The 144,179-nt window shown below is 46.7% G+C and overlaps 1 protein-coding gene across 1 annotated transcript; it reads right to left on the reverse strand.

The window, feature by feature from the left end:
• Window positions 1-60,456: 60,456 nt before the first annotated feature.
• Window positions 60,457-111,084, reverse strand: LOC147121857 (uncharacterized). The gene is made up of 4 exons (XM_085978012.1): window positions 111,007-111,084; window positions 109,879-109,971; window positions 82,019-94,948; window positions 60,457-60,534 (listed from the first exon to the last, which is right to left on the reverse strand). The coding sequence occupies exons 3-4, from the start codon at window positions 82,991-82,993 to the stop codon at window positions 60,457-60,459; spliced, it is 1,053 nt and encodes a 350-aa protein (XP_085834138.1). The 5' UTR covers window positions 82,994-94,948; window positions 109,879-109,971; window positions 111,007-111,084.
• Between the last annotated feature and the right edge of the window lie 33,095 nt (window positions 111,085-144,179).

The following is a 144,179-nucleotide window of genomic DNA, read 5'->3' on the forward strand; positions in this document are numbered from 1 at the left end:
GGCGTCTGGAGACATTTAACACTATCCTACTTGAAGGAGTTTTGTTCGTCAGCAAGACTTTTCAGGTTCCCATTTCTGTAAGCTTTATTACTACAGCTATCACATTTCGAAGATTTAATGGGGGTTGTACTAGCACAGGGCCTCGCCCTCCAGCTTCACCGTCAGAGGCAGCTGAGGCAGAGAGAGAGAGTGGACAATGTGGCCAGAGGGAGTTGGGCCAACAGGGCTCTGCACAGGAGACCTTACCCTCCCAGGGTATTCCAGGAGCAATTCTCATACATTCATCTGTCCGAAGAGCAGTGTTTTAGAAGGCTCCGCATCAGCAAGGAGGTGGTCGCAGAGCTCTGCCACCTCCTGCAACGAGAGCTCCAGTCCCAGCTCAGGACCAGAACGTCTGTCAGTAGCAGTGAAGGTGACAGTGGCTCTCAATTTCTACGCCAACAGTTCCTTCCAGGCTTCAACAGGGGATATTGCGAACATCTCCCAGTTTGCTGTTCATTGCTGCATCTGGGACGTCACAAATGCACTCTACAAAAGGAGAAGGGAGTACATCTCATTCCCCATGACCCGAGACAAACAGCATGAATGCGCATGTGGCTTTGCTATAATAGCGGGCTTCCCCATGGTTCAGGGCGCCATTGACTGCATGCACATGACATTGCGGGCACCTCACGAAAATGTAGTGGTTTTCCGCAACCTCAAAGGCTTCCACTCTCTGAACATCCAGTTGGTGTACGACCACAGACAGTGCATCCTCGCCGTCATTGCCCGCTATCCTGGCAGCAGCCATGATGCATGCATTCTGTGCCAGACTGGTGTCCCAGAACTGTTCCAACCACCGCATCAACCTTGTGGCTGGCTGCTCGGGGACAAGGGTTATCCACTCTGCACCTAGCTGATGACACTGTTCTGTAACCCCAACATTGCTGCTGAGCTAGCATACAATGAGAGCCATAGCGCCACTAGGAACCTCATTCAACAGACGATTGGTGTGCTGAAGCAACGGTTCCGGTGTCTTGACCACTCTAGAGGAGCCCTGCAGTACTCCCCTGATCGAGTATCGGTTTTCATTGTTGTGTGTTGCATGCTTCAGAACTTCGCAATTCTGAGGACCCAGCCATGGCCGCCAGGGATTGGTGGACCACCTCAGGAGGAGGAAGAGGGAAAGGAGGAGGAGGAGGAGGCAGAGCAGGAGGATGAAGAGGAGGATCAGCAGCAACAATGTGGGAGGGAGACGCTCAATGTTGCTTCTGCAAGGGCCGTTCGTGAACGCCTCATAAGACAGCGCTTCTGATGAATGACAGAGAAGATGTATTTTGGGATCAATTGACTCAATTCCAGCAGTAAGCCATTGCATTGCCTTGGCCTGTGCTGCAATAGATGCTGCCACCTCACCCATTACACGCGGCATGGGGTCTGGGTCCCCACGGTCTCTCTGCAAGTCAACCATCCTCTGCAACGAGGCAAGGATGGGATCGAGGGTTTGCGCACAGATGACAGCTGTGCTAGCGGCGGACTCCTCCACGCTCCCAGCCAGTGCATCCATGCTCTCGAGCACCCTTGCCATTGCACCCATGAGCTCAGTGTGCATGCTCAAGGTCTGGGTATTCATAGCCACGATATCGAGGTCCTCATCCGAGTCCTGTGCAGCAGAACTCGTGCGCACATTCACTCTCCGTGGAGATGGCCCCCGAGCTTTCCTTCCCCCATGGAGTTGCTGCAGCCCGCTGGGTCCCGGAACTTCACCCACATCAGAGCAATTTGCTCTGCTCCCCTCCAGTGACCAAGTGGCCCCAGTATCAGATGTCTCGCCCTTGGGAGACACAGGCGGTGAGACTCCGGCTTGGTGTTCCTCCTCCTCTCCCGCGTCGCTGATACTGGGAGGCTGAGGGACACGCTGGTCAGATGGTGGCTCACTATCTGAAAGTAGGAAGGTACAAGGGTGGATTTAACGTGAGGGCAGAGGTGCAGGAAGGGAGCAAGGAATGGAGACAGTATACTTAGATGGAAAGTGGGGAGGGCTCGTGTTGTGAGGGGGAAGTGGTATGAGAGAGGAGAGAGAGATGATGAACATACCGTTGCTGTCCCCAAGGGGGTCAACCTCTCCGACTGCCACAGCGCCCACAACATGGCTCGTGATTATTCTGTGCACTCGCTCCTCCAGCTGTGTGAGAGGGTGCAGCTCCGCCTGACCTCCTCCCGTGCGTTGTTGCTCCCTCCTGTTATGTGAAAGCTTGGCCTGTAAGAAAAAAGACAGCGTGTGAGTGAGTGTGCAGCCATGTGTTTGGCAGATGTGCCTACCATAGTTGAATAGCCATTAATGTCTGCAAGGTGTGAGCTGTGGATGTGACTTTTAGTAGGTGGACATAGTTGTTGGGTGAGTTTTGGGGATTTGGGACTTTACACCGTCTGTGCACAGAGTGAGGTTGAGATGGTGGGATGTAGAGGTATGTCAAGCATCTACTCACCCTGACCACCCGAGTGAGGTCGTTGAACTTCTTGCGGCACTGGGTGTGAGTCCTTTGGACCAGGCTTCTAGACGAGACGTAATGGGCCACCTCCCTCCACACCTTTGTGAACTCCCGGGGCAATGGCCTCCTGCCAGTGTCTGGGAACAGCACTGCCCGTCAGCGTTTCACAGCCACAACCAGGCCTCCAATGCCTGGTCACTAAACCAGCTCCCTCCCTCCCTGGGCCTCTGAGCAGCCATGATAATCGTTGTTGAAGATTTGCGCCTCCTTGCAGGCCCAGGTCAAAAGCAGCAATGATCAGCGTGCGGCTGTGCAGCATGATGGGCCCTCCTGTTTAAGAACTGGAAGGCGCCAGTATGTCTGAGTACAAGGTAATTGACAGCGCCTGAGCTTGAGTAGTGCTCTGAGGTAGCGCCCCGTTCCCCAACGTTAACGCCCTAAGAGAAGTGTATAGCGCTTGATTTAGCATTCCAATCACCTCCAGGGGTGCTGGAGACTAATTTCCCGGTCGCCAGCAATAATTTGGGCCGGGCGCTAAATTTTGCGCCCGGATGATATTAACGCCCCAAAATGGTCAATACCAAATTTCTCCCCCCCCAGGTGTGGTCTCACCAGGGCCCTATATAATTGCAGTAAGTCGCCTTTACTCTTATACTCAAATCCTCTTGAAAAAGAGGCAAATATACCATTTGCTTTCCTAATTGCTTGCTGTACCTGCATGTTAACTTTCAGTGATTCGTGTACAAGGACACCTAGGTCCCTCTGAATACCAACATTTCCCAATCTCTCACCATTTAAAAAATACTCTGCTTTTCTATTTTTCCTCCCAAAGTGGATAACTTTACATTTCTCCACATTATATTCCATTTGCCATGTTCTTGTCCATTCACTTAGCCTGTTTATATTCCCTTGAAGCCTCTTTGCATCCTCCTCACAACTTACGTTCCCACCCAGCTATGAATAATCAGCAAACTTGGATATATTACATTCGGTCCCCTCATCCAAATCATTGATATAGATTGTAAATAGCTGAGGCCTAAGCACTGATCCTTGCGGTACCCCACTAGTTACAGCCTGCCAACCTGAAAATGACCCGTTTATTCCTACTCTCTGTTTTCTGTCAATTAACCAATCCTCAATCCATGCTAATATATTACCCCCAATCCCATGAGCCCTAATTTTGTTTAATAACTCTTGTGTGACACCTTATCGAATGCCTTCTGAAAATCCAAATACATCACATCCACTGGTTCCCCCTTATCTATTCTGCTAGTTACAACCTCAAAAAACTCTTAACAGATTCGTCAAGCACAATTTCCCTTTCATAAATCCATGTTGACTTTGCCCAATCCTATTATTATTTTCTAAGTGCCCTGTTACCACATCCTTAATAATAGATTCTAGCATTTTCCCTACTACTGATGTCAGGCTAACTGGTCTGTCATTCCCCGTTTTCTCTCTCCCTCCTTTCTTCAATGGTGGGGTTACATTTGCTACCTTCCAATCCTTGGGAACCGTTCTAGAATCTATGGAATTTTGGAAAATGACAACCAATGCATCCACTATCTCTATAGCCACCTCTTTCAAAACCCGAGGATGTAGGCCATCCGTTCCAGAGGATTTATTGGCTTTCAGTCCCATTAATATCTCCAATACTTTTTTTTTACTAATACTAATTTCTTTCAGCTCTTCATTCTAGCTAGACCCTCCACTGTTTCAGGGAAGTTTTTTGCATCTTCTTCCATGAAGACAGACACAAAGTATTTGTTTAATTTCTCTGCCAGTTCCTTATTCCCCATATAATTTCTCCTGTCTCAGCCTGTAAGGGACCCACATTTACTTTCGCTAATCTTTCCCTTTTTACAGAGAGCTAGCATGCAGGTACAACAAGCAATAAGGAAGGAAAATGGCATGATAGCAAAATACTGCAGATGTTGGAAATCCAAAATAACAACAGAAAATGCTGGAAAAACTCAGCAGGTCAGGCAACATCCGTGGAGAGAAATTTGAGTTGACGTTTCGGGTCGAACCCTTCTTCAAAACTGGAAAGAAAAGAAACTAGATCGAAGGCAGGGCTGCGGAAAATGGCATGTTGGCCTTTATTGCAAGGAGGTTGGAGTTTAAGAGTAAGGAAGTCATGTTACAATTGTACAGGGCCTTGGTGAGACCACACCTGGAGTTCTGTGCACAGTTTTGGTCTCCTTATCTAAGGAAGGATATACTTGCCTTGGAGGCGGTGCAATGAAGGTTCACTAGATTGATTCCTGGGATGAGAGGGCTGTCCTATGATGAGAGATTGTGTAGAATGGGCCTATACTCTCTGGGGTTTAGTAGAGAGGTGATCTCATTGAAACATACAAGATTCTGAAGGGGATTGACAGGGTAGATGCTTAGAGGTTGTTTCCCCTGGCTGGAGTGTCTAGAACTAGGGGGCATAGTCGCAGGATAAGAGGTAGGCCATTTAAGACTGAGATGAGGAAGAATTTCTTCACTCAGAGGGTTGTGAATCTTTGGAATTCTCTGCCCTAGAGGGTTGTGAATGCTGAGTCTTTGAGTATACTCAAGGCTGAGATAGATAGATTTTTGGACTCATGGGGAATCAAGGGATATGGAGATCACACGGGAAAGTGGAGTTGAGGTCAATGATTAGCCATGATCTTATTAAATAGTGGAGCAGGCTCAAGGGGCCATATGGCCTACTCCTGCTCTTACTTCTTATGTTCTTATGTTCTTACATACCTATAGAAGCTTTTACAGTTGTTTTTATGTCTCTCACTCGTTTACTCTCATATTCTATTACCCCTTTCTTTATCAGTTTCTTTGGTCCTCCTTTGCTGAATTCCAAAATCCTCCCACTCCTCAGGCTTACTACTCTTTTTGGCAACATTATAAGCCCCTTCTTTTGATCTAATATTATCTTTAACTTCTCTTGTTAGCCACGGTTGGACCACGTTTCCTGTGGAGTTTTTGTGCCTTAAAGGAATGTATATTTGTTGTAAATTATGTATTAATTCTTTAAATGCTAGCCAATGCTTCTCTACCGTCATACCTTTTAATGTAGTTTCCCAATCTACCTTAGCCAAATCACCCCTCATACCTACGTAGTTTGCTTTGTTTAGATTTAATACACTAGTTTCGGATTTAACTAAATCACTTTCAATCTCAATGTAAAATTCTATCATATTATGGTCACTCTTTCCTAAAGACCCCTTTACTACAAGGTTATTAATTAACCTTTTCTCATTGTAAAATACTAGATCTAAAATAGCCTGTTCCCTAGTTGATTCCTCAATAATAAAAATAAAAAATACAATAGCAAATACTGCGGATGCTGGAAATCAGAAATAACAACAGAAAATGCTGGAAACACTCAGCAGGTCAGGCAGCATCGTGGAGAGAGAAACAGAGTTAACATTTCAGGTCAATGACCCTTCGTCAGAACTGGAAAAAGTTAGAGAACAGATTTTTATGCAAGTGTAGGGGCAGGGAAAGGGAGGAGGGGAGGAAAGAACAAAGGGAAGGTCTGTGATAGGCTGGAAGGCAGGCAAGATTAAAAGACAAATGGGATGATGGTGCAAGGCAAAAGGAGATGGTAATGGGACAAGTTAAGAAACAAAAGATGACTCTAGAAGACGTGTAAATGGCAATGGCAGAATCATCAACAGCTGCCATGTGAGAGAAAAAAAATTTAAAAAGAAGAAAGAAAAAATAATTAGAGGGGTCAAGGTTATGGTCTGAAATTGTTGAACTCGATGTTGAGTCCAGAAGGCTGTAAAGTGCTTAATCGAAAGATGAGGTGCTGTTGCTCGAGCTTATGTTGAGCTTTGTTGGAACAGTGTAAGAGACTGAGGATGGAGAGATCAGAGTGGGAGTGGAGCGGAGAATTAAAGTGATAGGCGACCGGAAGCTTGGGGTCATGCTTACGGACTGAATGGAGGTGTTCCGTAAAGCGGTCACCCAATCTGCGTTTGGTCTCCCCAATGTAGAGGAGATTGCAAATTTGGTTTGCCCAGTCTATATGTAGATTGAAGACCCCATGCTTACTGTATTACCCTTGTTACATGCACCTCTAATTTCCTGATTTATACTCTGCCCTACATTACAACTACTGTTTGAGAGCCTATAAACAACTCCCACCAATATTTTCTGCCCCTTGCTCCACCCAAACTGATTCTACTTCTTGATTTTCAGAGCTAGGATCCTTTCTCTTTACTATCTTTATCCCATCCTCCTTTTCCATTTTGCCTATCTCTTCTATAAGTTAAGTATCCCGGAATATTTAGTTGCCAACCTTGGCCACATTGCAACTACATCTCCGTAATGGCTATTAGATCAAACCTATTAATTTCTATCTGTGCTATTAATTCATCTATTTTGTTGCGAATGCTTCATGCATTCGGCTATAGCGCCTTTAGCTTTGACCTTTTTCTATTTTTTCCTGTTGTCACCTTAGTCACTGATGCCTTAGTACCTTTGTTACTCTCTCTGTCCCTTCCTGACCCACTCTGCTTATTTTTACCCAAAACTCTACTCTGCTCTAGAGCCTTGACATTTCTCTCACTGCTTTTAAATTTACTCTTTCCTGAATCCTCCCACCCCCCTTCATTAGTTTAAAGCCCTGTCTACTGCCCTAGTTATTCAGTTCGCCAGGACACTGGTCCCAGCCCAGTTTGAGTGGAGCCCATCCCAATGGAACAACTTCCTCTTTCCTCAGTACTGGTGCCAGTGCCCCATGAACTGAAACCCATTCCTCCCACACCACTCTTTGAGCCACACATTTAAACCTCTAATCTGTTTGTCCCTATGCCAATTTGCGTGTGGCTCAGGTAACAATCCAGAGATTTTATTACCTTTGACATTCTGTTTTTTAATTTGGATCCTAGCTCCTCAAACTCCCTCAGCGGAACCTCATTCCTAGTTCTACCTATGTTGTTGGTTCCTACGTGAACCACGACAACTGGATTCTTCTCCTCCCACTCCAAGTTCTCCTCCAACCATGAGATGTATTTAACCCTGACACCGGGCAGGCAACACAACCTTCAGAACTCTCTACTGTCCCCTACCACAACTACATTCCCTTTCACTCCCCCACTTGAATGTCCTCCTGCACCATGGTGCCATGGTCAATTGCTCATCCACCCTGCAGGCTTTTCCCTCTTCCACACAGGCAGCAAGAACCTCATACCTGTTGGACAAGGGCAAAGGCTGAGCCTCCTCCAGCACTGCACCTGGGGTCCCCTTACCTGCCTGAGTTGCAGTCACACCCTCCTGTCCCTGACCACTAACCAGACCTGTACCACTACCTAATCTAAGAGGTGTGACTGCCTCCTGGATCAAAGTGTCCAGGTAACTCTCCCATCCCTGATGCCCCGCAATGTCTGCACCTCAGACTCCAGCTCAAGAACTCTGAGCTGAAGTTCCTCAAGAGGCAGGCACTTACAGTCAGGAAACACTTCTTTAGACAAAGGGTAGTGGAAATCTGGAACTCGCTTCCCCAAAATGCTGGTGAGGCTGGCGGTCAATTGAAAATGTCAAAACTGAGATTGATTTTGTTAGGCAAGGGTATTAAGTCATATGGAACCAAGGCAGGTAAATGGAGTTAAAATAGCGACCAGCCATGATCTAATTGAACGGTGGAATAGGCTTGAGGGGCTGAATGTCCTCCTCCTATTCCTTAGTTCCTTTGTTCTGCTGTCTTTCATTGGTTGTGAAGTGCTTCGGAACATCCTGAGGACATAAAGGGCATTATATAAATGCAAGTCTTTTTTTCTTGGGAAAACTCATTACCTGGATGAATGCGATTTCCCTCTGTAAAGTATTTCTAAAATACAGGAACAAGGGAGCATGTAAATGCAGGAACATAAGAGAAACAGACTTACAACTGTGGAAAGGTAAAAAAAGGGAATTAGAGCTGTTTGAAGCCAACATAACTAATAAAAAGGCAAAGATCACAAAAATTCTTGATGCTATACACTTCCAAAAAGATGGCACAAATATAGAACCAAATTGAAGGAGGATAAAGTCATCTACAGCAGCTAAGAATGAAGAATTTAAACCAGAATCATTTATTCCTGTTTATATCCTACAAGTAGCCCTTTCTGATGGCGACCAAGCTAAGTGGGAGGTAGCTCATTAAACTAGAGCTGATCAGTGATGAGAATGGTACAGAGAAATGTGACGAGCTACTCGCAAATACGAATTAGTTTAAGGAATAACTGAGCATGGAGGCTCTCGTGCAACTAAAGGATGAAATGACAGGAATGAAGGTAGGTATAGACAACAGCTCCTTGCTGCAGAGAGCTGTGCCTGAGGAATAGGTAAAGCATGCAGAGAAGCAAATGATTTCTGATAAAAAAGCACCACAGGCGCATGAGATCACAGCGACGATGCTGAAAGACGTTGGGCCAGAAGTGACTGGGCTTCAAGTGATGATGGCAGAGTGGTAGACGGGATTGGATACAGGCTATAATTATCACCTCCATGAGAAAGGAGGCAGAGAAGAATGCAAGACTCCCTAAGGGATCAAATTCAATTCAACTTTGCACATCTAATGGCTGTCTTTTTTTTGCAAGACTTGCTCGATGTGTTTTCATCATAACGTGTCAACTGTCTTTCTTGTTGTCTATTGGGAAGCAGGAAACTCTCTCATTTTCACCACACTATCAAATATAGCTCATGGATCTCTTGATAAAGGGTGACGTTTGATGCTTTCTCTGTGCCAATCAGCAAGTGAGCAGTTGTATTTTGAGCTGTAGTGAACTATTCCTAATGACAAAATGTTTACATTTTCTTGGGGGGAAAAAGAGGCAAAATGTGAGTTTTTTGAGGTAATTATTTGCAATTCTTTTTCAAGCTTGTTAAGTCCGTGAATGATTGAGACACGGACCAGCAGGAGTGAAAACAAACAAGTCTTTATTGGTGGAAATCAATAGTGAAAACTAACAAACAGAGGCTCTCTAGCGCCTTTTATACAGGGGTGGTCACTGCCGGTACTGCAGTCTGAGACCAGTTATTCTCTTAAAGGTACATACACAACAATTCCTCCCCTTTTAGATAAACAGTACATAACATTCATTTAACAACTAAATGATAACGAATTACAATCACAATTACTGTTGCTAGATACATTGGTTAAGTTTAAGCAATTATAAGTTCAGTCTTTGAGGAGGCTTCCTGATTCTGTCTGGATAACGCCTCTTTGCGGTATCAGGTTCTTCTGGCAATGTTGCGTCGGGATCAATGTCTTTGTTTGGTTCATCTGCTTCCAATATTACCGGTTCTGCGGTAGCTGCAATTGGAACGTCAATTTCATTACCAGGTGTATCAGATCGTGGTGTGGAGTTGACGTTTTCCAGTGACTCTAGAATCTGGTCAGAATGGCATCTTACAATGCTCTCCCCAACGTCCACGGTATACATGAGAGGTCCTTGTCGTGTACAAATCGTTCCTGGCTGCCATTTCTCAGTGCGGTAGTCCCGGGCCAAAACTGGTTGACCTATCTTAAAACTCCTGGTCGGCCTTTCATTCATATTCTGAAACTGCCTGTTCTCCACATCTCTTCAGACGTTTGGCTTAACCAAATCCAAGCGGCATCATAGTCTTTGATTGAAGAACATCATGGCTGGAGTTTGGTTGGTAACCGCATGTGTCGCATTCCGGTAGGCAAAAAAGAAGTTGTCCACCTTGTGTTGTAGGGGTATATCTTCATTACACATTGCCTTGATAGCCTTCTTGAATGTTTGGACAAACCTCTCGGCCAATCCATTAGTGGCTGGATGATATGGGGCAGATGTGTAATGCTTAACGCCATTGTTCTTTAAGAACCTCCGGAACTCTTCAGACACAAACAGTGGTCCATTGTCAGAGCAAATCTGTTCAGGCAGCCCATTCCTGGTGAATATGGTTCGTAAAACTGTGATAGTTTTTTCCGTGGTGGTTGAGGACATTTTTATTACCTCTGGCCACTTTGAATGTGCATCCACCGCAATTAAAAACATCGAGTCCATGAAGGGACCAGCAAAATCAATGTGCACCTGTTGCCATGGAGATGAGGGCCACTCCCATGGATGCAGAGGAGCTTGTGGTGGGGCATTTTGGACCTTCTGGCATCCTACACAGCTCTTGGTCATCTCTTCGATTTCTCTATCGATTCCCGGCCACCACACAAACGCTCTGGCTAAGTTCTTTATTTTTACCCCACCCAGATGACCCTCATGAAGCTCATTGAGTACTCTATCCGTCAACTTAGGTGGAATTACTACTCTGGATCCACACATCAAGGTTCCTCTGCACACTGACAGCTGTTCTCTTCTTGGCGAGAATGCTGGCAGCAGTGGTTCGCCATGTGCTGGCCATCCCTTCACCGTTAAATCATAGACCCGTGATAGTGTCGGGTCATTCCGTGTTTCCTTTTCTATGTTTGCATTCGTCACAGGGAGACATTCGACTATGGTCGAGTGGAATAACTCCATTGGATCCACTGCAAGGTCTTCTTCTTCCACCGTCGGCAACGGTAGGCGTGACAATCCATCAGCATTTCCATGCTGTTTAGTTCCTTTGTACTCGATGTCATATTGGTGTGCCCCTAGGAAAAGGGACCATCTCTGCAGCCGTTGTGCCGTCATTATTGGTACGCCCTTCTGAGGGTTGAAAATGGAGACAAGAGGTTGATGATCGGTTAGTAGAGTAAATTTTTGACCGTGCAGGTAGTGACTGAACTTCTTCACCCCCCACACTAGGCTGAGGGCCTCTCTGTCAATCTGGGCGTAGTTACGCTCGGCAGAAGTTAACGAGTGTGACGCAAAAGCTATCGGCCTCTCTAAACCATCAAGGAATTTATGTGACAGTACAGCCCCAATGCCGTAGGGAGACGCATCACACGCCAGCCTGATTGGCAGTGCTGGGTTGTAGTGAGCCAATACTTCCCTTGAAGTGATTAAGTCCTTACTCTTCTGAAAAGCACGCTTACAATCATCATTCCATTTCCATGCTACCCCCGTTCGTAGCAGGGAGTTCAGTGGGTGCAGAATTGTCGACAAATTCGGCAAAAACCTATGATAGTAATTCACCAACCCGAGGAATGACCTCAGTTGCGACACATTTTCAGGCGCTGGGGCCTTAACAACCGCTTCGATTTTGTCAGGGGACTTATGTAACCCCTCTTCATCAATCACGTGGCCTCAATACGATATCTGTTTCTTAAAAAATTCGCACTTGGGGCGGTTGGCTCGCAGCCCATGTTCCCGTAGTCTAGTGAGCACCTGTTCTAGGTTGTTAAGGTGTTCACTGTCATCTTTAGCTGTTACAAGGATGTCGTCCAAGTAACACTGAGTCCCCGGAATCCCTTGCAGGACTTGTTCCATCGCTCTTTGCCATATCGCCGGAGCCGATGCTACTCCGAATACCAATCGATGATACTGGTAAAGACCTTTGTGAGTGTTTATCGTGAGATACTTCCTAGAGGACTCTTCAACCTCCATCTGCAAATATGCTTGTGCCAGGTCAATTTTTGTAAAACACTTCCCTCCATACAGTGAGGCGAAGATGTCTTCTTCCTTGGAAGAGGATATTGTACTGTGTGAAGGACAGGGTTCACCGTCACCTTGAAATCCCCACAGATGCGAATCTTCCTTGGCTCTCCGGACTTATTGCTTAACGTTTTCTTCATGACAGGAACGATGGGTGTCGCCCACTCGCTCCAGTCAACCTTAGACAACACGCCCGCCTTCTCCAGATTCTCCAGCTCTGCCTCGACGGCTGGGCGAATTGCATATGGTACCGGTCTTGCTTTGAAAAACTTGGGAACTGCATTCTCTTCTATTTTTATCGAGGCGGTTACGCCTTTAAGCGTGCCCAGTTCTTGTTGAAATACCTCTTTGGCGTTAGCTAAGATTGTTGACAATCATCCAGGAGTGACGTCTTCATCTTTTTTACCGTCCACCGTCATTGCATGAATGGAATGCCAATCTAAGTTTATCTTCCTGATCCATTCCCGTCCCAATAACGGTGGTCCACCATTTGGCAGTATGTAGAGATACAATTTCCGTATTTTCTTGCCATTGTATTCGACAGGCACCCTTATTTTTCCTCTGGGGTATACTTTTTGCCCCGTATACATCGTCAAGACGATGGATGTCTCTCTCAAGTGTATGTGTGAAAATAGCCGCTCGTAGTCTCGTCGATTCATGACGGTTAGCGCTGATCCTGTATCCAATTCCATTTTAACTTGGGACCCTGCTATCGTGAGGGTGACCCAAATGGTTCGGTGATCCTCTTTTGCGATTACATTGTGAAGTTTGAGACAGCTTAGTCTCCTGTTTCCGGATTCACTATCGCTCATCTGGTCTTCGGAACTACTGTCCGTCATCTTTTGTACTTTCTTGTACGGTTCCTTAGTAGCCTTTTTGTTGTCGCTGGTCTTCTTCCCAGACCTGCAAACTCGTGCAATGTGTCCAATCTTCCCGCATTGTCTGCATATTTTGTCTTTGGACCAGCAGTCCTTCTGGTCATGGTTAGTTCTGCCGCAGCGATAACATTTTGCAAATCCCCGTGTCATTTCGTGGGTGCCGTATTCCTGTGGTTTTTGTTGAATTTCTGCAGCTCCCCTGGCTGCTGCTTCATACGATACTGCCACGCTGAAAGCCTTATCTAGCATCAGCTCTTTTTCTGAGAGTAACTTCTTCTGTGTTCCTTCACTCAGGAGTCCACAGACAAATTTGTCCCGTAGGGTATCTGCCAGTCCTGCTCCGAACTGGCAGTGCTTTGATAGCTTGCGTAGTTCCATAAGATACTCAGCATTGCTCTCATCTTTGTGCTGAGTTCTCCTGTGGAATTTAAATCTTTCTGCTATCAACAGCGGTGCAGGGTTTAAGTGTTCCTGTAGGACAGCAACAATTTCGTTAAAACTCTTCGCCTTCAGTTTGGCTGGAGTAATCAGGTCCCGCAATAGGCCGTACGTTCTAGCGCCCATTAAGTTTAGCAATATCGATGCCTTTTTCCCCTCCGCTATTTCGTTTGCCTCGAAATATACCTCGACTCTTTCCACATACGTGGTCCAGTCCTCTAATGTATTATCAAAAGCAGTGATACAGCCAGTCTTCGGCATCTTGCAAATCTAAAATGGCGCCTCCCGCGCTTTGCCTTCTTCCCTGATTTATCAAAATGGCGCCTCCCGCACTTTGCCTTCTTCCCCGCTGTTGTTAGCGCTGCTTTTCACAGTTTCTTGCGCGTTAAATATTGATTCTTTTTCTTTTATTATTTTCCCGTCATGGAGCGGACCCTCTGGGACACTTCCCTCCCTCTTCTTAGGTCCGAACGCTGCCCGGCTTTGAAGCACCGGCCGCGCCCTGTGTGCTCCACCCTCTCTCTCTCTCTTTGCTTCCCGACTCGCTGCCCGGCCCCGTTGAAAAGCCACCCGATCGAGCTTCAGCCCGCCGCAGCCCAGGAAGGATCAGAGCACTACCTGCCACCAGCCCGATTAGCTGGGAAACCACAGACCGAGGAACCCAGCCTGGCTCTGGAAAGTCTCTCCTGCAAGTTTTCAAACCGATGATTGACGGTCGCCGCCCATTTCTCGAGTTTCTTTGGACTCTATTTTTTTTTTTTCTTTCTTCTGGCTCCGACCTTCAACAACGTCGTCTGAGGTGCTGCCGAGTTGCAGGTAAGTTCGTTTCTTACTCGTCGCCAGTGTTAAGTCCATGAATGATTGAGACACGGACCAGCAGGAGTGAAAACAAACAAGTCTTTACTGGTGGAAATCAATAGTGAAAACTAACAAACAGAGGCTCTCTAGCGCCTTTTATACAGGGGTGGTCACTGCCGGTACTGCAGTCTGAGACCAGTTATTCTCTTAAAGGTACATACACAACAAAGCTAATACTTAAAAATCGGATTTTGTGTCAGCTGCAAAAAAAACTGAAACATCAACAGTATATTATCGGAAATAAGTGTTAAATAGTACTGTACAGTTGGCAAGCACGTAACAGGCAGTCTGTGCTAATCGTTTAGATGTTCCTTTTTTCTTTGTAGCTAGCGCATAATCTTGAGGCAGAGTAATGAAAAATGAGCTGTTGGTTTCTGAGAATTGTAGTTACAGGTGCACTTATTTAGTGTCTGTCCATAAAGCAACAACAACCTGCATTTATATAAGGGCCTTAAACATAGGAAAACATCCTTCACAGGCGTGTAATCAAACAAAATTATACACTGAGCCACTTAAGGAGATATTAGGACAAGTGACCAAAAGCTTGGTAAAGAGGTTGGTTGTCTTTAAGAAGGTATAAACAGCAAATATATTAAGGGGAACTGATAGGCTAGATAGAGAGGAACTATTTCCGCTGGTTGGGAAGTCTAGGACTGGGGGGCATAGTCTAAAAATTAGAGCCAGGTCTTTCAGGAGTGAAATTAGGAAACTCTTCTACACACAAAGGGTGGTAGAAGTTTGGAACTCTCTTCCGCAAACGGCAATTGGTACTAGATCAATTGTTAATTTTAAATCTGGGATTAATAAATTTTTGTTAACCAAAGGTATTAAGGGATATGGGTCAAAGGCGGGTATATGCAGTTAGGTCGCAGATCAGCCATGGTCTCATTGAATGGCGGAACAGGATTGAGGGGCTAAACGGCCTACTCCTGTTCCTGTGTTCAAACAAGCTGCTTAAATGGAGTTCTTAAAACTGTTTCATTTGCCTCAGAGGACCATGTCCAATCACTTTCTTCAAGGAAGGTTTATTTTCTTCAAGATCAGTTAGGGAGACTTTTTTGGAGGATAAGAAAAATGTTACTTTGGCGTAAAGGCTCTAACTGGTTTTGCATTAGCGTTCTTATGGCGGCACTTGTGGAATGGCCGGGGACTGGAAATAAAATGTGAAGTAGGGCTGGAAGTGGTAATTTACTTACTTTTAAAACGTTACTGTACACACCAAAAAATGCACCAAATCAGGCATATAAAAAGCAGAGTGAGTAGCGACACCACTGTGTCAGCCAACAAGTTCAAGGTGAAGGCGGGATTATTTCTCCAGCAAAACAAGCCCTCAGGCTCTCACAGGGAATAAACCTGATGCTTTCACCACTCACATTCCACTTCAGTCTTTTGTTAAATCCACCACTGCTGCAAACTCTGTTCTTATGTACTGCCCTTTAATATATTATCAGGCCCTTATTCAGGGCTGCTGCTGAGTTGTCGGGTTTTCTTGGGCTGCGGCAGCTTTTTTGAAGCCGTTGGTCAGTTTTGTCAGTTATCCAGGTTGAAATTTGTGAAGAATGTAGACCAAAAATTATTGGATGCAAGCTTGGCCCTGAGTTGGCAATCTCACTCAGAGAGACCACAAAGATTGAGAAATGGAAAATTTGCAAAGGTGCAGTAGACAAGCCTAGATTTCCCCCTGTAACCGTGTTCCCACAGAAAGTGCACTGGGGATGAGCTTCTGCCTACCAGCATGTCCCCACTCTGACCCTATCGTATTTTCCTTCCTCTGGTTAATCAGTGTATTCATGCCAGGCTCCCAGTGCTGTTCGGGCTCTCTATTGGGGACTCACCTCTGAGAGGAGGGAAATCATGTACCGCTGTAGTGTTTAATTGGGTGCAACAGCTTAAAGGGGCATGGTCTCGACAGAAAAGTGGCAAGCAAGCACTTGGAAGAATGGCCCATACCTGAGGGTGCTGTGGCAGGGCCTGGAGACCTCAAGTTCTCACACTCCTCCTTGGAGGTTTTATGGGCTCCAAGTCTGGAAGAAAGGCTTGAGCAAAGAAAGACAACAAAAAGAATTGTACAGGCCCAGTGGAAGAAGGCATCCTTGGCATTCAATGCTACCTCATCAAACCCCACCACATGGCACTTCAATGTTGGAAGAAGTTCAATGGCCTCATCAGCCAAAAGGAGGCAGTCACACTTTGTGCCAATGCATGTTAATAAGAATGTTTTATATTTCCACCCATTTTGCCCTCCCTGTGTTGCCAGAAATAAACACAAGGTATCCGAAGACCTTTTGCACCCCTTCCTTCCCCTGCAAGTGTTCCTTCACTTACAGCCTATCACGTAGGGGAGCAGTGAAAGCCTCATATGATTTGTAGCCTCACATGATCAGTTATAACCCCATTAAGGAATGCTTATTGACACCTAGGCTGAATTTCATATCCTAGCAAGCAAAGGGCCTTCAGACCATCTACTTCCTTCTTAAAGGAGAAAGTTGCCCATTTTGGAATCCCTAGTCTCTGAACTTTCACCCCGAATGAGGAGGGAACTCTTGGACAGGCAGCTATGAGAAGCAGTGGGAAATTGCAGATTAGAATGGGCAGATGCCAGCTTCAGATGGGGCATCCAAAGATGTGCGGGTTAGGTTGATTGGCTATGATAAAAAATTGACCCTTAGTGTTAGGGAGATTAAATGCGTGGGGTTACAGGGATAGGGTGGGATATGTGTTGGTGTAGGGGTTACGGGGATCGGGTGGGATATGTGTCGGTGCAGGCTCGATGGGCCGAAATGACCTCTATCTGCACTGTGGGGTTTCTGTGATTCTGTGATTAATTTCATCTTCTCAGTTCCTGCAACACACTTATTACCTGCCAGAGGAACATAGGAATTGCAAGACGAAAAAAGATCAAGGCCCATCTAATTCACCTTCTACTATCCTGTGAGAAGGGCAGCCTTCTTATCCGTTGCTTATCGCTCGGGTTGAGATACAAGTGCCTTGCTCTGTAAATATGGGTGCATGGATATCTGTGGGTGGGTGGCAGGTGCCTCTTATGGTACCTGATTAGCCTGTCCTTCCTGCATTAGTCCTCTTCATCCTCCTTCTCTTCTTCTAAATCCCTAAAGGAAGTAACATTGTTTCTTGCGGCGAATGCCTCAAGGAGTAAAAAAAGAACTCTAAGAGCACAAAGAGCAATCCTAAACCTATCACCAACGTTCAGATGGAGAAAAAAAATTACTTCCAGTGATTGCACTGGAGCTTTTTTCAGTCAACCAGGTTTCTGGTAATTGTGAAAACCCATCACCAATCTTAATATTCTCTGATCCAAACTCCTGAGAAAACCATATAATCAGGGTTTGTATTTGCATGATCGGGAATGCACATTCCATCTTTATAGGAATGCATACCACTTGGGGACCCAAAATGTACAAACGTTTGGAGTTTAACAAGCTAAACTAGCACAGAGCATTGGTAAGTTCCCCACTGCCTGTCCAGCTAGCACCACTCTGGCTGTAAGGTTATCTGAAGTTTTTATTTATTCATTCATGGGATGTGGGCGTCGCTGGCAAAGCCAGCATTTATTGCCCATCCCTAGTTACCCTTGAGAAGGTTGTGGTGAGCCACCTTGAACCGCTGCAGTCCGTGTGGTGAAGGTACTCCCACAGTGCTGTTAGGGAGGGAGTTCCAGGATTTTGACCCAGCGATGATGAAGGATCAGCAATATATTTCCAAGTCAGGATGGTGTGTGACTTGGAGGGGAACTTGGAGGTGGTGGTGTTCCCATGCGCCTGCTGTCCTTGTCCTTCTAGGTGGAAGAGGTCACGGGTTTGGGAGGTGCTGCCGAAAAAGCTTGATGAGTTGCTGCAGTGCATCTTGTAGATGGTACACACTGCAGCCACGGTGCGCCGGTGGTGGAGGGAGTGAAAGTTTAAGGTGGTGGATGGGGTGCCAATCAAGCGGGCTGCTTTGTCCTGGATGGTGTCGAGCTTCTTGAGTGCTGTTGGAGCTGCACTCATCCAGGCAAGTGGAGAGTATTCCATCACACTCCTTACTTGTGCCTTGTAGATGGTTATCTGAAGTTGAGTAAGAATACCAGCCCTCAATGACACGTTCACCCCTCCTGGTCCCATCAATGAGAAAGGCTAACCGGTCAATCATCAACAGTGCACGTTAGTGTACAATGGATGTGCCTGGTTCAGGTATCGGATTAGCAAATCTGACACAGACAATCAACTCAGTTCCAATCCTCCATCACCAAACTATTGTCATCTTGGCATGAACTTGATCCCAAAGTGACCTCACTTATCTCCACCTCAAGAAAAATAGTCAAGAAGGTCAGGGTAAGCTGGTTAGAGCAGGATGAAAACAGCTGTAGCTGAGCCATGCCGAACACGGAGGGATCGGTTCAACCTCCGCTCTGTATTGTTAGCTGACATTAGCTGGAGTGGTGGTAGGGGTGCTAGAACTAGCCTCAGCACTCTTGGGTTATGAAGGAGAAAATGCTCCAGGGTTTCCCCTTCTGACTGCTTTCCAGTGACCTTCTGATGGAAAATGGACATGTGGACATTGGGTGAGGACAAGATTGGCTTGGGCTATGGTGATGTCCAGAGTCAATTATCGTGTCAACACCCTCTTATGGGCTCACACATGAAGACTGGCCACTTTGGTCAAGTACCTGGTGAAGGATTCCTGACACTTGCGAAACCATACCCAGAGAGGATGCCACCTTCGACAAAGGAAGGAGGTAAGGAAATTGGCAGAGAAAACAATATCTCAGTAGAGTTTATTGAAGGGTAAAGTTTTACAGATTATGCTAGTTGCTAGTCACAGGTAAGTAGCGGCCTTGGTTGAACCTGTTTTCTAACACAGAGCATGTTTGATTCAGAAAGCATAAACAAAGTAGATTATTGTCAGTGCAAGTGGGCCCCATAGCCAGAAATTCCACTTCTACGCTCACCCACCTGAGATTTATCGACCATTAAAATCAATCGTGGCCTCGTGAGCGCAGAAGCAGGAAAGCTCAGCCTCTATCTGTGGATCCTGCTCTCACTCTGTGTACGTCTCTTGCTTTCTGCATTTCCAGTTGACTGCAGTTCCCTCCTTTCACCTCCTTGACAAACAACTTCGACAACACCCCTCTCTCGGCCGCAGTCTTGGACATTCCAGGAACAAACTGTCCGTCTTACAAATTGATCAGCGTCAGAAGAATATCTATTAACTCAGTTACTCTCACAATTGCATCAATTGCAGTTGTTCCCGACACTATTACAGTACTATTTTACACAACATTAAAACTTTGTTCCACTAATTTTTACATAGGATATATGACACAGAAACAGGCCATTCAGCCCAACCAGTCCATGCCGGCGTTTATGCTCCACTAAGCCTCCTCCCGTTTTTCCTCATCTAACTCTATCAGCAAACCACTCTATTCCCTTCTCCCTCATATGCTTGTCTAGCCGCCCTTTAAATGCATCTATACTATTCACTTCAACCACTCCCTGTGGTAGCGAGTTCCACATTCTCACCACTCTTTGGGTGAAGATGATTCTTCTGAATTCCTTTGATTTCTTGGTGCCTATCTTATATTGATGGCCTCCAGTTTTGCTCTTCCCCACAAGCAGAAACACTCTCTCTTTATCTACTCTATCAAAACCTTTCATAATTTTAAAGACCTCTATTAGGTCACCCCTCAGCCTTCTTTTTTCAAGAGAAAAGAGACCCAGCCTGTTCATCCACTCCTGATAGGTATACCCTCGCATTTCTGGTATCATCCTTGTAAATCTTTTCTGCACCCTCTCCAGTGCCTCTATATTCTTTTTATAATATGACGACCAGAATTGTACGCAGTAATCCAAGTGTGGTCTAACCAAGTTTCGATACAAGTTTAGCATAACTTCACTACTTTTCAATTCTATCCCTCTAGAAATAAACCCTAGAGCTTGGTTTGCTTTTTTTATGGCCTTGTTAACCTGTGTCGCTACTTTTTAGTGATTTGTGTATTTGTACTCTGAGGTCCCTTTCCTGAAGGCTCTAATTTCTGCTGGGATATAGTTCCACATATTTTTCCCCTCCTACTCCAAGGGTTGCTGAGACCAATTCTAATGGTGCCAACTGAGATCAGCTAATTCAACACAAAATAGCAATTGAATCTGGGATCTTCTGGTCTGGATGGCTTAGTACCAAACCACAGGGTGCCTTTACCCACTGCGGGAGCTCTAGAATTAACATAGATCTAAGATAATTATAAAAGAACCAGGGGGAAGATGAGGAGAATTAATAAAGGTGTTCAAAATTATGATGGGTTTTGATGGAGTTAATTAGGAGAAACCATTTCCACTAGCAGAAGGGTCGGTAACCAGAGGACACAGATTTAAGATAATTGGCAAAAGAACCAGGGGGAGATGAAGAGAATGTTTTTTATGCAGCAAGTTCTGGAATACACTGCCTGAAAGGGCAGTGGAAGCAGATTCAATAGTAACTTTCAAAAGGGAATTGGATGTATACTTGAAAAGAAAAACACTTACTGGGCTACGGGGAAAGAGCGGGGGAGTGGGCTAATTGGATACTCTTTCAAAGAGCCAGCACAGACACGATGGGCCAAATGGCCTCTTTCTGTGCTGTAAGACTCTATGGCCTAGAAATTGGGTATAGCCCCGCTTGAGGCATTAGAACTGGCGATGCGCAAAGTTTATAGCCAGACGAAACTTATCGCCGCCTGGCGCGATATTGGGTTGCATCGCCACCAAAGGGGATTGAGGTGCTAAATCAGCCGTTGCACGGTGCTCTTAAGGCGCAAAAAGTCAGGCGCTACTCAATTTTGACGCGGACGGGCGCAGCGCAGGTGAACTCAATTACGGGAAAGCATGAGACCTCCAGGCGCCGGCCGGCTCTTAAAGGGGTGGGTCAGTCAGCCTGAGCTTCAGCACCCAACGCCCTGTAGGCCTCAGATTCGGCGCTCGCCCTTGTCTGGCAGTACAAACTTGTTCATCATGGAGAAGGTTAGGCAGAGAGCAGAGCGCTTCAGCACTGAGGCTCTGGACCACTTGGTGGCTGCAGTTGAACACCGTCGAGAGGTCCTGTGATGTGCCTCAATAATTCCGAGACTCGATGTTAACGAAACAAAACAAGGCTTTTATTAACTTAGAAAGTAACACGTAAGAGAGAGAGGTATCTTCCTTCTGGAGACTGAGGCCAGACTGAGCTAGCTTACAAAAGGGGCCAGGTATGGGCGGAGCCCTACACACACAGCACATTCCAGCACATTCCAATAAACAATACAATGAGGACTGGGGGAAGGGAAATGACACTGAAACCGACCACAGTCACAGGCAGTGATGAATGGAATATTTCATCACATTCACCCCTTCTATAGATTTAGTCTGTTCGGGGGTTTGATAGTCCTCTGCGACCGACGTGGCTGTTGTGGTGCCGCGGGTGTCGGCTGGGTGTCCCCGGTAGTCTCCTGGGTCTCTGCCGGGGGTGCCGCCAGGGTTGTTGAAGGGGTAGTTGGTGGGGGTGCCGTTGGTCGATGTTCTTCCGGGGGTGATGAAAGAGTAGTGGGTGGGTAAGAGTTGCTGTGATCGTTGTTGCTGCTATTGCCGTGGTTGTTGTCGATGCCGGCTGGGGCGACGTCTTTTATGGACACGGTGTCCTCCCTTCCGTCGGCGTGCTGGACATATGCGTATTGGGGGTTGGCGTGGAGTAGGTGTACTGGCTCCACGAGAGGGTCCGTCTTGTGGCCCCTCACATGCCTTCGCATGAGTACCGGACCTGGGGTGGAGAGCCATGATGGCATGGATACGCCTGAGCTGGATTTCCGGGGAATGACAAACATTCGTTCGTGAGGCGTGGCATTAGTGGCCGTACACAATAGCGACCGTATCGAATGGAGCACATCCGAGAGGACTTCCTGCCAGCGGGAGATAGGGAGGCCCTTGGTCCTCAGAGCTAGAGTGACTGCTTTCCATACTGTCCCGTTCTCTCGCTCCACTTGGCCGTTACCCCGGGGGTTGTAGCTGGTGGTACAGCTCGTGGCGATCCCCTTGGACAGCATGTACTGGCGTAGCTCTTCACTCATGAAGGACGCCCCCCTATCCGTATGGGTGTAGCTCGGCATACCGAACAGGCAGAACAGGCTGTTGAGGCATTTAATGACCGTGGCGCTGGTCATGTCTGGGCAGGGGAAGGCGAATGGGAACCGAGAGTGTTCGTCCACAATGTTCAGGAAGTAAACATTGCGGTCAACGGACGGGAGGGGGCCCTTGAAATCTAAGCTGAGCCGCTCAAAGGGCCGTGTAGCTTTGATTAAGTGGGCTCTATCTGGGCGGTAGAACCGAGGCTTGCACTCAGCGCAAGTGCGGCAGTTCCTGGTCAGAGACCGAACTTCCTCAATCGAGTAGGGTAAGTTACGGGACTTTATGAAGTGGAACAGCCGCGTGACCCCTGGGTGGCAGAGGTCGTTGTGGAGGGTCTGTAGCCGATCCCCGGTGGCGCTGGCACACATCCCTCGTGAGAGGGCATCAGGGGATTCGTTAAGGGCCCCTGGCCGGTAAATGATGTCGTACTCGAAGGTGGAGAGCTCGATCCGCCACCTAAGAATCTTATCATTTTTAATCTTCCCCCTCTGTTTATTATTGAACATAAACGCTACCGACCGCTGGTCAGTAAGTAGGGTGAAGCGTTTGCCGGCTAGGTAGTGGCGCCAGTGGCGCACTGCCTCCACGATGGCTTGGGCCTCCTTTTCCACGGAGGAGTGTCTGATCTCGGGCCCTTGGAGGGTCCTCGAGAAGAAAGCTACGGGCCGCCCCACCTGGTTGAGGGTGGCCGCCAAGGCGAAGTCAGACGCATCACTTTCCACTTGAAATGGAGTATTCTCGTCCACTGCCTGTAGCGTGGCCCGCTCAATATCCTGCTTAATGCTTTTGAAGGCGGCGTGGGCCTCAGCAGAGAGCGGAAAAGAGGATGCTTTCAAGAGGGGGCGGGCTTTGTCGGAGTAGTTGGGGACCCATTGGGAATAATAAGAAAATAACCCCAGGCACCTTTTCAGGGCTTTGGGAGTGTTGGGCAGGGGCAGCTCCCGTAGGGGGCGCAATCGGTCGGGGTCTGGTCCGATTTCCCCATTCTCCACCACGCTGCCTAGTATGCAGAGGCGCGTGGTGTTGAAAACGCATTTGTCCTCGTTGTAAGTGAGGTTGAGTTTTTGTGCGGTTTCCAGGAACCTCTCGAGGTTCGAGTCGTGATCCTGCTGATTGTGGCCGCAGATGGTGACGTTGTCGAGGTAGGGGAAGGTTGCCTGCAAGTGGTGGTCATCGACCATGCGGTCCATCTCCCTCTGAAAAACCGAGACCCCATTCGTCACCCCAAAGGGGACTCTGAGGAATTGGTAGAGGCATCCGTTCGCCTCGAAGGCGGTGTACGGGCGATCCTCTGGTCTGATAGGGAGCTGGTGGTACGCTGACTTGAGGTCGATGGTGGAGAACACCCGGTATTGGGCGATTTGGTTCACCATTTCTGATATGCGGGGTAGCGGGTAGGCGTCTAGTTGATCGTTTGACTATAGTCGATCACCATCCGTTTCTTCTCGCTACCCCTTACCACTACCACTTGGGCGCGCCATGGGCTGTTGCTGCGTTCAATAATGCGCTCTTTCAGGAGCCTGTCTACCTCGGTCGCGATAAACCGCCTGTCCTCCCAGCTGTGCCTCCTGCTTTTGGTTGCTATTGGCCGGCAGTTAGGGGTAAGGTTCGCGAATAGCGAAGGCGGCTTTACCTTCAGGGTAGCCAGACCGCACACTGTGAGGGGCGGCTGGGACCCACCGTACTTGAGCGTGATGCTTTGGTGGTTGCACTGGAAATCCAGGCCCAAGATCACGCTCGCACATAGGTTCTTCATGATTAATACTTTAAAATTATCGTATACAGTTCCGTTAACGCCCAATTGTACCGTGCAGTAACCCAGAATGGTCGATGTCTGGGTTTTATCAGCCATAGAGATGGTACCCTGAGCAGGGACCACCTTTAGGGAGAGTTGCTGTGCCAGTTCAGGGTGGATAAAACTCTCCGTGCTTCCACTGTCAATTAAACATTTAACCCGGCACCCGTTTACCTCGATGTCCACCATTGATTTGGATAGCGGGTGCGGCCTGGTCTGGTCCACTGTGACCGATGCCACTGTAGGGCCCTGATCGATACAAGATGGTGTCCACGCTGTCTGCTCATAAGATGACGGACCCCACGAGGTCGGGCAAGATGGCGTCCAAGATGGCCGCTCCCACGGCGCACACGCGGCGGTGGCGGGTTTTCCGGCGGTTGGTTTTCCGGCGGGGTTCCCTCTGCACACCTTCCCGAAGCGCCCCTTCTTACCGCACTTAAAGCAGGTGGTGCCTTTCGCCGGGCACAGGTTTCTGGTGTGTTTTGGCTGCCCGCAGAAGTAGCAGTTGGGTCCCTGACGCGTCACGGCTGTCGTAGGGCTTCTGGGGGGAGAGCGGGGCCCCGCCGGTGTCGGGCTGCCGGGCGGGGAAGATGCCTTCCAAGATGGCGGCGCCCTCGGTGCACACGTGGCGGCGTGGACGGCGCGGGCTGAAGAGTAGGCGTCCGAGTTTCTCTGGGCCACATCCAGGGATCGCGCGGTGTCCGCAGCCTGTTTCAGGTCCAACCCCGTTTTTTCCAGCAGTCTTTGCCGGATGTAAGTGGAGCTGAGGCCTGTGATAAAGGCATCGTGAACAAGCTCGTCAGTGTACACTGCGGCTTTTACATCTCAGCACTTGCAGTCTTTGCCAAGCATTTTCAGGGTGCTTAGGAACTCCTCCACCGATTCCCCAGGTCGCTGTGCGCGAGTAGCGAGCAGATGCCTAACATACACCTCATTCGTAGGCTGCTGGTAATGCGCCTTTAAGATGTCGCAGGCGGCCAGGTACGTATCGGCATCTTGGATGAGGGGGTAAACCCGGTGGCTTACCCAATTCCGCAGAATTCCGAGTCTCATCCTCGCAGCGTCCGTAGCGCCTTTGACGGCTGCGGAATTGTCCAGGAAGAATTCCATACACTCAAACCAGTGTCCGAAGCGTGCTGATGCGTCCGGAGCATGTTGATCCAAATCCAAACGTTCGGGTTTCAGGAGTTGATCCATAGTGTTGAAAAATAAGTTAATAAAATTGATGTGCCTCAATAATTCCGAGACTCGATGTTAGCGAAACAAAACAAGGCTTTTATTAACTTAGAAAGTAACACGTAAGAGAGAGAGGTATCTTCCTTCTGGAGACTGAGGCCAGACTGAGCTAGCTTACAAAAGGGGCCAGGTATGGGCAGAGCCCTACACACACAGCACATTCCAGCACATTCCAATAAACAATACAATGAGGACTGGGGGAAGGGAAATGACACTGAAACCGACCACAGTCACAGGCAGTGATGAATGGAATATTTCATCACATCCTGTATCCGGTTAATGGCAAGAGGCCGAATCAGAAGGCTTATCGACGATCTTGGAGGGAGGTTGCTGTGAGGGTGAACTCCAGCAGCATGGCGACCAGGACCCCTGTTCAGTGCAGGAAGAAATTCAACGACCTCACATGGATCGTTAGGGTAAGTGAAGGTTTACCAAACTTGTGCTTCCCTCCATCTGCAGCTGACTTCGGGCTCCCTGCTGCAATGATGCGCCAATGGCCATCTGTCAGTATGCACCCATGGCCCTTTCTGGGCACACACGTGGACAGATGTCTCAAGGCCTCATGTAAGGGCTCTTTCACCATGGGGGGCATGCGATGAGGTCTCAAGGCATCGTGTAACAGAACCTCCCCTTCTTTCCCCTGCAGTCCAAGCTGGCGATGATTCGAAAGGAGCAGCGTCGAACCGGTGGCGGACCTGCACAAGTGGTCACTCTCACGGATCTGGAGGAGAGAGTGCACCAGATACTTGGAGGACGTCTGTCTGGTCCTGTGACTACTGCATCTGCCGACCCCATTACCGACAGTGAGGGTAAGACTCTCAGCTTCTTCACCTGTTGCCTTCCACTTGGTCCCCCTGCCAGCATGCATCCTCAGTGTGCAGCCATGTCAGAGCCTTGCCGCAATCTGGCATGCCTTTCAGCAAAGCTGTCCTTTTGCTAAAGCCACTCTTCCACCTCCCACTTTCAGGTGAAGCAGCACCAACTCGGGCTCAATGCGCTGAAGCTGCCAGTGCCAGTGCCACCGGAGGCGGGGACTAGGAGGAATCCGGACCAGCCGCTGCAGAATCCGGGGAGCTGAGACATCTGCAGACTGGGGATAGTAGTCCCCTGGAGGGGAGGGGGGGTGGCTCTGAGGATGAACCAGTTGCCGGACCAAGCGGCATGCAGCAACGCATGGGGGATAGGCAAGTTCGGCCACCGTCTCCCCGCAGGGCAAGGCAGGTCGTCATGACTGCTGCACAGAGTGCAGATGAGGTCCGTCGTCTGGCTGAGATGAGCAAACAGGCCCGGGTCAGACACACGGAGCTGATGGCTGCAGTGGAGAAGATGCCTGAGTCAATAGATGCATTGGCTAGGAGTATGTTGCACTTCGGGGCAACAATGGAGAGGACTCTGCAGAGATTTGGGGCAACAATGGAGAGGACTCTCCAGGTGTTCGGGGAAACTATGGACAGGTCTATCCAGGGCTTCGGGGCCACAATGGACAGGACTATCCAGGGCTTCAGCCCAACAATGGAGAGGACTGTCCACGGCTTTGAGTCGGCAATGGAAAGGACTGTTCAGGGCTTCGGACAATCCCTGGAAAGGTCTGTGCAGGGCTTGTCCGAGGCAGTGGAGCGGTCGGCACCTGCCTTGTCCGAAGCCATGGGAAGAACTGTCCAGGCCTTCTCCGAAGCACTGGCACCTGGCACATAGGTCCTCACTGTTGCCACGCAGTCACTTGCTGGGCTCCTCCACAGCCAGATTGACGCAACGCGATCTCTCACTGCAGCCACCCTCTCTGCATCAGATAGGATCACCCCGGGCCCTTCCACTCCCGTACAAGGCCAGGAATCAGTGGAGCATGCGATTGTGGCGGAGGAGCCGAGCCGCTCCCCTCAGATAGCCAGTGTGTCGTCCGACCATGGTGCAGGTGTCCTCTCTCGGCAGGAGAGCATTGCACATGCCAGCGCTGGGACGCCTGCATTGCAGCTGCCACCACCTGCAGGCCACACTGCTTCCAGCCATGGTCACAGCAAGCATCCTGCATCCGCACCCTCCAAGCCCAGAGGTCGGCCAGGCCGTCCCTCAGGGGCTTCTGTGCTTCCAGACAGTCAGGAGGCGTCCCCCAGCCTTGAGCCCGCCACTGGGGTCCAATTACGTAGGAGCAGCAGGGAGGGAAGGGGCCAGGCGCAGAACAGAAGTCGTTCTCCCTCAAGGGGCCAGTTGTAGAGGGAGGTGCTGAGACGTTTGTTTGTCCAAATTCAAGGACACCCTCACCTGCTGTTATATTTGCTGAGGTTTGTTGAGTTTTGCGGCTTGGCCGAACAGTTAACAATTATTTTGAAAGTTATGGTTTGTGCTCACATTACGTTGTTTAGCTGTAATGAAAGACTTTTGTGTCAATAAACAGAAGTTTCAATGTTGCATGGTGCATGTGACTACTTTCAGTGATGCTGGCATTCAGAGGCCCTGAAACATCCAAAGTGCGCATGAGTTAAGACTCTCATCATTCCGCCACAGGGGTGTCGACACGAGTCCAGTGGAGCCTCTGACGTATGGACCTTCCACTTTCAGCAGCCCTTCCATCTTCCTCCTCCTCCTCCTCCTCCTCCGCCTGCTCTTCCTCCTCCTCCTCCTCCTCCTCCTCATACTCCTCCTCCTCCGCCTGCTTGTGCAGGGTCCGAGGGAAGGTAATGAATTGACGCGTTCGCCTATAAAGGGCATCTGTCACTTGCCGGATGCAACAGCGGACTGCAGCCTGAGCGACAGTCGCATTGTCCCCAATGGCTGACTGAAAGGATCCGTTGCCATAAAAATGGAGGCCATCAGTCAGTTTAGCCGTAACGGACAGAGAGGTTCTGCAGCGTTCACGCGGCTGCAGATGCTGACCAAGCAGGTGGCACAGATCAGTAACAATATCCCTCCAGATTCGGAGCCTTCGCAAACACTGCTCCTCCGACATGTCAAGGCTTGTCACCTGCTGCCTAAAGACCCTCGCAGCATCCCGTTGGATTGGCCGACCTCCATTGCCCCTCCTCATTCTGGCCAATCCCGGCCCTCTCTCCCGCCGTCTCTCTGCCCCTTCACAGTGTTGGGCGATGAGGCCGTCGCCCTCCAAACAAGCTCCCATTCTGATGCCAGTTGGTCAAAAGGCTTTTAGGTGTAGTGCTGCAAGTGCTTCGGACAGGTTTGAAGGTCCCAAGTACTGTAAAGCTAAATTCCCAGAACTCCGCTCCACATTAGCTCGCCAACTCTCTCTAGCAGCGATCGCAATGAGAAGGCCAAGTGGCAGAAGATTCTGCACTTGAGCTGTCCCCTTTAAATAGCGCCGCCCTACTCCGAGAAGGGCCTGTTAGCCCTCCCTCGAACTGTCACTAATAGCGCTGGGCACTAAGGCTCCGGGCGCCACCCAATATGCGCTCAGGTGCTCCTAAAAGGCGTTGCACACTGAAATGACGTCATGAGCTGCTTGCGCTCGCGGGCGCGCGCAAACACTTAGCGCAGGCGCTAAATGTATAGTCAATATCTGAGTTGGCGCTATCTTCATAGCGCTCGCCCCAACATAGGGCTTCGCCCCAATTCTAGGTCTCTTTAGGTGCTCAGCGCCGGCGCTAACAACCCAATTTCTAGGCCTATGATTCTTTTAATTTTGTTAGAAATGACTGAGAATCCCCAAAGTAAAAAAAAGACTTTGGGGGAAAAATTTGTGTTCGTCAGCAAAGTTGCCGGTGTTACCAGTAACTGCAGTTAACGGCCGCTGGAAATGGCTGCAACGCTAAGTGAGTGAAATTGGTCTGGAGGCATGGAGATAGGTGATGCAGCGCTCATCTTCCATGCAATGGCGTCCTGATGGCATTGCTGGAGGGATCTGGGGTGAAGTTCCTGTCCAGGTCCGATGTTGCAGCTTCCCTCAGACTCTGTGAGCGAAGCTGTGGAGCTCGCAGGGAATTGTGGGCAATGAAGAAGTATGAAAATTAAAGGGGCCATGCACACTGAAGCAATACAAAATAAAATGCAGTGAATCAATACATTTTTCAGTCCTTTTTGCCTTTTAAGAAATATTCATTATTTAAAAGAAGTTCCAAATGTGAATATTCAGCTGTTAAAGCTGAGTTATCTTCCTAACTTCAACAAATGGGAAAACTGCCTCAGCACTAACAGAAATGGCTCAGCAAGCCAGGGAAGGGGCACTGATGGTCTCACATGCAGCACTCCAGCTTTGTGCGGGGGGTCAACACTGCAAGAGCAGCCCTCTACCCACAGGGGCCAGGAGGCCCTCCATAAAGAATGATGTGGGAGTGCATCACTAAGGTTGTCACTGCCAGCAGTGTCGCCCCCCACCACCTGGCTCCAGTGCCCAAAGAAGCTTCATGACCTCAGACCACTGTCAAGGTCAGTGAATGCATCTTCAAAAGTCGCCCCCTACCAACTGCACCACTAACCTCATTGCTCAATGTACAACCCCCAATCATTCACCTACCAACAACCTGCACCAATGACGAGGCGCTTCTCCCATTCTTAGCCTCACCTCACCCCCTTGGAAGAGAAGGTGCAGGCCATTCTTGGCAGGGGCATGGTTGAGCCCTTGGCAAGCTGTGGGGCTGAAAGGTGTGGGTATCCTCATACGTTATCCTCCTTCTGGCATGCACGTCTTGCTTTCCCGCCCTCCCGTCAGCACAGCTCCACCCTTGTGCCTTCCTCATTTCACACACCCAAGAAATGCAGCCTGCCCAGCCAGTGAGTCAACAAGAAGAGGCAGTCTGCCCAACCAGTGGGACCGGAGGCAGATGATTCCATCCCAGATATCATGGCCACAAAGGGGCTGTCTGGGATGCATCTTTCTGTCTGATTCCTCCTCTTTGGCTTCGTCCTCTTCTGCGTCTTCCTCTTCTGCGTCTTCCTCTTCCCTCTGTAAGCGGATGCTGTAAATGTGAAATGACAGCATAAAATGCTGGAAATACTCAGTTGGTCGTGCAGCATGTCGATCTGAGACATAAACTCCACAAATATAGCGTGACCTGCTGAGTATTCGTAGCATGTTTTGTCTTCGCAAAGGCCTTCATTTACCATCTGAGACCTTGCAAGCATCCAGCAGCACTCCCTACACACTTAAAAGCCTTTTCACATCTATTGCAACAAGCCACTACTTAAATAAAATTTTAAAAACTCCATCCAAACCCTTAAATTCAAACTTACCTGAATGATGTGTGTGTCCCTTTATGAGCTGCAGACATCGCTACTGTCAGCCTGCTTGCATGCCGGGTTAACCTGGCTTACTTAGGACCCAGCTAGGGTTGAAGTTCGTGTTGGTGATGTTAAGTCGGCATTGCACGCCGATTGACGTCACCATGCCGCCATTTTTTTCCCAGGGCGCTGCCAGTTACCGGCAGCACAAAGGAGGAAAGGAATATGGCAGCCATCGCGGGACCTGCCACCAGCTGGCAAAAGAGCAGAAGCTTTATTGCCATGGCAAAATGGCAGCCATTTTATTGCCATTTCATGCCGCTATGGAGTGTCGGTAAGTAGATGAATTTCTAGCCCTTTAATTTTCCATCACTAGGCCTGAGGTAAGTACCCAAACCAATGAACATGTAAATTGTTCAATGCAATTTCTCAGTGAATCATCAAAGAACAGATGTGCCAGCTTGCTTTGAAATGATTTCAGGCTCACTCAGAGCCGGAACTGTGACATAATGAGGTAAAAGGCTACAGATTGCATAAAAGACCGCACCTTCGTTCACTTCTTCAGACACTGCTAACTTCACCAGAGGCTGGATGTACCTTGCCTTTGTGAGGTGACATATGCCAAAATACTAATAGCGCCCAAAGAACATGTCCTGCTTGAATTAAGTAATTGCTTTTTCTGGTATTTGTAGTGATGCAAAAGCAACTTGCATTTATGTAGCACCTTTAACATAGTAAACCGTCCCAAGGTGCTTCACAGGAATGTTAGCAGATGAAATTTGGCACGGAGACACATAAGGAGATATTAGGATAAGTGGCCAAAAGCTTGATCAAAGAGGTAGGTTTTAAGGAGCGTCTTAAAGGAGGAGAGAGATGTAGAGGGGCGGAAAGGTTTAGGGAGGGAATTCCAGAGCTTAGGGTCAAGACAGCTGCCAACATTCTCCAGTGCTTGTCCTGGTGGGGGGAGGGGGGCAAGTCCTTTCCCCTCACTACCTTGACTACTTTGTGTTCAATTTGAAACCATTGCATAACTATCTTGTAGCAGTGGCTAAATCTTCATGTGTACATTAATGTATACTTGTAACTACTGCAGTACATGACCTTTTGCTGTTGAAATAACTCTGTGAGATATTAGCACACGATTGCATAACAATTCTTTGTCAACTATTTGAATGGTTAAATTGTTTAAAATAAATGGGTTAAAGCGTCTACTAAAATAGCAGTCAGCCATGGCTCATTGGTTGGCACCCTCACCTCTGAGTCAGAAGGTCGTGAGTTCAAGTCCCACTCCAGGGACTTGAGCACAAAAAACTAGGCTGACACTCCAGTGCAGTACTGAGGGAGTGCTGCACTGTCGGAGGTGCCGTCTTTCAGATGAGACATTAAACCGAGACCCCGTCTGCTCTTTCTGGTGAATGCAAAAGATCCCATGGCACTATTTCAAAGAAAGAGCAGGGGAGTTATCCCCAGTGTCCTGGCCAATATTTATCCCTCAATCAATATCACTGAAACAGATGTTCTGGCCATTATCACATTGCTGTTTTTGGGAGCTTGCTGTGCGCAAATTGGCTGCTGTGTTTCCTACATTACAACAGTGATTACACTTAAAATGTACTTCATTGGCTGTAAGCATCTATATGCTAATATCGCACTGCATAAACTCAAAGCTATTGAGGTTTTTTAAAAAGTTTTTGTTAGATCTCTATCATAGAATCATAGAAATTTACGGCACAGAAGGATGCCATTTTACCCATCTTATCTGTTGTGTATGTAACCTGTTCCACCTTAAGAGAGCTTAAGCCTGTTCCACCTTAAGAGATGTACTACTTTCTCAGGCTGCTGTAGACGTAATACCGGGGGTGAACACACCGGTATATAAGCACTGTGCAGTAATCTTGTATTCAGTATAGTCCCTACCTCCAACCAGTAAAGACCTGTTTTTATTGTTACTCATTAGTCTGTGTCTTAATTAACTAAATAATTCACAGACTTAACACTGGCGACGAGTCAGGTTCTTACCCTGCGGCAGTTATTCCACGGCGGTTGAAGAGAGGTTTCAAACCTCACCACCCCACTGGAAGCGACAGGCATTAGGACCCTGAAGCTTCCATCAGCTTGTGAACCGGAGTAGAAGACAGGGCTGGGGAAGACAGAGGTACAGGGCGATAGCGATCGGCAGATAAGGGCCGGGCCGCTTTCAAATCGATCGCATCTGCGATAAGGGCGCGAGAGCCGCTTCGAGCGGGAGGCGTTTCAAGCCAGCGATCGCACTCCAGATAAGGGCTGAGAGCCGCTTCGGTCGGGAGCCGCTTCGCGATCAGCGATCGCATAAAAGATAAGGGCCGCACTCGGGCTTACAGACAGCGTCGGGGGACGGGTGAAGACCGCCAAACGCGGGAAAACCGCCATCTTGGGAGCGGAGGACGACGACAAAGAGCGGGAAGCCGCCATCTTGTGTAACATAAAATTCCAACAAAATTGTAACAATGCCTAAACACGGGAATATTGGCACCTTTGATAGTGACATCGAGGATTGGGCCATATATGTAGAACGAGTAAAAAATTATTGTAAGGCCAATAAAATTCGTGAGCAAGATAAAGCACTAACATTATTAAATTTAATGGGTGCGAAGACATACGGGCAATTGAAACACCTGTTATCACCAGATGAACCGGCGGATAAGACGTTCGATGAGATTGTTACTGTCCTGAAAGATCATCTAAACCCCACGCCGCTGATGCTAGCGGAACGATTTAAATTTTACGACAGAAGGCAACTACAGAATGAAATCAATGCTGAATATTTGCTGGAATTGCGTAAATTAGCAAAATATTGTCAGTTTGGAACGGGACTGACAGATGCACTACGAGACAAATTTGTGTGTGGTTTATTTAAACAAGATACACAAAAGCGACTGCTCGAGGAGAATGAGCTGACGCTTGAGAAGGCGGTCACTATGGCAGCAGCACATGAAGCCGCAGCGAGAGGCACGGCAGTAATGCAGCTACGGTCACCGGAGCTCAGTGCACACAAATTGGGTGTGAGTTCTGTTAAATGTTATCGTTGTGGAAAGACAACGCATGATCAGAACCAGTGTTGGTTTAAAAACCAAGAATGCAGAACATGTGGTAGGCTTGGACATATAGCTAGAGTATGCAGGTCAGGGAAGAAGACCAGCAACAAGAAGTCACCGCAAGGGAAATACGCAAAGGTACACAAGGTGGCCGAACAGGAGTCCGATTCAGACGCTAGCAGTAATGAACTGGCTGGCTTAAGCAGTATTGAACTGGCTAGCTTAAGGGTACTCAACGTTGGTAAGGGTGCAGACCTCCAGACAATTTGGGTTACTCTTCAGATAGAAGGAGTCCAAGTAAAAATGGAATTGGACACTGGATCAGCATTGTCGGTCATGAATAAGAAAGATTACAGAAGGTTATTCCAACATATTCCCCTACAGGATACGGAGATTATATTGACAACCTACACGGGGCAGAGAGTGTACCCCATCGGGACAATAAAGGTTGCAGTGGCCAACAAGGGCGAAGGAAGTCAAATAATGGACTTATATGTGCTACCGGAGGGAGGTCCACCACTACTAGGCCGGGAGTGGTTTAGAAACATAAATATGGACTGGCATTCGCTAAAAGCCATAAAGAGTGAGAACTCGGTGCAGATAATCAGCCCAGACTCTAGAACTGATGATGGTAAGACCAACCCATGTGCAAAAGACAAAGTTTCAGCACAGAATTCCACTGAGCAACAACAACATAGTTTAACAGAGAATTCTGAGTCTGTCAAGTCTACTGATATGCACATTTTTGAGGGACACTGGGCTCGAACTCAACTCCATTTCAAACTACAACAGCAATTAGAACAAATGATTCGCCGTTTTGAGCAAGAGATGAATGAAATAAAAAAGTTCTTTGTTACAGAGTGGGAGAATCTGGAAAGGCAACAGAAGCAACTGATGGAGAAAATGGAGCAGGAGCACACCAACCATCTGCGCGAGGAGGCCGAACGAATCAAAGCTGATTCAGATTCTGAAGGTGCGTGCCATAATCTGGTGTCAGAAGAGTTAACGGTCAGCCAACTCCTTCATATGCTGAGGGACAAGACTCTGAAATGGGAAAAACTTGAACACGAGCTGCGATCTTCAAAGGAAAAGGGTTCAGAGCTCTCAAAAGTCATTGAGATGGCTGATGTGACGACACAGACTGAAACGACTGCAACAGAGCAGCCATTGGATGCCAAAAGTACGCTGACTCACGTCAATGTAGAACAACAGACCGCTGAAACAGCTGCTCCGGTAGAGGGATTGCATAGTCCGATCAATCAATCTCCAAAGGAAGTTGAAGTATTAAAATCACAAATGAGGTCACTAGTAAACGACTTGCTGAAAGCCCAGAAAAAGCTGGATGCAGAGGTACACATGAAGAAGTCTCTTCAGGAAAGATGTCTGGATTTGGAACAAGAGCTGGCTAACGTCCAGCTGGGTATGGAGGAAATAGACGACCCTCTCACTGGTCTAGCTCAGGACGACACCGAATATTACCATGACCTGGTGGACGACACCGAATATTATGATGTCCTGTCCTGCCCAGCTTGTAACTTCGACTCCCAAAGTGCAGAAATCATGGAGGTGCACCAAAAGTCTACGGAACATCGGGAGAAGCTGGCTCTACGACGGAAACAGGAGGAAGGGAAGGAGGAACTGCGCATGCAGCTGGCAGCTGTGGCAGCTGACAATGGAGCCCAGAGAGTCTCCAAGAAGCAAAAAAGGAAAAGTAAAAACAGAAGATGACCCATCTGAACCATTATCACCTCTACCAGATCACACACGTGGTCCCTCCGAACGGAGCCAAATCAGTTCGGAAGTTCAAGCTGTTAAATCCATGAAAGGACTATTGAATGAGTAACGTGAACCGACTACACCACAGAGATTGAATCTGTGAACTGTTTTCCGCAGAGACTGAATCTGTGATATGTTACGTTAAACATGAAGTTATATATGTATATATGTTATTACGTTGTGTTAAATGGGGGGATGACTATAAAGCTAAGAAGGGAGGAGTGTTGTGTATGTAACCTGTTCCACCTTAAGAGAGCTTAAGCCTGTTCCACCTTAAGAGATGTACTACTTTCTCAGGCTGCTGTAGACGTAATACCAGGGGTGAACACACCGGTATATAAGCACTGTGCAGTAATCTTGTATTCAGTATAGTCCCTACCTCCAACCAGTAAAGACCTGTTTTTATTGTTACTCATTAGTCTGTGTCTTAATTAACTAAATAATTCACAGACTTAACAGTATCTGTGCCTGCCGAAAAAAAGCTATCCAGCCTAATCCCAATTTCCATCTCTTGGTCTGTAGCCCTGTAGGTTACGGTACTTCAGGTATATATCCAAGTACTTTTTAAATATGATGAGGGTCTCTGCCTCTATCATCCTTTCAGGCAGTGAGTCCCAGACCCCCACCACCGTCTGGGTGAAAAAAGTTCTCCTCAACTCCCCTTGAATCCTTCTACCAATTACTTTAAATCTATGCCCCATAGTTATTGACCTCTCTGCTAGGGGAAATAGGTCCTTCCAATCCACTCTATCTAGGCCCCTCATAATGTTATACACCTCAATCGAGTCTCCCCTCAGCCTCCTCTGTTCCAATGCTCTTAGAACAATGCTCATGTGACATAAACCCAGCCTATCCAATCTTTCCTTATAGCTAAAATTCTCCAGTCCTGGCAACATCCTCGTAAATCTCCTCTGTACCCTCTCTAGTGCAATCACATCCTTCCTGTAATGTGGTGACCAGAACTGTACGCAGTACTCTAGCTGTGGCCTAACTAGTGTTTTATACAGTTGTAGCCTAACCTCTCTGCTCTTATATTCTATGCCTCGGCTAATAAAGGAAAGTATCTGTATGCCTTCTTAACCACCTTATCTACCTATCCTGCTAACATTGACCTTTATGGTCAAACTCCCTCCAGCTTTAGTAAGATGGTAGAACTCGTGCACCCTAGTCCAAAGCTGGACAGCGGTCACTACAGGACAAACAGGACTGGGTGGGACTTTGATGCTTGCTTTATTGATGATAACAATTCATAGAAAAGCTAAATAACGAAAGCCTCCACATCACAAGACACTGAAGCAGAAAAGCTGCCTTCTGCTTTAAAAAAAAAGTCTTTTGACGTCTGGTTTACATTTTAGAATTTTCCAGACAGTATGCTCAAAAAACAGACTGTCCAGCCCGGAACTGGACAGGTCGCAGCCTTAGGTCGAACTGCCTTTGGCTGCAGAATCTGTTCCAGTCCTTGTCAGTACCCACTAATGAACAGCTGAATCTCTGTGCATATCGGGAATGGTGCCATCGGTATTTCCTTCCCCCCCCATTTGATGGAGTGCTCTGTTGCAGTAAACTGTTCCACCTAGATGCCGAACAGAGATAGCCTTGTCAAAAGCTAGATCTGAATTCGTGCCCTCCGAATGGACTGTAACGCTTAGAACAATGCTCATGTGATATAATCCTAGTCATTTAAAAATGAAACGGCAAACGCAACCAAGTTAATGAAAATACCTAAGATTTTATTACATTGAAAATATTATGACCTGTGTTTATATAATGTAAAACAAACACCATCCCAAGGTGCTTCACAGATAACTGCAGGAAAGGAGAGATTAGGACCTGGAGTTTCCTCATCATCAGGGTTCCCACCAGAGGTTAGGTGGGGCGGGACTTCTAGCCGCTGGTCTGGCCCTGCTAGTTATGTATTCGGGGCAGGTTGCCAGCACTATGTGTGTCTTTCATTGCCTACTTGACCATGAATTGGAGGGAAATCCTGTGCAGCTGCAGCGTTTCAGTCACTGCAGCAGCTTAAAGGGGCAGGCCACCACTTTTAGAAGATACAGCAGCAATTCAGCAGGGAGACACCAAGATGTCTGAGGCACCAGCAGCAGTGCCGAGAGCCTCCCCGTTCCCCACCCAGCCCACCCTCCTCCACACCCCACCCAGATTCAGAGATTCTCCCACAGACGTGCTACTTGTTGAAATAACGGCAAGGAGGGACCAGTTAGTTGGGAGCAAACAAAGGAGGCCAAACAAAAAGCCGGTGCAAGCATAATCTAAGGAGGTTGCCATGCAACCAGTGCCACTTTCGCCACCTGTCACATGGTGAACCAGTGCAGGAAGAGGTTTAATGATCTCGCCAGGATAGTTAGTATAATAGCAGACAATCATACTTGGAAACAATGACGTGTGAGGAGCATGTTTCAGAGTTGTAACCACCTTGCCTTCACTGTGTGCCATGTGCAACTTACCAGAAGTATGCACTGATCCATGAGACCCCTATTCTTCCCCTGCATGAGACCCACTCCCTGCTCCCTCGACCCTATTCCCACCAAACTGCTGACCACCCAACTTTCTTTTCTGGGTCCCATGTTAGCTGACATTGTTAACGGTTCTCTCTCCTCAGGCACTGTCCCCCTCTCCCTCAAATCTGCCATCATCACTTCTCTCCTCAAAAAAACTTGACCCCTCCGTCCTTGCAAACTACCGCCCCGTCTCCAACCCCTCTTTCCTCTCCAAAGTCCTTGAACGGGTTGTCACCGCCCAAATCTGTGCCCATCTTTCCCACAACTCCATGTTTGAATCCCTCCAATCAGGTTTCCGCCCCTGCCACAGTACCGAAACGGCTCTCATCAAAGTCACAAATTACATCCTTTGTGATTGTGACAAAGGTAATCTATCCCTCCTCGTCTTTCTTGACTTGTCTGCAGCTTTTGACATGTTTGACCACTCCATCCTTCTCCAATGCTTCTCCACCATTGTCCAGCTGGGTGGGACTGCACTCGCCTGGTTCCATTCTTATTTATCTAATCTTAGCCAGAGAATCACCTGCAATGGCTTCTCTTCCCGCTCCTGCATCATTACCCCTGGTATCCCCCAAGGATCTATCCTTGGCCCCCTCCTATTTCTCACCTACATGCTGCCCCTTGGCGACATCATCTGAAAACACAGCGTCAGTTTCCACATGTACGCTGATGACACCCAGCTCTACCTCACTACCTCTTCTCTCGACCCCTCCACGGTCCCTAAATTGTCAGACTGCTTGTCCGACATCCAGTTCTGGATGAGCAGAAATTTAGTTGGAGGAAATTTCTGCTCATCCAGTACTGGATCTGACAATTTAGAGACCGTGGAGGGGTCAAGAGAAGTGGTGGTGAGGTAGAGCTGGGTGTCATCAGCGCACATGTGGAACCTGACATTGTGTTTTCGGATGATGTAGCCGAGGGGCAACATGTAGATGAGAAATAGGAGGGGTCAAGGATAGATCCTTGGGGGACACCAGAGGTAACGATGCGGGAGTGGGAAGAGAAACCGTTGCAGGTGATTCTCTGGCTACGATTAGAGAGATAAGAATGGCAATAGGCGAGTGCAGTCCCACCTGTTAGATCCGTGATTCTGGGAGTATGATGTTTTCAAATAACTACACGGATGCTGTAACTTAACAATCAACAGGTGTTTACTGGAGTAGGGTAGTCTCAAGACTGGGGGTACAGAGGCATGCTCAAGGCTTATATACAGGTGTGGTCACAGCCGGTACCACAGTATACAGGAGCTGTAAAAGTAGTTCTCTCTTAAAGGTACATACACTACAATTCCTCCCCTTTTAGATTAGCAGTACCCATAATATTCAAATAACAATTAACACTTAAACATGCACATTAAACAAAAATAGTCCATTTATAGATTCAGTCTTTGGGGCGGCTTCCTGATCCTTTCTGGATAGCGCCTTTCCTGAGGTTCTTGTTCTTGGTGCGGAGGCGATTCTGGCCCCTTTTCGTCGGTTAGTTCATCAGTTTCCACTGCTACTGGTTCTGAGGAATGTCGGGTTCATCCCCAGGTACTTGAGACATGGGGTTGACTCGTTCCTGTGACGCTAAGATCTGATCAACGTGGCGTCTCACAATGTTCTCCCCGACATCCACTGTGTACATTAATGGCCCCTGCCTTGTGCATATCGTTCCGGGTTGCCATTTCTCTGTTCGGTAGTCACGGGCCAAGACTGTCCTACATTGAAGCTCCTTGTCGGCTTCTCATTGATGTGCTGGAATTGTTTATCCTCAACATTTCTTCGCACATTGGGTCTGAGCAAATCCAGACGAGATCTCAACCTTCGGTTAAAAAACATCATGGCCGGGGTCTGGTTGGTAACTGCATGTGTCGCATTTCTGCAGGCTAATAGGAAATTGTCCACCTTATGCTGTAGTGGAATTTCATCGTCGCACATGGCCTTTATCGCCTTTTTAAAGGTTTGTACGAACCTCTCAGTCAATCCATTTGTGGCTGGATGATACGGGGCGGATGTGTAATGCCTTACCCCATTCCTTCTCATAAATTTCCGAAACTCTTCGGACACAAACTGTGGTCCATTATCAGAGCCAATCTGCTCTGGCAAGCCGTTCCTGGCAAATATGGTCCGTAGGACTGCAATCGTTTTCTCTGTAGTGGTTGAGGACATTTTTATCACCTCAGGCCATTTCGAGTGAGCATCCACTGCTATTAAGAACATTGAGTCCATGAATGGACCAGCAAAATCAATATGCACCCATTGCCATGGAGAGGAGGGCCACTCCCATGGGTGTAGAGGGGCATGTGGTGGTGCATTTTGGACCTTCTGGCATCCTGAGCAGCTCTTGGTTAGGTCCTCGATTTGTTGATCGATCCCCGGCCACCACACATAAGCCCTAACAAGGCTTTTCATTTTCACCCCTCCCAGATGACCTTCATGAAGCTCATTTAGCACTCTCTCCCTTAACTTGGGTGGAATCACCACTCGGGATCCACACATCACTGTCCCCTGGCATACTGACAGCTGTTCTCTTCTGGATGAGAATGCTGGCAACATTGAGTCGCCATGTGTTGGCCATCCCCTCACCGTCAAATCATATACCCAAGACAGTGTCGGATCATTGCGGGTCTCCTTCTCTATATCCGCGTTAGTTATTGGCAATCGTTCAATTATTGATGAATAAAATATCTCGATAGGGTCCACTGCTGGTGCTTCCTCCACAGTAGGCAGTGGCAGGCGTGATAGCCCATCAGCGTTTCCATGCTGTTTCGTGCCTTTATATTCTATTTCATATTGGTTTGCCCCTAGAAAAAGGGACCATCTTTGTAACCATTGTGCAGTCATCACCGGAACGCCCTTCTTTGGATTAAAGATGGAGACAAGTAGTTGGTGGTCAGTCAGCAAGGTGAACTTCTGCCCATGCAGATAGTGGTTGAATTTTTTTACTCCCCATACTAGGCTGAGGGCCTCCCTGTCAATCTGGGCCTGGTTGCGCTCGGCTGAGGTTAGTGACCGAGACGCAAAGGCTACTGGCCTCTCCAACCCGTCTGGGAATTTGTGCGACAGCACCGCTCCAATACCATAGGGTGATGCATCACATGCCAAACAAATTGGTAGTGCTGGGTTGAAATGGGCCAACACCTCTTTTGATGTGATCAATTCTTTGCACTTCTGGAAAGCTCGTTTACGTTCGTCATTCCACTTCCATGGTACCCCTGTTTGCAGTAGGGTGTTCAGTGGGTGTAATACCGTAGACAAATTTGGTAAGAACTTATGGTAATAGTTTACCAGCCCGAGGAACGACCTCAGTTGTGACACACTTTCCGGTGCTGGAGCCTTGACTACTGCCTCAATCTTTTCAGGGGACTTATGTAACCCCTCTTCATCGATAACATGGTCACAATACGAGATCTGCTTCTGGAAAAACTCGCACTTATGCATGCTGCTGAGCCAATGGTAATAAAGGGGGCGGGTACATCTGCTGCTGTATAAAAACCAGCCATTTTGAATATGATGTTAGTTGCTGAAGGAAGTCAAACAGTGTAAATCAAGTGATGCAATAAATCGACTGTTTAAAACTTACCACCGGACTCGCAAACTTTTATTTTAGTGTTGACCTCAGATCAGTGTGGTCCACTGAAATTAATTACCCGATCAAACAATTTGGTGCCGCGAGCAGGGTTGCTGAAGGAAGAGATTGGATCTGGGACACTGGATCTATTTTTGGAGGTAAGGACTCCTCATTATAAAAGTCCTCGGTCAGTTGTCTAGTCATCTCCCCTCCATGCGACTCCGCAAACCTCCCGGGTAGCGAACCCTCCGGATGGTAAGATGGCTCGAGGTCCCATATAGAGCTCTAACTTCGGCGGTGTTATTTAATTAAGCCTACGACTCGAGACCCCCAAGTAAAGTAATTGATATTATGGCATCACTCGGTAAACCTACAACTATTAAGGGTGGGCGTGCCCCACCTGAGATTTCAGAAGACGAAATTCTCCAGCAGTTGTATGACTATATAGAATTACAGTTTGACTTACCTAAAACCTGGTTCGAAATCGAACAAAAGTACAGTACCTCCTCCGGACAATGGTCTTTGGATGACATAAAAAGGGTCTGGGGAAAAACGACCCGTATGAAAGATAAAAGATGGATCAGATGGTCCATGGCAGTTATGAGTCAGATCCAACAGCGAAATGAGATTAAGACAAACTCCCAACATGATCATGACTTGACAATGCAAAACAGCAAAAAGATGCGATTTATGAACAATTGAAAAAGAAAACAAATGAGCTTGGAAAGTCAAAAGTGGAAGTTAAAAAACTTAAAGATGAGCTTGAAAAGTCAGAAGTGGAAGTTAAAAAACAAAGATGAAGTTAAGGACTGTAAAAAACAATTGGATAAACAACCGATAGTCCCGGTAGTTGAAGAAAAGGGAAAATGTGTCAGGACCTGGAAGGGTTACCCAGATCTAAATGAAATAAAGGAGGAAGGTCGTGGGAGACAAAGACAAGAAGCAGGTCAAGAGACCAAATCGGGATCCTCTAGTAATGTCAGTGAAAGTGAAGAAGAGAAAACAGGACCCCATTTGGCCCTGTTGAGACAGAAAAGGAAAAGAGTAGAAAAGGAATATGAGAAGAAAGAAGATGGGGAAGAAAGGGCGAAGTATCAACTCCACCCGTGTGACGGAGTCCAAATTCTGATTGTAATGATACCCAGGAGAGAGGGAAATAAGTTACACAGCAAAGTAAAGACTGGCCTGGGAAATGATGAGCAAGATATAGATGCCAGATGGGATGTGTAATGTCCGTGTGTAATTGAGACACGGACTGCAGAAGTTGGTTATAACAGGTGTTTACTGAAAGGAGACAAAACTGGAACTATTATACAAAGTTACTACACAGGCTTATATACAGGGGTGGTCACTACTGGTACTGCAGTATACAGGGGCTGCAGAATATAGTTCCTTCTTCAAGGTACATACACTAAAATTCCTCCCCTTTTAGCTAAACAGTACATAACATTCGATTAATAATTAAATAACATATTTACAATTACAGTTGCTATATACATTAGCTGAAGTTAATCAATTAGAAATTCAGTCTTTGAGGAGGCTTCCTGATTCTGTCCGGATAATGCCTCTTTGGGGTATCAGGTTCTTCTGGCAAAGTTGATTCGGGTTCAACGTCGTTGTTTGGTTCGTCTGCTTCCAATATCACCGATTCTGAGGTAGATGCAATTGGTACTTCGGTTTCATCACCAGGTGTATAGGATCGTGGTGTAGATTTGACGTTTTCCAGTGACTCTAGAGTCTGGTCAGCATGGCGTCTTACTGTTATGTTCATTAATAAATAGACATTCTTATTACGAACACAGCTAGCTTTTGCTAGTTACTTTATTGAGCCCATGTGGACTAGGTACAGTATCTGTAAGAGGCTTCCATCTTGACTGCTGCCTTGTGGGTAGCCTAGCCTCATGGGTAATGTAGTCTTAACATATATATACAGCTGGGTAGTGTAGTCTTAATACATACAGCTATATACAGCTCTACTGCTCCACCTAGTGTCCACCACAGAATGACATGTTATTGATCACTACATCCTCCTTTCTTTGAGGTTTAACAAAATCAATATCAATCAACTTTCAAGAAAACAATAAAGATAATATCAGTAACACTTTTGTTAGTGCTCTGTAAACATAAACATTTTCAAAACAGTCAACACATTTTCAAAGCTTTACATTGTACTCAAAGATTAAGTCTATCAGGCTCTTTTACTTCACGTGTGGATCTTCTCAACACGGGTAAGTCTGATGTGTCTTCATGAGATTGTTCTGGCGGTGAATGACAAGATGCAGTTGCGGCATTGTCATCAATCTGCTCTTGTATAGATCGAGGTCTCCTTGCGATCTTTGCTTGGAGAGGGTTTCAGTGTTTCCTTCACTCTTCATGCCATAACTCTCAATGTAGTCAATGCACTCTCGAAAAACTGCTGGCAGCTGGATCCCATCATACAGCATAGTCCTCTCAGCAGCCTCGGCTAATGGAACACCAAAGATTGGCCTGAGGGAAGAAGGAGTATCCACCGGAACTGCTTCCTGCTCTGGTGCAGGCTTCTTCTTTTTCTTTTTCTCTTTCCACTGCTTAACAACATCTGCTGCGGTTATATCTTTGGACTTTTTCTCCTTGTGTTTTTCCTCTTTGTGCTTCTCTTTGACCTTAAAGTCTTTTTCATTCTTCTTGAAGAAACTAGGCTTTTTGAAGACATGGATACCCTTTGGCCTTTTCATCCTTGATGGGCTCTCTGCTTCATCACCTGGGTCATCTGGTCTGCTTATGGCACAGTTTATACGGTAGACTCTTTTGACCAGTTCTAAGTCTTCACAAGCTTTGTCACCTAGTATCGAATCAAGTCTTTCAGCCACAACAGAAAACATGAGATGATGCACTTTGTCTTTGACTGTCACTTTAAGTCTGCATACACCTAAGCTATCTATTTTCTGTCCATTATAGTCCTTCAGTAGTACTGACTTTTTCTGTATTTTGGGCTTTTCTTTCATATTGTTAATGCCACTCATACTGATTAAATTTGCTTTTGCCCCAGTGTCCAGTTTCAATGTAACTAATGCTCCATTTATCTGCAGTGGGATCATCCACTTGTCCCCTTTTACTGCATTAACTTTATGTTCAGCATTGTCTATTTCTGAGGGCTGCACATTTTCTGTATCTTTTTTGATATTGTCACATGACACCATTCCTACAAAAAATGTCTCACTTAAATCAGTGTCCTCAATCACATTAACTCGTTGCCCTTTCGTTGTTCTTACTTTTGAAAAGCATTGTTTGGCAAAGTGATTCTTTCCATTACACTTTGCGCACATTTTTCCAAATGCTGGGCATTGCCTCAACTGATGTTTGTAACCACAGCGTTTACAATTAAAAATTTCATCCTCCAATTGCTTTTCATTTCTGTTCTGCCCACATTTCTTCCCCTTGTAGGACACAGCACCGACAGCAGCATTATCACTCATTACATTCGCATCATTATTGATTTCACTGAAAGTCTTCGCATGATTTCAAGCTAGCTCGCTGGCTTGGCATATTTTCACCGCATTTTCCAAATTTAGTTCGGTTTCTCTCAACAGACGTTTCCTGACTTTTTTATCATGAATACCAAGCACAATCTGGTCACAAATCATGGATGCTTTGAGCTCAGAGAAATTACATGTCTGTGCTTTCAGTTTCAGATCAGTTATAAAGCTATCAAAAGTTTCATTTTGCTGCTGTGTCCGAGAACAGAAGATGTATCTTTCATAGGTCTCATTCTTTTTGGGAGAGCAATGTGCATCAAATTTTTTTAGCACATCTTCTAATTTTTCTCTGTTCTCCACTGGATTAAATACAAATGCATTAAATACCTCTATCGCCTGTGGGCCTGCAACCGTAAGCAGCAACGCTATCTTCCTTGCATCTGGCTTTGTACCGAATCCGATGGCTGCAATGTAGAATTCGAATTGCTATTTAAAAGTCTGCCAACTGTAGTCAATTTTTTCAGTGAGATTCAAACGCTCTGGTGGCTTCAAATTCTCCATGTCGCTTTTCACAATTTTCAGCAGATCTTCACCACCCTGGTACCATGTTATGTTCATTAATAAATAGACATTCTTATTATGAACACAGCTAGCTTTTGCTAGCTACTTTATTGAGCCCATGTGGACTAGGTACAGTATCTGTAGAGGCTTCCATCTTGAATGCTGCCTTGTGGGTAGCCTAGCCTCATGGGTAATGTAGTCTTAATATATATACAGCTGGGTAGTGCAGTCTTAATACATACAGCTATATACAGCTCTACTGCTCCACCTAGTGTCCACCACAGTATGACAGTACTACACTCACAATGCTCTCTCCAACGTCCACGGTATACATTAGAGGTCCTTGCCATGTGCAGATCATTCCTGGCTGCCATTTCTCTGTGCGGTAGTCCCGGGCCAAAACTGGTTGACCTATCTTGAAACTCCTGGTTGGCCTTTCATTCATATTCTGGAACTGCCTGTTCTCCACATCTCTTCTGATGTTTGGCTTAACCAAATCCAAGCGGCATCTTAGTCTTCGATTGAAGAACATCATGGCTGGAGTTTGGTTGGTAATCGCATGTGTCGCATTCCAGTAGGCAAACAAGAAGTTATCCACCTTGTGTTGTAGGGGTATGTCTTCATTACACATTGCCTTGATAGCCTTCTTGAATGTTTGAATGAACCTCTCAGCCAATCCATTGGTGGCTGGATGATATGGGGCGGATGAGTAATGCTTAACACCATTGTTCAAGAACCTCTGGAACTCTTCAGACACAAACTGTGGTCCATTGTCGGAGCAAATCTGTTCAGGCAGCCCATTTCTAGCGAATATGGTTCATAAGACTGTGATAGTTTTTTCTGTGGTGGATGAGGACATTTTTATTACCTCTGGCCACTTTGAGTGTGCATCCACCGCAATTAAAAACATCGAGTCCATAAATGGACCAGCAAAATCAATGTGTACCCTTTGCCATGGAGATGAGGGCCACTTCCATGGATGTAGAGGGGCTTGTGGTGGGGCGTTTTGGACCTTCTGGCATCCTGTACAGCTCTTGGTCATCTCTTCGATTTCTCTATCGATTCCCAGCCAACAAACAAACGCTCTGGCTAAGTTCTTCATTTTTGCCCCTCCCAGATGACCCTCATGAAGCTCATTGAGCACTCTATCCTTCAATTTGGGTGGAATTACTACTCTGGATCCACACATCAAGGTTCCTCGGCACACTGACAGCTGTTCTCTTCTCGGCGAGAATGCTGGCAACAGTGGTTCGCCATGTGCTGGACATCCCTTCACCATTAAATCATAGACCCTGGAGAGTGTCGGGTCATTTCGTGTTTCCTTTTCTATGTTTGCATTCGTCACAGGTAGACATTCGACTATGGTCGAGTGGAATATCTCCACAGGATCCACTGCAGGTGCTTCTTCCACCATCGGCAACGGTAGGCGCAACAATCCATCAGCATTCCCATGCTGTTTAGTTCCTTTGTACTCGATGTCATATTGGTGTGCCCTTAGGAAAAGGGACCACCTCTGTAGCCGTTGTGCTGTCATTATCAGGACGCCCTTCTTAGGGTTGAAAATGGAGACAAGAGGTTGATGATCAGTAAGTAGAGTAAATTTCTGTCCGTGCAGGTAGTGATTGAACTTCTTCACCCCCCACACCAGGCTGAGGGCCTCTCTGTCAATCTGGGCGTAGTTACGCTCAGCTGCAGTTAACGAGCGTGACGCAAAAGCTATCGGCCTCTCTGAACCATCAAGGGATTTATGTGACAGTACCGCTCCAACGCCGTAGGGAGACGCATCACACGCCAGTCTTATCGGTAGTGATGGGTTGTAGTGAGCCAATACTTCTCTTGAAGTGATCAGGCCTTTACACTTCTGAAAGGCCCGCTTACATTCATCGCTCCATTTCCATGCTACTCCAGTTTGTAGCAGGGCGTTCAGTGGGTGCAGAATTGTGGACAAATTCGGCAAAAACTTATGGTAGTAATTCACCAATCCGAGGAATGACCTCAGTTGCGACACATTTTCAGGCGCTGGAGCCTTAACTACCGCTTCAATTTTGGCAGGGGACTTATGTAACCCCTCTTCATCAATCACGTGGCCACAATACGATATTTGTTTCTTTAAAAACTCGCACTTGGGGCGATTGGCTCGTAGCCCATGTTCTCTTAGTCTAGTGAGCACCTGCTCTAGGTTGGCAAGGTGTTCACTGTCATTTTCACCTGTCACTAGGATGTCGTCCAAGTAACACTGAGTCCCCGGAATCCCTTGCAGGACTTGTTCCATCGCTCTTTGACATATAGCCGGAGCTGATGCAACTCCGAATACCAGTCGATTATACTGGTAAAGACCTTTGTGAGTGTTTATCGTGAGATATTTCCTAGAGGATTCTTCAACCTCCATCTGCAAATATGCTTGCGCTAGGTCAATTTTGGTAAAATGTTTCCCTCCAGACAGTGAGGTGAAAATATCTTCTAAGAGGATACTGTACTGTGTGAAGGACTGGGTTCACAGTCACCTTGAAGTCCCCACAGATGCGAACCTTCCTTGGCTCCTCAGACTTGTTGTTTAACGTTTTCTTCATGACAGGAATGATGGGTGTCACCCACTCGCTCCAGTCTACCTTAGTTAACACGCCTGCATTCTCCAGATTCTGCAGCTCTGCCTCGACAGCTGGGCGAATTGCATACGGTACCGGTCTTGCTTTGAAAAACTTAGGAATTGCATTCTCTTCTATTTTTATCGAGGCGGTTACGCCTTTAAGAGTTCCCAGTTCTTGTTGAAATACCTCTTTAGCATTAGCCAAGATTTTTGACAATCGTCCAGGTGTGACGTCGTCATCCTTTTTACCAGCCACAGTCAGTGCCTGAATGGAGTGCCAGTCTAAACTTATCTTTCTGATCCACTCACGTCCCAATAACGGTGGTCCACCATCTTGCAGTATGTAGAGATACAATTTCTGTATTTCCTTGACGTTGTATTCGACAGGCACCCTTATTTTCCCTCTGGGGTATACTTTCTGCCCCGTATATGTCTTCAAGACAATGGATGTGTCTTTCAAGGGTATGTGTGAGAATAGCCGCTCGTAGTCTCGTCGATTCATGACGGTCAGAGCTGATCCTGTATCCAATTCCATTTTGACTTGGGACCCTGCTATCATGAGGGTGACCCAAATGGTTCGGTGATCCTCTTTTGTGATTACGTTGTGTAGTTTGAGACAGCTTAGTCTCTTGTTCCCGGATTCACTATCACTCTTCTGGTCTTCGGAACTACTGTCCGTCATCTTTTGTACTTTCCTGTACTTTTCCTTAGTAGTCTTTTTGTTGTCGTTAGTCTTCTTCCCGGACCTGCAAACTCGTGCAATGTGTCCCGTCTTTCCGCATTGCCTGCATGTTTTGTCCTTAGACCAGCAGTCCTTCTGGTCATGGGTTGTTCTGCCGCAGCGATAAAATTTTTCAAATCCCCGTGTCATTTCATGGGTGCCGTATTCCTGTGGCTTTTGCTGTATTTCCGCAGCTCCCCTTGCTGCTGCTTCATACGATACTGCCACGCTGAAAGCCTTATCTAGTGTCAGCTCTTTCTCTGAGAGTAACCTCTTCTGGGTTCCTTCACTCAGGAGTCCACAGACAAATTTGTCCCGTAGGGTATCTGCCAGTCCTGCTCTGAACTGGCAGTGCTTTGATAGCTTGCATAGTTCCGTAAGGTAATCAGCATTGCTCTCATCTTTATGCTGATTTCTCTTGTGGAATTTAAATCTTTCTGCTATCAGCAGCGGTGTAGGATTTAGGTGTTCCTGTAGGATATGAACTATTTTGTTAAAACTCTTCTCCATCGGTTTGACTGGAGTGATCAGGTTCCGCAATAGGCCGTACGTTCTTGCGCCCATTAAGTTTAGTAGTACCGATGCCTTTTTCTCATCGGCTACTTCATTTGCCTTGCAATATACTTCGACTCTTTCCACATATGTGGTCCAGTCTTCTATTGCATTATCGAAGGCAGTGATATTGCCAGTCTTTGGCATCTTGGAGATCTAAGATGGCGCCTCCCACGCTTTGCCTTCTTCCCCGATTGAACAAAATGGCGCCTCCCGCGCTTTGTCTTCTTCCCCGCTGGATTAAGATGGCGCCTCCCGCGCTTTCTGTCTTTTCCGCTGCTGCCAGCGCTGTTGCTGGCATTTTTATGCCTTGATGGCGACGCCCTATGGTCTTCGCGCGCTTCCCCCCGCGCTGCTGCCAACGCCGCTCTCCGTGGTCCCCGTGGCAAACTGCAGCTCCTCGCGGCTTTCTGCGCTTCTAATTTCTTTTTCTTTTATTTTAATTGCTGTTCCCGTCATCAGAGCAGACCCTATGGGACACTTTCCTCCATCTTCTCTGGTCTGTACGCTGCCCGGCTTCGTTGCACCGGCCGCGCCCTGTGTGCTCCACCCTCTCTCTCTCTCTCCTCTTCCCGACAACGCTGCTCGGCCCCGTTGAAAAGCCACCCGATCGAGCTCTAGCCTGCCGCAGCCCAGGAAGGATCAGTGTACTACCTGCCATCAGCCCGATTAGCTGGAACACCATAGACTGGATAACCAAGCCCAGATCTCGACAGCCTCTCCTGCAAATCTTCGAATTCGATGAATCAGAGGGCGGTTGCCCACGGTCGACGCCCGTTTCTTCTGTTTGATTGTTTTTTCTTTTTGGTTTTCTTCCTTCTGTCTTCGACCTCTAATAAATTCGCTTCAGGGATGGATCCCCGTGAGGTGGTGCAGAACTGTAGGTAAGCTCGGATCTGTTTGTCGCCAATGTAATGTCCGTGTGTAATTGAGACACGGACTGCAGAAGTTGGTTATAACAGGTGTTTACTGAATGGAGACCAAACTGGAACTACTATACAAAGTTACTACACAGGCTTATATACAGGGGTGGTCACTACTGGTACTGCAGTATACAGGGGCTGCAGAATATAGTTCCTTCTTCAAGGTACATACACTACAGGATGTGATCCAACAGTGGTTACAAGTGTTTAGCCCTGCAAAAACGGATTGGGGAAAGATCATAGCCTGTCAACAGAAAGGGACGGCGGAAGTGTTAGAGTACGACGGGCAATTTAAAACTAACTGGTGGGAACACTCGGGGCTGAACACAGGAGAGATAAAGAAGGAAAAATATCTAATTTGCAGGCTAACCAATCTGAAAACTCAGCAAAGGAAGAAAAAAAACAGGGATTTGGAAAGCCAAGAAATGCTGAGACGCCGATGGAAAAAGAGGGAAAAAAAAGAGAAACTTAAAGTTTTACTGACATGGAAGTTATTAACATCTGTGCTGAGACAAATAAAACACAAGATTTACTGAGTGAAAGGATCCTTGAAAAATGACTATGAATGTTTGAGAAGTTACAGTATTTCTTTTGTCTGATTAGATGTTCTTTAAAAGAAAGATTCTGTTATGTGTGTTTTAGCTCCACCCACTTCTCTGTGTTAAAAGCATTTAAATCTTTTGTCTTGTCTTGGATTTTGGAAGTTTTAAGAATGTGCGAATAAGATTGTGCCCCAAGAATTGAAAAAAAACCTTTGAAATAATTTAAATTAAGCTGGTGTGTAAAATCTGAGAAGAGCAACAAAAAGTTTGTTTAACAAAAGATAGATTTTTGTACTTGCAGTGCAAACTGTACAATGTTACATTAAGTTTCAGTCTAAGATTTAACCCTGGAGTCACGGTTGCTATGGTGAAATCTTCTAAAGCAGTTTGATTTGATTTGTTTAAATGTGAAAAACTAACTTTTCTCCAGTTATGTTTTTACAGTATTTTGGAAAGACATCTGAAGAAAGGACAATAAGAAATATGATGTAATTTACTGTTTTCTGCAAGAATGTGCTATTTTGTTTTGTTTTATCTGTTCTCTTCATGTTTAGTTAAAGTGTGAAAACACAACTGTCTTTTTCGATCAGGGAAGTTTTTTTAATTTACGTGAAGTGACGCAATTACGCCTGATAATGTTTTGCTCCACCTTCTTAAAAACCTGCAAAGGAGTTAACCCTTTTCACTGACAGCTGTTTAAGTTCACCAAGCAACAACTTTAGTATGAAATTTAAAGATATGGGACATTATTAAATTTAAGTTTCTTAATTTTAAGTTAATATTTCCCCACAGTGATAGAAGGAAAATTATGATTTGATAAATGGAAGTTATCTTGTAAACTAATTGTATGATAATGTGCAACATGAACTTGTACTGGTAGTGCTAGATTTAACCGATACGGCTTTACCTACGTGGTGTTCTAAGAAAACTCAATAATTATACCAACACCTCCTAACTCAAGTGTTAAAACAAGGTGCGACATGTATTACAAAAGACAAATGAAACAGGAGAATTACACTACTGAATGGACTCCTAGGGTTGGTATTGGTAATACCGTAATGGCACCCCAAACCCAAGGCACTACTGAATGGGCTCCTAGGGTTGGTATTGGTAATACCGTAATGGCACCCCAAGCCCAAGGCACTACTGAATGGGCTCCTAGGGTTGGTATTGGTAATACCGTAATGGCACCCCAAGCCCAAGGCACTACTGAATGGGCTCCTCGGGTTGGTATTGGTAGTACCGTAATGGTACCCCAAGCCCAAGGACGAGAGGTGTACCGAATACAGAATATTGGGGTAGTGAAGGATGGAATGCACATATCCCACATGTAATTAAAGGAAAGTGATTGAGAGTGTAAGATTGAAACAGGAGAATTACACTACTGAATGAGAACTTGCAAAATGCTTCAGGCAGTTTAAAAGAGCAGAAACAAAACTGAAAAAAAAAATCAGTCTGAACTCGATGATCTGAAACAAGAAGAAAATAATTTGAACGACCGCTTACTAAATCTCCAGGTAGATTGCCAGACCAAGGAAGAACTGGTTTCAGACTTGGAGAATAAATTAATGAAGTCAAAGCAGAATGAAAATTCTCTTGCCTCCCTTCTAGCTGAGAAGGAAGATGCTTTACTTGAAAAAGTTGACAGGTTAAAGCAGTTTTCGGAAAACATTGAGAAAAGTCAGGCAACAATAGAGACCGTGGAAAAAGAAAAGTTGAATCTTGAGAATAACTTTAAGCAACAGATTATGCTTTTAGAGAGCCTAATAGCTGAGAAAACCGCATTAGTGAAAGCACAACTACAGGAAAGAGCACTTCAGGAGAAAGAAATGGAAAAGATTAATGTAGAGCTAGTTACTGCTAAAAATCAGCTTGAAATCAAGCAGGCTGAAGTGGCCAGATTACAGGCAGAGGGCCAAGAGCTCAGGTCAAAGCTTAAATAGCAGCAAGTAAGACCTTGAAGAAGTATTCAGCCATTAGACGACTACAATCTTTCGATAAGATACCTGAAAGCCCGAGAAAGGCTTGTATCGGATGGCATGGGTGGCATGATATTGAGATACTGGTATGAGTGTGCAAATGTGATTTGTTACGTATGAAGTAATTACCATCCAGGAATGTATGGTGAATTTACACTGAAGAACGGGTCTCAGACATGCTCAGTTACTTGACAACAGCAAGACATGAAAGGGTTAATGTGGCTCAGGAGAGCGAGACAACTTTTAAAGCATTGACACATACTCCATCGAGAAACTATCTAATTGATGAAACAATCAGAATAGAGTTAAACACACTGGTACCTGTTAGAGGGATTAAAATTGAAGTTGAAGTGGAGAGTTACATGGAATCTAGATTGGGACAATTGAGGGCTAAGGAGAAATCATGTTTAGTAAGAATTATCCACAAGATGGATACGAGTAAAAGAGATCTGGAGAATCTTTTAAATCCATGATACAGGTAGACTACCCTTTATCCGGACTTCCAAAAACCGAAACCCTCTAAAAACCGAAGTTTTTTTCGTTCAGCGTAAGTCGTGCGTACGACTTACGCTGAATGAAAAAAACTTCGGTTTTTAGAGGGTTCCGGTTTCGGAAGTTCGGATAAAGGGTAAGTCGTGCGCACGACCCCCCGCCGACCCCCCCGCGGACCTCGCCGGCCCCGACAACCGCCGACCCCACCAGCCCCGACAACCGCCAACCCCCCCGCGGACCCCAACAACCGCCGACCCCCCCGCAGACCCCGACAACCGCCGACCCCGCCAGCCCCGACAACCGCCAACCCCCCCGCGGACCCCGCCGGCCCCGACAACCGCCGACCCCGCCAGCCCCGACAACCGCCAACCCCCCCGCGGACCCCGACAACCGCCGACCCCGCCAGCGCCGACAACCGCCAACCCCCCCGCGGACCCCACCGGCCCCGACAACCGCCGACCCCGCCAGCCCCGACAACCGCCAACCCCCCCCCGCGGACCCCGACAACCGCCGACCCCGCCAGCCCCGACAACCGGCAACCTCCCCGCGGACCCCGACAACCGCCGACCCCGCCAGCCCCGACAACCGCCAACCCCCCCGCGGACCCCGCCAGCCCCGACAACCACTGACCCCCCCGCGTACCCCACCGGCCCCGACCCCCGCCGACCCCGACTGACTTACGCTGAGCGTCAGCATAAGTCGTGCGCACGACCCCCCACCGACCCCCCCGCGGACCCCCGCCGACCCACCTTCCGAAATCCGAAATTCTCCTTTATCCGAAACTCGGCTGGTCCCGAGGTTTTCGGATAAAGGATAGTCTACCTGTATGTTGATTAGATGTTAAACTGTAATGTCGCGTGAAATGATTGTAAGACTGAATTTAACTGTGACTGTAATAATTGTGTTTTGTAGGTAACAGAGCGTGGGAAAAACCGGTACGAATCCAGTATGAGGTGATTTGGTGGTGCCTCCTGTGTCACTACTACTGCAATTACCATGCTTTACGGGTCTAACAGGACCTGTCCCATCAACCAACATGTTTTTAAGTATGAGCTACACAATTATGTGGCACAATTCGGATATTCGGATACGACATTCCCCTGTTGTTTGTGGGTTTCAGTGAGCTCATGATGCGACTGAACTCCTCCCTAAAGCATTTTTGTGTTTTGGAGCAAGACAACTCGAGAATAGATATTGAAATTGACAGCATAGGGGACAACTCACATTGGTGGGATATTGGGCTTAATACATCAGCACACCCTTAGGTTCGTATTATTTCACATGCTCTGGTAGCTATCCAACTTGTAATGATAGTGTATTTGATATATGTAACGTGTGTAGTAAGACTTTGATACATAAGCCAATTGGGTACTCATGCCCATGACTGACAAGCACTAACAAATTAATTGAGCACACCGAAAGAGAAGATCCAAAGTAATGTAGAGGAGACCCCAGGCGGGGTAACATCAGGAAAGATAGAAGAAACAGAGGATCTCCCAGGCGGGGCAGAATTGGAACACCGGAACAGTGAATTGAATTTGAGTAAGGGGTCAGAGGTTGCTCCTCCCCCTCAAAGGAATGGACTGTAAGGAAGGGAGAATCTTCAAGACTCCCTACTAATGCCCAAGTTGAGAGAGCAATAAGAGCTAGCTAGATTAGTCAAGAGCTGATTGTGAGAAGTCAATAAGGATATTTCCTTCTCAAAGAAGGGAATTGTAAGAAATAGCTGTTAGATTCAAAGATGGGTTTTAATTCTTAGACCAGGGACTGACAACAGGCAAGCGGAAAAAGATAGCATAAATGCCAGCAAGGTCGAATATCAAGCATCAGAAGACAAATAGAAATGATAAGGGAATGGTAAAATGCAAGGAAACAGGGAGGATAGCACCTGCTAGATAACAAGGAGTCACGAAGCCATAAAATGCCCTTGAAGAAACTTGACAAAACATTCCTCAGAAAGATTGGATGTGGATCAAATTGTGTGCTTCTGTTGATTAAATGTGCTTGCCACCAGGCAGCTGCTGCCCCGTGGGCAAGATGCCTTGCAGGTCACCACAGACCGTTTGTACATCTTAAAGGGGCATGTTATATTTAGCTGCTAGATCGGTTTGTACCTTTTCTACTTTTTATGATCTTTCTACCTTTTTTACCTGAATGTATTTTTCAAAGCCATAAGCTGAGGGGAGCTCCTCCCACTTTTTAAGACGCACTAATTAATTTAAGATCATGAAATCAATTAACTTATTAAAACCAGGCTTTTACTGTGGCCACGTAAAATCCTGGTTGATGTAAATTTGTGCAGAGCCACTGATCCGGACAGTGGCAAAACACAGCAATGATTGATTATATTTTTAATCTGACTCTTTATTTTTATGATTCAATTTTTGAAAGAATCAAAGGGGGGAGTGTTAGGGAATATATATATATATATTTTAATAACATAGATTTTAATATGATTAAAATCTAATGACTTAAAGAAATCTGATTATGCTTAAGCTGACCACGAGTCAAAGGATGGTGTGATGTATCAGATCCAATCACAGCTGGTAACGTCACATCGGCTGACTTAAAAACTAAGAACAATGAAAGTGCTGATTTAGCTTAACTAGAGAACAAAGGAATGAGTGATGTATCAGAGATCCAATCAGTGCGATGTAGCTGAACCAACCATAGCCCTGTATGCATGCTGCTGAGCCAATGGTAATAAAGGCAGTGGGTACATCTGCTGCTGTATAAAAACCAGCCATTTTGAATATGATGTTAGTTGCTGAAGGAAGTCAAACAGTGTAAATCAAGTGATGCAATAAATCGACTATTTAAAATTTACCACCGGACTCACAAACTTTTATTTTAGTGTGTTGACCTCAGATCAGTGTGGTCCACTGAAATTAATTACCCGATCTAACAAGCCGATTGTATTGGCAGAGTCCTTTATGAGTGTTGATCGTGAGGTATTGTTTCGAGGCTTCTTCTACCTCCATTTGCAAGTACGCCTGGGCTAGATCAATTTTGGTGAAGCATTTACCTCCAGATAGCGAGGCGAAAATATCCTCAATTCGTGGAAGCGGATATTGTACCGTGTGAAGGACTGGGTTCACTGTCACCTTAAAATCCCCACAGATGCGGACCTTCATTGGTTCCCCAGGCGTATTACTCAACGACCTCTTCATTACAGGAATGATGGGTGTAGCCCACTCGCTCCAGTCTACATTGGACAGTACTCCTGAACGTTCCAACCCTTCCAGCTCTGCTTCGACGGCTGGTCTGATCGCATAAGGCACTGGTCTGGCCTTAAGAAACTTTGGGCTTGCATTTTCCTCTATTTTAATCGTTGCTGTTATGCCTTTTAGTGTTCCGAGCCCCTCCTGGAACACTTATTTTGCGTCAGTTAGCATTTTTGACAGTCGTCCAGGTGTGACGTCATCATCCTTTTTGGCCTCAACCTTCAGTGCCTGTATGGAATGCCAATCTAATTGTATCTTCCGGATCCATTCACGTCCTAGTAGTGGTGGTCCTCCATCTGGCAATACATATAGGTCCATTTTAGGTATTTCCTGGCCTTTGTATATCACTTTCACCCTTATTTTTCCTTTGGGGTAGACTTTTTGCCCCGTGTACATCTTCAAGACAATCTCTGTAGCTTTCAAGGGTATGTGTGAAAATAGCCGCTTGTAGTCCCTTTGGTTTATGACTGTTAGGGCTGATCCTGTGTCCAATTCCATTTTCACTTGGACTCCGTCTATCTTGAGTGTGACCCAGATAGTCTGGTGATCCTCCATTTTGGTTACCTTGTGTAGTTTCAGACAACCCAGCTCCTTGCTTCCGGAGTCTGTATCACTTTTCTGTTCGTCTGAACTACTGTCCATCACCTTATGTACCTTTTTGTACTTCTCCTGTGGAGATTTCTTGCTGTTGGTTTTCTTCCCTGACCTGCAGACTCTTGCTATGTGTCCTGCTTTTCCACACTGTCTGCACACTTGGTCCTTGAACCAACAATCCTTCTGGTCATGTGTTGTTCTGCCGCAGCGATAACACTTCCCTGTTCCATATGACATTTCATTGGTGCCATATTCTTGTGGTCTCCGTTGTATCTCTGCAGCGCCCCTTGCGGCTGCTTCGTGTGATACTGCCATGCTGAAAGCCTTGTCCAGCGTAAGATCCTTTTCTGATAGAAGCCGTTTCTGGGTTCCTTCACTTTGAAGCCCACACACAAACTTGTCCCTTAACGTATCTGCTAGTCCCACTCCAAACTGGTTGTGTTTCGATAGCTTGCGCGGTTCCGTTAAGTACTCAGCATTACTTTCGTCTTTATGCTGGTTCCTTTTGTGGAACTTAAATCTTTCTGCTATCAGCAGCAGTGTGGGGTTTAAGTGGTCCTGTAGGATTTCTACTATGCTTTCGAAATTCTTATTCACGGGCTTCTCTCGGGTTATTAGGTTTCGCAGTAAGCCATAAGTTTTGCACCCATGGAATTTAACAAAACCAGTGCTTTCCTAGCATCTGGCACTTCATTTGCCCTGCAGTACACCTCAATACGTTCCACATATGTCGCCCAATCTTCGACTTCATTGTCGAACGTAGAGATACTGCCACTCTTCGGCATCCCTGGGTGTGATTTAACTGTCAAAAATGCCATCTCCCGTGCTCTCCCTTCTTCTCCGCTGGCACAAAATGACTTCTCCCGTGCTTTCCTTTCTTCCCGCGCTCGCCCTTCTTCTCCGCTGCGGCTTCTAAAAATGGCGTCTCCCACGCTCTTCCTTCTTCTCCGCGGCTCAATGGCGTCTCCCGCGCTCTCCGTTCTTCTCCCGCGGACACTGTTCAGCCCTTGAGCCCTGGCTGTGCTCTGCGCGTTTTTTTCCTGTGCGCCTTTCCCGTTTCCGCCGCTCGGTCCTGAACCCGGCTGCTGCTTTACCCTCTCTCTCTCTCTTCTGTTTTTCCTTGATGCCGCTCAGTTTTCAACCCCCGGTTGCGCCCTGTGCGCTTCACCCTCTCTCTTACCCCATCGACGCTGCTCGGCTTTTTCTCTGCCAGCGGTCGGCTCCAGCCGCCGCTGTCTGGTAAGGGTCTGCGCTGTACCTGTTGTCAGTCTGTTGCTGGATCGTCATGGCTGGGGAACCAAGCCCGGCTCTCAACAACCTCCCCTGCGATGTTCACTCTCTGCCGGACGACTGGGCGGTTGCTCGTGGTCGACGCCCGTGCTTCTGGCCTCGACTTTCTTCCACCGCCCTCCCGGAGCGAATCCTTGAAGGGAAATGCAGAGTTGCAGTTAGATTCGAATCGACACTCGTCGCCACTGTTAGATCCGTGATTCTGGGAGTATGATGTTTTCAAATAACTACACGGATGCTGTAACTTAACAATCAACAGGTGTTTACTGGAGTAGGGTAGTCTCAAGACTGGGGGTACAGAGGCATGCTCAAGGCTTATATACAGGTGTGGTCACAGCTGGTACTACAGTATACAGGAGCTGTAAAAGTAGTTCTTTCTTAAAGGTACGTACACTACACCACCCAGCTGGACGATGGTCAAACACATCATGGCAGCCTCCAGGACAATAGGAATCAACATATAGGATGTGATTGGCATTAAAAACCAGCTGCAGGTTAAGAGAGGGAAACGCTTCTCTGTTGATGTAGTTTAGTGGGTGCTCATAACGAGTCCATAGTATGACATCAGTCTTGTCAAGGCATCCTAAACCCGAAGGAACCCAGCCCTCAGTAAGAGTTGACGCACACTCTCCCTACTTTGCAATGTCCGTCAGAAAGGAGAATACAGGTTGAGCGTCCTGAATCCGGCAACCTCGGGGCTGAGGCCGAGCCGGTTTTCGTGTTTTTCCAGACTTTGGAATGTGTTTCTGATGTCCGAAGTCCAGAAATATCGCAACCTGGGCTCGGGTGTTTCCGGACTTCGGACATCAGAAACACATTCCGAGTCTGGAAATGCCTGGACCCAGGTTGCGATATTTCCGATTTCTAGATGTCACCCGGCTGGCGGCGGAAACGGTTTGACAGGATGTCCGGATTCCGGAACATTCCGGATTCCAGAACTCTGGATTTTGGACGCTCAACCTGTAACTGAGCAACGGTGATCATCTTTATGCAGGGTGGACTGCCAATTAGCTAATTTGGCTAATGTCACCTTAGCAGCCTAGAAAGATCCAGTGACATAGAAGCACAAAGCCATTGGGACTATCACTGCCACTGGTAGAAATAGGCTAGCGGTCAGGGTCCAGCAGCTGGCACATTTCAAGAGATTGTCTCTGGGGGCAAGTGTAGTCATCTGATGACAGGTCCAAATAAGGCATAGGTAGCCACATGGTGCTGAATCAGCCTGACCTCCCAACAGTTGTCCTTTTGATCTTTATCATCATCTTTATAGCAGTGGAACATGTGGATGCCGAGGGGAAACTCTGCTGAATAATGAATTCCTCACCAGAGTTAATTACCGGAATTTAACTTGCAGTAACAATTTCCAAGGATGAACAGACAGTCTCTCCTGCAGGAACCTTAAAAAATAATTAAGCAAATATTTTCAGGGCCACAAATTAAAAACCTATTGCCTTTAAATCAGCTCCTGGCTTGGGGCCATCATACAGCAGGTCACAATGGCTCGTTTATTGTGGCATTATTTCTTGGTGGCAGGGGAGGGGCAGGAAAGAAGGGATACTGAAGCAAGTCCTTCCCACTCCTGTGGCTCAGTAGTAGCACTCTTGCCTCTCAGTCAGAACGTTGTGGCTTGAAGTCCCAAAGGCTTGAGCACACAATCCAGACTGACACTCCCAGTGCAGTGCTGCACTGTCGGAGGTGCCGTCTTTCAGATGAGGCGTTAAACCGAAGCCCCGTCTGCTCTCTCAGGTGCATATCAAAGTTGCCATGGCATTATTTGAAGAAGAGCAGGGGAGTTCTCCTCCGGTGTCTTGGGGCCAACCCTTTATCCCTCAACTAACATCAATAAAGCAGATTATTCTGGTCATTATCACATTGCTGGTTGTGGGAGCTTGCTGTGCGTAAACTGGCTGCCACGTTTCCTACATTACAACAGTGACTACACTTCAGAAAGTATTCCATTGGCTGTAAAGCACTTTGGGACTTCCTGAGGTTGTGAAAGGCGCTATAGAAATGCAAATCTCTCTTGGTCAAAGAAAAAATGAGCTTGAGATTATCCTTGCTGTCCAGGATGTCCAGGTGGTTTGGCTCAGCATGGTAACGTATGATAGCGCTCAGTGTGGTCAAGCCAGATAATCGGATTGGATGGCTTGGCCAGTGGTGGCCCAGGTACAGTAGGCATGAAGGATTGAAGATGGAGGCTGTAACAGGGGAAGAGCAGAGGTGATTATTTTACTGGGAACGCTGGCATCAAAGATAGACCTCGATTACAATGTAATTTTATTCCCATAATTCTGGTTTTAGAAAGTCTGGTTTACATATCTGCATTCTGACTCTGCAATATGCAGCATTAAAAACATATTTTGCAAATGCTACATACTGTAGTTAAAAATGTTACTTCATGGCGTGTCGTAGGATGTGTGTTCATGTCATTTTCCCGTACTGTGAACTTCCAACCTCTGCTGAAGAAAGAGACACAGCAAAGGCCAGGTGTTTCCTCACACAGGGAAGGATCATTGGAGAGTGAGTCACCCCAGCTACTCTCCCCTGCAGCTGGTAATATAGTGTCACATCCACCTGCCCTCTCAGCTGAAGAGGGGAAGAAAAATACATGTAAAAACAGTTTTTTTGGAAAGATGTTGTTTCGAAAGGGCTTGTTGTTTTAACTGATGCAACATAATGACACGATATTATTAGCAGGGATTTAAAAAAAAAGAAGTATAGATTATCAATCAAAAAAGCTGGTCGGAAGTGCCGTCTTTCGGATGAGACGTTAAACCGAGGCCCCATCTGCTTTCTCAGGTGGATGTAAAAGATCCCACGGCACTATTTCGAAGAAGAGCAGGGGAGTTATCCCCGGTGTCCTGGCCAATATTTATCCCTCAATCAACATAACAAAAACAGATTATCTGGTCATTATCACAGTGCTGTTTGTGGGAGCTTGCTGTGTGCAAATTGGCTGCTGCGTTTCCCACATTACAACAGTGACTACACTCCAAAAGTGCTTCATTGGCTGTAAAGCACTTTGAGATGTCCGGTGGTCATGAAAGGCGCTATATAAATCCAAGTCTTTCTTTCTTTCTTTTAGCTGTTCACTCAGGCTTCATTACTACAGAAATCGCCCCGGATCATTTGCCTTTGCTGATTGCTACTCTTAAACATTGAATTGAATGCATGCCTCTGTAAATTAGTATTCACGTGCTATTCAATGCAGAGTCGAATGTCATCCCCTTAATATACAGACTTCCCATTTGAAGAACAGATCATTACAGAGTTCTCTCTTCTTCTTAGGCAGTCCCTCGGAACCAAGGATGACTTGCTTCCACATTAAAAATGAGCTCGCAGGTGACTGATGAGTCCAATGCGGGACCTACAGTCTCTGTCACAGGTGGGGCAGATGGTGGTTGAAGGGACGGGTGGGTGGGGTGCTTGGGTTGACGTGCGCTCCTTGCGCTGCTTGCGCTTGGCTTCCGCTTGCTCCCAGCGAAGAGACTCGAGGTGTTCGGCGCCTTCCCGGATGCTTCTCCTCCACTTTGTGCGGTCTTGGGCCAGGGATTCCCAGGTGTCGGTGGGGATGTTACACTTTTTCAAGGAGGCTTTGAGGGTGTCCTTGAAGCGTTTCTTCTGCCCACCTGGGGCTCTCTTGCCGTGCCAGAGCTCCGAGTAGAGCTCTTGTTTTGGGAGTCTCGTATCGGGCATGCGGACAATGTGACCCGTCCATCGGAGCTGATTGAGCGTGGTCAGAGCTTCGATGCTGGGGATGTTGGCCTGAGCAAGAACACTGACGTTGGTGTGCCTATCCTGCCAATGGATTTGCAGGGTCCTGCGGAGGCAGCATTGGTGGTACCTCTCCAGTGCTTTGAGGTGCCTGCTGTACATGGTCCATGTCTCTGAGGCATACAGCAGGGCAGGTATCACTACTGCCCTATAGACCATGAGTTACCATTATTAGAATGCTTGTTTACACTGGGACATCCCAGCTCCTTAACCAAGAGAAGGATGCTATCTGTAGACTATCCGACCCTCCCAACAAGGGAGGATGCAAACGCAGAGGACAATCTGTGGAGAAGTTGGGGAATTACAAAAATAATATTTGCAAGGTATATTTTTAATCATCCTGAATGGCAGTGGGTTCGACAACAACTTATATTTGTACAGCACCTTTCATGTAATGGAACATGGCATCACTGGACATGAACAAGCAGTGGGAGAGAGGTTAGGCGAGGTGAGCTCAAGCGCAATCGAAGAGGTAGGTTTGAAGTTGGAGAGGGATTTAGCAAGGCAAAGAGGTTTAGGGACACAATTCCAGAGTGCAGGCAGGCTGGCTGAAGGCTGTGTTACTGATGGTGGAGTGGAGGGAGGAGAGACTCGCAATGGGCCAGTCTGAATTGACTAGGATTTTTCTATTAAGGTGTTGATTATTTTCTCTCATACCCTTTACCCACCCCCACCACCACTCCCCTTGGTTTCCCTCCATCATACCAGCCTGCTCTCAGGCCTCTGCCCATGTTGTTGTATAATCAGCCATCAGGAGAGGCAGAGGAATGGGGCAACAGGCCAGAGTGGGGCGCTCTACACTTTTGCCACTTTCCCTGTCCAGTCTCTGCTTCGTGCCACTCTCCAGTTGGATCGAGTAGCCATAGAGTGAGGAACCAAGGGTATGGGCCCACGTTCTACCACTCTGTGCCACACCGGACTGCAGCTTTGTTGATTTATCACCGCACTAAGCTAGGATGTGGGAAATAATTCAGATCAAATCCATGTAAAAAAAAAATCAACCTCAAGTTAACTTCAGAGCAAGTATCCCATAGATTTAACACGTTCTAAAATTAAACTTACCTTTATGGTGATATACAGTAGTACCTGAATTCTCTTGGTTCATGAACTGAATAGTGTTTTTATGTGGTCTCAGTTTAGAAACTGAAACAGAGCTAGTTCTTTAGGGTCGAACACTTTGCAGCCTTCCGGACTCAATATCGAGTTCAACAATTTCAGATCATAACCTCGGCCCCTATTACTTTTTTACTTATATTTTTTTCCACCCCTTTGTTTTGGGTCCTCCTTCCCCCCCCCACCTTTCCTTTTTTTTCTCTCTCCCACCTGGCAGCTGTCTCTTATCCTGCCAGTACACTTCACACCTAATCTCAGCTGTCTTTTGTCTCCACTGGCCTATTACCATCATGTCTGGTTTTGAATACCTTTTAATGTCTCTTTTACTTCTTTTGTTCGATCGCAGCCCTGCCTTCGATCTATTTTATTTCCTTTCCAGTTTTGAAAAAGGGTTTCGACCCGAAACGTCAACTCAAATTTCTCTCCACGGATGTTGCCTGACCTGTTGAGTTTTTCCAGCATTTTCTGTTGTTATTTCGGATTTCCAGCATCTGCAGTATTTTGCTATCGAACAAGTTTCTCCCCTTCCTCAGTGTAGAAATGTTGTCATGTTCATTCTAAATTGTGCAGCAACAGCACCCTCTGCAGTTCAATGTGAATACAGCATATATAATTCTTAAAGGAAAGGCATTACATTTTTCTCAAATAACAACAGAAAATGCTGGAAACACTCAGCAGGCCAGGCAACATCCTACCCCGATATCTCTCTTATATTTAGAGGCAGTCACAGTTTCTTCTTATTTATTCAAAGATCATTACATTTTGTGAAGTTGATGTCCAGTTTTACTGCACCAGTACTTCAGCAAGATACAATGACACTGAGGTATCTCAAAGTTAAGTGTAAGTTGGGGACCATATGCTTTGGGGGTCAGGGTGATTTCCAGACTTCACTCAGTACAGCTGAGTCAAGAAGGGTTCCAGGGTCCTGTCTGCACAGAGCTGCATCATTGACCTATGCGAGGCTTTCATGGCCCAGCTGAACAGGAGGGAATCCTTGATAGGTTGTGACCATGTTAGCAGTTAACCCATTCTTACCATCCTTTGAGACCGAGAGATTTTTGTTAGGCAAGGGTACTAAGGGTTATGGAACCAAGGCAGGTAGATGGAGTTAAGATGCAGATCAGCCATGATCTTCTTGAATGCCAGAACAGACTCGAGGGGCTGAATGGCCTCCTCCTGTTCCAATGTTCCTTTGATTGATTGAGTTCTTTGATGAGGTATCAGAGCAGGTTAATGAGGGTAATGCAGTTGACATAGTGTATATGGACTTCCAAAAGGCATTCGACAAAGTGTCACATAATAGGCTTGCCAGCAAAGTTGAAGCCCACGGAATAACAGGGACAGTGGCAGCATGGATACAGAATTGGCTAAGTGATCGGAAACAGAGAGTAGTGGTGAACGGTTGTTTTTCGGACTGGAGGAAGGTAGGTATACAGTAGTGTTCCCCAGGGGTCCATTCTAGGACCATTGCTTTTCTTGATATATATTAATGACATGGACATGGGTGTACAGGGCACAATTTCAAAATTTGCAGATGACACAAAACTTGGAAGTATAGTGAACAGTGAGGAGGATAGTGATAGGCTTCAAGAGGACATAGACAGGCTGGTGAAATGGGCGGACACGTTGTAGATGAAATTTAACGCAAAAAAGTGTGGAGTGATACATTTTGGTAAAAGAATGAGAGGACTTATAAACTAAATGGTACAATCCTGAAGGGGGTGCACAAACAAAGAGACCTGGGGGTATATGTGCACCAATCGTTGAAGGTGGCAGGGCAGGTTGAGAAAGCAGTTAAAAAGGCTCACGGGATCCTGGGCTTCATGAACAGAGGTATAGAGTACAAAGTGTGGAAATTATGATGAACCTGTATAAAACACTGGTTCAGCCCCAACTGGAGTACCGTGTCTAATTCTGGGCACCACACTTTAGGAAGGATGTGAAGGCCTTAGAGAGGGTGCAGAAAAGATTTACGAGAATGATTTCAGGAATGAGGGACTTCAGTTATGTTGACAGAGTGGAGAAGCTGGGGTTGTTCTCCTTGGAGCAGAGAAGATTGAAAGGAGATTTGATAGATGTGTTCAAAATCATGAGGATCTGGACAGAGTAGATAGAGAGAAACTGTTCCCATTGGCGGAAGGGTCGAGAACCAAAGGACACAGATTTAAGGTGATTGGCAAAAGAACCAAAGGCGGCGTAAGAATAAACTTTTTTACGCAGCGAATGGTTATGATCTGGAATGCACTACCTGAAAGGGTGGTGGAGGCAGACTCAATCACAGCTTTCAAAAAGGAGTTGGATAAGTATCTGAAGGAAAAAATTTTGCAGAGCTACAGGGAAAGGGCATGGGAGTGGGACTAGCTGAAGTGCTCTTGCAGAGAGCCAGCATGGGCTGGACGGGCTGAATGGCCTTCTTCCATGCTGTAACCATTCTATGATTCTATGAGGCCTCTAGCCGTGTGGGTGGGAATGTCTGGGTTGAGTAGGGGTTTCCAGGAAAGGGTTCCAGGTAGTCCGTACGTAACCCATTCCAACTGCTATATGTCCCACAAGTATTTCACTTATCTGTGTTATGGTGAGAGTTGCAGTTCACCACTGGGGTGGGGGCAAGGAAGGCATCTTCATGTGGCTAGGTGTGACAGCTTATGAGGGGCTCTTTCATCATTGGGTAGGTTTGATAGGCACAGGTCATTGTCTGCAGAAATTTTCAGAGTCCAGTCATAATCTCTGTGGCCTCCTGAACTGTGGAGAATGACCAGAATATGTGTAGCTATGTGCAGCTATCCCTATAAGCATATGCAAAACTGTGGATGGGCTGTGCAGCCCCTTAAAGGGGCTGCTGTAGGGGGTGGTGTGTGGGTCAGCCTCACTACTGGCTTATGAGCGGTTTGAATTGCTCCCACTCCCTTGATTCTAGACCTTGGGATTATTTGGTGGGGGGGGGTGACAAAAGTGCAGCAGACAACTGGTTTTGGTGCAAGAAACTTTGATCTTTATTCAAGAAAGAAAATACAACATAACAATCTTATACTCTAATAAAAATGGGGAACATTTTAATACATACGAGGGAAATACAGTAGAAAATACCTCACCCCTCCCAATCCCACTTCCTAGCTAAGTTGAACTCTAGAGGACCAGGGATAATGCTCACCAAACGAATTCTTGACATTTGAGCTGGTTCGTTGTTTCGGGGTTCGCTGGATGTGTTGGTCAGTGTTTGCCGCACCCCAGACGTGGTAGAGGACTTCGACTGCTGATCAGTCTTCGCGAGTTCACTGATGCGGTAGGGTGCGTTTTGGATTTATGGGGTGAGTACCCACTTTTCTTCTGTAGAGTTTAGAGTTCCTTTTAAGTAGAAATCTTACCTGGGGGTGAGTCAGGAATAGATTGTAGAGTGGAAAACTTTCGAATCTTCGGTTTTCTCCTGAGTAGTTTTTCTTTGGTCGCGGTGGCTCGATATTACCAGGTTGGTTGGTGGTAATATTTTGTTGGTAGTTTCGTAAGGCTCTTGTTGCCGCGATGTGTCTGATGATGTCCTGGGTCACTGAAGCTGTTGAACTTGGGTGTACGGTAAAATGCTGCCCCATCTCGATGCTCTGGTTTCTTCTTGTGTGTTGCTTCTCAAGAGAACTGTCTTCTTGAGAAAACAGGCCTTCAATTATACTTTGAGGGGCCTTCTAATCTGCACGCCAAATCAGTCCCGGTTTATTGTTTGATTTGGGCGGGCTCGTTAATGGTAACTTGATTAGAAATGTGTAAAATGGTTTCGGGATACTGTACTGATTATTCAATGAGCTGTTGAGCTCCTAGTTAATTGTCATAGCTATACTCAGGTTTCGAGTCTCCTGTCTGAGCCCAAGATTTCTATGTAGGTTGGCGAGGTGATTTGTATTATGCATGTTTTGGATGGGTCCTGTGTTTTGGGTGGGAACTGCTCCTCCGTGAGTCGATTGTTAGGATGTTAATGTCTGATAGGGGCTGAGTGAGGTTACACAGTTCCCCAGACAATTTGATTTACTCCAATACCCAAAATGTCTTTACAGAGGTTGATCTCATTCCCTGTTGCAGCCTTTTCTCTCTTTACAGGCCCAACATGCCTTTTAAAATGCCAAATCTTGGTTTCCGACCTTGAATCTCCCCTTGTTAGGCCCAATGCGTATTTTATCATCCTGAAGCTTGTTAGAAAGAGTCCAAAGTCATTTTCCTTAGGGTTTTCTTCTAGCTTTGCGGGATCTGTGAATGTTGAGAATCTTACACTGCGCACCCAAATAAATTTAGGGGAACATTGTCTGTTTGCCTTTCTGATGGCAGCCCTTCGAGCAGTCCGCCTCCAGCGAGGGGTGGCATTTGTGAGGCAGTGGTAGAGTGCAGTACATTCAATGTATTGGCCCAGAAATTCGGGTCCCAACGCGTGAGTACGGACGGAGTACTCACGCGTGGACCCGATGGAAGTGCTGGTTTCTTGCATGCACTACGCATGCGCGGGAAACCGGCATTTCCAATCCTCTGAACGAAGGGGTTCAGAGGTCAAATGCGTGCGCGCGGGAGTCTGTGCGTGCGCGTTGAACTTCCTTTTTTTTTACAGGTTTGCCCGTGCGTGAAGACCTCTACTTTTTGCACATTTAAAAACCAGGCGTAAGGACTTCATTTTAAAAGGTAAGTGGTCAATTAATTAAAATTAGAACATTTTTACCACAGGTTTATTATTTTTAAATACTTTACAGTAAGGTAAGTGTATTTTTAGCCCCGATTTTTTATAAAATTATTTTTTTCAAAAATTTAAATTATTGTTTAAAATAGTTAATTAATGTTATTTATAGTTGATTTAAATAGTGTGATTTTTTTCAAATTTATTTTAAGGTTAAGTACTGTTTTGGGCGCCCAGAGTTTTCATGAGTTTGACAGTTCTTACTGTCAAACTCATGAATGGACTTTTCCCTCCTCCGATTGGTTGCCCAGTGCTCACGTGATCCCAGCCGACGCATCGCACTAAGTACGCCGCTGGATCACGCAAGCACAGCGCGCCGGGAGCTGGACCGGGCCACAGACAGGAAATCCACGCAGGCCCAGGCCTCAACTGCCGGCACGTTAGGTAAGTGTAGGTCGGGGGCTTGCACCCGCGGGAAGCCCCCGACCCGAATTTCTGGGCCAATGTCTCAAGTTGACTCGCTTGCCTTCTGCTGCAGGTGGTGGTGGTTTGCTTGTATAATTGCCTCCACTCCACCAACCCCCCCCCCCACCCACCGCAATCTCAAGACCAAAGACTTGTTCCCAAGCCTCCTTCAGATTTTCTGTGTTGTCTTTTAGAACTGGAGGCTAACATGGAGCAAGGGGTAGAGAGGTGCTTGCAGGGGTCTGTTAGGTAATGGAGGTACGGCTCCAGGGGGAAGTTCTGCTCACATCGAAGCTTTTGCCACCTGGTGATGTCTTCCTCGTACCACATTCAGAATCCACCTACGGTCCGATCTGGTCGGGCCTCGCCTCGCTCCTCCTTTATACTGCCGCCTCGGTGATCGGACCAGGAGAGCACCGAGGCGGCAGTATAAAGGAGGAGCGAGGCGAGGCCCAACCAGATCGGACCAGGAGAGCACCGAGGCAGCAGTATAAAGGAGGAGCGAGGCGAGGCCCGACCAGATCGGACCAGGAGAGCACCGAGGCGGCAGTATAAAGGAGGAGCGAGGCGAGGCCCGACCAGATCGGACCAGGAGAGCACCGAGGCGGCAGTATAAAGGAGGAGCGAGGCGAGGCCCGACCAGATCGGACCAGGAGAGCACCGAGGCAGCAGATAAAAGGAGGAGAGAGGCGAGGCCCGACCAGATCGGACCAGGAGAGCACCGAGGCGGCAGTATAAAGGAGGAGCGAGGCGAGGCCCGACCAGATCGGACCGGGAGAGCACAGAGGCGGCAGTATAAAGGAGGAGCGAGGCGAGGCCCGACCAGATCGGACCAGGAGAGCACCGAGGCGGCAGTATAAAGGAGGAGCGAGGCGAGGCCCAACCAGATCGGACCAGGAGAGCACCGAGGCCGGGTATAAAGGAGGAGCGAGGCGAGGCCCGACCAGATCGGACCAGGAGAGCACCGAGGCGGCAGTATAAAGGAGGAGCGAGGCGAGGCCCGACCAGATCGGACCAGGAGAGCACCGAGGCCGGGTATAAAGGAGGAGCGAGGCGAGGCCCGACCAGATCGGACCAGGAGAGCACCGAGGCGGCAGTATAAAAGGAGGAGCGAGGCGAGGCCCGACCAGATCGGACCAGGAGAGCACCGAGGCCGGGTATAAAAGGAGGAGCGAGGCGAGGCCCGACGACCAGGAGAGCACCGAGGCGGCAGTATAAAAGGAGGAGAGAGGCGAGGCCCGACCAGATCGGACCAGGAGAGCACCGAGGCGGCAGTATAAAAGGAGGAGAGAGGCGAGGCCCGACCAGATCGGACCAGGAGAGCACCGAGGCCGGGTATAAAAGCAGGAGCGAGGCGAGGCCCGACTAACTCAGCAGCGGGGAGAGAGGTAAAAAGTAATCAGAGTGTGACGTCACCAGGGAGCAGGTAAGTGATTGGTTGGTGAGTATTTTTCTTTTTTAAACTTTAACTCTGTAGTTTATAGTTACTAAGGTCTTTTCTGGTGTAGCAGGGACTGTTGGTAAATCATACAAGTGCCTTAGAGTTATCTTTAATTGGTGATAGTGAATTAATTTAAATTAATTAAAGGGTAATTCATGTCAGGAGAGCCCAGCCCCGTGTTATGCTCCTCTTGCTCTATGTGGGAATTCAGGGACACTGCCGGTGTCCCTGATGACCACGTGTGTCAGAAATGCATCCAGCTGTGGCTACTAGCAGACCGCATTGCGGCGCTGGAGCTGCGGATGGATGGGCTTTGGAGCATTCACGATGCTGAGAGGGTCGTGGATAACACGTTTAGTGAGTTGGTCACACCGCAGGTAAGGGCTGCACAGGCAGAAGGGAAATGGGTGACCGTCAGGCAGAGCAGTAGAGGCAGGCAGGGAGTGCAGGGAACCCATGTGGCCATCCCCCTCTCAAACAGGTATACCGATTTGGATACTGTTGAGGGGGATGACTTACCAGAGGAAGGCAGCAGCAGCCAACTTCCTGGCACCAGGGGTGCTTCTGCTCAGGAAGGGAGGAAAAAGAGTGGGAGAGCAATAGTGGTAGGGGATTCTATCGTAAGGGGTACAGATAGGCATTTCTGTGGCCGTAGACGTGACTCCAGGATGGTTTGTTGCCTCCCTGGTGCCAGGGTCAAGGATGTCACTAAACGGCTGCAGGGCATTCTGAAGGGGGAGGGTGAACAGTCAGAGGTCGTGGTTCACATTGGGACCAATGACATGGGTAGGAAGAGGGATGAGGTCCTGCAGCAAGAATTTAGGGAGCTAGGTAGCAGATTAAAGAGCAGGACCTCAAAGGTTGTAATCTCTGGATTACTCCCGGTGCCACGTGCTAGTGAGTATAGGAATAGGAGGATAGAGCAGATGAATGCGTGGCTAAAGAGTTGGTGCAGGAGGGAGGGCTTTAGTTTCCTGCATCACTGGGCCTGCTTCTGGGAAAGGTGGGACTTGTACAAGTCGGACGGGTTGCACCTGAACCAGAGCGGGCCAAATATCCTTGCAGGGAGGTTTGCTAGCACTGTTTGGGGGGGTTTAAACTAAAATGGCAGGGGGTTGGGAACCTGAGCAGGGAGACAGAGGAAAGGGAAACAGGGATAAAAGCAAAAGATAGGAAGGAGAAAAACAAAAGTGGCAGTCAGAGAAATCAACGGTTTAAATCAAACATGGCCACAGTAAATAATAACTCTAATAGGTCTAAGAGCGTTAAAAAAACAAGCCTGAAGGCTTTGTGTCTTAATGCGAGGAGCATTTGTAATAAGGTGGACGAATTGGCTGCGCAAATAGAGGTAAACGAATATGATTTGGTTGGGATTACGGAAACGTGGCTCAAGGATGGCCGAGACTGGGAACTCAACATCCAGGGGTATTCGATATTCAGGAAAGATAGGCAAAAAGGAAAGGGAGGTGGGGTAGCATTACTGGTTAAAGAAGGGATTAATACAATTGTAATGAAGGATATTAGCTCTGATGATGTGGAATCTGTATGGGTAGAATTGAGAAATACTAAGGGGAAAAAAACATTAGTGGGAGTGGTATATAGACCTCCCAACAGTAAGGTGGAGGTTGGGGATGGCATTAAAAGGGAAATTAAAGAAGCGTGCAATAAGGGCACAGCAGTCATCATGGGTGACTTTAATCTACATATAGATTGGGCCAACCAAATCAGTAACAATACTGTGGAGGAGGAATTCCTGGAATGTTTACGGGATGGTTTCCTGGACCAATATGTCGAGGAACCAACCAGAGATCAGGCCATCTTAGACTGGGTATTATGTAATGACAAAGGATTAATTAGCAATCTTGTTGTACGAGGCCCCTTGGGTCTGAGCGATCATAATATGATCGAATTCTTCATTAAGATGGAGAATGAAGTAGTTGATTCAGAGACTAGGGTCCTCAATTTAAATAAAGGAAACTACGATGGTCTGAGGAGCGAGTTGGGTAGGATTGATTGGGGAATGGCACTCAAAGGGTTGATGGTGGATAGGCAATGGCAAACATTCAAAGACCGAATGGATGAGCTACAGAATTTGTTCATCCCAGTTTGGCATAAAAATAAAACAAAAAAGGTGACTCAACCGTGGCTAACAAGGGAAATTAGGGATAGCATAAGATCCAAGGAGAGGATATATAAATTGGCCAGAAAAAGCAATAATCCTGAGGATTGGGAGCAGTTTAGGATTCAACAAAGGAGGACAAAGGGATTAATTAACAAAGGGAAATTAGAATATGAGAGTAAGCTATCAGGGAACATAAAAACTGACTGTAAAAGCTTTTATAGATATGTGAAGAGAAAAAGATTGGTGAAGTCAATCGTAGGTCCCTTACAGTCAGAATCAGGGGAATTTATAATGGGAAACAAAGAAATGGCAGACCAATTAAATTCATACTTTGGTTCTGTCTTCACAAAGGAGGACACAAATAACCTCCCAGAGATGCCGGGGAACATAGGGCCTGATGAAAGGGTGGAACTGAAAGAAATCAGTATTTGTAGAGAAATGGTGTTAGGAAAATTGATGGGACTAAAGGCCGATAAATCCCCAGGGCCTGATAATCTACATCCCAGGGTATTTAAGGAAGTGGCCCTGGAAATAGTAGATGCATTGCTGGTCATCTTCCAGAACTCGATAGACTCTGGAACAGTACCCATGGATTGGAGGGTAGCTAATGTTACCCCACTATTCAAAAAAGGTGGGCGAGAAAAAGCGGGGAATTATAGACCGGTAAGCCTGACATCGGTAGTGGGGAAAATGCTAGAATCTATTATAAAAGATGTAATAGCAGAGCACTTGGTAAGCAGTGACAGGATCGGACAAAGTCAACATGGATTTACAAAAGGTAAATCATGCTTGACTAATCTACTGGAATTTTTTGAGGATGTAACTGGTAAAATAGATAAGGGAGAACCAGTGGATGTGGTGTATTTGGACTTTCAGAAGGCTTTCGATAAGGTCCCACATAAGAGATTAGCGTGCAAAATTAAGGCGCATGGGATTGGGGGCAAGGTATTGACTTGGATAGAGAACTGGTTGGCGGGCAGAAAGCAAAGAGTTGGAATAAACGGGTCGTTTTCCGAGTGGCAGGTAGTGACTAGTGGGGTACCGCAAGGATCGGTCCTAGGACCCCAGCTGTTCACAATATATATTAATGATCTGGATGAGGGAATTGGATGTAATATCTCCAAATTTGCAGATGACACAAAGCTGGGTGGGAGGGTAAGCTGTGAGGAGGATGTCTTGAAACTCGAGTACGATTTGGACAGATTGGGTGATTGGGCAGAAACATGGCAAATGCACTATAATGCGGATTAATGTGAGGTTATCCACTTTGGTGGCAAAAACAGGAAGGCAGATTATTATTTGAATGGCAATAGATTGGGAGAAGGGGAAGTGCAAAGAGACCTGGGTGTTCTTGTGCACCAGTCGCTGAAGGTAAGTATGCAGGTGCAGCAGGCGGTTAAGAAGGCAAATGGTATGTTGGCCTTCGTAGCAAGAGGGTTCGAGTACAGGAGCAAGGATGTCTTGCTACAGTTGTACAGGGCCTTGGTGAGACCGCACCTTGAGTACTGTGTGCAGTTTAGGTCGCCTTACCTGAGGAAGGACATTCTTGCCATGGAAGGAGTGCAGCGAAGATTCACCAGGCTGATACCTGGGATGGCAGGAATGACGTATGAGGAGAGATTGTGTCGATTGGGCTTATACTCACTGGAGTTTAGAAGATTGAGAGGGGATCTCATCGAAACTTATAAAATTCTGTCAGGCCTGGACAGACTAAATGCAGGAAGGATGTTTATGATGGCCGGGGAGTCCAGAACCATGGGTCATAGTCTAAGAATAAGGGGTAAGACATTTAGGACTGAAATAAGGAGGAATTTCTTCACCCAGAGAGTGGTGAACCTGTGGAATTCTCTGCCACAGAGGGCAGTGGAGGCCAGTTCATTAAATATATTCAAAAAAGAGTTGGATATATTTCTTAAGGCTAAAGGGATCAAGGGATATGGGGAGAAGGCAGGGACAGGGTACTGAATTTGGATGATCAGCCATGATCTCATTGAATGGCGGAGCAGGCTCGAAGGGCCGAATGGCCTACTCCTGCTCCTATCTTCTATGTTTCTATGTTTCTATGTCTGGGAATTCTCTACTGCACAAGACTGGAGAGAGGGCCGATCGGCCCGCTAGCATTTTCAAATAGGCAGAAGCTTCTTTTTCAGCCTGAAACATTGTTCCTCCCAGGCCAGCCTTCTCTGGAGGTTTATGAAAGGCCGGCTATATCGAGGAATTGTTTTGGAGGTTCTGGTCTCCATTCCCAAACATGGGATGTGTGTAATAACAACAGAAAATGCTGGAAAAACTCAGCAAGTCAGGCAACATCCGTGGAGAGAAATTTGAGTTGACGTTTCGGGTTTGACCCTTCTTCAAAACTGGAGAGAAAAGGAGCTAGATCGAAGGCAGGGCTGCGATCGGACAAAAGAATAAAAGAACCAAAAGAAGTAAAAGAGATTAGAAGCTAGACGAGATGGTAATAGGCTGTGATTAGGTGTAAAGTGTACTGGCAGGGTAAAAGATAGCTGCCAGGTGTGAGAGAGAAACAAAAGGAAAGGGGGGGGGGGAAGGAAAGGAGTGGAAAAATATAAGTGAAAATGAAATAGGGGCCGAGGTTATGATCTGAAATTGTTGAACTCGATATTGAGACCGGAAGGCTGCAGACTGCCTAATCGGAAGATGAGGTGCTGTTCCTCGAGTTTACGTTGAGCTTCCGTGGATGTGTGTATTGGCTAGATTCCAGACCATAATTCCCTGGAATAAAAACCGAAAATGCTGGAAACACTCAGCAGATCAGGCAGCATCTGTAAAGAGAGAAACAGAGTTAACGTTTCAGGTCGATGATCTTTCATCAGAACTGGAAAAAGTTAGAGATGTAACAGATTTTAAGCAGGTGCAGAGGCAGGGAAAGGGGGGAGGGGAGGAAATAACAAAAGGGAAGGTCTGTGATTAGGTGGAAGGCAGGAGAGATTAAATGACAAAAGGGATGATTGTACAAAGCAAAAGGAGATGGTAACAAGTAAAGAAACAAAAGATGAGTCCAGAAGAGGTGTAAATGGGAATGACAGAATCAGCAACAGCTACCATGTGAAAAAATAGGGGCAGAGGTTATAGTCTGAAATTGTTCAACTCAATGTTGAGTCCTTAAGGCTGTGCGGGGTTGGAGAACTATGAGGTTGGCAGCCGTGGAGGGAACATCTCCAGAGGAGATGAGGTCAATGACAGTCTTGGAAACAATGGCTTGCTGTTCAGTAGTGGGGTCATGGTCCAGGGGGAGGTAGGAGGAGGTATCAAAGATTTGGCGTTCAGCCTCCACTAGGTAGAGGTTGGTTCACCAAACAACAACAGCGCCACACTTGTCAGCTGGTTTAATGACAATGTTGGGGTTGGATCTGAGAGAACGGAGTGCTGCAAGTTCAGAGGGAGGTAGGTTGGAGTGAGTGAAGGGAGCAGAGATGCCAATGCCACGCCGGCAGTTCGCAATGAAAGGAGAGGGCAAAAGGCCAGAGGAAGGAGTCCAGGTAGAGCGAGATTTCTGAAAATGGGAGAAAGGGTCAGCTGTGCGGTTGGGAGGAGGGGAAAGACACCTGGCCAAAGAAGTGGGCACAGAGTTCCCTGGAGTTGAGCCATCTGGAAATAGTGCCTGAAATTGGGAAGTTTGAACCCACCTTCATGTTTGGGGACCTTTGTGGAGGTTTGCGGCGGCGGTAACCACTAGCGCCACGAGTTCCTGCGCTCAGGTAGCGCCCTGGATCCAAACTTCAGTTCCAGCCCCTGCAGCATCGCCGGGCGACAACACTAACAGCTGCAGGAGGCGTTGTTAGGGAGGCCGGCCGCCTGCAGCGCTGGCCCTTCCCTTTAAGGGAGGGACAGAGCCTCCGTTCCCGACAACTCTGCTCTTGACACGGGGCAGTGCTGCACCGCCACTGCCCCTCTTGCTGAACTTTAGCGCTCCAAGGGATTTGGTAGCGCTTGATTTAGCTGCACTTCCCGAAGCGCTAAACGCGAAGTTCGCGTCGGATTCACTGGCGTAGCGTCCAGCGCTTCTTTTTAGTTACCACTAAAATTATCGACTCAATTCCTCCCTGTTGAGTCTGTGTGTCCCAGTTATGTTTAGGGTCAATCACTGGACACAGACAACAAGAATAACTTTTAACAGGTCTTTACTATTCGGAGGTCAGGGCTGAACTGCCCAGCAAATCCTTGCACAACACTTATATACCGGTGTGGTCACCACCGGTATTACAGTATTACAGTATACAGCAGCCAAGAGAAAGTAGTACATCTCTTAAGGTAGTTCTCTTATGGTGGAACAGGTTACATACACCACAATCCTCCCTTTTTAGCTTAACAGTCATATCCCCATTTAACATAACATAATAACATATATATATATACAACTTCATGCAAAACAGTTCAAAGATTCAGTCTCTGAGGAGGCCTCCTGATTCGAGTTGGATAACGCCTTTCAGGGGTCTCTGATTCTCGTTGCTGGGGTGACTCATCTAGTTGGTCTCTTATGGATTGGACATCATCATCAGGTACATTCAGGAGCAGTATGTAACTGAACCGACCAGGGGGCAAGCAACCTTAGATTTGGTCCTGTGTAATGAGACAGGATTAATTAAAAATGTCCTAGTAAAGGATCCCCTTGGAATGAGTGACCATAACGTGGTTGAGTTCCATATTCAATTAGAGGGTGAGAAGGTTGGATCTCAAACAAGCGTGCTGAGCTTGAATAAAGGAGACTATGAAGGTATGAGAGCGGAATTAATTAGAGTGGACTGGGAAAATAGATTAAAGGGTAAGACGGTACATGACCAGTGGTGTACATTTAAGGAGTTATTTTACAACTTCCAAAAAAAATATATTCCACTGAGGAAAAAAGGGTGTAAAAGAAAAGATAGCCATCCGTGGCTAAGTAAAGTAATTAAGGATAGTATCCAACTAAAAACAAGGGCATATAAGGTAGCCAAATCTAGTGGGAGGATGGAAGATTGGGAAGTCTTTAAAAGACAGCAAAAAATAACAAAAAGATTGATTAAGAAAGGGAAGATAGATTATGAAAGTAAATTCGCAAAAAATATAAAAACAGACAGTAAAAGTTTCTATAGTTATATAAAAAGAAAAAGGGTGGCTAAAGTAAATGTTGGTCCCTTAGAGGATGAGACCGGGAAATTAATGGTGGGAAACATGGAGATGGCAAAAACACTGAACAATTATTTTGTATCAGTCTTTACAGTAGAGGACACTAAGAATATCCCAACACTGGATAAACAGGGGGCTCTAGGGGGGGAGGAACTAAATACAATTAAAATCACTAAGGAAGTGGTACTTGGTAAAATAATGGGACTCAAGGCGGATAAATCCCCTGGACCTGATGGCTTGCATCCCAGGGTCTTGAGGGAAGTAGCGGTAGGGATTGTGGATGCATTGGTAATAATTTTCCAAAACTCACTGGACTCAGCAAAGGTCCCGGCAGATTGGAAAACTGCTAATGTAACACCCTTATTTAAAAAGGGTAGTAGGCAGAAGGCTGGAAACTATAGACCTGTTAGCCTAACATCTGTGGTTGGTAAAATGTTAGAGTCCATTATTAAGGAGACAGTAACGGGACATTTGGATAAACATAATTTAATAGGGCAAACTCAGCATGGTTTCATGAAGGGGAAGTCATGTTTAACAAATTTGCTTGAGTTTTTTGAGGAAGTAACATACAGGGTGGATAAAGGGGAACCAGTGGACGTAGTGTATTTAGACTTCCAAAAGGCATTTGACAAGGTGCCACACACAAGATTATTGCTCAAGATAAAAAATCACGGGATTGGGGGTAATATTCTGGCATGGGTGGAGGATTGGCTCTCTAACAGAAAGCAGAGAGTTGGGATAAATGGTTCGTTCTCAGATTGGCAATCAGTAACTAGTGGTGTTCCACAGGGGTCAGTGCTGGGTCCCCAACTCTTTACAATCTATATTAACGATTTGGAGGAGGGGACCGAGTGTAACATATCAAAGTTTGCAGATGATACAAAGATGGGATGGAAAGTAGTGAGTGAGGAGGACATAAAAAACCTGCAAAGGGACATAGACAGGCTAAGTAAGTGGGCAGAGATTTGGCAGATGGAATACAATACTGGAAAGTGTGAGGTTATGCACTTTGGCAGGAAAAATCATAGAGCAAGTTATTATCTTAATGGCAAGAAACTGGAAAGTACTGTAGTACAAAGGGATCTGGGGGTCCTGGTGCACGAAACTCAAAAAGTTAGTATGCAGGTGCAGCAAGTGATTAAGAAGGCCAATGGAATGTTGGCTTTTATTGCTAGGGGGTTGGAATATAAAAACAGGGAGGTATTGCTGCAGTTGTACAAGGTATTGGTGAGGCCGCACCTGGAATACTGCATACAGTTTTGGTGTCCATACTTAAGAAAAGACATACTTGCTCTCGAGTCAGTACAAAGAAGGCTCACTCGGTTAATCCCGGGGATGAGGGGGTGGTCATATGAGGAGAGGTTGAGTAGATTGGGACTCTACTCATTGGAGTTCAGAAGAATGAGAGGCGATCTTATTGAAACATATAAGATTGTGAAGGGGCTTGATCGGGTGGATGCGGTGAGGATGTTCCCAATGATGGGTGAAACTAGAACTAGGGGGCATAATCTTAAAATAAGGGGCTGCTCATTCAAAACTGAGATGAGGAGAAACTTCTTCACTCAGAGGGTGGTAGGTTTGTGGAATTTGCTGCCCCAGAAAGCTGTGGAAGCTACATCATTAAATAAATTTAAAACAGAAATAGATAGTTTCCTAGAAGTAAAGGGAATTAAGGGTTACGGGGAGCGGGCAGGAAATTGGACATGAGTCTGGGTTCGGAATGGTCATGGCCCTGTGGGTAGTGGAGCGGGCCCAGGGGCCGTGTAGCCTTGTTCTGCTCCTACTGTGTTCTAATTCTGTTAGATTTCAGGAGATGGTTTTATTCCTGTTCCTGGCTGGGGTGGAGATCGCCTTTACAGAAGGTAAGTACTGTAGAAAATATAGGGACAGAGTGATCTCCTGGAAGAATTTCGATCGCCTAGATGGGTCGGAGAGGAATTTCCCAGATTTTTTTCTCCCAAATTGGCCATTGGGTCTTTATCTGGTTTTTCGCCTCTCCCGGGAGATCACATGGGTTCGGGTGGATGCAGAGTGATAGAAGATTTGAGGTTAGGATCAGATCAGCCATGATCTTATTGAATGGTGGAGCAGGCTCGAGGGGCTGATTGGCCTACTCCTGCTCCTATTTCTTATGTTCTTATGTTCTTCTGAGGTAGATGCTTCAGGTTCACTAACTTCTTCCACGGTTGTCTCTGCCGTAACCATGGGTTCAACCCTTGCTCTCGATTCTACCAGTTGGTCAGCATGACGCCGTATTACATTTTCACCAATATCTACCGTGTACATCAGGGGTCCTTGTCTGGCCCGAATTGTTCCAGATTGCCATTTCTCATTTTTATAGTCCCAGGCTAACACTGGTTGTCCTATTTCGAAGCTCCGAGTGGTCTTGTTATTTATATGCTGGAACTGTTTGTTTTCAACTTCCCTCCGCACATTTGGTTTTAACAAGTCCAACCTGGACCGCAACCTCCTGCTATAGAACATCATGGCAGGACTTTGGTTTGTCACTGCATGAGTGGCGTTTCGATATGCCAGTAGGAATTTGTCCACCTTGTGTTGTAGTGGAATCTGATCTTCGCTCATGGCCTTTATCGCTTTTTTGAACGTTTGTACAAATCTCTCGGCCAACCCGTTTATAGCCGGATGATATGGGGCAGAGGTATAATGTTTCACCCCATTCTTCTTCATGTGCCTCTGGAATTCTTCTGACACGAACTGCGGTCCGTTGTCTGAACATATTTGTTCTGGCAATCCATTTCTTGCAAATATCGTTCTTAACACCGCGATCGTCTTTTCCGAGGTAGTGGTAGTCACCTTAATCACTTCTGGCCATTTAGAATGTGCGTCCACCGCAATTAAAAACATGGAGTCCATGAAAGGACCAGCAAAGTCAATATGTACACGTTGCCATGGGGTTGAAGGCCATTCCCATGGATGCAGCGGTGCAATCGGAGGTGCATTTTGCACTTTTTGGCACCCTGAGCAGCTTTTCGTCAGCTCCTCTATCTGTTGGTCGATACCCGGCCACCACACATAAGCCCTAGCAAGGCTTTTCATCTTGACTCCCCCCAGATGACCTTCATGCAGTTCCTTTAGAACTCTCTCTCTTAACTTAGGAGGAATAATCACCCTTGTTCCATACATCAATGTTCCTTGACAGACGGACAGCTGTTCTCGTCTTGCTGAGAATGCCGGTAACAGTGGATCACCATGTGCTGGCCATCCCTTCACTGTCACTTCGTAGACCCTGGACAGTGTCGGGTCGTTCCTGGTTTCTCTTTCAATACTTGCATTGGTGACTGGTAAACATTCGATGATGGTCGAGTGAAATAACTCAACAGGGTCAACCGTCGGTGCCTCCTCCTCTGTAGGTAGTGGCAGGCGCGACAGCCCATCAGCATTACCATGCTGCTTTGTACCTTTGAATTCTATCTGATATTGATGTGCCCCTAGGAAAAGGGACCATCTCTGGAGTCTCTGTGCTGTCATCACCGAAACACCCTTCTTAGGGTTAAAAATGGATACCAACGGCTGGTGGTCTGTCAGAAGCGTAAACTTTTGGCCCTGCAGGTAATGATTAAACTTCTTTACTCCCCACACAAGGCTGAGAGCCTCCCTATCTATCTGAGCATAGTTGCGCTCAGCGGAGGTCAATGATCTGGATGCGAACGCAACTGGCCTCTCCTGGCCATTTGGCAACTTGTGTGAGAGTACTGCCCCAATACCATATGGAGAAGCATCACAAGCCAAACGAATAGGCAGCGTTGGGTTGAAGTGAGCCAACACTTCCTCTGAGGTGATCAATGCCTTGCTTTCGCGAAAGGCCCTCTTACAGTCCTCGCTCCACTTCCATGGTACTCCCTTCTGCAAAAGAGCGTTCAGCGGGTGCAGTACCATGGATAAATTTGGCAGAAACTTATGGTAATAGTTAATCAACCCTAGAAACGACCTCAATTGGGATACATTATCCGGAGCAGGAGCCTTCACAACAGCTTTGATCTTGTCAGGAGACTTACGAAGCCCCTCCTGGTCAATGACATGACCACAGTATGAGATCCGCTTCTGAAAGAATTCACATTTCTGGCGATTGACTCGAAGACCATATTCTTTCAATCTGGTGAGCACCAGTTCCAAGTTTGCAAGGTGTTCCTCGTCACCATCTCCTGTAATCAGAATATCGTCCAGGTAACATTGTGTACCTGGAATTCCCTGTAATACCTGCTCCATGGCCCTCTGCCAAATTGCTGGAGCCGATGCCACTCCAAAAACCAGTCTATTATACCGGTACAAGCCTCTATGCGTGTTGATCGTGAGATACTGGCGTGACTCTTCCTCAACTTCCATCTGTAAGTACGCCTGCGCCAGGTCTATCTTGGTGAAGTGTTTCCCGCCAGACAACAAAGCGAAGATATCCTCAATCCGCGGAAGCGGATACTGCACCGTGTGAAGCACCGGATTAACAGTGATCTTGAAATCTCCACAGATGCGAACCTTCCCCGGTTCCCCCGGCTTGTTGCTCGATGAACGCTTCATGACAGGGACAATGGGCGTGGCCCACTCACTCCAGTCTACCTTAGACAGTACTCCTGAACGTTCTAGCCCTTCCAGCTCAGCTTCCACAGCAGGTCGTATTGCATAAGGTACCAGTCTGGCTTTGAAAAATTTCGGGTTTGCATGTTCTTCCACCTTGATGTTTGCCGTAATTCCTCTCAGTGTTCCCAGTCCCTGTTGGGACACCTCTTTAGCATCGTCCAATATTCTGGACAATCGTTTAGGTTTGACATCTTTTGTACCGGAATCTACCGTTAGTGCTTTTAAGTAATGCCAGTCCATATTTATTTTCCTAATCCACTTCCGTCCCAGTAGTGGTGGACTTCCCTCAGGTAGCACATATAAGTCCATTCCTCGGCTTTCTTTGCCCTTGTGGACCACCTTTACCTCTATCTTCCCGATGGGGTATACTCTTTGCCCCGTGTATGTTTTCAATACAATCTCCGTATCCCGTAGGGGAATATGTGGGAATAACCTTTTGTAATCTTTCTTATTCATGACCGTCAATGCCGATCCAGTGTCCAATTCCATCTTCACTTGGACTCCTGCTATCTGAAGTGTGACCCAAATTGTTTGGAGGTCTGCTTCCTTACCAACATTGTGTACTCTTAGACTACCCAGTTCATTACTGCTGGAGTCTGAATCTGACTTCTGTTCGTTCGAACTGTTCTCTGTCACCTTGTGTACCTTTCTGTACTTTTCCTGCGGTGACTTTTTGTTGTTGGTCTTCTTTCCTGACCGGCATACTTTAGCTATGTGACCAAGCCTGCCACATTTTCTGCATTCCTGATTTTTGAACCAGCACTGGTTCTGATCGTGCGTTGTCTTTCCACAACGATAGCATTTTACTGTACTCAAGACCATTTGATTGGTGCAGAGTTCCGGTGACCGTAGCTGCATTTCCGCAGTGCCTCTCGCTGCGGCTTCTTGCGATGCTGCAATAGTGACAGCTTTATCAAGCGTAAGATCATTCTCTTCGAGCAGTCGCTTTTGTGTTCCTTCTTTTAACAATCCACACACAAATTTATCTCTCAGCGCATCTGCTAGTCCTGTTCCAAACTGACAGTACTTCGATAGCTTACGTAGTTCAATTAAAAATTCAGCGTTGCTTTCGTCTTTCAACTGCGTTCTCCTGTAAAATTTAAATCGTTCCGCTATCATCAGCGGCGTGGGGTTTAAATGATTTTTCAGGACAGTAACAATATTCGCGAAAGTCTGATCCGCCGGTTTATTTGGTGATAGAAGGTGCTTCAATAGCCTATATGTCTTCGCACCCATTGAGCTTAATAAGGTTAGTGCTTTCTCATCATCTGGTACCTTATTTGCTTTACAATAAACTTCCATGCGTTCTACATACGTGGTCCAATCTTCGCTATCACTATCAAAGGTATTAATGCTCCCATGTTTAGGCATCCTTGCAAGTTTATAAATTTTTCTTTTTCTCAAAATGGCGGCTTCCCGCGCTTGTCTTCTTCCCCATCTACTAAAATGGCGGCTTCCCGCGCTCGTCTTCTTCCCCCGCCGACTACAATGGCGGATTCCCGCGTTTGCCTTCTTCCCCCGCTGGCTGCAATGGTGATTGCCTTGCTGCTGCCGTTCTCGCCTCCCCAGCGGTTCTCACTCCCCGACGCTGCTTTGCCTCACAGCCCCGCTTGCAGGCCGGTCCTTTACACCGGCTGCGTTTGAATTCTCTGCGGCTCTCGTGCCTTAAGCTTCTCAACTCCCCGACGCTGCTTTGCCTCGCAGCCCCGCTTGCAGCCCGGTCCTGTACACCGGCTGCATTTGAGTTCTCCGCGGCTCTCGAGCCTTAAGCTGCCCCAGTCGCTGCGCTTCTCGGCCTCGATTGCAGCCCGACCCTTTCTACCGGCCATGGTCGAGCTCTCCGCCCTTATTCCTCCGTTTTCCCTCCCCTACTCCACAGTCAACGCGGCTGACTTTCTGCTCGTGTCACTGATCGGCTTACCCACCACCGTGGTAGAAGGGATGATCACTGCCTGTCGCTGATGGAGGGCTTCGTGGTCAGAATTCTTTTTCTTTTTAACCCGGGTTCTCGATGCCTCCCGTGCAATGGTACTCAGCAGGATGATGAGGGCGGATGCCTCTTCTCGACGCCCGTTTTGAGGACGAAGCTGCCTTGGATGTAAAATTGCCGCAGGGTAAGATCGGACTCATCGCCACTGTTGAGTCTGTGTGTCCCAGTTATGTTTAGGTTCAATCACTGGACACAGACAACAAGAATAACTTTTAACAGGTCTTTACTATTCGGAGGTCAGGGCTGAACTGCCCAGCAAATCCTTGCACAACACTTATATACTGGTGTGGTCACCACCGGTATTACAGTATTACAGTATACAGCAGCCAAGAGAAAGTAGTACATCTCTTAAGGTAGTTCTCTTAAGGTGGAACAGGTTACATACACCACACTCCCCCTCAAGGTTTCACATAAATAAATCTTTAAAAGTGAGAGGTCAAGTTGATAAAGCTGCAAAAACAAAAGTAAGTAGGTTTTATAAATAGGGCATCGAGTACAAAAGCAGGGGTCGTAATGCTGAAACTACACACATCATGAGTTGGGACACAGAATATGTATATGTCCAGGTTTAGTCACCCTACTTTAGGAAAGGTGGTAAGGCCGTGGTGAAAAGACTGACGACGATGGTACCAGGAATGAGAGGCCTTAGTGCAGAGGTCAGACTAGAGAAACTGGAGCTCTTTTCACGACAGCTGAGAAGGTCAAGATGAGATTGAATAGAAATGTGCAATTTATTTCCTGAGCCTTAAGCTTAAAGCCCATTTATTTACTATCATTTGTAATTATTTAAAATTATAGATGTAGACAGGCGTCAACTGCAGCTCAATGGTAGCACATCTCGCCTTTGAGTCAAAAGGATGTGCGTTCAAGAACCACTCCAGAGACTTGAGCCCATAATCTAGGCTGACACTCCAGTGTAGTGAGGGAGTGCTGCACTGTCAGAGGTGCCGTTAAACCAAAGCTATGTCTGTCTTCTCAGGTGGACGTTAAAGGTTCCATGGCAGTATTTTGAAGAAGAGCAGGGGAGTTCTCCCGTGTCCTGGTCAATATTTATTACTCAATCAACATCACTAAAAAAACAGATTATCTTATGTGGGATCTCGCTCTGTGAAAATTGGCTTTTTTTTAAATTCGTTTATGGGATGTGGGCATCACTGGCAAGGCCAGCATTTATTGCCCATCCCTAATTGCCTTTGAGAAGGTGGTGGTGAGCCGCCTTCTTGAACCGCTGCAGTCCATGTGGTGAAGGCACTCCCACATTGCTGTTAGATAGGGAGTTCCAGGATTTTGACCCAGCAATGATGAAGGAACGATGATATAGTTCTGAGTCAGAATGGTGTGTGACTTGGAGGGGAACTTGGAGGTGGTGGTGTTCCCATGCGCCTGCTGTCCTTGTCCTTCTAGGTGGAAGAGGTCGCGGGTTTGGGAGCTGCTGCCGAAGAAGCCTTGGCGAGTTGCTGCAGTGCATCTTGTAGATGGTACACACTGCAGCCACGGTACGCTGGTGGTGGAGGGAGTGAATGTTTAAGGTGGTGGATGGGATGCCAATCAAGTGGGTCGCTTTGTCCTGGATGTTGTCGAGCTTCTTGAGTGTTGTTGGAGCTGAACTCATCCAGGCAAGTGGAGAGTATTCCATCACACTCCTTACTTGTGCCTTGTAGATGGTGGAAAGGTTTTGGGGAGTCAGGAGGTGAGACACTCACCACAGACTACCTAGCCTCTGACCTGCTCTTGTTGCCACGGTATTTAATGTGGCTGGTCCAGTTAAGTTTCCGGTCAATGGTGACCCCCCAGGATGTTGATGGTGGGGGATTCGGCGATGGTAATGCCGTTGAATGTCATGGGGAGGTGGTTAGACTCTCGCTTGTTGGAGATAGTCATTGCCTGGCACTTCTGTGGCGCGAATGTTACTTGTCACATATCAGCCCAAGCCTAAACGTCGTCCAGGTCTTGTTGAATGCAGGCATGGACTGTTTCATTATCTGAGGAGTTGTGAATGGTGCTGAACACTGTGCAGTCAACTGCGAACATCCACATTTCTGACCTTATGTTGGAGGGAAGATCATTGATGAAGCAGCTGAAGATGGTTGGGCCTATGACACTGCCCTGAGGAACTCCTTCAGCAATGTCCTGCAGCTGTGATGATTGGCCTTCAACCATCACAACCCATCTTCCTTTGTGCTAGGTATGACTCCAGCCAGTGGAGCGTTTTCCCCCCGATTCCCATTGACTTCAGTTTTACTAGGGCTCCTTGATGCCAGACTCGGTCAAATGCTGCCTTGATATCAAGGGCAGTCACTCTCACCTCACCTCTGGAATTCAGCTCCTTTGTCCATGTTTGGACCAAGGCTGTAATGAGGTTGGGAGCTGAGTGGTCTTGGCGGAACCCAAACTGGGCATCAGTGAGCAGTTTATTGGTGAGTAAGTGTCGCTTGATAGCACTGTCGATGACATCTTCCATCACTTTGCTGATGATTGAGAGTAGACTGATGGAGCAGTAATTGGCTGGGTTGGATTTGTCCTGCATTTTGTGGACAGGACATACCTGGGTAGTTTTCCACATTGTCGGATAGATGCCAGTGTTGCAGCTGTACTGGAACAGTTGGCTAGAGGCGTGGCTAATTCTGGAGCACAAATCTTCAGCACGATAGCTGGGATGTTGTCGGGGCCCATAGCCTTTGCTATATCCAGTGCGCTCAGCCATTTCTTGATATCACATGGAGTGAATCGAATTGGCTGAAGACTGGCTTCAGTGATGGTGAGGACCTCAGGAGTAGGCCGATATGGATCATCCATTCAGCACTTCTGGCTGAAGATTGTTGCAAATGCTTCAGCCTTGTCTTTTGCACACACATGCTGGGCTCCACCATCATTGAGGATGGGGATATTCTTGGAGCCTCCTCCTCCCATTAGTTGTTTAATGGTCCACCACCATTCACGACTGGATATGGCAGGACTGCAGAGCTTTGATCTGATCTGTTGATTGTGGGATTGCTTAGCCCTGTCTATAGCAAGCTGCTTCCACTTTTTAGCATATATGTAATCCTGTGTTGCAGCTTCCCCAGGTTGGTACCTCATTTTTAGGTACGCCTGGCGCTGCTCCTGGCATGCTCTTCTACCCTCCTCATTGAACCAGGGTTGGTCCCCTGGCTTGATGGTAATAGTAGTGAGGGATATGCCCAGTTTAAAGCTGCTAGATCTGTTCTGAATCTATCCCATTTAGCACGGTGGTAGTGACACACAACACGATGGAGGGTGTCCTCAGTGTGAGGACGGGGCTTCGTCTCCACAATGACTGTGCAGTGGTCACTGCTACCAATTCTGTCATGGACAGATGCATCTGCGACAGGTAGATTGGTGAGTGTGGTGATAGTTACCCTCCGCCCCGGTAGGGGGCGACAGAGTGTAAACAGAGAAAGGAAAGGAATAAAGAAGCCTCGTGTTGATGGCTGAAGGAATACATCCCGTGTCTGTGTGTTGAGCACATTACATGGTGACAGAAGTGGCAAGTACCCGAAATACCTATGTTAAAGATGGTCCGCATCAATGGAACTAACTTTCCCGGTGAAACCAGTCAGCTCCCGGTGAGTGAAAGTTTACGATACGGGAGTAGCATAGTAGCTAGTTAAGCCAGGATGGAGATAAACAAGAGAGACTGAGAAAAAAAAGTGTTCTTACCCCACGTTGCTTACTATCATGGCCACTCAAAGTCCTGCATTCTTTCAGGTTTCTCCCCCCTCCGAATTTGATTTTACACGGCCGGAAGAGTGGCCGTTGTGGCTCAGCAGATTTGAACGCTTCAGACAGGCTTCAGGCCTTGATAAACAGTCACAGGAAAAACAGGTCAACACGCTATTATATTCCATGGGAGCGGAGGCTGAAGCGATCGTCCAGTGCAGGAATATTGCGGCCGATCAACTGAAAAGCTATGACACAATTAAAACGGAGTTGTCTAATCATTTCATCCCGCGGAGGAATTTGATATTCGAACGCGCAAGATTCCATAGGCGCGTCCCCAGAGGGGAATCGGGTGATAGCTTCATCAAAGCGCTATATGAGCTCATAGAACACTGTGAATATGGAGCTATGCGGGACAAACTAATTCGTGACAGATTGGTTGTTGGACTAAGGGATCTTAAACTCTCTGAAAAATTACAGATGGATCCAGACCTCACAGTTGACAAAGCAAAAACACAGGTTTGCCAAAGTGAAGCAATAAAGAAACAGCAATCAATGCTTCAGAAAGATAGTAATGAGGAGGAGGAGTCCATTGAAACCATAAGTGCCCCCCGACAATCAGCCCCCCAAAAACATTTTTCTACCAAATCAAGACAAACTGACTCACATGAATATGTACAGAGGCCTCGCACTGGAACTCAAACTGGAACACATTTCCAACCACAAAAGCGGAGTTGCAGATGGTGTGGCCGGAGTACACACAATAGACAAATCTGTCCAGCCAAAGATGTTAGCTGCAGGAATTGCCAGAAAAAGGGACATTTTGCTGCAGTTTGCCGATCCACACCTGCGGTTGCTGAAATATCAGAGGACGACGACAATGAGATAGCGTTCCTGGGGTCAATTGGAGATGGGCAGGACCAGCCGTGGACCATCACCCTAAGCCTGTGTGGTCACATGGCTGAATTCAAAATCGATACAGGGGCTGATGTCACTGTCATCCCGGAGTGCCTCTACAATGACCTAGGTCAAGAGGCTCTTCAGAGCACCACTAAGATTCTTCAGGGGCCTGGTCAAGTCCCGTTGAATGTCAGAGGAAAATTTTCAGCTACCCTGACCCGTGGTCCACGGTCTACAAAACAGGACGTATATGTGGTACGCGGTCTACGAACAGCGCTCCTCGGTCGCCCCGCCATCATTTCCCTGCGTCTGGTGTCCAGGTTGGACCCACAAGTAGCAGAGACAGTATCTAGAGACCTCGAACAGGAGGTCAGACAGCGGTTCCCCAGACTGTTTCAAGGCATTGAGCGACTGCAAGAGGAGTGTCACATTCGCCTCAAGCCGGATGCTAAACCTTTTGCTCTCTCTACACCCCGACATGTCTCGCTCCCCCTTATGTCCAAAGTTAAGGAGGAACTCACCCACATGGCATAATTGCAAGAGTTGAGGAACCCACAGCCTGGTGCTCCGGAATGGTTGTAGTCCCAAAACCCAACGAAAAAATCAGAATCTGCATAGACCTAACAAAACTCAATGAAAGTGTCTGTAGAGAGCTGCATCTCTTACCCTGCGTAGAGCACACTCTGGGGCAGCTGAAAGATGCAAAGGTTTTTACAAAGCTTGACGCTCAATCTAGTTTCTGGCAAATACCCTTGTCAGAGGAGTCAAAACGTCTCACCATGTTCATCACGCCATTCGGACGTTACTGTTTCCACAGACTGCCCTTTGGAATATCCTCCGCCCCTGAGCATTTCCAGCGCCACATGTCCCGCCTCCTTGAGGGACTTGATGGTGTCTTATGCCAAATGGATGATGTGTTGGTGTTTGGCGCAACCCAAGAACAGCACAATCAGCGACTTTTTGCAATTCTCAGTAAACTACAGCAAGCTGGACTTACTCTTAACTCCAAATGTGAATTCGCCAAAACGTAGGTGAAATTTCTCGGCCAGGTCATCGATGGGACCGGTGTCAGAGCAGATCCTGACAAAGTCGAGGCCCTCGCACACATGGCCGCGCCAAGGAATGTATCTGAAATACGCCGCTTCATGGGCCTTGTCAATCCCTTAGGCAAATACATACCCCATCTAGCCGATAAAACCAAGCCACTCCGGGATCTCCTCAACAGGCAGACCTCATGGTATTGGGGACCCCAGCAGTCCCAAGCTTTCACTGAGATAAAGACGGAGCTAACCACCCCGCCAGGCCTTGCACTGTATGACCCCAATGCACTCACTAAAGTGTCAGCTGATGCCTCATCATTTGGCTTGGGTGCAGTCCTTTTACAAGAGACCTGACACTGACTGGCGCCCTGTAGCCTATGCTTCACGAGCCCTTTCAAAAACAGAGCAGCGCTATGCACAGATTGAAAAAGAGGCCCTGGCCATTACATGGGAGTGTGAGCGCTATAGAGACTTCCTAATAGGCATGACATTCCAGGTCAAAACAGATCACAAGCCCCTCCTTACACTATTGGGATCTAAAAACCTGGACGAGTTGTCCCCCCGCATTCAGCACTTTCGGATGCGACTCATGCACTTTCACTTCACTATATCACATGTGCCAGGGAAGAGCCTTGCAACTGCCGACGTCCTCTCCAGGGCTCCCTACCAGCCACCGGTGGATGATTCCCCTGAGGTGCAGTGCATAGAGAATTATGTACACTCAATACTCACTGCACTGCCCATTACCGAGAAACGCCTGGCTGCACTTCGTCAAGAACAGGAAACGGATGAACTACTTCATCAGGTCTTCACATACTGCCGTGAGGGCTGGCCAGATCATGCGAAACTTGACAACGCTCTTAGACCTTACGCGGCCGTTTCAGGTGACCTCACTATTGCACAAGGATTGCTGCTACAAGGGTGCCGGTTGGTCATTCCAGCATCAATGCAGAAAGACATTCTGGACAAACTGCATGATGGCCATCAAGGGATCACAAAATGCAGAGCACGAGCCAGGTGTTCTGTCTGGTGGCCTGGATTAAGCGGTCAACTACAACGTAAAGTACAACAATGCCCAAGCTGCGCCCAAATGAGAAAACAACCACCAGAGCCATTGATTCCAGATGACACCCCTGAGGGCCCATGGCAGAAGGTTGGGGCTGATCTATTTCATTTGGATAACTCAACTTACCTGGTAATGTTTGACTACTTCTCTAAGTTCATTGAAGTTATCAAGCTCCTCTCCACCACCTCACATGCAGTCGTTGAATGTATGAAATCCTGCCTTGCCCGCCTAGGGGTCCCCCTGCTGGTCCGAACAGATAATGGCCCCCAATTTGCCTCGGACACCTTTCGCTCATTTGCCGACAGCTGGGACTTCACCCATGTCACATCCAGTCCTCTGTATCCTCAAAGCAATGGGGCTGCCGAGCGCGCTGTCCAGACAGCCAAACAGCTTTTTAAAAAGTCACCTGACCCATACCGGGCACTCCTTGCATACTGCTCCACACCTCTTTCTAGCGGATTCAGCCCTGCTGACTTGCTACAAGGCAGAAAACTTTGTACAACCATGCCAACACTCCTGACCCCAGGCTGGCCCGACCTCCAGAATTTTACAGACGAGGACAATCTAAACTAAGACAGCAGGCCAACTTTAACAGTCGCCACAGAGCTAAGCCCTTGTGTCCACTCCTTCCAGGTGACTATGTGTGGATACGTGACTCCCGCAAAAGAGGCATTGTGCAAGGACAGGCCAACACCCCAAGATCGTATCTGGTTGATATCCAGGGCCAGATAGTTCACAGGAACCGCAGACACCTCGCACTTACCCAGCAGCCCCCAGACGCTGCTGATGAGCCTTCCATTCCCGATGACTACAATGAGGATGCGGGTCCTGGAACTCCTCCACCCACAGGGGATACCCCACCTCCATCGGGTTCCAGATGATACCCTGAAAGGGTCCGCAATCCTCCTTCATACCTCCAGGACTTTGCAAAATGAATAGCTTAAGAACCAAGACACCTCATTGGGTCAGAATAATACCCGAGGTACTTGGTGGAGGGTTCAGGCAGTCACCTTGTCCCTCCAAGCTTACTCTGCTTGCATTATTCGTGTTTCTCTAAAAACAAAACAAAAAGATACATTGTGCATTAGAGATGTTATGTTTGTTAGTTTGTTATTTCTTAAGCACAGTAAAAAAGTAATGATTTGAAAAAAGGTCATTTGAAATGTTAATAGTAAAGGAATAGTATTCAAAGTCTCTTTAGAAAGGGAGATGTGGTGATAGTTACCCTCCGCCCCAGTAGGGGGCGACGGAGAGTAAACAGAGAAAGGAAAGGAATAAAGAAGCCTCGTGTTGATGGCTGAAGGAATACATCCCGTGTCCGTGTGTTGAGCACATTACAGTGAGGACGAGGTCAAGTAGGTTTTTCCCTCGTGTTGGTTCTCTCACCACCTGTCCCAGGCCCAGATTGGCAGTTATGTCCCCCACCCAGAGTACATTCTGTGCCCTTGCTACTCTCAGTACTTCTTCCAAGTGGTGTTCAACATGGACGAGTACTGATTCATCAGCTGAGGGAGGGTGGTTGGTGGTAATCAACAGGAGGTTTCCTTGCCCATGAGACTTCATGGGGTCCTGAATCAATGTTGAGAGACTCCCAGGGTCACTCCTTCCCGACTGTATACCACTGTTCCGCCACTTCTGGTGGGTCTGTCCTGCCGGTGGGATGGTGATGGAGGAGTTTGGGACATTGGCATGATTCTGTGAGTATGACTATGTAAGGCTGTTGCTTGACTAGATTGTGGGACGGCTCTCCCAATTTTGGCACAATTCCCCAGATGCTGGTGAGGGGGACTTGGCAGGGTTGACTAGGCTGGGTGTGCCGTTGTCGTGTCCGTAGTCAGTGCCAAGTGGTCCGTCCAGTTTCATTCTTATTGTGTTTCGTAGTGGTTTGTTACAACTGACTGGCTTGCTAAGCCATTTCAGAGGGCAGTTGCTGTGGTTTTGGAGTCACATATAGGCCAGACCAAAACAGATTTCCTTCCCTAAAGGGTATTAGTGAACCAGATGGGTTTTCACAACAAGCCGATCGTTTCATTATTACCATTACTGATACTAGCTTTTTATTGCAGATTTAATTAACTGAATTTAAATTTGCCAGCTGCCGTGTTGGGATTTGAACTCAAATCTCTGGATCAATAGTCCAAGGCCTTTGGATTACTAACCCAGTGACATTACCACTACACTACCGTTCCCTATGCTGCCATGATTCCTACATTACAACAGTGACTGCACTGAAAAAGAAAGTACTTCATTGGCTATAAAGCACTTTGAGATGTCCTGAGGTATTTCTATAGCGTCTTTCACAAGTCCTTTTTCTTTTATATTTTGGAGGGAATGGCAAGTGGACAGAATTTTAAGATGTGAGCTATATTGTAAATGCTAATCTAATCTACATTGGGTACTGTGGGCTACATGTACACAGTGACACAGGGTAGTGTGGGCTACGTGTAGGCAGCAACTAAGGTAGGTAGGAACCAGTTTTTGAGTCAAGTGTTAAACTATGACTGGAACTTGGTTGCATAAAATTGAAACGGATGCACAACATCTTGTAAAGCCAACTCTATACATTTCTATTACATGCTATTTAACACCCAATCAAATCAGTCTTGTTATAATGGTGTAACTTTATACAACCAGAAATCAGATTCAGTTTATTTACTGCAGTATATTGTACTTTACATCCTTCATTGTTTTGACAGCAAGCATAATTAGTCCAGATGAATTACATTGACAGAACATCGCTGCCTGTTTGCATTTAGAAGTCAAGAATAAAAGCCTCACATGGGACAGCTTTTGCTTTTCACATATAAAAGTTCGTAAGGACGTAGTCCAAAGCCTCTGGATTCGCATGGTAATTCATCCCCTGCCCCCAAACACAAGCTCACTAGAGTTCGATAGCCAGTCAATAATTGCAGCATCAAAATGGCTTTTGTTGCCATATGGGTGGTTTTATTGGCCAACAGAAAGGCATTATTCCAGTGCCAATTTCTGTTTAGTCATTAATCCTTTTGTTTGTAGAAATGTGATCATCATTGTTGCAGTATACAGGTTAGCAAGCACCACTATACTGCCAGATCATTAAAGAGGAGAGTGAAAATCCCACTTGTAAATCCTTGCCTCTAAACATCTAGGCTGATATCTGGTCAAGAAACTTACAGAGAACATTTACATCTTTCCACTAACTTGAGATTCTTTTAATCTAAAACATAGGGTTACAAAACACTGTGGAATACTGCCATCTCGTTCTGTCAGTAACAATGAGACTCTTGCATTCGAACTGTAGAAATATGGGAAATATTTTCTTGTAATGAAATTTACCAGTTTTATTAATTATAAGCCACAAAACCCACTATAAAAAGTTGCCCCGGTGTAAAAATCGCACCAACTCCACAAAACAAAACTAGGTCAAGGCCCCATATTTAGAGGGCATTAAAAATGCATGTGACTTATACATTGGACCTTACAATATGTTTTTAAATTGTTATTTACCTTTCTATCCTTTACTCTCCCTGTTTCACACTCCATTTGGCCCAGACAAGGATGACTGACAGGAGAGCTTCTTTCTACATCAATCAACTCAATCACAAATAGGTGCAACCCTAGTTTTTCTTTGGATTGTTTATAGATTAGTGCCTCGCCTCATTGCTCAAAAACCTAGCTGATTTGAATGGAAGTCAATCACTAGTTGTGCTTGTATCAGTGGCTCATCAATCTGCTTAAGACAGTCTTTTTTAATGTTGTGAATGATTATAGTGGTACAGACTGAGACTACTTCTACATTGGTTTATCTTCGCTATTCATAAGGCTTAGTGGAAGGCTGGCAGTGTATGACAAGGCATCCAGAGGACATCAGATCAGAACAGCAGAGCTCAAGTTTGTCAGCAGAACTGCATATATTGTCCCCTCAGCTGATGTTTGTGTTTTTTTCCCCCTGATGCTGCTGGTCCATGCTATAACATCGAGCCTCAGTGAGTACCAGCTTGTGAGGTCGGAGGTCATCAGTAGAGTCAAAATAGAGGACATGCTTCTAATATTGCACTAGGAAGTTTCCATGCAATTTCTGGTAGCAGAGAAAGGGAACTAGGTAACCAAAACAATAATACAAAATACTCCTTTTTAAAAAAAAAAGTACATAAATACAATTTATATATATATTTTAAATAGTCAACATTGTTATACAGCATAATGGACCTGAATGAAGGTGAAGTTTCTTAAAATGATTTTAAGTCAGAGTCTTGCAACTGTTTTATACTGAAGCCGATGAATACAACTAAGGTTAACACTGAAACAGCCAATACAGATCTATGCCACCATAATGAAAGCTACAGGCAAGAACATGAGACACCTGTAAATACAGGACATAAATGGTGATCACCCATTGAGTTTTATAGCAGAGATTTAACACATTTACATCTTTTGGAAAAATAACCTCCATCAGAATGAGATTTGACAAAATGAACATAGGTCATCTCTGAAACTTCCTCCGCCTCTTTCTACACAGTTTGCTGTCCACCTCTTCGACAACATCTGGTGGGTCTGGTACAACAAACCCATTGGTAAGTTGATAATACACTACTGTAGAGTCCGAGTCAACGACAGCCAGGATGAGCTCCTTTTCACTTTGGTTACAGATACACTCCATGATTCTTCTAATCCTAAAAAAAAATCAACAAATGTTAAGATACACTGGGATCTTCCAGGTTGCCTAATCTACGTGAGGAACTAGATTCGCACAATTGTGTTTTGACCGCATCTCCCAAACTCGCGACCTCTTCCACCTAGAAGGACAAGGGCAGCAGGCACATGGGAACACCACCACCTCCAAGTTCCCCTCCAAATCACACACCATCCTGACTTAGAAGTATATCGCCGTTCCTTCATCGTCGCTGGGTCAAAATCCTGGCACTCCCTACCTAACAGCACCGTGGGAGTACCTTCACCACACGGAGTGCAGTGGTTCAAGGCGGTGGCTCACTACCACCTTCTCAAGGGCAATTAGGGATGGGCAATAAATGCTGGCCTTGCCAACGACGCCCTCAGCCCATGAATGAATAAAAAAAATACAGAAAAGCCCTAGAGTTGTCATGCATTAGGATACTTTCATGTTGTTATGATTTCTTGGACCCAAATAGATAGCGGACAAACTCCGAACACACCTAAATAAGAGAAAGTCAAAACAGATAGCTTTGAATTATCCAAGGTCAAATTTTGTGAGGGATTCAGTGCTCATTCCTCAAAAGTACCATCGTCTACATTTGTATTTTTTTCATAAATCAAAAAACCATGGATTATTTTACAAACTAAAATTAACAAAAAAAAATTGTGACTGACCGATCACTCAGTTTAAATGAATAAGAGAAATAGAAATTTCTGCACAGGTTGAATAAGCTCCCACTGGTTTCAGAAAAGGAAAACCTATTTACATTGCTTAATAAGATCTGACTGTGCAACACCTTAATTGGAAGGGTATAGACACTGCATTAGAGAACGCTGCAAAAATGAGCTCCCTGGCACTGATTCCTCTGACAAAACTTACTGATGACGGACGTTTGCAAAAGGCATTTGCAAGAGAAAGTCATAAGAATGGCTGATGTGAAAAATTCAATGCCCACATTAAGATAAACTTGTTTAGATTAAGGTACAAGCTTTGAGCACAGTGGAGCAAGTTTTATTCTGCAACGGAACAGACCATATCTGAAGTGAAACTGCTTGATGCTGGCACTGAATGCCCATAGTGGAAAAGTGTTCCATTTACCAGCATTTATTTCTAATCATGATGAGAAATTTTCTCCTCAAAATTACAAATCCGAAGGTATGTAATCCCAGATTAATCGCTTCCGTTATAAATTTTGGGTCTACAATAGATATTTTCTAGGGTTCAGCGTCACTGGTCACTCCCGCAAGCAGACCTTGCATCCCTATGATCTTTAGAGTAAATTTGCTGCCGAATATCTAGTTAGACAATAGTGTGATCCGTGGATTCTAACAATATGGCCTCTCGTGTGCACTTGACTCTCTGATCTTCCCGCACCATCAAGTACCTTCTCTTATCCTTCGGTAATGAGATTGATGAACATTCCAGTGAGATGATGCCAGTTGTAAACCAGTAGATGGGTTTATTTTACATTAAGTATATGAATGAACAGAATACAGTTTTTGGTAAAATTCAAACTTTGCCCTTTGATATGGGCCTAACTCGCTTTACAAGTCAACAATCTCTAAATTGACTGGCACTAACTTTAGAACATGAGACATCCATCTCATTCCTACCATTCCAGATTCAAAAATTAACCAAGACTGCCTTTTCCAGAGAGAGAGGGAGAGAGAGCGAGCACGAGAGAAAGAACGAAAGCAAGAAAGACAAAGAAAAAGAATGATCTTTGACCCCTTCCTCAGCTTTCTGCATAGAGGATTGGCTTGCTGAGCTGTCAATCAAACTCCTTGACTTGAATGAAAAACCTAGTCATCGGTCAGGGAGCTCTGGCAACTAACTGTTTAGCTCAGCCCCCTGCTGAGCGCCATGAATAAAAAGCATTCCAACATTAAAGCTGCAGATATCTCGAGGTTGTGTTGGACAAGCCCCATTGTATCAAACTGATTTGATATGTGAGAATCCAGATGACTGATTCATCTGGTATCCTAAAATTATTGTCCTGTACAACATCACAGATACATTGGGCCGTATTTTGCAACCCCTACAGGTACGTACGAGGTGCGAAGCGCATGTGCTAAAACCCGGAACTTGCGCTCTGTCAAGAAGCTTCTTGACAGATCATCTGCATCCCCGGGAAAAGGGCCTCCGCGGGTGGAGAGGTTGTTATTTGCCCAACTTCTGCCCGCTGAATGCCCGTGAAATTCCTACTCCTGGTAAAAGATAGAAAAATAAAATTATATCACTCAGTTATACATTAAAAACCCTGTCCAATAAGGTAAGTTTATTTTTAGCCCCGTTAAAATATATATTTTTTTCAAAAAATTAAATTTGTTTAAAATATTTAATTAAAAGGCATTTAAATATGTAATTTTAAAACATTTATTTCAAGTGTTCATGTATTTTTTAAGTGATCCCCATTCACACTTAAGGGGATTCCGTACGCAACTCCCATAAGTACGGCAGCACGGTGGCATAGTGGTTAGCACTGTTGTCTCACAGCGCCAGAGACCCGGGTTCGAATCCGGCCTCGGGCGGCTGTCTGTGTGGAGTTTGCACATTCTCCCCGTGTTTGCGTGGGTTTTCTCCGGGTGCTCCGGTTTCCTCCCACAGTCCAAAGATGTGCGGGTTAGGTTGATTGGCTATGATAAATTGACCCTTAGTGTTAGGGGGATTAAATACATGGGGTTACAGGGATAGGGTGGGATATGTGTTGGTGTAGGGGTTACGGGGATCGGGTGGGATATGTGTCGGTGCAGGCTCGATGGGCCGAAATGGCCTCTATCTGCACTGTGGGGTTTCTGTGAAGTATGAATGGGGATTCCCTTCTTTTATTGGTTGGGCCAGCCCACGTGATCACAGGGGCGCTTGCGAACCGCATGCGCCCCTGGGATACGTGGGCCTCTACCCGTGCGGACCCGGAGAGTCCCAGGAGCGCAATTCTCCGTACCTCCGGGACCACCAGGTAAATTTTACAGGTCGGAGGCATCTGCCCGCGGGAAGCCTCCAATCGCAAATTTTGGGCCATTGCGTTTTCTCTGATGGTTAATCCTTTTGTGAACTGAATTTAACTTAACGGCATAGTATAAATTGAACCAAAATCCCTTCCTGGTCAAATAGGCAAAAATCTTAAAACATTACAGCTTGGAAAAGAAAATTCCAGACCCATGCTCTGGAATTCCCTCCCTGAACCTCTCCACTTCCTCCTACAAGATCCTCCTTAAAACCCACCTTTTTGACCAAGGTTTTGGTCATCCTCCTTTGGCTTGGTGTCCGTTTTTTCTTCAGATTATGTCTCCGAAAACCCTGTGGCACATTTCTCTATGTTAGGGTGCCAAATAAGTGCAAGTTGATGTTGATAAACATCCCAATGAGAAAATGGCTTAAATCTCCAACAAAACATTTGAGATGACCTTGTGACGACATTAAAACCACCTCAGCTATTTCACATATTTTGATTTTATCCTAGATCATTAGCATTTAAAATCAATTGAAACACACTATGCAAATGTGAAAAACAAAGCATGGTCAAACAGAGAATAGTGAATACAAGCAACCTAGGAAAAGTTAAGAGGAGCTGCGCAAATAGCGGAGGAGTGCTTCATCAAATGAAGACTACTAGCATCCAAGCAAAGAACAGTCCACTTGTACTACAACAACTACTACACCCACTACAACTAGCATTTATATAGCACCTTTAACGTAGTAAACCATCCCAAGGTATAAATCAAAGAGCTCGTTGAAAGACCTGAAAAGGAGGAAACTATGATACAACAACTCAGATACAACAACTCAACAAGAGCTATTGCTATTTTTGGAAGAGATATGTATAATTGAAAATGGAAAGAAAGTAGCTATTCTATCAATGGTAGTACTGGATCCAATTTAAGTCATGTATTCATAGCAAACTACTTTTTGCTTAATCCGTGCAAACATGTGGAAGAGACCAAATGATTGAATCAAAAATCAGAAATTCATCATTATACCAAAAGGTTTCTCATGGAATGCAGTAATTACCAATTAGCTGGATTAGTCATGCAGAAAGTACTGCTAATTAGGATATTTGAAAAGAAGCAGTAACATTTTTTTGAAGGGTCTGCTTCATCATTTGGATTATATTTGGATTTTCAAAAGTCAGAGCATGTGCTGAAGGGTGACCCATGGTCTTTAAAATTCTGAAGGGGTTTGATATAGTAGAGATAGAGAATATGGGCAGGATTTTCATTGGGCCATGGAGGCGGGATTGGAGGCGTGTGGGGAGTTAAAATCTCGAAATTGGGGGGCACGAACCCATCCTGCCCCCAACCCACCTCCATGCTAGTTTCAAAGGAGGCAGATACCCGACCTGTGCTGGGACCCGCCTCCCCGAGGCGGGAAGGGGATTAGTGCCAATTAACTGCCTGTTAACTGGTAGTTAACAGGCAGTTTTTAGCCTAATCCCTATTTTTATTCCTGAAGTGTGGGATTCCTGACAGCTCCAAACCACGCCAAGTTAGCGAGGCGGGCCGTCGGGCTGAAGAACTTGGAGGGTTCGAATTGTCCGGTGTTCAGGTGAGTGATGGGCGCATGAGTGAAGAGGTAAGTGTGTTTGGTGTGTGTAAAGTGTTTAAAGAAGTTTTACTTACCTTTACAGCCTTCCTTCCTTCAGGTCTCGGGAGTCCTTTATCTCACCGGCACAGAAAGCAGAATGGCTGCGAGCTGTCAAAAGTTGCAGCATTCAGCTTTCTGTTCTGGAGAGATCTCTAAATCAGCCTGAGAGGAAGGAATTAACTTAGTGTACAGATTGTCAGTGTTTGACAGCTTCAAAGAGCTGTCAAATGCTGATATTTCATCGGTCAAAAGCTCTTGACAGATGAAATGTCAATCTGTGACATCACCTGTTGCCGGGTGGCCCTTAATTGGCCTGCTGAGCCCACTGGGCAGGCTCAACAAGATCAATCAAGTGAAAATCGCATGGGTTGGCCACAACTTGATGGAGGCGGGACTACACACCTCCAGAATCAAAATCCAGCCCTATGTCTCCCACCACCCACCCTCCCCCTCCCCCTCCCCCTCCCCACACCAGCCATGTAATCTCCTGAGAGGCAAACAAAAAGGGCTAAGAAGGGAAAAAATACTCTTGAAAATTCCTCTTCCACCCCCTCATGCGATCGAAACCAGTCCAGGAGATCACATGGACCAAGTGATATCTGTCCCTCTCCTTCCCCACCACCCCCACCCCACCTCAAGGAAAAATTGCATTTTTGTAACTATCTGTGCAAGCATACATCCAGCATGCAAGAGTAGATTGTCTAAAATTAATCTATGGTCCCCACCACAAACTCCGCTCCCTAGCCACTGACTCCATCTCTCAGCCTGGTCACTGTCTGAGGCTGAACCAGACCATTCGCAACCTAGGTGTCCTATTGTGACCCCGAGATGAGCTTCCGACCACATATCTGCTCCATCACCAAGGCAGCCTACTTCAAACTCCGTAACATTGTCCGTCTCCGCTCCTGCCTCAGCTCTTCTGGTGCTGAATCCCTCATCCATGCCTTTGTTACCTCTAGACTTGACTATTCCAATGCTCGCCTGGCCAGCCTCCCATCTTCACCCTCCATAAACTTGAGCTCATCCAAACCTCTGCTGCCCGTGTCCTAACTCGCACCAAGTCCCGTTCACCCATCACCCCTGCGCTTGCTGAACTACATTGGCTCCTGGTCCTACAACACCTCGATTTAAAAATTCTGATCCTTGTTTTTAAAACCCTCCATGGCCTCGCCCCATCCTATCTCTATTACTGCCTCCAGCCCTACAACCCTCCGAGATCTCTGCGCTTCTCCAATTCTGGCCTCTGGCCTATCCCCGATTTTCATCGCTCCACCATTGGCCACCGTGCCTTCAGCTGCCTCTGCCTGGGCCCTAAGCACTGGAATTCCTTCCCTAAGCCTCTCTACCTCCTCATTTAAGATGCTCCTTAAAACCTACCTCTTTGACCATGTTTTCCTGTCCTCATATCTCTATGCGGATCGGTATCAAATTTTGTTTTTATGACATTCCTGAGAAGCACCTTGGGATGTTACTGTTAAAGGTGCTACATAAATGCAAGCTAATCTCCACTAAATACATTAGCACATGTCTCAGCAGGAGCACCAAGCCTCAGCAAAATTACAATCAAAACAAATCTGACAATGTGGCCATAATAGCATAACTTTCCCCTCTACGGCTATGGCCTAGATACTAACATTGGCACAGAATGAAAGGAGGTGGGTCGGCTGGTCTAGGGCCAGAGTAAGCTTTTTGTTTCCTCTGAATATCTCCAACAAGGGACACTACTGTAATGATTTAATACCAGTGCAAGGAGTGCCTTTCCTTCCAATTTCAGAGTTGAATTTTAAAAATTCAAGCTGCCTTACATAGATTTGTATAAAATGACAGTGTAAGCTGGCTTTTGAATCACAGCAAGTTTTCACTGTCTTCATTAGCCCATTTACTACATTTCACAGGACACCCAGTGAAATATTGTCCCAGATATTCCTGTCAAAATAATGGTGAGGCTAACAGTGCCTGCAACTTCAGATGAGAGGGGCAGATGGGAGATTAAACTCAAATATCAAAAAGTTGGTGTCCGAATTGCGCAAAAATGGCATCTCGCTGTTTGGCTCATCATTGACACGCATTGAATGGCCTGAAGTTGCTGTATTTGTGCAGTAGATACGAACTAAACTCGCCACAGAAAGTTAAGTCTTGTCCATTCCACTTGTCTGTACCTTTTTAACAACGTGATAAGTGTTTATTACTGCCAATCAACCTCTCTGACACTGAAAATTAACTATTAAAAGTCTGGAGTCTCATTCCTTCAGGTTTTAATTGTCGTTGGAGATTTTAAAAATGTCACGTATAAAATTAAAAATGTTTTTTTTTTTTACTTTTGCTTTCTGTCTCTTTTCTCTCTCTTAATCCAATCTTTCTTTCCCTCTCTTTATTTCTCTTCCTGTACCTGATTTGACATTGAATTCACCCACTCTAATTTACTTTCTTCTCAGTTCTTGCGCTGTTAATTTCACAATCCTTCAATCTGATTGGTTAAGGAGATACACAGCTGCTTGTCCTGTTCGCTCAGGTTCAAAATGCCCTGTTTCCCTCATTGTGACGATATCAGCTCGCATTTTCAGCAACTTGGCGCACAAAAATTTAAAAAACCTTAACGTGCAAGGGCAAGTCTAACTAATGGCAGACTGCGTTAGATGCCCAGCTACAGCAAAATTTGGCCCATTATAAACCCTTATAGTTAATAATGGAAATGCTGCATAAAGATGATCAGATTGGATCTAATTGGGTGTTATACAGCTATGGTTGGATAGCCACCCTCAATTCTGCTGAGCTCCAATTATTAATACGCCAGAACTTTGACATTTTAGAGATCAGAAATGGACAGCAAATCACCATCAAATGAACAATTGGTGGGAAAAAAAAGTTAAACTATTACTACAGTCAGCATTGTTACTGCAAAATACTACCTGGATTGGTAGGATGTGGAGTTACACCTTCGATTCCCTGCTCCTGATCTCAGCTTTAACCCCACTGCAGCTTCTGACACACGCCATCTGCTTCCAATGCCTTGCCTCTGTTGTCCAGCTCTGTGGGATTGCCCTCATTTTAACCTATACATCACATCCGAATGGCAGATTTCCCTGTACTTTTTAACCTCTGACCTAGCTGATTTTTGCACACAGCACGTCACATCTACTGTGTGAGAATAAAGCTTTGCCAAAGTGCTATATTTATCTACTGTTCTTCTTCCAATGCAATGCTAATTCTTTCCAAACTGCAGAAAAAAATACCTGGCATACATTAATAGAAATAAATTAATACTCAAAGGATTAATTAAAATTAAATTAAATGACCTGCATTCATGCCTGTAATTTGTCCAAATTACTTAATATTTACATTCACAGCTAACTAGGAAGAGATTTATGTTGTGTTGTACATGTACATGGATCTATGTATTGTGCATACATTTAAGAAACATGAACAACAAGGAAGAGGTAGCTGCTCCGTACCGTCGCAAACACTGGAATATAAACTCAGGCTTCTCATTGATAGTGCCAGCTTTTGCCCAGCAATTCCACCATTTATTAGCTAACTAGCTGAAGTGCCCGGCGGTGCCGAGGCTTTTTCGAGGGCATGTTGTTGTTGGAAGAGAGAGAGAGAGAGCGACTGGGGGGGTGGGGGAGGGAGGGAGGGAGGGGGGAGGCTTTTTCGAGGGCATGTTGTTGTTGGAAGAGAGAGAGAGAGAGAGCGACTGGGGGGGGAGGGAGGGAGGGCGGGGGGGGAGGGAGGGAGGGCGGGAGGGAGGGAGGGCGGGGGGGAGGGGAGAGCGGGGGGGAAGGGAAGGGAAGAGGGGGGGAAGGGAAGGGAGGGAGAGGGGGGGAAGGGGGGAAAGGGAAGTGGGGGGGAGGGAGGGGAGGGGGGGGAGGGAGGGCGGGGGGCCCCCCCGAGGGTCGCGGCCCCCCCCCCCGAGGGTCGCGGCACCCCCCCCACCGAGGGTCGCGGCCCCCCCCGTGGGTCGCGCCCCCCACCCCCCCCCCCCGAGGTGAAGACCGCCGATTGCGGCTGTGCGAGACGGCTGGGGGGGCCGGTTGCCAGGGTGACGCTTGGCGCCCCCCCCCCCCGAGGGTCGCGGCCCCCCCCGTGGGTCGCGCCCCCCCCCCGAGGGTCGCAGCCCCCCCCCCCCGAGGTGAAGACCGCCGATTGCGGCTGTGCGAGACGGCCGGGGGGCCGGTTGCCAGGGTGACGGTTGCCAGGGTGACGCTTGACGCTCAGCAAGCCCCGCCCCCCGGCCGAGCCAGAGAGAGATGCCGCGTCTCAGCTCCTGCTGCGCGCGCACCCTAGCGGCGCTGGGCTGAGGCTCGGCCCTCCAGCCTTCGAGTGGGGCCGGGAGGTGCCTAGCTCGGGCGTGGGTGCGAAGGAGAAGCCGAGGCTTCGAGGCCTACCTGGAAAAACGGGGAAAGGTAGGAAAATTAATGAGATTAGATAAGTTAATTCGTTTCTAAATCATTTTTTTAAAAAACAATATGTGTTTTAAAATCAACGTTTTTTTTAAAGACGCAGAAAGCGGGAAAAAGAAAGGAAAAGTTTGGAATCAAGATGGCGGCGACTCACCTTGGTTCAGAACGATAAGGCCCGGCCACACACGCACCGATTGGCCCGGCGGCACACGCCAGCAACCCGGCGTACGATTGGTCGAGCTCGAGGTCACTCTGTCGCTAATGAGTGGATAATGAGATGCTAATGAGCGGAACGTTGAAGGTTTTTGGGATACCGCGGGCGCGATTTTAGCCCGGCCGAAACGTAAATACGCTTAAAACCGTCTCGGAAGCGTAAGCTTTCTTTGGAGGTAACGCGCGCGTAGGTACGCCCTGTAACTTTCGAGCGCATACCCAACAGACGCACACGCGATGACAGACAGAATGACAGACAGAAGTACTGATATATAAGATACACAATTCCTGCTCTAGTAATTATAGGGAGTGACTGTTGCAGATCCTTTGCACAAATGTGGATTATTAGCTACAGGTTGTAAAATGACAAACAAAGGCAATCTGAAAGGATGGAGATTGATCAGGAACAAAGACAAGGTTTAAATGGTTGGCTTTTCACGTCGTAACTACAATTTGTTTCTATTTATGTATAATCTAGAAATTTAAAAGGTCATTGCAAATCCTCAGATGTTAGAAGCAATACTGTACTTTGTGTATGTAACTGTAAAAACTAAATTAAAGCAGTGTCTACCCAAAGTCAATTTCTTTGAAATGTAGACAATGTGTCCTCAGATGCTTTATTTAAAACTCCTGCAGAATTTGCAATTTTTAAGACTTAAGACACAGGATATGCCTGTGGTGACACTGAAACCAAGTATTAAGCCAAGAACATGGAGTTCAACTGCATCATCTCACCAGCACAACCTCTGGCTGTGATCATCTTACATAGAACCTACAGCACAGAAACAAGTCATTCAGCCCAACTGGTCTATGCCAGTGTTTATACTCCACATGAGCCTCCTCCCGCACCAATTACCTCTTCCCACCCTGTCCCCATTTCGGTCTATACCCTTCTCCCTCATGTTAACTCAGCAGAGACCAAGGATTAAACCTTGGATCCACCTAACCTGTATGACTCAAAACCGCAGTAGGCATTAATCCACTGGGCCATCATGAGAGCAGTTAAAGATAGACAGACAGATCCTAGGGCACTACTCACAAAACTTTGAAGTTATGCTATTTTAAACTAGCATACAATATATAGTCAGAACCTCTGATTTATTGTTACTGAATTAGCAAAACTACATTTTATTGCAAAGTATTATGGGACTCGTCATTATTTCCAGGTTCTAATTAAGAGAGTTTGTCCATATTTTTGTGAAAATTGCAAATCAGTGACCTTGACTATTATATTTATTTAGTTACATACTTAATTTTAATGTCTTTTTTAAGCCCAGGTTACACAGAAAGATGTAGAGATGGTGTTCCAGGTAGATAAGAGGTGTGTAACAAGGACAGGGAAAGGGAGAGCATATGGTTTGTTGGTGTTGGGAGTGTGGTTTTGGAAGCACTGAAAGCTGGGTGCTGGAGTAGGGGAGTATTGCAGAGGTGGTCTCTGAATCAAGAGATGGGGTTATAGAGTAAAGAAGTGGTATGAGCAGAGTACTGGGTCTGCAAACATTTGGGCGGGGTGGATAAGTGTGGGAATACCGAGAGATCACAGAATCCTGGATTTAGGAGCAGGTGGACATAACAGATCTCATGCCACAGTTTGAAGAGGAGCAAGAAAGCTCTCCCAGTATCCTGGCCAACAATTCCAGCCGCCCCACCCCCACCCCCCCCACCCCTCACCACCAAAAAAACCAGATTAACTGGTCAGTTATCTCATTTACTATATGAAAAATGGCTACAGTTCAAAAAGTAATTTGTTGCATGCAACATTTTTTGCAATGTCCTGAAGTGTTGATAAGGCATTATATAAATGTAAATTATTTTTGTTAAAGAACAATGACAGTGGGCAAAAGCAATAAACATGGACCAGTAGGGAAATATGACTACCTTGTTACACCCTTGAGATTTTCACTTAAAAGACACCACAAGAGGGGTTTTAAGTGAAAAACATTTGATGTAGGTCTAACTCAGGGAAAAGTGTGCATTATATATATTAAAAATAAGAGAGGAGAAATATTGAATTCAACTTGAACCTGAACATGTACTCAGCCGAACCTGATCCAGCAAAATAAAACTCAGAGGTTCTTAGACTCACGATAATCAGAGAAGTGCTCTGAAACATTTCCATAATCAGCACTCCATGACACCTGCTGCACGCACTACAATGCACGGAGTCTCGTTATAGTTAGGAAGTTCTGGGAACTGGGAAGAGCATTATACCATGAACCTCAGGGGGTGGGTAAAAAAACAAAGATCACAACTACAAAGAGGAGCCCCTTTGAGAAAACAGCATATCATTTAGGAACATCAAAAAAGGAAAAACTCATACAAAGTAGTGACTCACAGACAAACAATCTCACATTGAAGCTTCATAAGAGTTAGAGAGTTACAGAATGAATGGCTTTAAGATGTTTTACTGAAATGACCAGATTCAGTATCACAGAACAGATTTAAATATCAATTAAGAACACAGATGCAGTGCCTCTAACTAGAAACAGGTCACTCAGAACGCAAAGCCTCACTGTGTTCGGTGAAGCACAATGCTCAATTGTGAGCACATGTTGTGAAGGGGCTACCTTAGTCTGCAATTGAAACCAGGAGCTGGAAGTGGCTTGCACTGTGCAGTCAAACAGGCCATCTCCAGATCATAAACCTCTTAGTGAAATATTACCCGAAACTTCTTCTGATGCACAATGTCTTCATGCTTTCAACTGTAAATATTTGACAAATGGGATGTCATAGCTATTGCTTTCAATTTGCTGCGGTTTTGAAAATTGTAGAAATAAACCATGTTCAGACAGAATTGAGTGGTACACGTTTTGGAATGAATACACGGTACAAATATGTAGTCGGTGGGAAAATAAACATTTCACTTAAGAATTTAACATCAAAATGACTTATTAACAAGATGGACACAAATAACAACTGGTTTTAGGCTTTCGATTTCTATTGACTTCAATTAAATTTGCTACCAATATAAAACTTGAATCTGGGTCAAATGAAAACTCAAAAGTTCTACTGGTTAGTTAATGAAACGAGCAATTTTTTATCTCATCGTTTCTGGTTTCCATTAACTATGATTCTGTATTTCATAGTAACAGGGTAATCCATTCTGTCCACTTCTTGCACCATTTCCAAGTTTCTATACTGCTCTATCCTCCTGACCGGATCATTAGAACTTTAAACATTGCAAGTTAGAAAAGATGACTTAACGTGGGCTATGATTAACCTCTCCATAAATTTCAGCAAAACACATGTAAAAGTGGGCGTCAATAGAAAAACCTAATATTTATCTGCATGCTCCGTTTAGCGAAAAATTAGTAAAAAGTTAGTTTTCAATATTCAGACCTTCAAGATCAATAATAAGGAATTTGTGCAGCATTCTGCATCTGCCGTCAAATCAAAAAAAGTATTTTACTCCAAGTCAGACTCAGCAGAAGTGAGTTTAACAAAGGAGAAGAATTTGAAGCATCACCACAGCAGAGTCAAAAGTGAATAGTACAGAGTTTTTTTGGGGTCAGAGAGCATAGCATTCATTAGTAGGTATCTCACAGGAAGACAGAGGGTATAGTGGGTACAATGTTAGACAGAAGGCCTACTGCACCAAAGGTAGCTACCTGAGCATAATAAGATGAACAAAGCATGAAGAGGCTCAGGTTCAGCAAGAAGGCACTGATGGAGATGTGTCAACTATTCCAATGAAGACCTGCAGGGACAGTCAAGCATCTGCAATGAACTACCAGTAGCAGTTGTGCATGTGTCTGAAGTGTGCCCTTAGTTGAAGAAATAGCACCAGTCGCTGGCTGTACAGTCAACTGGCAAGCTGCAAGGGATATAGAAGGTATGTAATAAACTGATTCATCGGCATCAGTGCAAGGGATCCACTTTGGTGGACTCATTGCTTTCAGAAGCAGTGCCAAATGTGTAGGACTATGTGATGGGACAGAACTGATGCTGACATGAATCTCAACTGGCTGCTCCTGTGCTAATCTCTGCCTGCCATTGCTTGAGGGCATGTCCCCAAGGCCCACCGATCTTTGTACAGAACAATAGCATCTACAGTTCTCAGGCTCCCTCAGTCATGGTTGTCTGCATCTGTCCATCAAGAAAGTTAAAGCTGCCAAAGCCCAAAGCCTCTATAGCAGAAGTGGGAACATTCACGAAAGATGCTCCCACCATGCCTACTGTCTACGCATCTGGAGGTCTCTGCTCGAAGATGCCACTGAGTGTCAGCTGTGGCTCAGTTGGTAGCACTCTCGCCTCTTGAGTTAGAAAGTTGTGGGTTCAAATCCCACGCCAGAGATTTGAGCATAAAAACCTTTTTCTGCATTGGCATTAATTAAATTGCATTCTCGGAAATCATACATTTTAAAAGAGGAAAGTACGGCCCTGCTTAGCAGCAAGACTGATTTAAAATGCACATAATGCAACACTTATTTCGCTCGGTAATAAAAATGCTTTTTTTAAATTTTTTAAAAAGTCTTTACTATGTATTTGCTGGACCTTAGAGACTAAGACCAACAGGGTTCAAATCACTGGTGTGAATACATTGATTGTCATTACCCAATCACAGCCAAAAATGATCCTCAAGACAGTATTGAGGTAGACAAGGTGCATCAGATGGGAGGGGAGGGTCATCAATTCTAATGGAACAAAGACGATTTACTTCAAATAATAAATCAGGACTATGAAGATATTTAGACCTACTCTTACTGGAATATTTTGCTTTTGTTTTAGTGTTTAATTCATTGTCACTTCTCTTCCAGAATGCCCACCTTGAAGAAGTTCTGCTCTTCTCTCCGATGGGATTTCTGTTTCTTTTACCTTGTTCACCTTCATTACTTTCTGTTCCCTGCTCGTGTTTGATCAGGTATCTACTAAGTCACTTTCACAACCACATCTCTTTGCTCAGCAGTGCAGTATTTTGCTCACTGGAATTCAACACGGTGAACTTGGCCTCCCAGTTTGTTTTGCTAACTCAATTAAGTCTTCACCTAACTCTGCTAGAAATTCCAAACATCAGAATCTAATCTAATTTTAAATAAAAATATTATGGTATTCCAAGAAGGGCAATTCCTAGATAGTCCCCCGCCCTGCAATGTACATCATGCTGAGATACAAGGGAGGCATGGGAAATGCTTTGAAGTGCCTTATGAGGTTTCATTATTTTAATGTCACCTTGAGCCAGAAGAGGCTTAAAAATATATGAATGGTAAATTAAAAATAACATGTTCATATTACATTTTAGCAACAGCACCTCCTTGATGAGGAGGCAAATACAATAGTGAATCAATGGACACGTATGGAGCTTCAGCATGTCTTACAATAGCGTCCTCCATTGAATTTTGCATGGCTAAAAACCACACAATCTAATAAGCTGTAAGTAAACGGGGGGAGAACGGAAGGGTGAGTTGCTGCATCTGATGAATCTGATACTCAGTACTAATTATCCGTGCGATTCTTACATAGCGTTTGCTCCGAACAGATTCCTATCTGATTAGGTTGGTTAAATTGATAATTATTACAATGATTTCACAGCAAAAAATATTCACACTCAATCAGATCACACGGGTTTTGTTACAAGCAGAGTCACCTCTCAAGTACAACAGCTAAAATGCAGTGCAAGCTTTTTACCAACTGAAACAGTGGCTTAAATACAAAAGCGAGTGCAATCAACATGTACTCGATATTGTACAATGTATTTATAGTAAGGAACTAGAATTAAAAATATGACCTTTACCAGGCACTAGTGATGAGTCAGCAGTGGCAAAGATCCAAAGGCACAGATTCCAACAAATTAGACGTGCATCACCACGCTGAGTGTCCAATTTCCCTGTGCATGGGTGAGAAGATGCATTAGGAGAACAAACCTTTTATATTCCAATTGTGTACCCAAAGGTCAGGTTACTTAATGGATTAGTAATTGGATCTTCGGAGATCTAAAGATTTATTTCTAACAAATTTTTCACAAAACACTACTTTGAATCAATTTATCTGACACACATCTACCAAAAAGATAAAGGAAAATATATTTTTTAACAATACTCCCCCCCTATCTACTGGAAAGTCGGTCTGGGTTTTAAAAAGAGGGGGTATTCCACTATGGAACTAAATATCCCAGGGGAGATTTTTCACTTCTGTGCTGCCAAACCTATAATTTTCCACCTATTAAAAAAAGACAGAAAAATCACAGGCTGGGGAGTGCAGCAGCATAAAATCACTGCCACATTTTTAGCAAATTTGGCGGAGGGGTGAAGAGAGAGAGAGAAAAGTGATACACTGGTCAGCATAACAACTAGACACAATTCTCATGAAATTGACCCTTACAGATACAGTAGAAAATCACAAGGGAATTTATCGCAAAGGTGAACTCCCGACCCTTTCCACGGACTGATGCATGATTTAGGATCATGGCTCAGCGACTGTGTTCGAACCTTTGCACACCTAGTAAGAGGGCAAGGTGCCAACACTATCCGAGAAAGAAGTGTGCGGGCAGGAGGAAGTTTTACGACTGACATTCTGTATGGACCTTCTGGACCAATAGAGAATGCGCAGGTGCAACTCCAGCAGCTCGTGCCCCTGACATAAACCTTAAGGTATGACTGAAGTGGCAGCAACGTCTGTGGTGTTGACCCGGGAGGAATTTTAATCTTAAAAAAAAACAGGTGGGTTGGGGTCGTGTGGGAAATTACAGTGTTAAAAATCAGAATCCAATCCACCCACTTCTGGTTTTAACAGAGGCGGGGCGGGTTGCCAACCCGCTCCCGGGAGGCGAGTTGTCTATTTAAATATTAAAATGGCCCGGATTTTCCGATCAGAGGCTTCCTGCGTGCGGATGCCTCTGATCGGGAAAAATCTACGAACTTACCTGCTGGCTCTGTAGGTCCCGAGACTGCCAATCCTGGGCCTCTTCTGGTGCGTGGGCACAGAGGCCCAGGTATCCCAGGGGCGCAGGCGGTTCACAAGCGTCCCTGGGATCACGTGGGCCATAGGGAACCAATCAAAGAAGGGAATTCCCGTGCACACTTTTGACAGGTCTCTCCGCATAGATCTGTCAAAAGTGTGAATGGGGATCACTTAAAAAAGTTAAACATTAAATATATTTTTTTTTAAATCATGGCCTAGAAATTCAGTATAGCCAGTTTTGGGGCGGTAAAGTCAGGCTGGCGCTAAAGTTTGCGCCCGGCGCAAAGTCGAGGGCACTTCGCCGATATTCAGTAGCTTCGCCCTAAGAGGTTGCTGGAGCGCTAAAACTGGCGATGCACGACTATCTTTAGGCGCTAAGCCAGCGGTGCTGAGGGATAGCGCCGAGGCCGGGCGCAGCGCAGGTGCGGTCATTTCTTGATTGACAGCAGACACCGTGGCGCCGGCCAGCTCTTAAAGGGGGAAGGGTCGACTTGGTCTGCTGCAACGGCCTGCACACTGCAGCCTTCCAGCTAGGCCTGAACACTGCTGGTGAGCAGAAGGAGCCATGGCAACGGTACAGAAGGCCCGTGAGCGTGCCCTGCGCTTCTCAGCCCATGACTTGAAGGTGATGGTGACGGCCTTGGAGAAGAGACAGCACATCTTGTTCCCGGACACTGGCAGGAAGCCTCCCACCAGCGTCTATAGGAAAGCCTGGAGGGAGGTCGCCCGCAGGGTGTCGGCCACCGGCGATGCCCCCAGGGACAATGTCCAATGCCGGAAGAAGTTTAATGACCTGACCAGGATTGTCAGGGTGAGTACCCTTTCCAGTCTCCTCCTCATCCTTGCATGTACACCTGACATGATGGGCAAAGGGACCTGAAAGCCCTAATGGCCAGCCCTCAGCCAGCAGCTATGGGACAGTCATGAACATCAATTGCACATTCTGCACTTTACACCATGGGAGGCAGTGCACACCACATCAGGGCTACACACTGGCCAAGCTATTCCACCATGGGAGGCAGTGCACACCACATCAGGGCTACACACTGGCCAAGCTATTCCACCATGGGAGGCAGTGCACACCACATCAGGGCTACACACTGGCCAAGCTATTCCACCATGGGAGGCAGTGCACACCACATCAGGGCTACACACCGTACTTACAGGCCGTCCTTTCTCTTGCAGGCAAAACTTGCAAACAACCGAAGGCACCAGGAGGAGACCGGGGGAGGCCGCCCCCAGATCCAGGAGCTCACTCCCCTGGAGGAGCGCGTGAGTCGCCTCATGGGAGCCCTGGTGATTGGGCCCGTCGCCTGTGGAGATGCCGACCCTCTTCTGGGCCACAATGGTAAGGACATCACCTTTTGGACCTCTCTCGTCGCACTTGCGCATCCGATCTACCTCCTTTGCCACTTTCCGACCAATGCGCTGAATGCCACCAGTCATGCCTCCCTCGCTGACGCCCTCTCCTCACTCTAAAGCTACTCTTGTGCCTTCCTGCTTTCAGCTGGTGACGAGGAGCTCCCTGAAGCTGCCAGTGACAGCCCCTCCGAAGAGGAGGAGGAGGAGGAGGAGGAAGAGGAAGGCGGACCATCAGGGCAGCACTCAGGTCCGGCTGCAGATGCCGAAGTAGTGGACACGTCTTCCCTGGAGGAGAGCCTGGAGGAAGTGTCGGAGGGGAGTGGAGCTGCTGGGACCAGTGGCGTCCAGCAACCCAGGAGGGCTGCGGTTGGTCCGCGGCCTTCCCCCCAGAGGGGGGAAGGATCGGAGGGGAGTGCAGTTGCTGGGCCCAGTCGCCACCGGCAACGTGGCAAGGGTCGGCCAGCTTGGCCCCCTGCTCCCCAGCGGGCGAGTCCGGACTCCAGTCCGGACACGTTCAACTCAGAGGAGGCGCGCCACCTCGATCAAATGGCCTAGGATTCGGATCGCCGGCACACCGAGCTGATGGGGGTAGTGGCACGGATGCTTGAGGCGATCGAGTCCCTGGCTAGTAGTGTGCGCGAGTTCGGGGCCTCACATGCCGCGAGTGGCCGGCTGATCAGTGATGCCGTCCAGACAATGGCTGCTCTGTTGCGGTCGCAGACCAGGGCAACAGGGGCACTCACTGCTGCCACACGCGCTGCGTCAGCCAGGCATCGCCTGGACACCCGCCGCGCTGCAGCAGCACAGCGGGCTGCCCTTCGGCAGATTGGTGCGCATGCTGCAGTGCGGGCCCGGGCGAGTGCCACATCACCAGCCAGTGCCTCCCATCCGCCAGATTGCACACATTCCTCCAGCCGTCACCGCCACTCCCCCAGTGGAGCCTCAACGGCAAGCGGCTGCGAATGATGTTGGCCAGGCACAGCTGCGCCAATCACCAGCCGGCCCCTCGAGGGCCAAACCCCGTCTAGGCCGCCCCCCAAGGGCATCTGCCGGAAGGACATCTGACCCTCAGGAGCCTTCCCCCAGCCTCGCAGCAGCCACTGGGCAGAGCTTGCGGAGGAGCAGCAGGCCGGGCAGGGGCCCCAAAAGGCTCGACAAGGTCTCGGCCTCGCGGCCCAATAAGTAGACGGTGTGGCCAAGTGTTATTTTATATGGCGATGCCTATGTTTCTTTTGGGGATGGTTGTTTTGTTTCTGGGGATGTTTTTTGGGTTAAGGCCGAGGATGAAGGCCATTTTTGTCCAAATGTTCAGTTATTCCTCCCCAGGTTGTGGGAGTGAGTCATTTGATGTACTGTTTTTTGGGGCCGTTGAATGTTTCTGGGTTTCACGTGGGAAGGGGTTTCATTTGTCTAAAATAAAGATTTCTCTTTATTCAGAGAGTGTCCATGTTTGTTGTTGTAAGTGTTTGTTGCCTTCGCCGGCTGAGGGCTTGCGGAGCGGCTGCGTTCATGTTCCTTTATGGCCACGAGGCATTCCCTGACAGGGGGCTTAGAAGTGACGTTCAATAAGCCGCCGACTGACGGCCCTTGGACCTTCTCGCTCCCTCCTGGGATGGTACTCCTCCTCCTCCTGCTCCTCCTCCTGAGGTGGTGGTCCAACGTGAGGTGGCAGTGCCTGAGTCCTGCGGAGAGCCAGGTTGTGCAGCATGCAGCAAACAACGACGAATTGGGAGACTCGGTCCGGCGAATACTGCAGAGATCCGCCGGAACGATCCAGGCAGCGGAACCGCTGCTTGAGGACGCCAATTGTTTGCTTGATTATGTTCCTCCTCGCTTGATGACTCTCGTTGTATGCCTCTTCAGCAGGGGTCCTGGGCGCGCGGAGCGGGGTCATGAGCCAGGTACACAAAGGATAGCCTTTGTCCCCGAGAAGCCATCCTCTTGGGGGAGGCTGTGCCTCGAACATGTCACGCACAGTTGTCTGCCGCAGGATAAAGGCATCGTGGCTGCTGCCTGGAAAGTGGGCATTGACAGCTAGGATGCGCTGCTTGTGGTCACACACCAGCTGCACATTGAGGGAATGGTAGCCCTTCCGGTTGCGGTAATCCTCGGCATGCTCCACAGGTGCCCGCAAAGCCACATGCGTACAGTCAATGGCGCCCTGCACCAAGGGGAAGGCCGCGAATCTTGCAAATCCCAGTGCACGCTGATGCTGCCTCTCCAGGGCCATGGGGAAGGAGATGAATTGGCGTCTCCTTCTGAAAAGGGCATCGGTCACCTGGCGGATGCAGCAATGCACGGCGAACTGGGATATGTTAGCAATGTCCCCAGCAGCGGATTGGAAGGAGCCGGTGGCATAGAAGTTCAAGGCCACCGTCACCTTCGCGTCCACCGACAGAGACGTCCTGCTCCTGAGCTTTGGACGCAGATCTCTGCGAAGCAGATGGCAGATCTCTGCAACCACCTCCTTTCGGAATCTCAGCCTTTTTACACATCGCGCACCACTCATGTTGAGGTAGGAGCGCTGCTGGCGGTATGCCCTGACTGGGTAAGGCCTATGTTGCCGACGCCTGTTGCCCCCTCTGCGTCTAGCCAGGGCTGCCCCCCTCACCCCGCGTCTGCGAGCCCTACGGACATGACGCTGAAACTCAGCGTTGGCACCCCATGCAGCCCCCATAATATGCTGCCAAACAGTCAAATATCCAAGAGGCCACTTGCAACGCTCTGGCCTGAAGCCAAAAATACCTGAGCTAGTGTTGGCCCAAACCAGAAAGCTCTCTTCCTTGGTCTCTCTCCAGAAATCCGTTGCACAAGAGTGTTTGCCGCAAAATGGCTGCCCTTTATAGTGCAGGGTAAGTGCCCTTTAATTTGCGCTCCCCGGGGCCCGCGTCGGCTCTGTTGCGTTCCACTAAACAAGCGTTCGGGCCGCCGGCCGCACAATGGGGCGGTCCCACTGAAGTTCTGGATCGGGGCGCGCAAAGGGCGTTGCACGAGGATATGACGTCATTTTCTGCATGCGCAGGTGAGCGCGCGCTAAGACTTTGCGCCGGTGCTAAATGTCTACTTAATTTGGGGCGAGGTGCAGATCGCGCTGCGCCCGGACGCTACACGCATAGCGCCCGAAATTCACTTCTCTTAAGGCGCTAACGGCTGGCGCAACCAACTGAATTTCTAGGCCCATGTATTTAAAATTAATTAAATTAAATGTTTTAAACAAAAATCTAATTTTTGGGAAAAAAAATTAAAGTTTTTTTTACGGGGCTAAAAATAAACTTACCTTTTTTAAAAAAGTATTTTTAAATTATAAATGAGTGAGAATTTTTTTTTTTTTACTTTTTCAAACTCTTATGCTGGTAAAAGCAGGCCTTACGCTTTTACCAGTCGTAAGATTTTTAAAGGTTTTCAGTGGGCGGAGGTTCTGCAGAAAGTAGAACTCTCCACCCGCAGAGGCCCTTCTCCAGGGCAGGCGGATGATCTGTCAAGAGAATGCTTAACAGATCGGCAGTGCCGGTTTTCAGCACATGCGCTTCGCATGCCTGAAACCGGCACTTGCAAGGCCCCTACGGGTGAGTACACAGCTCATACACACCCGTGGGGGTCGGTAAATCCGGCCCAATAAGAACATAAGAAATAGGAGCAGGAGTAGGCCATTCGGCCCTTCGAGCCTGCTCCAACATTCAATGAGATCATGGCTGATCTTCTGCCTCAACTCCATTCACCGGCCCTATCACCATATCCCCATGCCTTTACTAGTCAGAAAGCTATCGACTTCTGTTTTGAATATACCCAATGACTAAGCCTCCACAGCCTTCTGGGGTAGAGAATTCCAAAGATTCACCACCCTCTGTGTGAAGAAATTACTTCTCATCTCAGTCCTGAATGGCCTACCCTTTATCCTCAGGCTGTGGCCCCTGGTTCCAGACTCCCCAGCCAAGGGAAACATTCTCCCAGCATCCACCCTATCAAGCCCTGTAATAATTTTGTATGCTTCAATGAGATCCCCTCTCATTCTTCTGAATTTAAGAGAATACAGGCCTAGTTTACTCAATCTCTTCTCATACGACAGTCCCGCCATCCCAGGAATCAATCTTGTGAACCTTCGTTGCACTCCCTCTATGGCAAGTATATCCTTCCTTAGGTAAGGAGACCAAAATTGTACACAGTACTCCAGGTGTGGTCTCACCAAGGCCCTATATAATTGGAGTAAGACTTCTTTACTCCTGTACTCAAATCCTCTTGTAATGAAGGCCAGCATACCATTTGCCTTCCTAATGGCTTGCTGCACCTGCACATTCACTTTCAGTGACTCATGTACCAGGTCCCTTTGAGCAGCTGCATTCCCCAATCTTTCACCATTTAGGAAATACTCTGCCTTTCTGTTTTTTCTACCAAAGTGGATAACTTTACATCTATCCACATTATATTCCATCTGCCATGTTTTCGTCCACTCACTGAGCCTGTCGAGATCCCCTTGAAGCCTCTTTACATCATCTTCACAACTGACACTGCCACCTAGCTTTGTATCATCAGCAAATTTGGAAATGTTACATTTAGTCCCCTCATCCAAATCATTGATATAGATTGTGAATAGCTGGGGCCCAAGCATCGATCCTTGCGGTACCCCACTAGTCACAGCCTGTCATCCTGAAAAAGACCCGTTTATCCCTACTCTTTGTTTTCTGTCTGTTAACCAATTCTCAATCCATGCTAGTATATTACCCCCAATTCCATGTGCCCTAATTTTGTTCACCAACCTCTTGTGTGGGACCTTACCGAAGGCCTTCTGAAAATCCAAATACACCACATCTACCGGTTCCCCTTTGTCTACTCCACTAGTTACATCCTCAAAGAACTCCAATATGTTTGTTAAACAGGATTTCCCTTTCATAAATCCATGTGGACTCTGCCCAATCTTACTATTAGTTTCTAAGTGCCCAGTTATTGCATCCTTTATAATAGATTCCCGCATTTTCCCAACTACTGACGTGAAGCGAACAGGTCTGTCGTTCCCGTTTTCTCTCCCCCTCCTTTCTTAAATAGCGGGGTTACATTTGCTATCCTCCAATCTGCAGGAACCGTTCCAGAATCTATAGAATTTTGGAAGATGACAACCAATGCGTCCACTATCCCAATGGCCACCTCTTTCAATACCCTAGGATGTAGGTCATCCGGCCCTTGGGATTTATCGACTTTTAGTCCCATTAATTTTGCTAGTACTGTTTTTTTACTAATAATAATTTCTTTAAGTTCCTCATTCTCGCCACACCCTTGGTTTTCTTGTATTTCTGGGAGTTTTTTTGTGTCTTCCTCTGTGAAGACAGAAACAAAGTATTTATTTAATTTCTCTGCCATTTTCTCATTCCCCATTATAAATTCTCCCATCTCTGACTGTAAAGGACCCACATTTACCTTCGCCAGTCTTTTCCTTTTCACATACCTATAGAAGCTTTTACAATCCGTTTTTATATTTTTCGCTAGTTTGTGCTCATATTCCATTTTCCCTTTCTTTATCAATTTCTTGGTCCCCCTTTGCTGATTTCTAAAAAGAACCCTGATATACCTATCAATTCATCCAATGAAAAGCGACAAGTTAAGAAAGTAACTATAGGTTTTTATTGGCTAAATAACAGAGCCCACCCTCGTGGGTGATCGGATCCAACAAGGAGGAATACCAGCCAGTCGACCACCTTTATACCTGGGCAAGTAGGCGGCGCCATGGGGCGGAGTCAGCAGTGGTCAGCCCAGGTATAACAGCGTGACAAGAGGCGACCTTGTGTAGTGATACAACAGTGTAAACAGTGATAACCATAGTGTAACGATATAAACAGTGATAACCATAGTGTAACGATAGTGAACGATAAAAGTGGTTTACCACATTCACCCCTTGTTTAGATTTGAGTCCGGCGGGGTGAAGTGTACTACCAGTTCGGGTATGTCAGTCTGTCCGGAGGCCTCGTAAGCCTTTCTGATCGTCGCAGCAGCGGCGGCGGTGATGCAGTATCCGATGTTAATGCTGGTGTCTGCGTGGTCGGCGAAGGCTCGTGGGGTTCCGGCATGCCGTCTACCTGGGCTGGATTTGGGGGGGTGGTGGGGGGTAACGGTGGTGTCTCAGGGATGCCCGAGGGTGCGAGGTCTCGTAAGGAGACTGTGTCCTCCCGCCCATCTGGGTATGCCACATAGGCGTACTGGGGGTTGGCGTGCAGGAGGTCCACCCTCTCGACCAGGGGGTCCGTTTTATGGGCCCTCACGTGCTTTCGCAGCAAGACGGGCCCCGGAGAAGTCAGCCAAGTTGGTAGCGTGGTTCCCGTAGTCGACTTCCTGGGGAAAACAAACATTCGTTCATGGGGGGTGGCGTTAATGGCAGTGCAAAGCAGTGACCGGATGGAATGCAGCGCTGCTGGGAGGACTTCCTGCCAGCGAGAGGTTGGGAGGCCCTTAGACTTTAAGGCTAAGAGAACGGCCTTCCAGACAGTCGCGTTCTCTCTTTCCACCTGGCCGTTCCCTCGGGGGTTGTAGCTGGTGGTCCTGCTTGCAGCAATACCTCTCGCTAGTAGGAACTGGCGAAGTTCCTCGCTCATGAAGGATGAGCCCCGGTCGCTATGTATATAGTTCGGGAACCCGAACAAGGCGAAGAGGTCGTTCAGGCATTTGATGACCGTGGTACTGGTCATGTCTGGGCAGGGGAAGGCAAAGGGGAAACGGGAGTACTCATCAATAATGTTGAGGAAGTACACATTACGGTCAGAGGACGGGAGGGGCCCCTTAAAATCGATGCTCAAGCGCTCGAAGGGGCGGGTGGCCTTGATCAGGCTTGCTCTGTCCGGCCTAAAGAAATGCGGTTTGCATTCGGCACAGGTTTGGCAGTTCCTGGTCATGGTCCTGACCTCCTCGATGGAGTAGGGCAGGTTGCGGACCTTAATGAAGTGGTAAAGTCTGGTGACCCCGGGGTGGCAGAGGTCGTTGTGGAGCGTCTGCAGTCTATCAATTTGCACGTTGGCGCATGTACTTCGTGATAGAGCATCTGGGGGTTCGTTCAGTTTACCAGGCCGGTACAAGATATCATAATCATAGGTGGAGAGTTCGATTCTCCACCTCAAGATCTTGTCGTTCTTGATTTTGCCCCTCAGCTTGTTATTAAACATAAAAGCGACCGAACGCTGGTCGGTGAGGAGGGTAAATCGTTTGCCTGCCAGGTAATGCCTCCAGCGTCGTACAGCCTCCACAATCGCCTGGGCCTCCTTCTCGACCGAAGAGTGTCGGATCTCAGGGCCCTGGAGGGTCCTTGAGAAGAAGGCTACAGGTCTCCCCTCCTGGTTAAGGGTTGCAGCTAGGGCGAAGTCAGATGCATCGCTCTCCACTTGGAAAGGGATAGACTCATCCACCGCATGCATTGTGGCCTTAGCAATGTCTCCCTTAATGAGGGAGAAGGCTGCGCATGCTTCTGCCGTCAGGGGGAAGGGGGTGGACTTCATGAGGGGTCTGGCTTTGTCCACATAATTGGGCACCCATTGGGCATAGTAGGCGAAGAGCCCCAGGGTTCTCTTCAGCGCCTTTGGACAGTGGGGGAGGGGAAGCTCCATGAGGGGGCGCATTCTTTCGGGGTCGGGGCTGATGACTCCGTTCTCTACTACGCAGCCGAGGATGGCAAGGCGCGAGGTGTTAAACACACATTTCTCCTTATTGTAGGTGAGGTTCAGCCGTTGGGCCGTACGGAGGAATCTCTCCAGATTAACATCATGGTCCTGCCGGTCGCGGCCGCAGATGGTGACGTTATCTAGATAGGGGAACGTGGCGTGCAGCCCGTTCTGGTCAACCATCCGGTCCATCTCCCTTTGGAAGACCGAAACCCCGTTGGTGACGCCGAAGGGAACCCTAAGGAAGTGGTAGAGGCGGCCATTCGCCTCGAAGGCGGTATACTGGCGGTCCTCAGGGCGGATAGGGAGTTGGTGGTAGGCTAACTTAAGGTCGATGGTAGAGAATACTCGGTACTGTGCAATCTGATTGACCATATCAGATATGCGGGGAAGGGGGTATGCGTCCAGCTGGGTGTACCGGTTTATGGTTTGGCTGTAGTCGATGACTAGGCGGTTTTTATCGCCGGTCTTAACGACTACGACCTGGGCACGCCAGGGGCTGTTGCTCCTCTCGATGATGCCCTCCTTCAGGAGACGCTGCACCTCAGAGCTAATAAAAGCTCTGTCCCCGGCGCTGTACTGCCTGCTCTTGGTAGCGACGGGTTTACAGTCACGGGCGAGGTTGGCGAACAGGGAGGGGGGCGGGACCCTGAGGGTGGATAGGCCGCAGGTGGTACGCGGTGGGCGGTTTAAAGGCTGCTGGTTGTCAACTGTGAGTGGGGGGAGGGGTCCACCGTATGCCAAAGTGACACTTTGAAGGTGGGATTGGAAGTCCAGCCCTAGTAGGACGGCAGCGCAGAGTTGGGGCAGGACGAGAAGTTTAAAATTTTTATACTCCGTGCCCCTAACCGACAGGGTCACAACACAGTAGCCGCTGATGTCTGTAGAATGGGACCTCGACGCCATCGAGATCCGGTTGCGCGTTGGCCGGACAGTGAGGGAGTAGTGGCTCACCATGTCTGGATGGATGAAACTCTCCGTGCTTCCGCTGTCGAACAGGCAGGTCGTGGCGTGGCCGTTTACTTTGATGTCCATCATGGACTTGGACAGGTGATGCGGGCGAGCTTGGTCAAGTGTGACGGAGGCTAGTGTATGGCTGAGCGAGCTGCTGTAGTCTGCGGGTGAGGCGGTGGTCGGGTCTGGAGACAAGGTGGCGGTCGAGTGTGGTGAACAAAATGGCGGTGCCCACGACGTTGAATAAAATGGCGGAGAAGATGGCCGCCCCCACAACTCACATGAGGCACTGCCGGTGTCGGTGGCCTTGATCAAAGATGGCCGCCCCCACGACTCACACGAGGGTATACTGGCATCTGTGGCCTTGATGAAAGATGGCCGCCCCCACAACTCGCATGAGGCACTGCTGGCGTCTGTGGCTTTCCCCCTGCAGGCCTTCGCGAAGTGGCCTTTCTTGTGGCAGTCGGAGCAGGTCGCGTTTCTTGCAGGGCAGCGCACCCTCGGGTGTTTCGCCTGGCCACAGAAGCAGCCGCCGGCGGCCCGATCGCGGGGCTCCGATGTTGCAGCTGGTACCGGGGGTGGCGGTCCCGATCGGTTCCGGGACGCCGATGCTGAGGTAGGTCCCAGAGGCGGCGGTGCGAGGGGTATTGCGGCCGGGGTCGGGCCCGAGTCCCAGGGTCGCGCAGCACAGTACCTGGAGTACGCCTCGAGGTCCCGATGGGCCACTTCCAGAGAGCGAGCGAGGGCTGCAGTTGTGTTCAGGTCGAGGTCCTTTGATTCGAGCAGTCTTTGCCGTGAGTAGTCGGACCGAAGGCCTTTCACGAAGGCATCGCGGATATTCCCTTCAGTATTTTCTGCAGCCGTTACAGCTTTAAAGTCACAGTCCCTGCCGAGTGTTTGTAGCGCCCGTAAAAATTCATCTACAGACTCTCCTGGCTGTTGCGAGCGAGATCTTAGGAGATGTCTGGCATACATAGAATTTACAGGGCTCCGGTACTGCTCTTTCAGCAATTTGAGGGCGTCTTCGTATGTAGCAAGGTCCCGGATGAATGCAAATACTTTAGGGCTCACCTGGGCGGTCAGAACTCTTAGTTTGGATCCCGGAGGCACGCCGGATTCTCCCAGGTAGGATTCGAAACAGCTCAGCCAGTGTTCGAAGTCGAGGGCTGAGTTCGCTGCCTGTGGGTTTAGATCCAGGTACGGCGGTCGGAGGGCTCGCAGCCAGGCCGGCTGCTGTGGCTGTTGTAGCTGGCCGTTTGGCTGGTCGTTTGGCTGCTCCGATCCACTCATTTCAAAATTTAGCCAATAAAATTGATATACCTATCAATTCATCCAATGAAAAGCGACGAGTTAAGAAAGTAACTATAGGTTTTTATTGGCTAAATAACAGAGCCCACCCTCGTGGGTGATCGGATCCAACAAGGACGAATACCAGCCAGTCGACCACCTTTATACCTGGGCAAGTAGGCGGAGCCATGGGGCGGAGTCAGCAGTGGTCAGCCCAGGTATAACAGCGTGACAAGAGGCGACCTTGTGTAGTGATACAACAGTGTAAACAGTGATAACCATAGTGTAACGATATAAACAGTGATAACCATAGTGTAACGATAGTGAACGATAAAAGTGGTTTATCACAATCCCAATCCTCAGGCTGACTGCTTTTTCTGGCAACTTTATAAGCTTCCTCCTTTGACTTAATACTAGCTTTAATTTCTTTTGTTAGCCATGGTTGGATCACTTTTCCTTTTGGGTTTTTATGCCCTAGAAGTAATATATGTTTGTTGCAAATTATGCATTATTTCCTTGAATGTTAGCCATTGTATGTCCACCTTCATACCTTTTAGTGTAGTCTCCCAATCTACCATGGCCAACTTGTCCCTCATACCCTTGTAGTTTCCTCCGTTTAGATTGAAGACCTTAGTTTCAGATTCGACTACATCACTCTCAAACTTAATGTAAAATTCAATCATATTATGGTCACTTGTCCCTAAAGGCCCCTTTACCACAAGATTATTTATTAGCCCTTTCTCATTACACAGTACCAGATCCAGAATAGCCTGTTCCCTGGTTGGTTCCTCCACATACTGATCCATGAAACCATCTTGCATGCATTCCAAGAATTCGTCCTCCACACCATTAGTGGTAATTTGATTTGCCCAGTCAATATGTAGATTAAAGTCCCCCATGATTACCGTATTGCCCTTGTTACATGCACTTCTAATTTCTTGATTGATACTGTGCCCTATATTACCCACTACTGTTTGCTGCCCTATACACAACTCCCACCAATGTTTTCCACCCTTTGCTGTTTCTTAGCTCCACCCAAACTGATTCCAGTTCTACATCACGATCTGCCGAGCCAAAATCTTTTATCTCTACCATACCGATCTCATCCCTTATTAACAGCGCTACGCCACCTCCTTTTCCTTTTTGTCTGACCTTCCTAAATGCTACAAAAGGCTCCCGAGACCCAGGTAAGGCCTCAGAGCGTCGGCGGGTGTTTCAGCAGCAGAGCGGGGCTACAAAAGGTTCCCGAGACCCAGGTAAGGCTTCAGAGCGTCGGCGGGTGTTTCAGTGGCAGAGCGGGGCTACAAAAGGCTCCAGAGACCCAGGTAAGGCTTACCAGTCTCCGAACTCGGAACACAGAGGGAAGGAGAGAGGTAAAAAGAAATTGAAGTGTGACGTCACCAGAAAGCAGGTAAGTGATTGGTTGGTGAGTATTTGTCTCTTTTTAAGCTTAAACTCTGGTTTATAGTTTCTAAGGTGCGATATTCATCATCTAGAATCGGGGCAGTGGGTATTTAAAAATAATATTAATAAATTTAATTAATTACATATAATGGGAGATCAGGTGATGTGTTGCTGCTGCAATATGTGGGAGCTGGTGGACACCATTGATGTTCACAGTGATCATATTTGCAGTAAGTTTTGGCTGCTCGAGGAATTCCGGCTCCGTGCTGATGAGCTGGAGTCCGAGCTTCAAACACTGAGACACATCAGGGAGGGGGAGAGTTACCTGGACTCTGTGTTCCAGGAAGTAGTCACACCAATTAGATTAATTAATTCAGATGTAGTCCGTGGCCAGGGACAGGATGGTGTGACTAGAAGTGAGGCAGGTACGGGGATCCAGGAGGTAGTGTTGGAGGAGCCGCAGCCCTTGCTCTTGTCCAACAGGTTTGAGGCTCTTTCTCCCTGTGAGGATGTGAACGGGGACTGCGGGGAGGATGAGCAACCTGGCCACAGCACCGTGGAGCGGGGGGCCATTCAAGTGGGGGGAGTTAAAAGAAATGTTGTAGTGGTAGGGGATAGTATCGTTAGGGGGATAGATAGGGTTCTTTGCAGTCGAGAGCGAGAGTCCCGAAGGCTGTGTTGCCTGCCCGGTGCCAGGGTTAAGGACATCTTCTCTGGGCTGGAGAGAAACTTGGAGTGGGAGGGGGAGGATCCAGTTGTCGTGGTCCATGTTGGTACCAACGACATAGATAGGACAAGGAAAGAGGTTCTGCTGAGGGAGTTTGAGCAGCTAGGGGCCAAATTAAAAAGCAGAACAACAAGGGTAATTATCTCTGGATTACTACCCGAGACACGTGCAAATTTGGCTAGGGTAAATAAAATTAGAGTGTTAAATTCGTGGCTCAAAGACTGGTGTGGGAGAAATGGGTTTTGCTTCTTGGGACACTGGCGTCAGTACTGGGACAGGAGAGAGCTGTTCCGTTGGGACGGACTTCACTTGGCCAGTGCTGGGACTAGAGTCCTGGCGAATCGAATAACTAGGGCTGTAGAGAGGACTTTAAACTAATTAGTGGGGGGGACGTTTTAAGAGAGCGAAAAATAAAAATGACAGCGGAGAAGGCAATAGAGCAAGGTAGCAGTGGGGGAATTAAAAACCAGAGCGTGTCAGGAAGGGACAGAATGTATAATGGTAAAGTAGTAAAGGGGGTAAAAGCAGGAATAAATTGTCAGAAAACCTATTTGAAGGTTCTTTATCTGAATGCACGCAGCATTCGTAACAAAATAGACGAGTTGACGGTACAAATAACTACACATGGGTATGATCTGGTGGCCATTACGGAAACATGGCTGCAAGATGATCATGACTGGGAACTAAACATACAAGGGTATTTGACAATTAGGAAGGACAGACAGGAAGGAAAGGGAGGTGGGGTTGCTATGTTAATAAAGGATGGAATCACTGCAATAGTCAGAAATGATATTGGGTCAAAGGATCAGGATAGTGAAACAGTTTGGGTGGAGATAAGGAATAATAAGGGGAAAAAGTCACTAGTGGGCGTAGTCTATAGGCCTCCTAACAGTTGCAACTCTGTTGGTCAGTGTATAAATCAGGAAATAGTTGGGGCTTGTAATAAGGGAACAGTTATAATCATGGGGGATTTTAACTGTCATATTGACTGGACTAATCAAATTGGGCATGGCAGCCTTGAGGAAGAGTTCATAGAGTGTGTTAGGGATGGGTTCCTTGAGCAGTATGTAACTGAACCAACCAGGGGGCAGGCAATCTTAGATCTGGTCCTGTGTAATGAGACAGGATTAATAAACAATGTCCTAGTAAAGGATCCCCTTGGAATGAGTGACCATAATATGGTTGAATTCAAAATTCAGTTTGAGGGTGAGAGTTGGATCTCAAACCAGCGTACTGAGCTTAAATAAAGGAGACTATGAAGGTATGAGAGTAGAATTGACTAAAGTGGACTGGGAAAACAGATTAAAGTGTAAGATGGTACAAGAGCAGTGGTCTACATTCAAGGAGATATTTCACATCTTTCAAGATAAATATATTCCACTGAGGCAAAAGGGGAGTAAAAGAAAAGACAGCCATCTGTGGCTTAGTAAAGGATAGTATCCGACTGAAAACAAGGGCATATAAAGTAGCCAAATCTATTGGGAGGATAGAAGATTGGGAAGCATTTAAAAGCCAGCAAACAATAACTAAAAGATTAATTAAGAAAGGGAAGAGAGATTATGAAAGTAAACTAGCAAAAAATATAAAAACAGATAGCAAGAGTTTCTACAGCTATATAAAAAGAAAAAGGGTGGCTAAAGTGAACGTTGGTCCCTTAGAGGATGGGACTGGGAAACTAGTGGTGGGGAACATGGAGGTGGCAAAGACGCTGAACAAATATTTTGTCTCAGTCTTTACAGTAGAGGACACTAAAAATATCCCAACACTGGACAAACAGGGGGCAATGGGCGGGGAGGAGCTAAACACGATTAAAATCACTAAGGAGACGGTACTCGGTAAAATAATGGGACTTAAAGCGGATAAATCCCCTGGACCTGATGGCCTACATCCTAGGGTCTTGAGAGAAGTGGCGGTAGGGATTGTGGATATATTGGTGATTATTTTCCAAAACTCCCTGGACTCAGGAAAGGTCCCGGCAGATTGGAAAACTGCTAATGTAACACCCTTATTTAAGAAGGGAAGTAGACAAAAAGCCAGAAACTATAGACCAGTTAGCCTAACATCTGTGGTTGGCAAAATGTTGGAGTCCATTATTAAGGAAACAGTAACAGCGTTTTTGACTAAACATAATTTAATAGGACAGAGTCAGCATGGTTTTATGAAGGGGAAGTCATGTTTGACGAATTTGCTCGAATTCTTTGAGGACGTAACATACAGGGTGGATAAAGGGGAACCAGTGGATGTAGTGTATTTGGACTTCCAAAAGACATTTGACAAGGTTCCACACAAAAGATTACTGATCAAGATAAAAAATCACAGGATTGGGGGTAATATACTGGCATGGGTGGAAGATTGGCTATCTAACAGAAAACAAAGAGTTGGGATAAATGGTTCATTCTCGGGCTGGCAATCAGTAACCAGTGGTGTTCCGCAGGGGTCAGTGCTGGGACCCCAACTCTTTACAATCTATATTAACGATTTGGAGGAAGGGACCGAGTGTAACATATCCAAGTTTGCCGACGATACAAAGATGGGAGGGAAAGCAGTGAGTGAGGAGGACATAAAAAACCTGCAAAAGGACATAGACAGGCTAAGTGAGTGGGCAGAGATTTGGCAGATGCAATATAATGTTGGAAAGTGTGAGGTTATGCACTTTGGCAGAAAAAATCAAAGAGCAAGTTATTATCTAAATGGAGAGAAACTGCAAAGTGCTACAGTACAAAGGGATCTGGGGGTCCTGGTGCATGAAACACAAAAAGTTAGTATGCAGGTGCAGCAGGTGATCAGGAAGGCCAATGGAATCTTGGCTTTTATTGCAAGGGGGATGGAGTATAAAAACAGGGAAGTCTTGCTTCAGTTATACAGGGTATTGGTGAGGCCACACCTGGAATATTGCGTGCAGTTTTGGTTTCCATATTTAAGAAAAGATATACTTGCTCTCGAGGCGGTTCAGAGAAGGTTCACTCGGTTGATTCCGGAGATGAGGGGATTGACGTATGAGGAAAAGTTGAGTTGGTTGGGACTCTACTTATTGGAGTTCAGAAGAATGAGAGGCGATCTTATCGAAACATATAAGATTGTGAGGGGGCTTGATCGGGTGGATGCGGTGAGGATGTTTCCACTGATGGGTGAGACTAGAACTAGGGGGCATAATCTTAGAATAAGGGACTGCCCTTTCAAAACTGAGATGAGGAGAAACTTCTTCACTCAGAGGGTAGTAAATCTATGGAATTTGCTACCCCAGAGAGCTGTGGAAGTTGCAACATTAAATAAATTTAAAATGGAGATAGACAGTTTCCTAGCAGATAAGGGAATTAGGGGTTACGGGGAGAGGGCAGGGAAGTGGACGTGAGTCTAGATTCGGATCAGCCATGATCCTATTGAATGGCGGAGCAGGCCCGAGGGGCCGTATGGCCTACTCCTGCTCCTACTTCTTATGTTCTTATGTTGAGTACCCTGGAACATTCAGTTCCTAGCTTTGGTTACCCTGCAACCATGGAGTGGATTTTGTCGAACCTGTCGGGAAGAAGGCGGGACTTCCCCTTTCGGGTTTTTGATCAGCCTACTTTGACGTCCGGCCAATCCGCGCAATTTTCCCTTGATTGACCTTGTTGAGCCTGCCCAGCGGGCTCAGCAGGCCAATTAAGGGCCACCCGGCAACAGGTGACGTCACAGACTGAAATTTAATCTGTCAAGATTTCATGACAGATGAAGTATCAGTGTCTCACAGCTGTTTGAAGCTGTGAAACACTGACAGTCTGATTTCTAAGATGAGTCCTTCTGCGCAGACTCATTTAGAAATCTCAGCAGCACTAAAAGCTGAAGGCTGTCACTTTTGACAGATCGCAGCCATTCAGCTTTCAGTTCCGGCTGAGTGATGCGCTCCCGACGGCTACAGGAAGAAAGGCTGTAAAGGTAAGTACAGGTAAGTAAAAGTTCTTTACACACTTTAGACACACCAAACACACTTACCTTTGCACTCATGCACCCATCACTCACCTGAGCGCCGATATCGCGACCCCTCCAACTCATTCAGCCCGACGGCCCGCCTCGCTAACCTGGCGTGGTTTGGAGCTGTCGGGAAACCCACACAAAACCCCTCAAAATGGGGGTTAGGCTAAAAACTGCCTGTTAACAGGCAGTTAATTGGCACTAATCCCTTCCCGCCTGGTTTCGGTGGGTCCCAGTGCGGGGCGGGTACCCGCCGCCCCTGAAACTTACGTGGGGCGGGGTTTTGGGCGGAATGATGTCGGGACCCCCAAATTCGGGATTTCCCCCCCCCCCCCCAAACACGCCTGAAACCCCGCCTCACGGCTCCCTGAAAATCTAGCCCCATGTCTGTGTAATGGCAATTACATTATACCCATTTACTTTTATTAGTGCCATTAATTCATCCACCTTGTTGCGAATGCTATGTGCATTTAGATAAAGTGCCTTCAACTTTGTCTGTTTAATATTTTTCTGCACTTTGACCCTCTTCACTGTTGGCCTTTGTTTCTGCTCCCTACTAGTTTTGCTGACTACTTTTCTAACTTGCACTTCTGGCTTTGTTTCTCTCCATTCTGGGCCCACACTTAGGTTCCCAGCCCCCTGACAAACTAGTTTAAATCCTTCTCAACAGCACTAGCAAACCCCCCTGCGAGGATATTGGTCTGCTTTAACCTCCATTTTGAATTTAACTTTAGCTGGTTCAAATCTGGCCTCGGGTGACTGTCTGTGTGGAGTTTGCACATTCTCCCCGTGTTTGCGTGGGTTTCCTCCGGGTGCTCCGGTTTCCTCCCACAGTCCAAAGATGTGCGGGTTAGGTTGATTGGCTATGATAAATTGACCCTTAGTGTTAGGGGGATTAAAATGTGTGGGGTTACGGAGATAGGGTGGGATATGTGTTGGTGAAGGGGTTACGGGGATCGGGTGGGATATGTGTCTGTGCAGGCTCGATGGGCCGAAATGGCCTCTATCTGCACTGTGGGGTTTCTGTGATTCTGTGATTCTGTGTGACTGCTGGATCCAGGAGGCAAGTGCCTTTACACTTACACTTTACAGGCCCTGCCATTAAATTCAAGTTCTCCCGGGTTCCCCGACCACTTCAGAGTCCCCCCTCCCCAGCTCCCAACCCACCTTCCCCATTAAAATTCAGCCCCCAGTCACTTGTGATATTTTAACAGGATGCACCAGACTACAGGGCAGGCTTGCTATTCCATCAGCTGTTACAGCTTTAGTTCAACCCAGTCCACAGAATCCAATAAACACTGTAGTTGTTGAACATATCAAATAAAAACAGGTTCCCTTGCAGATTTCCACTTTGCCAGCTTTATTATCTATTTTCTTTGGCATAGCTCAGACGTGATTGCCAGGTCAAGTAGCTGGATGTCTGTAAATGAACAAACTGAGGTATCTTTGTAGTGTTGATTTAATCCAGCATAGACTGCATTCTGCAGTCCAAAATGCATTAGATGTGTAATACAGTCTCATACGGGAATGAAATCACAGTCTCTAGAGTAGAATTAATGTCAGTATGAATTTGAAAGCACTGCAGAATAAATCAAACCAACTACTCAGCTATTTACTGGCAACTGCGTTTTTTTCAAAATGAAGACCAATATCATAGTGATGTCAACATGCAACCAATCACAACACTGGTATCTGCTGTCCCATTTGCACACGTGCTGTGTGTTAATACTCCCAAATGTCCCATATCCGGTTTGCTGCTGAACTCCAGCATAAATGGGATTAAAGTGATTTTTGCCAATGAGTAATTTCAGATATCCGATTCCGCAACGTTAAAAAGAAAATCAGCAGCTTGCTGGCTTTTAAGTAACAGTGTTAATCTCTTCACCAATCAATCTTTCATTTAGTTTCTCTTTCACACTGAGCCTGATCCTTTCTGGCTTATTTCAGCGCTTTGCTATCCCAATTACCAGCTTCTGGCTCATATCAATGGCCCAGTTATTTTTATACCTTTTTAGGATTTCAGTTCCTCTAGTTAGCATTTGAGTAACAAAGTTAGAGGAAGATAAAGGATGCAGCAGCAGCCAAATGTCAAACTTCCATTCCATGATCATTTATCATAATCATCTTTGTATCAGCAAACCAAGTCTTACTTCAAAAAGATTGAAGTATCTCTTCTCAGGTTCATTTCACAGAGCTTCACAAAAATGTTGTGGACTTATTTCTAACATTAGCACATGGACAGGCCCATCATTATATTTCTATCCACATGGGGTGGTGAGGGGGTTGGGAGAAAGAACATGTACACAAATTTAATTGGACAGCAATTAACTGGTCAGCTGCAGTTACTTGAGGTTTGTTGCATTTTTCAAATACCACAGAATGTCTCATTTAGCTGCAAAATTAAATAATGGATCGAGTGCAAAATTAAACTTGCTGCGTAATGTTTGCATAGCAATGAGAAATATTTTTAACATGAGTGTAAAGAAGCAGTTCGGCCATGGAAAACTAGTATCTACTGAACCCTGCTGCTGCTCCTCCTTGTGTGAAGTGCCTGAAGCACCTCTTCAGCCTTGTTCAGCCACAGGTTCAGCATAATCCTGAGAAGGAGCTTGCTGAATATAAAACCGTCACGGGTCACATTCCAACAATACGTACCCAATATCTGACTAGTAAAACCGAATGGCAGCCATTCCCCAAGAGAATATACTGCAACAATCAACTCTTGTGCTCCAAGTTCTCATAGTGCTGTATTCATTGAGTCAAATATCGAGTGCAGTCGAAGCATGAATTGTTCAATTTAAAACTCCTCTAAATGCTGTGTGTAGTGTATGTGCTTTAAGTCAGAACTACTTTTTACAGCTCCTGTATACTGTAGTACCGGCAGTGACCACACCGGTATATAAGCTGTGCGCATGCCTCTGTACTCCAGTCTAGAGATGACCCTCCTCCGGTAAAGACCTGTTGTTTGTTTAAGTACAACATCCGTGTAATTCTTTATCCACTGAACCACGGATCTAACAGTGGCGACGAGTGTTGATGCGAATCTACCTGCAACATTAAACAAAAAAATAGTCGAGTCCAGGAACACGGGCGTCGATCGCGAGCAACCGCCCAGCAGTCAGGCAGAGATCCAACTTCGCTGGGGAGGCTGTGGAGAGCCGGGCTTGGTTCCCCAGCCACAACGAGCAGTAAGAGACTGATGACAGGTCCTGAGCAGACCCTTCCCGAGCAGCGGCGGCTGGAGCCGACCGACGGCAGAGAGAGCCGGGCAGCGTTGACGGGGTAAGAAAAAGGGTGAAGAGAGCAGGGCGCAGCCGGGGGTTGATAACCGAGTGGCGCCGTGGGAAAATACTGCAAAACCGGAGAGAGGGTAAGAAACAGCCGGGTTCTAGACTGAGCGGCGTCGACAAATATCAAGAGAAGAACGCGCAGAGCACAGCCAGGGATCACGGGCTGATCAGGGTCCGCGGGGCGAAGCAAGGGGAGACGCCATTGAGCCGCGGAGAAGCAGGGAGAGCGCGGGAGACGCCATTGAGCCGCGGAGAAGCAGGGAGAGCGCGGGAGGCGTCATTGAGCCGCGGAGAAGAAGGAAGAGTGCGGGAGACGCCATTTTGCGAAGCCGCAGCGGAGAAGACGGGCGAGCGCGGGAAGGAAGGAAAGCGCTGGAGACGCCATTTTGTGCCAGCGGAGAAGAAGGGGAAGCGCGGGAGGCGCCATTGGTGATAGTTAACGCACAACGAAGGATGCCGAAGAGTGGTAGTATCTCTACGTTCGACAATGAAGTCGAAGATTGGGCGACATATGTGGAACGTATTGAGGTGTACTGCAGGGCGAATGAAGTGCCAGATGCTAATAAAGCACTGGTTCTGTTAAATTCCATGGGTGCAAAAACTTATGGGTTACTGCGAAATCTAATAACCCCAGAGAAGCCAGTAAACAAGAATTTTGAAAGCATAGTAGAAATCCTACAGGACCACTTAAACCCCACACCGCTGCTGATAGCAGAACGATTTAAGTTCCATAAAAGGAACCAACACAAAGACGAAAGCAATGCTGAGTACCTAACGGAACTGCGCAAGCTATCGAAATACTGCCAGTTTGGAGCGGGACTAGCAGACACGTTAAGGGACAAGTTTGTGTGTGGGCTACAAAGTGAAGGAACCCAGAAACGGCTTCTATCAGAAAAGGACCTTACGCGGGACAAAGCTTTCAGTATGGCAGTATCACACGAAGCAGCCGCAAGGGGCGCTGCAGAGATACAACGGAGACCGCAAGAATACGGCACCAACGAAATGACCTATGGAACAGGGAAGTGCTATCGCTGCGGCAGAACAACACATGACCAGAAAGATTGTTGGTTCAAGGACCAAGTGTGCAGACAGTGTGGGGAAAGCAGGACACATAGCAAGGGTCTGCAGGTCTGGGAAGAAAACCAACAGTAAGAAATCTCCACAGGAGAAGTACAAAAAGGTACACCAGGTGATGGACAGTGGTTCAGATGAACAGAAAAGTGACACAGACTCCGGAAGCAAGGAGCTGGGTTGTCTGAAACTACATAATGTAACCGAAATAGAGGATCACCAGACTATCTGGGTTACACTCAAGATAGACGGAGTCCAAGTGGAAATGGAATTGGACACAGGGTCTGCTCTAACAGTCATAAATCAAAAAGACGACAAGCGGCTATTTTCACACATACCCTTGAAAGCTACAGAGATTGTCTTGAAGACGTATATGGGGCAAAAAGTCTACCCCAAAGGAAAAATAAGGGTGAAAGTGACATATAAAGGTCAGGAAATACCTAAAATGGATATATATGTATTGCCAAATGGAGGACCACCACTGCTAGGATGTGAGTGGATCCGGAAGATACATTTAGATTGGCATTCCATACAGGCACTGAAGGTGGAGGCCAAAAAGGATGACGACGTCACACCTGGACGACTGTCAAAAATGCTAACTGACGCAAAAGAAGTGTTCCAGGAGGGACTAGGAACACTAAAAGGAATAACAGCAACAATTAAAATAGAGGATAATGCAAGCCCAAAGTTTCTGAAGGCCAGACCAGTGCCTTATGCGATCAGACCAGCGGTTGAAGCAGAGCTGGAAAGGTTGGATCGTTCAGGAGTACTGTCCAAAGTGGACTGGAGTGAGTGGGCTACACCCATTGTCCCTGTAATGAAGAGGTCGTTGAGTAATACGCCTGGGGAACCAAAGAAGATCCGCATCTGTGGGGATTTTAAGGTGATAGTGAACCCAGTCCTTCACACGGTGCAATATCCGCTTCCACGAATTGAGGATATTTTCGCCTCGCTATCTGGTGGTAAACGCTTCACCAAAATTGATCTAGCCCAGTCGTACTTGCAGATGGAGGTAGAAGAAGCTTCGAAACATTACCTTACGATCAACACCCATAAAGGTCTCTATCAATACAACCGGCTGGTGTTTGGAGTAGCCTCGGCTCCGGCTATCTGGCAAAGGGCGATGGATCAGGTCCTGCAAGGGATTCCAGGGACCCAGTGTTATTTGGACGACATCTTGGTCATGGGCAAAAATGACGGTGATCAGCTCGCTAGCTTGGAGAAGGTGCTCGCCAGATTAAAGGAATATGGGCTACGAGCTAATCGCCACAAGTGCGAGTTTTTCCAGAAACAGATCTCGTATTGCAGCCACGTCATCGATGAAGAGGGGTTACATAAGTCCCCTGACAAGATTGAGGCAGTAGTCAAGGCTCCAGCACCGGAAAATGTGTCACAACTGAGGTCGTTCCTCGGGCTAGTAAACTATTACCACAAGTTCTTACCAAATTTGTCTACGGTACTACACCCGCTGAACACCCTACTGCAAACAGGGGTACCATGGAAGTGGGATGACGAACGTAGACGAGCTTTCCAGAAATGTAAAGAATTGATCACATCAAAAGAGGTGTTGGCCCATTTCAACTCAGCACTACCAATTTGTTTGGCATGTGATGCATCACCCTACGGCATTGGAGCGGTGCTGTTGCACAAATTCCCAGACGGGTTGGAGAGGCCAGTGGCCTTTGCGTCTCGGTCACTAACCTCAGCCGAGCGTAACTACGCCCAGATTGACAGGGAGGCCCTCAGCCTAGTATGGGGAGTAAAAAAATTCAACCATTATCTGCATGGGCAGAAGTTCACCTTGCTGACTGACCACCAACCACTTGTCTCCATCTTTAATCCTAAGAAGGGCGTGCCAGTAATGACTGCACAGCGGTTACAAAGATGGTCCCTGTTTCTAGGGGCAAATCAATATGAAATAGAATATAAAGGCAAGAAACAGCATGGGAACGCTGATGGGCTATCGTGCCTGCCACTGCCTACGGTGGAGGAAGCACCAGCAGTGGACCCTATCGAGATATTTTATTCGTCGATAATTGAACGATTGCCAGTAACAAACGCGGATATAGAGAAGGAGACCCGCAATGATCCGATGCTGTCACGGGTATATGAATTGACGGTGAGGGGATGGCCAACACATGGCGACTCACTGTTGCCAGCATTCTCATCCAGAAGAGAACAGCTGTCAGTATGCCAGGGGACAGTGATGTGTGGATCCAGAGTGGTGATTCCACCCAAGTTAAGGGAGAGAGTGCTAAATGAGCTACATGAAGGTCATCTGGGGGGAGTGAAAATGAAAAGCCTTGCTAGGGCTTATGTGTGGTGGCCGGGAATCGATCAACAAATCGAAGACTTAACTAAGAGCTGCTTAGGATGCCAGAAGGTCCAAAATGCACCACCACATGCCCCTCTACACCCATGGGAGTGGCCCTCCTCTCCATGGCAACGGGTGCACATTGATTTCGCTGGTCCATTCATGGACTCAATGTTCTTAATAGCAGTGGATGCTCATTCAAAGTGGCCTGAGGTGATAAAGATGTCTTCAACCACTACAGAGAAAACAATTGCAGTCCTACGGACCATATTTGCCAGAAACGGTTTGCCAGAGCAGATTTGCTCTGATAATGGACCACAGTTTGTGTCCGACGAGTTCCAAAAATTCATGAAAAGGAATGGGGTAAGGCATTACACATCCGCCCCGTATCATCCAGCCACCAATGGATTGGCTGAGAAGTTCGTACAAACCTTTAAGAAGGCGATAAAGGCCATGTGCGACGAGGAAATTCCACTACAGCATAAGATGGACAATTTCTTATTAGCCTACCGAAACGCGACACATGCAGTTACCAACCAGACCCCGGCCATGATGTTCTTTAACCGAAGGTTGAGATCGCGTCTGGATTTTCTCAGACCAAATGTGCGAAGAAATGTTGAGGACAAACAATTCCAGCACATCAACGAGAAGCCGACAAGGAGCTTCAATGTAGGGCAACCAGTCTTGGCCCGTGACTATCGAACAGAGAAGTGGCAACCCGGAACGATATGTACAAGGCAGGGGCCATTAATGTACACAGTGGATGTTGGGGATGAACCCGACATACTGGTAGCATCTACTTCAGACCCAGTAGCAGTGGAACCCGATGAACTACCCGATGAAAAGGGGTCAGAATCGCCTCTGCACCAAGAACAAGAACCTCCGGAAAGGCGCTATCCCGAAAGGGTCAGGAAGCCACCCCAAAGACTGAATCTATAAATGGACTTTTTGTTATTGAATGTAAATGTAAAAATGTAATCGTTATTTGAATATTAAGGGGGTATTATTAATCTAAAAGGGGAGGAATTGTAGTGTATGTGCTTTAAGTCAGAACTACTTTTTACAGCTCCTGTATACTGTAATACCGGCAGTAACCACACCGGTATATAAGCTGTGCGCATGCCTCTGTACTCCAGTCTAGAGATGACCCTCCTCCAGTAAAGACCTGTTGTTTGTTTAAGTACAGCATCCGTGTAATTCTTTATCCACTGAACCACGGATCTAACACTGTGCACTGAATACCTGGCCAGTATTAGATAATACAATTAGTCAGGTAAAAGTAAAAAAAAGAGTTACTCAGGAAGCTTGCAATAATGATTTAAGAAATCTAGGACTAAAAATTAAACACGAGAAGGGATATTATGCTGTTCAGATAGATTTTTTTTTAATTCTAAAGTGGTAAAAATAATCAGATTACTGAACTTAAAGATTCCACCAAAGTAACCAGTTACTTTTCTACGTGTTTGAGAAAGTCAGCAATCAAGGTAAAATAATTCTGTATTAGGGCTGTTAAAATTTACAAGCTAAACGTGGACCTCCCCTCCCGCTCCCCATGGCTGCATTGTCCTCTTGTCTCTTATTTGCTCGTTATAGAGACAGACAGACAAGAAACAAAAGCAGTTCTGTATTTTAGCACAAACACAGGTGGTTAAATAATGTGTTGGGATAAATGAGAATGTACAAACTTGTTGATGTCTTTTATTAGTCTAGATGAAGCCCGCTAGGTTTTCTCAATGATTGACCTTCATTTTTTTTAAAAATTCGTTCATGGGATGTGAGCATCGCTGGCGAGGCCAGCATTTATTACCCATCCCTAGTTGCCTTTGAGAAGGTGGTGGTGAGCCACCTTCTTGAATCACTGCAGTCTACGTGGTGAAGGTACTTCCATAGATTTTGACCCAGTGATGATGAAGGAACGGCGATATACTTCCAAGTCAGGATGGTGTGTGACTTGGAGGGGAACTTGGAGGCGGTGGTGCTCGCATGCGCCTGCTGCCCTTGTCCTTCTAGGTGTTAGAGGTCGCAGGTTTGGGAGATGCTGCCAAAGAAGCCTTGGCGAGTTGCTGCAGTGCATATTGTAGATGGTACACACTGCAGCCACGGTATGCCGGTGGTGGAGGGAGTGACTGTTTAAGGTGGTGGATGGGGTGCCAATCAAGCGGGTTGCTTTGTCTTGGATGGTGTCGAGCTTCTTGAGTGTTGTTGGAGCTGCATTCATGCAGGCAAGTGGAAACTATTCCATCACACTCCTGACTTGTGCCTTGCAAATGGTGGAAAGGCTTTGGGGAGTCAGGAGGTGAGACACTCGCCGCAGAATACCCAGCCTCTGACCTGCTCTTGTTGCCACAGTGTTTATGTGGCTGGTCCAGTTAAGTTTCTAGTCAATGGTGACCCCCCAGGATATTGATGGTGGGGGATTCGGCGATGGTAATGCCGTTGAATGTCAAGGGGCGGTGGTTAGACGCTCGCTTGTTGGAGATTGTCATTGCCTGGCACTTGGGTGGCGCGAATGTTACCTGCCACTTATCAGCCCAAGCCTGAATGTCGTCCAGGTCTTGCTGCATGCGGGCATGGACTGCTTCATTATCTGTGGAGTTGCGAATGGCACTGAACACTATGCAGTCATCAGCGAACATCCCCACTTCTGACCTTATGATGGAGGGAAGGCCATTGACAAAGCAGCTGAAGGTGGTTGGGCCTACAAACTGCCCTGAGGAACTCCTACAATAATGACATGGAAACAAATACAAATTGACAGCAGGTCACGGTTTATCCCGACAATTCGGGAAACGCTCCAGCTCAGATCAGCAAATAATTATGGTAACCGATTGCATATTAATTGCCATGCCACACTGCATTAAACAAACTGAAACCACGGAAACAGACGTAGTTAAGTTACTGGACAGGCTGGACGTCCAATTTGAACAAATGTAATTCCATTGATGGTTCAACTAGAGGGGGGGAAAGCCGATTTCACCAAATTTTCACTTTCCTGCTGTGTCCCCATACAGGAAAATACAGTGCTGTTAGGTAAATAGGACATCCTTATTTTAAAAGTACCATAAATATGTGAACATTACTAAATTAATCAAGCATTAAAGTAAAGTAGCAGTCACCATTACTACTGTACACAAAGATTTCCAACGTGGCATCCCCATTTTGCAGCATAGTCAACTCAATGCAGCTCCAAGTCATTACCAAATCAAGAAAAGAAATTAAACAAAAATGGAACAAATATTTAAAAAACCCTGCACTTGCAAACGTTATTATTCTCAAATTGTTGGAATGTTGCATCATCACAGGTCCATGAGTGGTCACTAGGAGGCCTGTGACTGGAAGGGAGGGGGCAGGATGAAGCTGTCATTACACCTTTCGAACCAGACCTTCCATAGTTAGATATACAAGAGGGTGGACTGTTCTCAATAGAACAATCCAATCTGGAGACAGTTCTACAATTTTATTGAAAATATTTAGTCAACAAAGGAAACATGAGGATTGCAGGTTATGAGGTCATAAGGGCTACAAGTCTGCAAAATAACTTTCCAGCATGCAATACATAAGGTAGATAGAATTCTGCTTACAAACTGTACTACATATTACTGCTCAGGAGTTGCAGCTATGGTATCAATCCTCAGTCCAACAGTGGCAACGTCACAAGGGCCTGCTTTCAGCAGTTAGGTTTACCACAGACCCCAGGAAGACACTAAAATAACAGAATGTTAAAAACGTCCCCACCTCAGAATGTTCCTATTCCCTCAAAGGTGAAGAAAAATGGCCGTCAAATTAAACAGTTCTTGAAACTTAAGGCAGATGGCTAAAACGCTGTAAAAAAAAGACAGCCTTCCTAACTTTGTGCTGACTGAAAAGCGCCTAAATCCACACAAATACACTGTCCGGGTCTAAATCCACATAAATAGCAGCGCACAATGGAACAAACCCATTTACATTCGAAACAAGCACCCTCACTATCAGTAGCTCACAAAATCACAAAGAAAAAAGTAAATAATTTTTTTAAGCTTTGTTTAAATGTAAATTGGCAATAACTTCAGAGGAACTGGCTTGGAGTTATTGAGTCTGATAATAAGTAAAAACTAAAATCATCAGTGGAGGATAAGTACTAGAGGCACCTCAGCTTAAACTGTGTGCGTTACTTGAGCTCACTCACATTGAGTTCAATAGCTACTCCAATGAAGTCAATAGCAACAAATGATGGAAACAAAAAAAACTTTAAAAAATGTGTATGTCTTTATTCAGAGTGGTGAGAATGTGAAACTCACTACCACATGGAGTGGTTGAAGCAAATAGCATAGATGCATTTAAGGGGAAGCTAGATAAGTACATGAGGGAGAAGGGAATAGAAGGATATGCTGGTGAGGTTAAAGGTGGGAGGAGGTTCGTGTAGAGCATAAACACCAGCATAGACCAGTTGGGCTGAATGACCTGTTTGTCTGCTGTTCAAAAAAAAGCGCTGGCCTAATGAGTAAATGCACAATGTGTGGAATTAAACCGCACAGACCACCACGACCCTGACTTGTATTTGTATAGCACTGTTGACGCAAAAGGTCCCCGGTTCAATCCCCAGTTAGTGTCGCTTAGGGCAACAGTTGGGGTGCTACAATTAGTCTCAACGCCCTAGAGTGGGGAAGAAATAAAAATCAGTCAGGGATCTTGCTATCCAGTGACGGTTGCTGGATAGCATGCCCATTTGCCTCTGGTACCATGCCCAAGTAGTTATCCTTAATCTATGGACTCAGATAGCACATTAAGTGCATCTGTAGACTCAGCTGCGAGGTCCTCCACAGTTGAAGAGCCCATCACCCACTGAATTGTATCTGGGCAAGAGTCAAGGACTCCAGGAGAGGATGGAAGAAAATTGGAAGAGAAATGAATAACGCGTCAGTTAACAATTGGTAATAGTTCCATTTTTGTTTAAACGGTAGCTAGTGCTGAGACTTAACAATAAGCCTTCTGATTTTAGAATGAACCCACCCCTCCCATTAGGGTTAAACTCAATAAAACAGGGAAACGTCATCATCAGCATATCGCCAGCCGAACAACCGGTTCACCCATTTGATGCAGGGAGCACCATCTTCTCTCTATATCGATGAACATCCTTCTACAATTGTTTTGCTCTCAAACAAATTCACCCAATATTTTTGGATCTGTTAAGTGCCCGGCCCCCTGACACTGTATCCCAGCAAAGACTGAATGTCTTTACGAGGAGGGGAAGCGACAACATTGAAAACAATCATTTTTGGTTTGAGGAAACTATTTTACAAGGTGAAAGAGATAGATGGGGTGGGGGGGTGGAGAGAAATCAGAAAATATCAGAAAATTTTCCATCTTTGAGGTAAAGTCGGACTGTTGCATAAAGTAACAACTGTCTGTTTTTTCCTCAGTAATCACTTCAGCGACATTCCTTACCTCTTCAATCCAATAGAGCTTCACGTTTCTGGGCTGGCTTTAACCATTCTATTAGAATTCCTGGCACTGGTTGCAGATTTTGAAACCAGAACTTGGCATAAACCTGAATTTAAAAAGCATCGAGGCAGAAAGACCGAACTTGCATTTATGTAGCGTATCCTTAAGTCATCCCAAAACACTGTACGGCAAATCAATTACTTATTCTTTGAAGTGCAGTCAGAATGGTGTCATAGGATTTTCTAGGTCCCTCTGAACAGGTAGTTGGGGCTTCGGTTTAATGCCTGATCCTGAAAGGTGGCACCTCCAGCAATGCACGGTCACGTCAGTCTAACTCGGGTCCTAAGATGGGCTTTCTGACTCCAAGTTAAGCGATACCAACTGAGCTCAAATATACTCAAAGCCAAAAGTGGAAGCAGTAAAATCTTTTACTGCACTCCCCCCCTCCCTCCGCTCATACACCCTTCAAATGAAGGGCACAGGAAAGCGGTGAGACAACATGAAAATCTCTTAAGGGACGCGCATCCCCATATCGGATTGCTCAACTTATTCATATAGGAAGATATCAAAGAACAGCTATACTAGTGATGAGACTTGACTACTGGTTTCCCCCTTTAAATTAGTCGCTTGATAAATCACTTTTACCTACAAAACAGGTGTGATTTATGACTTTTATTTCTATGGATGAAAGGTAGTAATGTACAATCCCTGCAGGCAGCTACTAAGTTCTGCCTTTGTCCAATTTTACAAGTACTGTATTCATTCACCAGGAATTGAAACAGAATTTTTTTTTTTTTTTTTTTTTTTAAAAAGGCACACTTTTCTTGCATGCTACAGTTCATGGATGCCGAGTCATATCAAAAACACACACACACCCCCACCCCAATGAAGCTCGCCTCCCCCCCACCCCCTCAAAGCCAACATCCTCTCCGCTGTTCCACTGATGACAAACTATGCCTCTCTCTCCCCTGCACAAATTTGGCCTTCTCCTTTCCTCTGCTAAGAGAAAATTTACCCCTACTCCCCCACTGAACTGAAGTTTGTCACTATGCCTGCCCCTCTCGACCCCCCCATCTCATGAGCAGTAACTCCCCTCCACCCAGGTAGAAGCCAACTCCACACCCCCCCAACCCACTGAGAAACAACTGGTGCTTCTTCCAACCCCTTATCCAGAAGCAACTCAGCACCACCCCCCCATCTCGAGCCAAAATATTACCCTCTAACATTTCCCCCTTCACCCCCACGAGAAAACCGTTACTTCCCATTCCGCACACGGATGGAATTGAGCGATGACCTAGTGCCTCTTCCCCTTATTGAAAGGAGAACTGGCCCCAGCCCAGTGCCACCCTGTCAACACTGCCCCCTCTTCTTCCTCAACCTTTTCTCCCCCCCCCATTTTGGTCTCCCTCTCTCATGCCCTTGAAGAAACGGAACCTGGTTCAGTGCCACCTGTGCTTTCATTGCTCTCTATTGTTCCATCTCCTCCTGCTCTGTCCCATTCCTCTTCTCGCCTGCCTCCCCTCTACCTGATCCAGTTATCCCACCACTTTCTAACCTGCTTGACCCAGACACTGGGCAGGGTCTTGACTCCCTGCGTGCAACCCCACAGGATATCAGCATATTATATTTTATATATAGTACAAAAACGTCCTTCCATAGTAGTCTAACCCCTCTAGATATTAAAGCCAATTAAATATCTACAGGACAGTTCGTAAGGGAAAGTACTGAAGCAAAAGTTGAAATCAGAATACTGTACTCTGAAGGGAAAGGAGGGTCAGAAGAAGCACGATGCTGGCTCACATACCATCAAACTGAGGAATGTTACATTTATTTTACTAGAAAAACTATCCTAAATAAAGATAGCTTTCTGGTGCCAGCCTTGCATTGCCAGACTCTTAAAGCAGGTTACGAATTCCTCCAAGAATGTACCCCATTTGACGGCCCAATTTTGTGGTGCATCACTGCAAAAACTAGCTGGTCTGATGAAAAGATTGTGGTATCACTAAATCAAATTGCTGTTTCACACATCAGTAATATTATTTAAGTGAGGATTGCTACTTCTAGGCACATATCCAATTTAAATTAGTAACCTGTTGGTTCTTTGGGGAAGGAGAAGAAATGTCCATTTAGCCAGAGGTCCTGGAAAGAGTTCATCGCACGTACAGACTTCTCAAATGACAGAAATAGCACTCCTCCAGAAAGAGTCTTTGCTGCCTCATTAGTCTGATTGTTTTGAAAATAAATAATGGTAAGGGAACATAACCCTTTATCAAAGTGAATACATATAAAAATACAATGTACAAAGCATTAAATGACCCAGCATTTTCTTAAGGAAGCAATCTGTGTATTCAATGTTTAGCCTGAATGACTAGTTTCCAGAACCAAATCAAAACTCTCCCCATGCCCCTCTCCCCGCAAATTGCCATTACTCCATATAAACTGGTACACGGTAGAGTGCCATGTTCCATTATTTCACAAATGATAGAATAAACCCCACAGGGTTCCCACAGAGCAGTGGATTGCCCAAGCCCTGTAATTATTGGTAGCTTGCAAATCTACACCAGATATGGAATTAAACTAGTTCTCGTGGCGACACAAAGTATGCGATCATAAGACCTTGCTTGACAAGGGATCCCAATTCTCAGTCAGACTGCGAGACAGAGCGCTGCGCCACCAGAGTGCCCAATCTCAGAGAGACCGACCGAAATAGAGAGAGAAATATAGAGAGAGAGAGAAATATATAGAAAGAGAGAAAAATATATAGAAAGAGAGAATAGGAAGAGAGTGAAAAAGAGAGAGAGGGAGAGAAAGAGAGCCGTTATGCCCAGCTCTTGCTGACTTATTACGTAATATAATTGACTAGGGCTGTGGTGAGTTCTGCAATGCAGACTGTCCCTCCTGCTTAACTAGAGGAGGAAGCATGGCAGCAGGTGGTAGCAATGAAAAACTGTGCAGTACCTGCTCCCCGTGAAGAACTGCTCAGAATGCAGCAAGTGGCCTTGGGCAAATGATACTCTTCTGAATGAGGCTTTAACAGCAATCGAGTGCGCATGAGCTAAAAAATCAGACAGTTGAACAGAAAATGACACTGTTTCTTTCTTCAAAAAATTGTACGAATGCCCATTGTTGGTCCTATGAAATATGTAGCACTGTGAGCAATTGACACCAAAAAAGTGATAAAACAATGCTATTTTGTCACGATATTTAACACAGATTTTCAAGTACAACCTGTCCGGTGGAAGATTTTTTTTCTAATTGGGGAAAATAATTAGGTTTTTTAAATATATTTTCATAAAGCCTTCACAACATTACTTCATCATCTACAGAATATTCCAGTTAATCTAAAAACAGCCAGCAAGTTCACAATCAGTAAGTGTAATGTAGTGACATTATTATTGAGTAAGTCTGAGGTCCTCACTGACTAGGCTAAAACAAGACTTGCTGGTTATACAATATATAACATTTAATTGGACAGCATAGTTGGGGAGGATTCTTTTAACCGGCACCTAAATAACCGGAAATCTCTGTTAACCTGCAAAATTCAGGAGTAGGTTCAGGTAAGTTTTACTTCATATTAGTGGCAGTTCCTGGATCTGTGGCTGTGTAACTGGGGTTCGTGCACTTGTTGCTAAGCAACAGGGATGCTTGGTCTGTGGCCGGAGTTTCCTGCACATGTTGCTAAGCAACAGGGAAGCCTGGATTTGTTGCTGTGTACGGAGC

The sequence above is a fragment of the Somniosus microcephalus genome, chromosome 3 (genome assembly GCF_052327205.1).
Source record: "Somniosus microcephalus isolate GS21.2 chromosome 3, FLI_Smic_1.0, whole genome shotgun sequence".
Taxonomy (NCBI): Eukaryota; Metazoa; Chordata; class Chondrichthyes; order Squaliformes; family Somniosidae; genus Somniosus; species Somniosus microcephalus.

What these genes read in the sequence shown, in the direction of transcription:
- LOC147121857 (XM_085978012.1), bottom strand. Translation starts at nt 82,993, where the DNA reads ATGCCTAAACATGGGAGCATTAATACCTTTGATAGTGATAGCGAAGAT. An exon ending in CCCTACGGGATACGGAGATT is followed by an intron (nt 60,535 to 82,018) that starts GTATTGAAAACA and finishes CCCCTGTTACAG; the next exon opens with CCTCCATCTTCAATCCTTCA.